Source organism: Phyllobates terribilis, unplaced genomic scaffold (assembly GCF_046119375.1).
Source record: "Phyllobates terribilis strain yellow unplaced genomic scaffold, ASM4611937v1 Scaffold_364__1_contigs__length_1914224, whole genome shotgun sequence".
NCBI lineage: Eukaryota > Metazoa > Chordata > Amphibia > Anura > Dendrobatidae > Phyllobates > Phyllobates terribilis.
In genome coordinates, this window is record NW_027363124.1 from 1,281,794 (window position 1) to 1,425,972 (window position 144,179).

Sequence of the window (144,179 nt, forward strand, 5' to 3'; positions counted from 1 at the left end):
TTCCGCATGGAGCCTTATATGGGGGCCAGTATTCCGTATGGGGCCTTATATGGGGGCCAGTATTCCGTATGGGGCCTTATATGGGGGCCAGTATTCCGTATGGGGCCTTATATGGGGGCCAGTATTCCGTATGGGGCCTTATATGGGGGCCAGTATTCTGTATGGAGCGTTATATGGGGGACAGTATTCTGTGTGGAGCGATTCACCGGTTTCTGAGCTATTGTGGAATTTACAATAGATATCGCTCATGTAATGTAAGAAGTGAAATCATTGCATTGTACTATATATATATATATTTCTCCGCCGTATCTCTGCATCATGAATCATGGTATGTGTTAAAGGGGCCCACTGAGACTCTTTCGCCCGGGGCCCAGAAAAACCTGGAGCCGGCCCTGCACACGCGGCTCTGCTCCGTACACCTCGTACACACGCGGCTTTGCTCCGTACACCTCGTACACACGCGGCTCCGCTCCGTACACCTCGTACACACGCGGCTCCGCTCCGTACACCTCGTACACACGCGGCTCTGCTCCGTACACCTCGTACACACGCGGCTCTGCTCCGTACACACGCGGCTCCGCTCCGTACACCTCGTACACACGCGGCTCCGCTCCGTACACCTCGTGCACACCCTGCTCCGCTCCGTACACCTCGTACACACGCGGCTCTGCTCCGTACACACGCGGCTCCGCTCCGTACACCTCGTACACGCGCGGCTCTGCTCCGTACGCCTCGTACACACGCGGCTCTGCTCCGTACACGCGCGGCTCTGCTCCGTACGCCTCGTACACACGCGGCTTTGCTCCGTACACCTCGTACACACGCGGCTCCGCTCCGTACACCTCGTACACACGCGGCTCCGCTCCGTACACCTCGTACACACGCGGCTCTGCTCTGTACACCTCGTACACACGCGGCTCTGCTCCGTACACACGCGGCTCCGCTCCGTACACCTCGTACACGCGCGGCTCCGCTCCGTACACCTCGTACACGCGCGGCTCCGCTCCGTACACCTCGTACACGCGCGGCTCCGCTCCGTACACCTCGTACACGCGCGGCTCCGCTCCGTACACCTCGTACACGCGCGGCTCCGCTCCGTACACCTCGTACACGCGCGGCTCCGCTCCGTACACCTCGTACACGCGCGGCTCCGCTCCGTACACCTCGTACACGCGCGGCTCCGCTCCGTACACCTCGTACACGCGCGGCTCCGCTCCGTACACCTCGTACACGCGCGGCTCCGCTCCGTACACCTCGTACACGCGCGGCTCCGCTCCGTACACCTCGTACACGCGCGGATCCGCTCCGTACACCTCGTACACGCGCGGATCCGCTCCGTACACCTCGTACACGCGCGGCTCCGCTCCGCACACCTCGTACACGCGCGGCTCCGCTCCGTACACCTCGTACACTCGCGGCTCCGCTCCGTACACCTCGTACACACGCGGCTCCGCTCCGTACACCTCGTACATACGCGGCTCCGCTCCGTACACCTCGTACACGCGCGGCTCCGCTCCGTACACCTCGTACACGTGCGGCTCCGCTCCGTACACCTCGTACACGCGCGGCTCTGCTCCGTACACCTCGTACACGCGCGGCTCTGCTCCGTACACCTCGTACACACGCGGCTCTGCTCCGTACACCTCGTACACACGCGGCTCTGCTCCGTACACCTCGTACACACGCGGCTCCGCTCCGTACACCTCGTACACACGCGGCTCTGCTCGGTACACCTCGTACACACGCGGCTCCGCTCCGTACACCTCGTACACACGACTCTGCTCGGTACACCTCGTACACACGCGGCTCTGCTCCGTACACCTCGTACACACGCGGCTCTGCTCCGTACACCTCGTACACACGCGGCTCTGCTCCGTACACCTCGTACACACGCGGCTCTGCTCCAGACACCTCGTACACACGCGGCTCTGCTACATCCACACTGTAAACCCCTCCTGACCACACACATAAACTTCAGCTCATCCAGCACCATGACAACCAGCACAGCAGAGTCCTGCATCCACTGAGGCCCCTGATCATGTGACCCCTGACTCCTCCCCTCCTGTGACCTCATCACAGCTCCTGTGCGCACAGAGCAGCCATATATGTGGTGGCGGCTCTGCAGGTGGAGGTATGTGGAGACCCCCCATTACTGGGCGCAGGGGGCATTAACCCCTTCAGCACGGAGACTCTTTTGGGGTCTTGTGTTGCCCCTTTATAAGAATGATAAGGTTTTTGTTCTGTTTCCTGTAATAGATACATACGACCCAACTATGGAGACAGGAAGGGAGGAAACGTATTGTTCTCATAGTACAGGACCCCTTTACTGGCCCCACAGTGTAATGCCCCCATTATGCCCCTTATGCAGGATGTATGATGCCCCCCACAGTGTAATGCCCCCATTATGCCCCTTATACAGTATGTGTGATGCCCCCACACAGTGTAATGCCCCCATTATGCCCCTTATACAGGATGTATGATGCCCCCACACAGTGTAATGCCCCCATTATGCCCCTTATACAGGATGTATGATGCCCCCACACAGTGTAATGCCCCCATTATGCCCCTTATGCAGGATGTATGATGCCCCCCCACAGTGTAATGCCCGCATTATGCCCCTTATACAGTATGTATGATGCCCCCACACAGTGTAATGCCCCCATTATGCCCCTTATACAGGATGTATGATGCCCCCACACAGTGTAATGCCCCCATTATGCCCCTTATACAGGATGTATGATGCCCCCACACAGTGTAATGCCCCCATTATGCCCCTTATGCCGGATGTATGATGCCCCCCACACAGTGTAATGCCCCCATTATGCCCCTTATACAGGATGTATGATGCCCCCACAGTGTAATGCCCCCATTATGCCCCTTATACAGGATGTATGATGCCCCCACAGTGTAATGCCCCCATTATGCCCCTTATGCAGTATGTATGATGCCCCCCACAGTGTAATGCCCCCATTATGCCCCTTATACAGGATGTATGATGCCCCCACAGTGTAATGCCCCCATTATGCCCCTTATACAGGATGTATGATGCCCCACACAGTGTAATGCCCCCATTATGCCCCTTATGCAGTATGTATGATGCCCCACACAGTGTAATGCCCCCATTATGCCCCTTATGCAGTATGTATGATGCCCCCACAGTGTAATGCCCCTTATGCAGGATGTATGCTGCCCCACACAGTGTAATGCCCCCATTATGCCCCTTATGCAAGATGTATGATGCCCCCACAGTGTAATGCCCCCATTATGCCCCTTATGCAGGATATATGATGCCCCCCACAGTGTAATGCCCCCATTATGCCCCTTATGCAGGATGTATGATGCCCCCACAGTGTAATGCCCCTATTATGCCCCTTATGCAGGATGTATGATGCCCCCCACAGTGTAATGCCCCCATTATGCCCCTTATGCAGGATGTATGATGCCCCCATAGTGTAATGCCCCTTATGCAGGATGTATGATGCCCCACACAGTGTAATGCCCCTTATGCAGGATGTATGATGCCCCCACACAGTGTAATGCCCCTATTATGTCCCTTATGCAGTATGTATGATGCCCCCACACAGTGTAATGCCCCCATTATGCCCCTTATGCAGGATGTATGATGCCCCCACACAGTGTAATGCCCCCATTATGTCCCTTATGCAGTATGTATGATGCCCCCACACAGTGTAATGCCCCCATTATGTCCCTTATGCAGTATGCATGATGCCCCCACAGTGTAATGCCCCTTATGCAGGATGTGTGATGCCCCCACACAGTGTAATGCCCCCATTATGCCCCTTATGCAGGATGTATGATGCCCCACACAGTGTAATGCCCCCATTATGCCCCTTATGCAGGATGTATGATGCCCCCCACACAGTGTAATGCCCCTATTATGCCCCTTATGCAGGATATATGATGCCCAAACACAGTGTAATGCCCCTATTACACCCCTTATGCAGTATGTATGATGCCCCCACACAGTGTAATACCCCCATTATGCCCCTTATGCAGTATGCATGATGCCCTTACACAGTGTAATGCCCCCATTATGCCCCTTATGCAGTAGGTATGATGCCCCCACACAGTGTAATGCCCCCATTATGCTCCCTATGCAGTATGTATGATGCCCCCACACAGTGTAATGCCCCTATTATACCCCTTATGCAGTATGTATGATGCCCCCACACAGTGTAATGCCCCCATTATGTCCCTTATGCAGTATGTATGATGCCCCCACACAGTGTAATGCCCCTATTATACCCCTTATGCAGTATGTATGATGCCCCCACACAGTGTAATGCCCCCATTATGTCCCTTATTCTTTATGCACGATGCCCCCACACAGTGTAATGTTCCCTCAGTACCGCCTGAGGTCCTGCACTTGGAATGATTCCTCTGGAAAATGGTTTTCCCTCTGCCTGCTCCCCTCCATGTATACCCTCGAGCATGTATACATACATGTAGGGGAGCAGGCCTTGCTAGATATTGAGGCTTTGTACAGTAATATACTGCATGAGGATGGTATTAGAGGAGTAAGACGTTTCTTGAAATCAAGATCAATAGAGTGTAGCAGACCTAATGTCTTCATGGAAGATCTTCTAAAATTCACTCTTAGGCTGCGTGCACACGATGCGTTTTTCATGCGTTTATGCTGCGGAATTTCCGCAGCGGAAACGCATCAAAAACGCATGGTAATCCGCACCCCATGGTCCCCAGTGGCATTCCGCAATGTCAATGCACATGCTGCTGATTTTTCCGCAGCGTTTCTGCAGCGCAAATAAATCCGCAGCATGTTCATTAATTTTGCGGAAGCGCCGCCATTGACTTGCATTGAGACGCATAGAATCCGTGTCTGTACATTTCTACAAGCGAATTCTATGCGTCTCTATGTGCGGATGGTACCCAGGTCTGGAGGATAGAAGACTCTCATCCAGACCTGGGTACCATTGTACCTGTAAAAAAAGAATAAAATAAAAAATAAAGTTTATATTCACCTGTCCGGCGGCTTCTCTCTGCTTGCCGGCAGCGCTTCTCCTTCCAGGACCTGAGATGACGTCACGGTCATGTGACCGCAGACTGTCTCGCGATGTGCCGGCAACCTGGAAGAAGCCAGGACGAGCGCGACAGCACACGCCGGGGCATCGGGGGTGAGTATAGCTTTATTTTTTTTATTTTTACAGTCACACTGTATAAATCCATGCCTTTTGCATGGATTTATACAGTGTGACCTAGTTGTCAAGCACTTTCCCAGTGATGCTATCGCCTGGAAAGTGCTTGTCAGTCCGCATGCGGAAACACATGCGTTAACGCATGTGAATCCGCATGTATTCTGCAGGAAAAACGCATGCACAATCTGCATGCGTTTTTTCTGCCAGGGAGATGCAGAAATGCTGCAGAAATTTTCTGCTTCATTTCTGCATCGTGGGCACATAGCCTTACTCATAACTTCTTTCTTTTTGACAGGAAATACTTCCACCAGCTCAGGGGTAGTGCGATGTGGAGCCCCTGTGTCCCCTCGTATGATAACCTCTTCCTGGGCTGGTGGGAGGAAACCACAATATTCAGGGATGATCATAAGTGGTGGCATCCATATATTTGGGTACAGTATAGATATATTGACCACATTTTTATCATCTGGTCGGGGACGAGTGAACAATTTTTTTTTAATTTTTCAGGGAACTCTACATCAATAGCGATGGCCTTAGATTTACATCTGAGTTTAATTATTACCAGTTGCCTTTCTTGGATGTACTAATCTAGAAATAACGGCATGGGACCCTAGGGACACTCAACTACCATAAACCTACTAACACTAATAAACTATTGAAATGGGATAGCCACCACCCCATCCCACTGAAAAAGGCATTACCCAATGGCCAATTTTTACAGTTGAGAAGGAACTGTTCTAATGTCACAGATTTTAATATACAGACAATAGACATGAACACCAGATTCATGGAAAAAGGTACCCACAGTACATTTTGGATTCCGCACGATCCTTTACAGAAAAACAGGAGAGACAAACATTCCTCCATACCTAACCAAGAGACCAAGAAAAAGATGGGATAACACTGGTAATAGGAACTGAGTAACCGTATCTTTAATATCCTCAGAAAACACTAGGATGTACTTGTGGCCGACCCGGACCTGAGGGTGCTGTGGGATCTACTCCCACAATAACTTTCAGAATTGGTCAGTCAATTAGGGACCATTTAGTGCATAGTGTCTATAAAAAACCAAGGGGACATGGCTAGATAGAAGAATCTTTGGTTTCTTCAGATGTGGAGAATGTTTTTTCTGTAATTGGATGAGACATATAAATCTTGTTCCTCCACTGGTAAAACCATTGTTCAGAGGGATTATTCCAACTGTAAAACCTCGGGACTTGTATATATGGCCACATGCACCTGCCCCTAGATTATGTAGGCAAGGTCAAGAGGGAATCTAGGAGTAAGGTGGGGTAGCATCTGGGCGATATATGCCATGGTCACGACACCCCATTAGCGAGGCACATGAACAGTGTACATCGAGGTGAAGCCGGAGACATCTCCTTTTGTATTATTGAGGTGGTTAAACCCAATGTGAGAGGAGGTGATCACAATAGATGTATCCTCAAAAAGGAAAGTGAGTGGATTTCCAGATTGGATTCACTAGACCCTAAGGGACTGAATGAGCAAATTTCCTATGCTTGTTTTGTGTGAATACAACCCCATTTTGGGTTACATTTTTGGATTTTATACTCTATTCATTGCTACTCTCATTGTTCATTCATTGTTCCCTGTAAATAGGGTTCACATATTGTTTTACTTCATGAAGAGATCTGAGCTTCTATATCAGAATTATTTCTTATCAGTTATATCCCATATATACTATTTACACTGTGTGCAGAATTATTAGGCAAATGAGTATTTTGATCACATGATACTTTTTATACATGTTGTCCTACTCCAAGCTGCATAGGCTTGAGAGACAACTACCAATTAAGTAAATCTGGTGATGTGCATCTCTGTAATGAGGAGGGGTGTTGACTAATGACATCAACACCCTATATAAGGTGTGCTTAATTATTAGGCAACTTCCTTTCTTTTGGCAAAATGGGTCAGAAGAGAGATTTGACAGGCTCTGAAAAGTCCAAAATTGTGAGATGTCTTGCAGAGGGATGCAGCAGTCTTGAAATTTCCAAACTTTTGAAGCGTGATCAACGAACAATCAAGCGTTTCATGGCAAATAGCCAACAGGGTCCCAAGAAGCGTGTTGGCCAAGAAAGGCGCAAAATAACTGCCCATGAATTGAGGAAAATCAAGCGTGAAGCTGCCAAGATGCCATTCGCCACCAGTTTTGCCATATTTCAGAGCTGCAACGTTACTGGAGTATCGAAAAGCACAAGGTATTCGATACTAAGGGACATGGCCAAGGTAAGGAAGGCTGAAAAACGACCACCTTTGAACAAGAAACATAAGATAAAACGTCAAGAATGGGCCAAGAAATATCTTAAGACTGATTTTTCAAATGTTTTATGAACTGATGAAATGAGAGTGACTCTTGATGGGCCAAATGCATGGGCCAGAGGCTGGATCAGTAAAGGGCAGAGAGCTCCACTCCGACTCAGACCCCAGCAAGGTGTAGGTGGGGTAATGGTATGGGCTGGTATCATCAAAGATGAACTTGTGGGACCTTTTCAGGTTGAGGATGGAGTGAAGCTCAACTCCCAGACCTACTGCCAGTTTCTGGAAGACAACTTCTTCAAGCAGTGGTACAGGAAGAAGTCGGTATCGTTCAAGAAAAACATGATTTTCATGCAGGACAATGCTCCATCACATGCATCCAACTACTCCACAGCGTGGCTGGCCAGTAAAGGTCTAAAAGAAGAAAAAATAATGACATGGCCCCCTTGTTCACCTGATCTGAACCCCATAGAGAACCTGTGGTCCATCATAAAATGTGAGATCTACAGGGAGGGAAAAAAGTACACCTCTCGGAACAGTGTCTGGGAGGCTGTGGTGGCTGCTGCACGCAATGTTGATTGAAAACAGATCAAGCAACTGACAGAATCTATGGATGGAAGGCTGTTGAGTGTCATCATAAAGAAAGGTGGCTATATTGATCACTAATTTTTGGGGGTTTTGTTTTTGCATGTCAGAAATGTTTATTTCTAAATTTTGTGCACTGATATTGGTTTCCCTGGTGAAAATAAACAAGTGAGATGGGATTATATTTGGTTTTTATTAAGTTGCCTAATAATTCTGCACAGTAATAGTTAACTGCACAAACAAATATCCTCCTAAGATAGCCAAATCTAAAAAAAACCCACTCCAACTTCCAAAAATATTAAGCTTGGATATTTATAAGTCTTTTGGGTTGATTGAGAACATAGTTGTTGATCAGTAATAAAAATAATCCTCGAAAATACAACTTGCCTAATAATTCTGCATGCAGTGTAGTAACTAACAAGTGTGGTGATCCTTGTTTATCTCTAATTATGCAATAGGGGTCAAATTTGACCATTTAGGAATATACTGTGGGTCATCATCCCATATTTTTTGTAGTGACAAAGTAGATCTACATGACTATTGCATGATGGGAGGATGTGCAATACTTGTGTATAATCTCCCATGAAGCTAATCTCAGAGACAGGACTTTTCTATATTGGAATGCAATCCAAATTCATTATGCTTCAGCGTGCAACTCATACTTATGGACATTCGCAGTCTCAGAATGATCCTAGATGTGCTCCGGCGTGTAACACAACTACGGGCATACGCAGTCCCGGGTACTACTGGCACGGTGGGAATCAGTTTATCTGGCTTTTCAGTGTAAAGCGCGTCACTTCCGGACATGCACACTAGGGGATGGACATTATCGGACCTCTAGCTCATGAGAAGTAGCACAAGCGCAGTACATTATTGTAGACAGACTCCATTCTATATACAGTGAGTATGGAAAGTATTCAGACCCCTTTAAATTTTTCTCACCCTTTGTTTCATTGCAACCATTTAATAAATTCTAAAAAGTTAATTTTTTTTTTCTCATTAAAGTACACTCTGCACCCCATCTTGACTGAAAAAAAACAGAAATGTAGAACGCTTTGCAAATTTATTAAAGAAAAACTGAAATATCACATGGTCATAAGTATTCAGACCCTTTGCTCAGTATTGAGTAGAAGCACCCTTTTGAGCTAGTACAGCCATGAGTCTTCTTGGGATTGATGCAACAAGTTTTTGACACCTGGATTTGGGGATCCTCTGCAATTCTTCCTTGCAGATCCTCTCCAGTTCCGTCAGGTTGGATGGTGAACATGGGTGGACAGCCATTTTCAGGTCTCTCCAGAGATGCTCAATTGGGTTTAGGTCAGGGCTCTGGCTGGGCCAGTCAAGAATGGTCATAGAGTTGTTATGAAGCCACTCCTTTGTTATTTTAGCTGTGTGCTTCTGGTCATTGTCTTGTTGGAAGGTGAACCTTCGGCCAAGCCTGAGGTCCAGAGCACTCTGGAAGAGGTTTTCATCCAGGATATCTCTGTACTTGGCCGCATTCATGTTTCTTTCAATTGCAACCAGTCGTCCTGTCCCTGCAGCTGATAAACACCCCCATAGCATGATGCTGCCACCACCATGTTTCACTGTTGGGATTGTATTGGGCAGGTGATGAGCTGTGCCTAGTTTTCTCCACACATACCGCTTAGAATTATCACCAGAAAGTTCTATCTTCATCTCATCAGACCAGAGTATCTTATTTCTCATAGTCTGGGAGAACTTCATGTGTTTTAGAGCAAACTCTATGCGGGCTTTCATATGTCTTGCACTGAGGAGAGGCTTCCGTTGGGCCACTCTGCCATAAAGGCCCGACTGGTGGAGAGCTGCAGTGATAGTTGACTTTGTGGAAATTTCTCCCATCTCCCTACTGCATCTCTGGAGCTCAGCCACAGTGATTTTGGGGTTATTCTTTACCTCTCTCACCAAGGCTCTTCTCCAGCGATTGCTCAGTTTGGCTGAACGGCTAGGTCTAGGAAGACTTCTGATGGTCCCAAACTTCTTCCATTTAATGATTATGGAGGCCACTGTAAACCTTGAGTAATGCAGAAATTCTTTTGTAACCTTGGCCGGATCTGTGCCTTGCCACAATTCTGTCTCTGAGCTCCTTGGACAGTTCCTTTGAGCTCATGATTCTCATTTGGTCTGACATGCACTGTGATCTGTGAGGTCTTATATAGACAGGTGTGTGCCTTTCCAAATCAAGTCCTATCAGTTCAATTAAACACAGTTGGACTCCAATGAAGGAGTAGAACCATCTCAAGGAGGATCACAAGGAAATGGACAGCATGTGACTTAAATATGATTGTCTGTGCAAAGGGTCTGAATACTTATGACCATGTGATATTTCAGTTTTTCTTTGTTAATAAATTTAAAAAAAAAATCTACATTTGTTTTTTTTCAGTCAAGAAGGGGTGCAAAGTGTACATTAATGAGAAAAAAAATGAACTTTTTAGAATTTACCAAATGGCTGCAATGAAACAAAGAGTGAAAAATTTAAAGGGGTCTGAATACTTTCCATACCCACTGTAAAGCGGTGCTGCACGTAGTGGCTTAGAGGAATGCGGTGTCCACCGCTAGTTCCTGGTGGTGCTGTGTGCGTTGTTAGGGGCAGGATGGTATCTAAAGGCGGGGGGCGGGAATAGTGAGGGCGGCTGACCAATCGCCGCCAATCCCACAGGGCTGTGTAGTGTGAACTCCGGAAGTGCACGTGTGACGTCACCGGAAGTGACTCGCTGCTCCCAGGAAGCTGTGCGTTCAACAGGCCAGTGTAAATGCGTTTCAGTGAGCCGGAAGTTTGAGGGAGAGAGAACGTGCGTTCCACCAGTATAGAGCATAAAACCCCATGGGCATGAGCCAGAGCCTTTGATGGAGTGGTGAAGGATCCAGGAGAGGGGACAAGAATGTGCCAGAGAGGAATAATCTTCAATAAAGGAGACAATATATGAGTAGGATATGGAGATTAAAACATGTATATTATTGACCTATTCAAATTGAAGACCACATTTCCAAGCGTAAAATACATTTCAACATAGGGTCACATAAGTTCCCTGGGTGACAAGTTTCTTTATACCAATTGTCCAATGAGAACCAAACTCCAAATATAAAAAAACCTTATAGAAAGGGCAGTAGGTCATAGTCCCTATTAAGGCTTTTCGGTGAAAAGCACCGTGATGGGTACCAATGTGGCCCCCCCATATGCAAATTGCTTCATGTCCTCTTTCGAGAATCAGGTGGTCTACTCTAATCCACTTTTTCAAGAACATTCCATTCTCTGGGAACGTTTCATAGATGACATCTTTTGCATATGAGAGGGTCCCTTAGAATCCTTAGAGGTTTTTCTCCACACTTAACTCCGCATAGCCAGATTTGAGCTTCACCATGACATATGATTCAAGCAGTGTTAGTTTCCAAGGATCAAGGATACACAGGGCCACCTAACAACTGACCTCTATTCCAAGCCCACCGATCGCAATGGCCTATTACACTTTTCTAACAATCATCCAAGGTCTTTGAAGAAATCTATACCTACATCACAATTTCAGAGGGTCAAACAGATAGTGTCCAGTGACACTATCCGCAATCAGAGGTTACAAGAAATGACAACCAAATTCATTGAACGAGGCTATCCACCTAGCTTCTTGCATCCCCAGGCGTCGAATTCCAGAACTGATCGTCCAAACACTAAGGACAGAATCCCCTTCGTTCACACGTTCCACCCCTTCGCCTACATCTTACATAAAACCATTAGGAAACACTGGAACATCTTACAAACCAGCTATCCCACGATCCCTGCGTTCCAACAACCCCCTTCCTACCGTGTTTTAAGAGAGCAACCAATATTAGAGACTCTCTGGTATGTGCCGATTTGGGCACAGCGCACCAAGGTCCTAAACAACGGTTCTTCCAGAATCCCAAAATGGAGTCAACGCACAAGTCCACAATTCTGTGCAAAAACCTAATGTTACCCATTCCCCAACACTTTATCACGGCAGGACATAGTATTTCTCAATTCAAATACCAGGTATTGGAACAAGTTTTGACACCACGTCGGAGGGGGCGACCAAGTGAGCCTTCTCAAACGTAGAGAAGCCTTCTGGATTCATGAATTACAGTCCTTAGAGCCGAAAGACCTTAATAGGGACTGTGACCTACTGGCTTTTTATATAAGGTTTTTTTATGTTTGGAGTTTGGTTCTCCATGAACAATTGGTATAGAGAAACTTGTCACCCAGGGATCTTATGTGACCCCATGTTGAAATGTATTTTACGTTTTTAAATGTGGTCTTCAATTTGAATAGGTCAATAATATACATGTTTTGATCTCCATATCCTACTCATATATTGTCTTCTTTATTGCAGATTATTCCTCTCTGGACACTCTTGTCCCCTCTCCTGGATCCTTCTCAACTCCAACAAAGGCTCTGGCTCATGCCCATTGGGGGCTCTATATTGGTGTAACGCACGTTCTCTCTCCCTGGCACTCAAACTTCCAGCTCACTGGAACGCATTTACACCGGCCTGTGGAACGCACAGCTTCCTGGGAGCAGCGTGTCACTTCCGGTGACGTCACACGTGCACTTCCGGAGTTCACACTACACAGCACTGCAGGATTGGCCGCGATGGTCAGCCGCCCTCACTATTCCCGCCCCCCACCTTTAGAAACCATCCTACCCCTGAAAACGCGCACAGTACCAGGAACTAGCGGTGGACACTGCGTTCCTCTAAGCCACTACGTGCAGTACCACCTTATAACCAGGAACTAGGGGTCACAGGTATGCTACGTCCAGCTCTATTCTGTCTATCTCTGCCTCCACAGTCCCTCTCAGCTGATAACTGTGAGTCTGCCACTCTCTGCTCTTTTCTGCAGACCCAAGCAACCAGTGTCACCATATCTCCACACTTTTGAATTCCTACCTTTGAATACCATCCAGCAGTCTAGTAGGTGTCAGCTCGCTTCAATTTTTATATATACTTGCTCTATACTATGATGTTGTATCCGTATTAATGGGGTTTGATGAAATATTATGCACTGTTTGACAGCATGTTTATTGTTCAGGTTAAACAAGAGATATTATCATGTTATTGCGCAATGATCCATTTGTATATGCTTTTTTAATTTTATTATTATTATTCTATTTATTGTTTTGTTCTTTGTGCTATTTCCAACAGTTACTGATGAAGGTCAGATCGACCTAAACGCTAACTTTTGTTTTTGGACTGCATTAAAAAAATTGAACCATTGAATGCCGAGGTTATTCTCCATTCCAGTGTCAGAAAATGCGACGAGAATTAGCTTTATGGAAGATGAGTCTATGAGAAACGTATTCGACTGCGTGCTCACGTTGCGTATTACAGGCGTATATGCTGCGGAATTTCCGCAGCGTAACCGCTTGTAAAACGCATGTATATCCGCACCCCATGGTCCCCAATGGCATTCCGCAATGTCAATGCCCATGCTGCGGATTTTTCCGCAGCGTATATGCTGCGGTCAAAAATCCGCAGCATGTTCGTTAATTTTGCGGAAGCACAGCGGAATCAATGTGCGGATGGTACCCAAGTCTGGATGAGAGGAGACTCTCATCCAGACCTGGGTACCAAAGAACCTGTAAAAAAAAAGAAAAAATAAAGTTTATACTTATCTTCTGATGTCTTCCCGGTGTTTTCCCGCCGTCGCGCTGTTGTGTGAAGGACCTGCCACGTCATTAAGTCATGTGACCCATCACATGACTCAATGACGTCACCGCAGGTCCTGCACACAACAGCATGAGCCGCTCAAGACTCCGGACAGGACAGAGAATGCATCGGAAAGTGAGTATAAACTTTATTTTTTTATTTTTTACCATTCTGATTCTTTTTTTTTTAACTATTACTTGGTCACACTATATAAATCCATGCCGGTTGCATGGATTTATATAGTGTGAAGAAGTTGTCAAGCACTTTTCCAAGTGATGCTTAAATCACTTGGAGAAGTGCTTGATAACCCGCATGCGGAAATGCATGCAAAGACACTGCAAAGACGCCTCACAAACGCTTCTACCTGGCGGGAAAACCGCATGTAAAATCCGCATGTGGTTTTCCCGCCAGGGAGAAGCGTAAAAAATATGCTTCAGTTCCGCAACGTGGGCACTTAGCCTTCAGCTGCCGACTCCGAGGAAGAAACTGCTTGTTGTCTGTGGCCTAAAATATAAAGGTTTTATTACTAGATGTAAAGTAAAAAACTAAATGATGTGAAATAATAAATCTCCTTATATGTTTCCTCTCATTATCTCCAATAGATGTATTATTACACAGGATTTTTATGATGTTCCATCAACTTATCTTCTTCTCATTCAGGTCTCTACAATATCGGATCCTCTCAGTGAAGATCTATATATGAACATTTTCCTGATTTACTCATCAAAGATGGATATGGATAGAGACAAGATGGCAGAGAGGATATTCCACCTCACCCTAGAGATCCTCTTCCGGCTTACTGGAGAGGTGAGAGATTCTGATGACGTCACATTACATCATTCTTATCTATGGGAATAACAGATGAACAGAACTGGAGAGGTGAGGACTCTGGAAATGTCTGGAGGGAGATTTATTAATGTGTCTCTCCATAACCAGAGATTAATCACGGGGCCTCCACCTCACCCCCTGATACATGAGGACATCAATGACCAGAAGATCCTAGAACTCGCCTACAAGATGATTGAGCTGCTGACTGGAGAGGTGACACTGCTGGGAATGCTGGGACATTATACAGTAACGCTATGGAGGGATCGAGGGGATGATGGTATCATTGTATGTGTCAGGTTCCTATAAGGTGTCAGGATGTCGCTGTCTATTTTTCCATGGAGGAGTGGGAGTATTTAGAAGGACACAAAGATCTGTACAGGGACTTCATGATGGAGGTTCCCCAGCCCCTCACATCACCAGGTAATAGACAGGACTAAATACACATGGCCTATAATTGTCTATATGTAAAGAATGAATTCACACCCTGTATGTGTTTCCTCCAGATCTATCCAGTAAGAAGACAACACCAGAGAGATGTCTCCGTCCTCTTCTTCCGCAGGACTGTAAACAAGAAGATCCCAATGTTCCTCAGGATCATCAGGTAGATGAAGAGAAGGTGTCATGAGATCTCCCCTATGATATGTAGACTGCTGTGAAGGTCTTGTATTCAGTCTTGTTTTATCCACCATTATTATTTGTGTAATGAGAACGGTGGAGATGACAGGATTAGAGCTGATCATAGATGTGACTTCTCCATCTGTCTTTGACTTTTATAATATTTGTTTCAGGGTGAAGATCTGACCCATAGTAATATTACAGAGACATATGTGAGGGGTGATGAGCGGTGTAAAGAGGAGATTCCTACATATGACTACCCAGGTGAGTAGTAACCACTAAATGCACAGAAGTCACAGATTCTTCTCAGTCACCGGCTGTGGCTGCTTTATCAGTGGTGTAGTCCGGCTGTATCACAATTTTGTGAGCACCATTTTGCCTCTAGACCACAACATTCTCCTCCGTCTGAAAATGTTCAGATTACTTTGGGAAATTATGAAAGCCCTTTTCTATAGAATTTACAACCTGGAGGATCCACCTACCCCCTGAGATTAGATGATGCTGACCATTACTTGCCCAGATCTGTAAACTACAAAGCCAAATGACAGCGTATGTAGAATGTGCTGACAAGTTAGAAAATCACTTGAAGAAAAATATTATGATGGTCCTGTAAGAGAAAGCGGAGGGTAATGATGCTGTTGGCTTCCTAGAACCCTGATATCTTAATGGATGAATCTACCTTCTCTCCCTTCTGTGCTGCTGAATGTGCTCATATGGTCCCTACAAGACCAGGTCCAGTCTTTCTGGCCAAACTTCACCTTTATGATCGACAACATTAAATGTGCAGAGAGGGACAAGTGTGAATTTCTGTACAATAACAACAGAGTTTCCCTTTATCCTGACTTTTCAATTTCTTTTAAAACCAACTAACTTCAAACAGGATTGTGATAAACTACACAAAAAACATTACACCTGTGCCATGATATATCTCTAAGCTGTGCGTGGCTGATGGCTGTAATATACATTTATTCACGCCTGCAGGAGATGTGTTGGCTCCAGCCCTGGTTTCATGGATTCACTCCACGTCATAAATTCCATTATGTTTTCATCCTAAGGAATTCAGATTACTGCACAATCTCTCCTGAAATGGGAGCGCTAATACTTTCTCTACTCTTCTGGTCAGGACTCATAGTAGCTCCAATGCTCCACCATAAATAAGTGCCACTCCAGTTTAGTGTTGGATTTCTCCCTTCATACATACGTTGTTGTTGGGGATGTTGCATGTTTTTATATTCTTTCTTTTTTTACAGGTTCATTCTGTATGATAGTTTGATTGTGGTGGGATTGTCCTGCCTCACTTATGTGACTCTGTAACTCCCTGGTAGTCTTTCAAAAAGATCTCCATTGCCTCTTCCAAATGCCCGAGATCTAAATTTAAGACGCCTCATCTCTGCACTATTATAAAAAGTTCTCTTTGAATGTCTAATATTTCTTCTTGAAACTCATCTGACAGAAAATATTGTCCCTTACTATAGTTTAGATTGCCAAGAGCCCCATACTTTAATTACTCCCATTACCAGCGCTGCCTGCAGGATGAATAAGGCGGCTCCTGGTGACAGAAGCAGACATCGCAGGAGCAGATCCCAGAGGAGATGGGACCCACCATTTGCAGAAGCCTTAATATGACAAAATGTCAGAAAACCAGGGCAGTAGAATTCCCCATAAAGTGACTTCATTTTGGAAATTACAACTCTCAGTGAATTAATCTATAGGAGTAGTGACTATTTTGACTACACAGGCACTTACCGAAAATTAGTCCTGGATGTTGGAGAGTAAAAATTACAGATTGGCCATTTTATTATCCAACACATAGTGCCCAGATTGTACTCCAGGAGACACACACCTTAAATTAAGTGGGTTCTTCTCACTATAGTAATGTCAAATACATAGATGCTAAATGTGTTTTGGGCGCACTGCAAGGCTCAGAAGCGAGGGGGAGATTTGACTTCGGAAAAGCATATATTGCTGGATTGGTTTATGGAAGCCATGCTGATTATCAAGAGCCTTTGAGCCACTAATAATGTGGAAACCTCTGTTTTTCCACTGACAGATGATGGACCTGAGTGAGGGCTTGTTTTTTGTGGGATGAGTAGAAGTTTTTATTTGTATCATTTTTGCCTACATAACATTTTTTGATGGCTTCTTATTCCATATTTTGGAGGCAGAATGAACAGTTGGACACCACGCTCTACTGGTTAATCCTATGAGGTTTTCTATTAGACTGTGAACTGTCATTCGGTCAATAACTTCCCATTTCTACGGACATTTTAAGCACAATTAACACAAGAATCCCATAGAAAAATAAATAAAGATTGCATACCACTTCTAAATCAATCTAAACTAACACATCCCTGGGCTACATGCTAGTCCAGGAAAATGAAGAGATATATGCTCAAGTTTAAAAATCTATTTTATTAGACACAAATCTAAAAACTAGAGGAATATTTAAAATATTTTTAATCCTCTATTTTTTAGATTTGTGTCTCATAAAATAGATTTTTAAACTTGAGCATATATTTCTTCATTTCCCAGGATTAGCATGTAGCCCAGTGATATGTTTGTTTAGACATTTTAAGTAGAAATGTTCAAAAATATAAATTTCAAGGATATTTTATTCAAAATTAATAATTGTTTTTTTTTTCTTGGCAGATGACTGTACCAGAAGATCAATGGGACAGGAGATTTTTAAATGTGATGATCTTGAGATCCCACAGGATACAATTGAAGTGAATACCATTACTTCTTCTATGAAACAGGTCCTGTCTTCTGATTCATTACCGACTACTAAGGAAAATCAAAATAAAATAAGCATTAAAAAACGAACTGCTCCTAAAGCAAAGAAATCATTTTCAAGTTCAGAAAATGGAAATAGTTTTACCCTCGAAAAGTCTATTCTTAAACATCAAAAAATACACACAGAGGACAATAGATTTTTTTGTTCCAAATGTGGAAAATATTTTAACCAGAAGTCAGTTTTTGTTGATCACCAGAGAACCCACACAGGGGAGAAGCCTTTTTCATGTTCAGAATGTGGGAAATGTTTTAGTCGTAAAAAGTTTCTTAATAGACACAAGAGAACTCACACAGGGGAGAAGCCTTTTTCTTGTTCAGAATGTGGGAAATGTTTTAACCGGAAAGACCATCTTGATAGCCACCAAAGAACCCACACAGGGGAGAAGCCCTTTTCCTGTTCAGAATGTGGAAAATGTTTTAACCAGAAATCAGGTTTGATTAAGCACCAGAGAACCCACACAGGTGAGAAGCCTTTTTCCTGTTCAGAATGTGGGAAATGTTTTAATTGTAAAATGATTCTTCATAGTCACAAGAGAACTCACACAGGGGAGAAGCCCTTTTCCTGTTCAGAATGTGGGAAATGTTTTAACCAGAAATCAGGTTTGATTAAGCACCAGAGAACCCACACAGGTGAGAAGCCTTTTTCCTGTTCAGAATGTGGGAAATGTTTTAATTGTAAAATGATTCTTCATAGTCACAAGAGAACTCACACAGGGGAGAAGCCCTTTTCCTGTTCAGAATGTGGGAAATGTTTTAACCAGACATCCCATTTGATTAGGCACCAGAGAACCCACACAGGGGAGAAGCCTTTTTCATGTTCAGATTGTGGGAAATGTTTTAACCAGACATCCCATTTGATTAGGCACCAGAGAACCCACACAGGGGAGAAGCCTTTTTTCGAATCTTTTTTTTTAATCCAATATATTTTTATTGAGATTTTCTTCCTTAGTTTTTTTTGACAAAACAAGAAACCAGTACACACAATAATAAAATAACATACCATAGGATGACATACATGCATCTCTCCTATGTATCCTTTCAGCTTGTCCATTACCATCTGATAACTTGCAGTTGCTATATCTTACAATTAACATTCCACATTCTTGAAATCTCTTATATAACCATAATATTGTAATAAACATTATAATCCTATACACATATAGGTGTGCTATATTACCCATACCACATGTTAAGGAATTCCAATGCACATTACAATGAAACATTAGACCTCGCCAATATCCCCCACTCCCCTATACGTCAAATTGTCTCTCCAACAATAACCCCCTTGATGGCATTCCAGGTGTATCCAACCATAAACCCCATATTTTCTCAAATGTATTCATTGAGTTTCGTTGTTTATATACCCCTTTTTCTAATCTGATAATGTTATTTATCCTATTTTTTAGTTCACTAATTTCTGGAGGTGAGGGGTTAATCCATTTGGATGCAATATGTTTCCTAGCTTGAAATAAAATATGTGAAATCCCTATTGAAATTGGGTCAAATTCCATATCATCTTCTAATATACCAAATAGGCATTTTTTTAGTCTGGTTCAATATCTATTTTATATACCCTCTTTATAATAGACAATAGTATTATTTTCTACCTAAAAGGGCGTCCATCTTGATTGTGCATTAAATGAATGCCGAAACTGTAGATATTTATAGAATTGTTTATTTGTCACCCCAAATCCCCCCTTTAATTTATCAAAGCACTTAAGTTTCCCTTCAGACAATGTTTTATATCGTATATATTCCTTTATCCACCCAACTCCGGAATCCCTCTAATTTATAGACCTCTGCATATTTATTATTAAACCATATAGGTGTAGATTCATTGCAGTCTCCTATTTCCATTATATCTTTACCCCTATCCCAGACCTTATAGAGCAAGTGTAGGGTATAGTGATTTCTTGTGTGCGAGGTCATTCAGTTCCACTATATGAATAGGAATATTCCACGGTGTCCTGAGGTAATTAACCCCTTAATACTATTTGGGTTTGCAGCACTTTGCTACTCACCCAAATGTTGCAATATAATATATTAGTGCATTAGGAATCGCCAATCCACCAGATTCCTCGTCACTTTGTAGATATTCACATTTCATCCTAGACGATTTCTTTTTCCATATAAGAGAATGAAACTTGCTATGAATTTTCTGAAAATGGGAATTATGGATCCAAATAGGGGCATTATGCAGAATGTATGAGAGTTGGGGCATCAATATAATTTTTAATAAGTTCCCTCTTCCTACAGCTGATAATGGTAATCTCCACCACACATCGATTTTCTTTTTAAAATTTTCCAGAAGAAGATATAGAATCAGTACAATGTAATCCGGAGATCTTATCGTTATACTTATACTCGGTATTAGAATTTCTCAGCCGTTTGTATTTGTGTATGTTCTAATATGCTGGAATTAGGGATATCCTCAAATGGTAGAATAACCGACTTATCCCAATTAATGGACAGTCCTGACCATTCATCAATCTCTCCAATAATGTTCAGAATAGGATCAATAGACTTCTGGATATCACCTACAGTAGAAACCAGAAGTTTCCATACACTATATAAAAAGACACATATGATGTTTTTCTCAATATCTGACATGAAATCAGAATAAACCTTTCCCGATTCAGGTTAATTATGATTACCATAATTTATAATATTTGCCAAATGCCAGAATGAGAGAGAGAGAGAATGTTTTAAGGAATTTTTATAACTTACTGCAAAGTCAAAAGTTTACATACATTTCATTAGGATTTGGTGCCATTGCTCTTAAACTGAAAGACTTGGGTCTAAAGTTTGGGATATCCTTCCACAAGCTTCTCACAATAGTTGGTTGGAATTTGGGCCCATTACTCCTGACAAAACTGCTGTAACTGATCTAGGTTTATAGGTCACCTTTGCTCGCACCTGCTTTTTCAGCTTTGCTCATAAATCTTCAATAGGATTGAGATCAGGGCTTTGTGACGGCCACTCCAAAACATTGACTTTGCTATCCTTAAGCCACTTTGTTATCATTTTGGCAGTATGCTTTCGGTCATTGTCCATTTGGAAGACCCATTTCCGCCCAAGCTTTAACTCCCTGACTGATGTCTTGAGATGTTGCTTCAGTATTGCCACATAATCTTCTTTTCTCATGCTACCATCTATTTTGTGAAGTGCACCAGTCCCTCCTGCAGCAAAACAACCCCACAACATGATGCTGACACCCCCGTGTTTCACAGTTGGGATAGTGTTCTTAGGCATCCAAGCTTCTTCCTTTTCCTTCCAAACGCAACAATGGTCATTATGCCCAAAAAGTTCAATTTTAGTTTCATCAGACCACAGGACATGTCTCCAAAAATTAAGGTCTGTTTTCCAGTGTGCATTTGCAAATATTAATCTTCCTTTTTTATGTTTCTTTTGGAGTAAAGGCTTCTTCCTGGCAGAGTGGCCTTTCAGCCCATGTTGATGCAGTACTCGTTTCATGGTGGATATTGACACAATCTTACCAGCTTACGCCATCATCCGCTGCTGTTATACAGCTGTGAAACATGAAGGGATTGCCTAACAAACAGGAAATCCCTGCATATATCACAGCTGTGTTACAGCTGCGACACATGCAGATGCGGTTGCTTCAACTGAAATGCCGAGCACGCCGAAACTACTCTGCGAGTACCCGAGCGTGCTTGTTTAAAGGGTTAAACAAGCATGCTCGCTCATCACTAATGTCAGATATTGAGAAAAGTATGCATATGTGTCTTTTTATATAGTGTATGTAAACTTCTGGTTTCAACTGTATATATATCAGTAAATCGTCAGCATAGAGTGAAAATCATTCATCTAAGTTACCATTTTTAAAGCCTACAATATCCGGACTAGCACTCAACATACAGGCCAGAGGTTCAATGGCCATCGCGGGAAGGAGGGGAGACAAGGGGCATCTCTGCCGTGTGCCCCTCCCCAACGTGATTGAAGCAGATAAGAGACCGTTAGTTCTTATTTTAGTCTGAGGTCCCGAGTACAAAACCTGTATGTATGATAGGAATTTGGAACCCACCCCAAACCTTTTCAGAACCTTCTACAGGTATTTCCATTCTACGCCATCGAATGATTTAGCCGCATAGAGAGAGAAAGAATAGCTTTATGTCCTATTATTACATCTGATTTATGAATATGCAAAAAAAGCCTTCGTAAATTTATTGCTGTGGACCAGTTTGGCATAAAGCCTGATTGATCCTGATGAATAATCTCTGTAATAATGTGAAATAATCTATTTTCCAGGCCTTTGCAATAATTTTAGTGTCTACCGAAAAAAGGGACGATATGACAGCGGGTCTTTCCCTGATTTCAAAAGGACCACTACAATTGCCTCATTCGTAGATTTTGGTGTGTGACCCGATTCTAATGCTTCATTAAAAGTATCTAATAGTTTAGGGATTAGGAGATCCTTATATTCTTACATAGCAGTTAGAGATGAGCGGTGTTCGACTAGAACTGTTCGCCAATCTCAAATTCGAGCTGTTTTGGGCGGTGTTCGAGTTGTTCGACGAACCCGAACGATTTGCAAAAAATTCGGCTGTTCGAGGTTATGTTCGATAACTGTTCGTGCACCAAAAGCGTGTCCTGCATGTCTGGCGCTATTTAGAGCACCAATCATGCAGGGATTGTCTGCCACTCACTGTAATGCCACAGCCATGGTGGTTGTGGCATTACAGTGATTGCCCAAATCGATGGGAACAGTGCCAACAGTGAAACATGAAAAGCCGGCAATTCAGCAGCGGCATACACCGGTACCCGACAATTTAGAACCGAAAGAATAGAGCTTCACACATAGATTAGATAGATAGAAACATGTCAGCCACATATATATGAAGTACAGTGACAGTGTTGCTTACTGTACTTGTCATTTAGCGTAAAGGATTTATCAAAAAAAATAATAGTGTTTTCATGCACCGTCTCTTTAAAAAAGCCGGCCTGCAATTCAGCAGCGGTACCCGACAATTTATAACAGACAGAATAGAGCTTCACACATAGATTAGATAGATAGAAACATGTCAGTCACATATATATGAAGTACAGTGATAGTGTTGGTTACTGTACTTGTCATTTAGTATTAAAATAAAGGATTTATTATTAAAAAAATTGGCGTGGGGTTCCCCTTAATTTTAGGCTCTAGCGGAGGTTAAGCAGACGGCTGGGGCAGATGTTTGAAGCCTGGGAAGGGGGTAATACCCACGGAGCTTCCCAGGCTACTAATATCAGCCCCCAGCTGAATACATAGCCTTTACTAGCTATTAAAATGGGGGACCCCCCCCAAAAAATGACGTGGGGTCCCCCCTAATTTAATAGCTAGCAAAGGCTAGGCAGACAGCTGGGGGCTGATATTAATAGCCCAGGAAGGGAGCCATGAATATTGGCCCCCTCCCAGGCTAGAAACACCAGCCGTCAGCCACCCCAGAAATGGCGCATTCATAGGATGCGCAAATTCTGGCACTTAGCCTCGCTCTTCCACGCTGCCCTGGTGCGGTGGCAGGGGGTAATAGGGTTGGGGTTGATGTCAGCTTATAATGCCAGCTGACATCAAGCCCAGGTTAGTAATGGAGAGGCGTCTATAAGACACCCCCATTACTAACCCCATAGTCAAAGTTAAAAAAAACACAAACACCCAGAATAAAGTCCTTTAATTGAAATAAAGACACAATCCTTTATTGTTCTAAATTAAACCATACTTACCGTCACGCCCATTCCAGCTGAAGCCAACGATCTCCTGCAATAAAAGAAAAATAATAAAGCAACCTCATCCTTACCTTTCCATGGTTCCCACGACAGCTTCAGCTCTGCTACATCGAGATGACTGGCTGGACCGCAGCAGAACGCTGCCATCCAGCCTCTCATCCCGCAGACACTGAGAAGCGCAGGCTTGCTTGCGCTGCTCAGCGTCTCTCTGTGACGACATCCAGATGAGCCGAGTTCATGTCCAATGAACTCAGCTCACCTCCTGCACGTCACTGACAGCGTGGGAGAATTCTCCTGCACTCAGCGCTTCAGCGTGAGAATTCTCCCACGCTGAAGCGCTGAGTGCAGGAGAATTTTCCCACGCTGTCAGTGACGTGCATGAGGTGAGCCGAGTTCATTGGACATTAACTCGGCTCATCTGGATGCCCTCACAGAGAGACACTGTGGAGCGCAAGCAAGCCTGCGCTTCTCAGTGTCTGCGGGATGACAGGCTGGATGGCAGCGTTCTGCTGCGGTCCAGCCTGTCATCTCGATGTAGCAGAGCTGAAGCTGTCATGGGAACCATGGAAAGGTAAGGATGAGGTTGCTTTATTATTTTTCTTTTATTTCAGGAGATCGTTGGCTTCAGCTGGAATGGGCGTGATGGTAAGTATGGTTTAATTTAGAACAATAAAGAATTGTGTGTTTATTTCAATTAAAGGACTTTTTTCTGGGTGTTGTGTTTTTTTTAAATACTTTACTAGAAATTCATGGTGGTCATGTCTAATATTGGCGTGACCCCATGAATTTCGGGCTTAGGGCCAGCTGATAATGCCAAGCTGGCCCTAACCCCTTTATTACCCAGTGAGCCACCGCATCAGGGCCCTGGATGAGTTGGGTACAGCGCCAGAAGATGGCGCTTCTATGAACGCGCCATTTTCCGGGGTGGCTGCGGACTGCAATTTGCAGCGGGGGTGGCCCAGAAAGCTTGGGCCTCCCTGCGCTGCGGATTCCAGCCCCCAGCTGCCTAGTTGTACCTGGCTGGACACAAAAACAGGGCGAAGCCCCACGTCAATTTTCTTTAAATTATTTCATGAAATAATTAAGAAAAAAAGGGCTTCCCTATATTGTTGTGTCCGGCCAGGTACAAATAGGCAGCTGGTGGTTGGGGGCAGCCCGTTCCTGCCTGCTGTACCTGGCTGGACACAAATATAGTGCGAAGCCCCACGTCAATTTTTTTTAAATTATTTCATGAATTTCCTGAAATAATTTAAAAAAATTGAAGTGGGGCTTCGCACTATATTTGTGTCCAGCCAGGTACAGCAGGCAGGAACGGGCTGCCCCCATCCACCAGCTGCCTATTTGTACCTGGCCGGACACAACAATATAGGGAAGCCCTTTTTTTCTTAATTATTTCATGAATTTCATGAAATAATTAAAAAAAATTGAAGTGGGGCTTCGCACTATATTTGTGTCCAGCCAGGTACAGCAGGCAGGAACGGGCTGCCCCCAACCACCAGCTGCCTATTTGTACCTGGCCGGACACAACAATATAGGGAAGGCCTTTTTTTCTTAATTATTTCATGAATTTCATGAAATAATTAAAAAAAAAGTACGTGGGGCTTCGCCCTATTTTTGTGTCCAGCCAGGTACAACTAGGCAGCTGGGTGGGGGCTGGAATCTGCAGCGCAGGGAGGCCCAAGCTTTCTGGGCCCCCCCCCCGCTACAAATTGCAGTCCGCAGCCACCCCGGAAAATGGCGCGTTCATAGAAGCGCCATCTTCTGGCGCTGTACCCAACTCATCCAGGGCCCTGGTGCGGTGGCTCACTGGGTAATAAAGGGGTTAGGGCCAGCTTGGTATTATCAGCTGGCCCCAAGCCCAAAATTCATGGGGTCACGCCAGTATTAGACATGACCGCCATGAATTTCTAGTAAAGTATTTAAAAAAAACACAACACCCAGAATAAAGTCCTTTAATTGAAATAAAGACACAATTCTTTATTGTTCTAAATTAAACCATACTTACCATCACACCCATTCCAGCTGAAGCCAACGATCTCCTGCAATAAAAGAAAAATAATAAACCAACCTCATCCTTACCTTTCCATGGTTCCCACGACAGCTTCAGCTCTGCTACATCGAGATGACTGGCTGGACCGCAGCAGAACGCTGCCATCCAGTCTGTCATCCCGCAGACACTGAGAAGCGCAGGCATGCTTGCGCTCCTCACTGTCTCGCTGTGACGGCATCCAGATGAGCCGAGGTCATGTCCAATGAACTCGGCTCACCTCATGCACGTCACTGACAGCGTGGGAAAATTCTCACGCTGAAGTGCTGAGTGCAGGAGAATTCTCCCACGCTGTCAGTGATGTGCATGAGGTGAGCTCATGTTCAATGAACTCAGCTCACCTCCTGCACGTCACTGACAGCGTGGGAAAATTCTCCTGCAATCAGCGCTTCAGCGTGAGAATTTTCCCACGCTGTCAGTGACGTGCATGAGGTGAGCCGAGTTCATTGGACATGAACTCGGCTCATCTGGATGTCGTCACAGAGAGACGCTGAGCAGCGCAAGCAAGCCCGCGCTTCTCAGTGTCTGCGGGATGACAGGCTGGATGGCATCGTTCTGCTGCGGTCCAGCCTGTCATCTCGATGTAGCAGAGCTGAAGCTGTCGTGGGAACCATGGAAAGGTAAGGATGAGGTTGCTTTATTATTTTTCTTTTATTGCAGGAGATCGTTGGCTTCAGCTGGAATGGGCGTGATGGTAAGTATGGTTTAATTTAGAACAATAAAGGATTGTGTCTTTATTTCAATTAAAGGACTTTATTCTGGGTGTTTGTGTTTTTTTTAACTTTGACTATGGGGTTAGTAATGGGGGTGTCTTATAGACGCCTCTCCATTACTAACCTGGGCTTGATGTCAGCTGGCATTATAAGCTGACATCAACCCCAACCCTATTACCCCCTGCCACCGCACCAGGGCAGCGTGGAAGAGCGAGGCTAAGTGCCAGAATTGGCGCATCCTATGAATGCGCCATTTCTGGGGCGGCTGACGGCTGGTGTTTCTAGCCTGGGAGGGGGCCAATATTCATGGCTCCCTTCCTGGGCTATTAATATCAGCCCCCAGCTGTCTGCCTAGCCTTTGCTAGCTATTAAATTAGGGGGGACCCCACGTCATTTTTTTTGGGGGGTCCCCCATTTTAATAGCTAGTAAAGGCTATGTATTCAGCTGGGGGCTGATATTAGTAGCCTGGGAAGCTCCGTGGGTATTACCCCCTTCCCAGGCTTCAAACATCTGCCCCAGCCGTCTGCTTAACCTCCGCTAGAGCCTAAAATTAAGGGGAACCCCACGCCAATTTTTTTAATAATAAATCCTTTATTTTAATACTAAATGACAAGTACAGTAACCAACACTATCACTGTACTTCATATATATGTGACTGACATGTTTCTATCTATCTAATCTATGTGTGATGCTCTATCTTTCTGTTCTAAATTGTCGGGTACCGCTGCTGAATTGCCGGCCGGCTTTTTTAAAGAGACAGTGCATGAAAACACTAATATTTTTTTAAATAAATCCTTTACACTAAATGACAAGTGCAGTAAGCAACACTATCACTGTACTTATTATATATGTGACTGACATGTTTCTATCTATCTAATCTATGTGTGATGCTCTATTCCTTCTTGTCTAAATTGTCGGGTACCGGTGTATGCCGCTGCTGAATTTGCCGGCCGGCTTTTTTAAAGAGAGTGTCTTCTGAGCAGTTTGTCAGCTTTTGGACACCTTTGCAGGTGTTTTCTATGTGTTTCTATGTGTTTTTGTTTGCCTGCCATTGGTTTTAACGGTGTTCGACGGTGTTCTAAGGTGTTCGACGAACAGTTCGACGAACAGTTCCTCGAACATCTCGGTGTTCGACGAACCGAACCGAACCCGAACACTACGGGGGTGGCTCAACACTAATAGCAGTCCATGAGAGCCGGTGCCTTTTCATTACCAAGGGACTGTAATGCGTCCTCAAGTTCAGACATTGTCAGTGGGTTTCCTAGGAGCTACTTTCCTCTTTAAACTTAGGTAATTTTATATCCTCAAGAAACAATCCAAGTTCGTCCTCATTTCCTCTAAATCTTGATTCATAAATATTAGAATAGTAAGTATGAAAGGCATTTAGCACATTGTTTCCTGATGTGGTGTCTCCATTTTCCGTGACATAAGATGGATCCTCCTTTGATTTATCTACGGTAGAGAGAAGATGTCCCACACTTTCCCCCTGTTCAAAATATTTTTGCTTTGTAAAGAACTGCTTGTTTTCCGCCTTAGAGATAAGATGATCATGAAATAATCTCTGAGCGGTCTCTAACTCCCGGCCATTACCAGCTGACTGGTTTAGGGTGTATTGCACCTCAGCCTGTTGTACCCCATTTTGGAGATCTTGTGTGAATTCTTTAGTTTTAGCTTTGCATCTAATAATATCTCTTATAAGTGTTCCTCTACCATAGGCCTTCATGGCATCCCATAGTATTATTATTATTTTTTAAACATATTTTATTGGTATTTTTGTAAAGATAATTCAAAACACATCCAAACAAACACAAGAAACAATCAATCCAGATGGGTCTTGCTGTTGATTCTTGAGCTTTCAGCCATACGCTGTGACATAGACCAATCCTTCCTTTCTAATTTGTTCTTATTCTCATCCTCCTTCCTTTCCCTGATCTACATGCTATTGATTATTAATCTTTGTCTAATCATTTCACACCTTTATGCAAGTTGGTTTCTCATTATGTTCTAATATCTATTACTTTTCCCAATAGATTCTTATGTATCATACAATATTTGCAGAATCATCTGTTGGGTCTTGTAGGAGTTTTCCTGGGGACCCTCTCAATCTCTCAGTGTGACACCAAACAGAGTTAACAAACGACGTTACAATATGTGATTTCTTCTTGATTACAGTGTTTTCCAATAAAAGTTTTTCCATTTAACAAAGTATTTGCTTGTGAGTTTCTTATTTTTTTCTGCTTCTATTCTTTCTAAATATAATAGATTTTTTAATTGTGAGATGAAATCCTGTAAAGTCGGGGTTGAAGGTTCCAACCAGCAGCCTAGTAACATACGCTTTGCCAATAGAACCAAAACCTATAATAATGGGGCGATCTTATCCGGAGAACTTCCTTCTTTCATTTTATCTCTAGGCCAGTAGTGAAACAATTTCATCATAAGAGGGAGTTAAGTTTTAAAGTTCCACATTTCTTTAACCCCTTAAGGACCTTGGGATTTTCCGTTTTTGTATTTTAATTTTTTGCTCCCCTTGTTCCCAGAGGTATAGCTTTTTTATTTTTTGGTCAATATGGCAATGTTAGGGCTTGTTTTTTGTGGGACAAGTTGTACTTTTGAACACCATCACTGGTTTTATCATATTGTGTACTGGGAAACGGGGAAAAAAATTCCAAATGCGGTGATATTGCAAAAAAATGCAATTCTACAGTTGTTTTTTTTACCACGTTCACTGAATGCTAAAACTGAGCTTCCATTATTATTCTCCAGGTCATTACAAGTTCGTAGACACCAAACATGTACTGGTTCTTTTTTATTTAAGTGGTGAAAAAAAAAATGGCATTTTCCGAGACCCGTAGCGTCGCCATTTTTTGTGATCTGGGGCCAGGTGAGGGCTTATTTTTTGTGAGCTGAGCTGATGTTTTTATTGATACTATTTTCTGGTACATCCTATATTTTAATCGCCCATTATTGCATTTTATTGCAATGTTGCGACGACCAAAAAAACGTTATCTTGCATTTAGAATTCTTTTCTCGTTACGCCGTTTACCAATCGGATTAGTTGCTTTTTTATGTTGATAGATCTGGAGATTCTGAATGCGGCAATACCAAATATGTGTATGTTTTTTTTTTATTATTATTTTTTTTTGATTGGGGCGAAAGAGGGGTGATTTAAACTTTTATACTTGTTTTATTTTTTTTATATTTTTAGAAACATTTTTTTACACTTTCTGCATGCTTCAATAGTCTCCATGGGAGATTCGAAGCAGCAGTTGTCCAATTGCCTCTGCTGCATACAGGCGGTGAGCAGATCGCCTGTATGCAGCAGAAATGCTCACTTGTTATGAGCTCCGACCACTGGGCGGCGCTCATAGCAATAAGGACATGACAACCACAGGGGTCAGCTGCAAACCCCGGGTTGTCATGCCAACCCATCGGTGACCCAAGATCATGTGACCGGGTCACCGATGGGCGGGGCTAATGCCGTGCTTCCGGCGCGGTAATGTTAAATGCCACTGTCAGAGATTGACAGCGGCATTTAACTGGTTAACAGCCGCGGGTGGATCGCGATTCCCCCGTTGGCTGTTGCGGGCACATGTCAGCTGTATAAATCCGCTGACATGTGCCCGGTTCAGTGCTGGTTCAACGCCGGAGCCCTCACTGAACAGGGGGTGATGACCTGGGGCGTAATAATACGTTCCAGGTCATAAAGGGGTTAATTAAATCTAGAATAGCCCCCCTGAAGATGCGTATTCTTGGACACAACCAAAGCCCATGTAATTAATCCGTAGAATTCTATCAGGTTTAAGGGGCGTTTTGGGGAGATCAAAGGCGGATCTGACTTTATGAATGATCTTAAATTGGGTTTCCCTCCACATCTCATTAGTTATTGCTTTACAGTTTTTTCTCCAACTTTCTCTTATCTTAACTCCAATGTCTTGATCATTAAATTGCTTCTCCCAGTGTTTGAAAGATAATTCAGTATTTACTCCCAACATCACATCCCTCATTGCAGAAAAATAGATGATGACGTCCTCGTGGCCCTCACTAAGCAATCAAAGTCATTAGTAGTAATTTCTAGGGAGGTGTCTTTCAGGTGACTCATGATAGAGCGTCTAATTTGTTCCAATTGTAATGTCTGATTAGAGCTTAGATGAAATTTCTCAATCAATTCATCTTGATTTTTGATGTTGATTCCTTGTTTATTTCAAAAATTCTATCAGATTCTCTTTTAAAGAATTACCCACCAACATTAGCCAATATGGATTCAATCGTCACGGGCATTTCATTGTCCTCTCTATTCACCCTGTTCTCAGTTGCACACATATCAGAGAATGGTCTGAGATTCCCCCGGGTAAATATTTCACTTAATGAATTAACGGATTCAGAGATTCTGGTCCAATTGCCAAGTCGGTCCTTGTCAAGGAATGGTGTGACATTGAGTAGTATGAATATTGTCTAATTGAGGGATTTCTCTGTCTCCAAATATCCACATACCCAATTTCTGAAAATAATCTAGCCATCCCCGTAGAGGAGGCCGAGTCAGGTATGTTACCCATATGTAGTCTATCCCAATGCGGGTGGAAATAATTATTGAAATCTCCCACCAACAAAACTGGAGTCGTAGGAGAGTCCAAGGTAAAGTATAATACGTTTTTTTAATAATTGTATCCTTATATGGAGGGGGTTTATATAAAGCTACCAAAATTATTTTAATTCTGTGTATATATAGCCCAATGTACCAATATACCGTCTTTCAGTATCCATGACATTTTTAAGGCATTTAAATGGGATTGATTTATAAATCAAAACAGATACCGCTCTGGCATGAGAAGAAAATACCGAATGAAAAGCATAGCCTATCCACGACCTATTAATTTGTTTTGTTTCATGGGTCAAATGTGTTTCCAACAAACAGACAATAGCTGGTTGGTATTGATGTAGCCAAGTATATACAGCACACCTCTTAGTTGGTTCTCCCATGCCCCGCACATTCCACGCTATAATATTTACAAGCTTAGCCATATGTGCGCAGGAAAACAGAATAACCAGTAGACCGTTTTGAGTTGTTCCTTCACCCTCCCTTCTTTTTGCATGTACCCTTTTTTAACACATAACATAAATAACTTCTAACATTGCAATACAACCAATCAAACATTCCAGACATTTCTCCCTGGAGGAGAGATTGGAAGCTTTTATAAGTCAAAAACCTGACCTAAAAAGAAAAGCTCTTCTTCAAATCCTTTTTAGAGATTCCCGCTGTCCATATCAAATGGCATCAAGATTCAAAAGCCACCAAAGCAAAAGTGTTGATGTTTATGGAGGTCCGGATTTATCCACTTTAAATTTAGCTTCGCTGATGTCCAGCCATTGTGTAGTTTCCCGGGGAGATTCATGGATGAGCACCTTTCCTGAGACTACAATCCTCAGGTGTGCCGGATACATCACAGAATATTGGAGTAGTAAGTCTCGCAACCTTTTCTTTACAGGTGTAAATTGTGCTTTGCGTTTCTGCACTTCAGCAGAGATGTCAGGAAAGATGGCCACCTTGGTCTTGGATAAGTTAGGACAGTTACATGATTGTATCACTATAATGCAGTAAGTTCAATACAAAAGGCCTTGGCGGAGCTCCTGGTGGAGGAGGTCTGAAAGGCACCCTATGAGCACACTCTATTGCCAAGTAAGGAGACAGAACCTCTCTTCCAAACACATCCCTGAACCAGATCTCCATAAATTCAACCGGATTTTTGCCTTCAGCTCTTTCTGCGACTCCTATAAGGAGTAGATTGTTTCTACAGGGTCTTTTCTCCAAGTCAACTGTTTTATTAAGTATGGTAATCAGATTTTGCTTGTATGTTTTCATATCCTTTTACATAGGAAACAATTGATCCTCAATATTACTAATTATGCCCTCTGTTTCTTTAATTCTTTCAAACGCCCTTTGAATGTCTCCTTATAGATGACATATCTTCCTTCATAAATCCCATATGGGTGGTAATGCTGGTCAGGGACTTGTTGGACATATTGACCACAGATGGCACATCCCTCATGGTGGGTTTCTGGTCTGTGGTATGCTCTAAGTTTACTGCCGGCACCAAGTAAATTCCTTACTTTATACCCAGGAAAGTTGGTGCTGAATTTTTTTGCTGCGTCATCTGCTCTTTATCAGGAGCACACGCTTCTCCCTGCTCCTCCTGTTCCTCCCCCGGGTGACCTTTAGGAGAATCCTCTATGGCCGCCTCTGTCACCCGGGCAAAGCGTCTGACGAGATGCAGCCTCCAACATCTTACCTCCCTGTTGGGCTGGCTGTCCTCCTTGCCAGTGTGGCTCTTTTGACGGGTCATTCTCCTCAGGGGACGCCGAAATCAACTCCTCACAGGTCCCGGAGTGTGTTAGATGGTAGGATCATTGGTATAAATCTGTTTTCTGTCGGTGCAGGCTGGGATTACAGGATTATGAGCGGGAGCTCAGTCCATGTGTCTGCTCACATCAAGCCTCAGGCCACGCCCCCTGCCTTGTTTTTTAATAAATTTTTTACTGTTCACTGAAGGGGTTAACTAGTGGGACCGTTTTATAGGTCGGGTCATTCTGGACGCGACCATACCAAATGTGTGTACTTTTTTATATTTATTTTTTCATAAAAAATATTTATCGGTACAATATAGTTGTATGTACAGTATATATATATATGCATGTATTTTTTATTACTATTATTTTGTAATTTTTTTAAAAAAGTTTTTACTATTTTTTTCTGTACTTTTTTTTTTACTTAGTCCAATTGTGATTTTCACTTTCACAGCTCTGATTGCAGTTATAAAGCATAGCAGCAATGTAAGAGCTTTGCTATGCTTTATAACTAACAGTCAGTGCTGCACTGACACCAGTTAGGTAGATCGTGCACTGCACATGACCTAAATAACTTAGCTCTGGTCACCCGGATGTCATCATGACGACATCGAGTCACCATGGCAATGATCGGCCCCTGAGGTAACTAGTTTCTGATGACATATGGGACATCACCGCTTTCAGGAGAAATTGTGCAATAAATTATGGGGTCCAGATTCACCTATTAACCCTTGTGTACCTGACAAATTTGCAGCAAATACAAAAATTGCATTTTTACCACTAAAATGTCATTTCCACAACCCAATGTTAAAAAATTCTGTAAGGCACCTATGGTTCATAATACTCACTACACTCCTAGATTGATTTCATAGGCAGTGAAGTTTCCAAAATGGTGTCACATGGGGAGGGGGAACGGTTCTGCCACCTCAGGGTGGCTTTTAGAAATCTGCGTTTTAAAAGCCAAAATCCAAAGCAGAAACACAGAACATGACGTCATGGAAGACGTTTCTGCTTTGGGTATTGGCTTTTAGGTTTTGGGTTTTAGGTTTTAGGTTTTAGCTTTTGCTCCACACTCGGTACCCTGGACCCCTTAGAGCAGAAGTATAAGGCATATTACCTATCTTGTCTGCTTGTCTACAAGTTTTGACCTGACCCTCATGTTGAACACATCCTCTAACATCTAACCAGCATCTTCTGGGCACTTCTCTCCAGAGCCGGTCATTAAGCTCCTTTCTTATATATAACACTGTCTGCCATTGATCTGGTGTTGTGTCCAATGTGTCCCCTCCCCCTTCCCTCTCTTTGGAATACTCCGTACCTTACATTACACCTCCTTCATTAGTCATTGACTCTATTTAAATCTTTACAAGAGGGATTCATTCCCTGGTCCCACCAGTTGACTCGCCGCCTGTGTAGGACCACTTTATATCTATAATCCTCTTATGCTATACAGTTAAGCTCATCTATATGTTATTATTTTTAGGCTAACCCAGGATCATTGATATGCTACACTAAGCACTAGGCATATTGCTTTATACGCTTGGCCTCATTCTACTTGTACATATTTGCTCCTTTGTGGTTCAGGATACTTGTGTGTGTAAATATATATGTAGTGTGGGCACCCGCTTCTGCGGTGCCACCATGTAACCAATTGCTTGTGAAATAAAGGTTTTTGACTGACCTCATGATTGGTGTTTCTGCTTTGGGTTTCTGATTATTGTTCTCAAACACTAGTGTGCAACCACATTTGGGAGAAATTGCTTAACAAATTGTGGGGTCCAGTTTCTCCCATTATCCCTTGTGTAAATTATAAATTTGGTGCTAAAACAGTATTTTAGTGGAAAAAATTTTTTGTTCTCACACCTAAATGTTATGAAGTTTTGTGAATCACTTGTAGGTTAGAAATGCTCAGCACACCCCTAGATGAATTCATTGGGAGGTTTCTTCTGTTTTTCTATGCAAGGGGCTCTCCAAATGCGACATGCATTCATCTATTCCAGACAAATAGTTCTCTTTCCTTTCCTAGCCCTGCCATGTGCCCAAACAGTAGTTTTTGACCACATATGGGGTATCATCGCGTTCAGTAGAAATTGCATTACAAATTATGGGGTCCGTTTTCTCCTGTTATCCATTGTGAAAATTACAAATTTGGGGCTAAAACAACATTGAAAAACTTAAAATTTTCAATATGTCGACCTAATGTTATCAAATTCTGTGTAGTACTTGTGGGTTCAAAATGCTCACTATACCCCTGTAAAAAATCTTTGAGGTGTGTAGTCTCCAAAATGGGGTCAATTGTGGGGGGTTTCGGCTGTTTGGGCACCTTAGGGGCCCTGCAAATGCGACATAGTGTCCACAATTTATTTCACCCAAATTTGTGTTCCAAAATTCAAATAGTGCTCCTTCCCTTCCGAACCCGGCCGTTTGTCCACATTAACTGTGTAACAAATTTTGGTGCGCTATCCCTTGTAAATTAAAAAATTGGGGCTAAAGTAACATTTTAGAGGCAAGATTTAAATGAATATTTTTTTAATTCCACTTTGCATTAATTCCTGTGTAGCACCTGAAGGGTTAAAAAATTTCCTGACAGCAATTTTGAAATATTTGAGGGATGTCGTTCTTAAAATGGCATCACTTTTGGGGAGTTTACGGTATATAGGCACCTTAAAGTTCATTGAAATCTGAATAGGTCCTTAAAAAAAAAAGGTTTTGAAAATTTCTTGAAAAAATGAGAAATTGCTGCTAAACTTTTAACCTTTCTAACATTCTAACAAAATAAAGTGACGTTTGAAAAATGATGCAGATGTAAAGTAGACATGTGGGAAATGTTATTTATTAATTATTTTGTACGGCAGAACTAACTGGTTTAAGGATATAAAAATTGAAAGTTTGAAAACTTTCCCCAAACTTCTGATATTTTCACAAATAAATGCAAAAATATATGGACCCAAATTTACCATTAACATAAAGTAAAATGTGTCACGGAAAGCCGTCTCAGAAGCACTAGGATCCGTTGAAGCGTTCCAGAGTTATCACATAAAGTGACACTGGTCAGATTTCAAAAATTTCACCTGGTTAGGAAGGTGAAAATTGGCTCTGTCACTAAGGGGATAAATGTTTTAGATTTATGTGAATATTCACAAGTTTTCTATATGGTGCGAAATATATTCCACTACTACCTTGTTTAACAGTAAGATTAATATCTAGAAAATTAATTTTTTTTTAATGAGAAAAATAAGTGAACCTTGAAATGAAAAGCTTTTTATTAATGTAGTCTACAAAGTTCTCTATTTCCTCTCGTGTACCCTACCAGAATATCAAAATGTCATCAATAAAACAGGCGCACCACATGATACTTGATTGAAAATTACAGTCTCCATATAAAAATTGTTCATCCCATTTGTACATGACTATATTAGCCAGGGAAGGTGAAAATTTGTCTCCGATGCCAACTTCTTGTCTCTGTAAAAAATCCCTAATGTTCATGAATAGATGACTGAGGTCATTGTCATCCCAGTCATCTATATATACTATTTTTGGGTATATATTTTTTGTGTTTTTAATTTTAGGTACCAGCTGACAATCTCCAATTAGCCCCTGACATGGGTCACATTCAAAGAGTGCATAGACATATCATATATAGGGAGCTAGAAGTATCATGTTCAGACCATGAATAAGGCTTATTGCTGAAAAGCGAAGGTCCGTCCCGATACCTATTTTATCTTTCTGACCAGCCAGTTACTGCTTCTGGATGTTTTTAATGATGAAATACAAGTAAAGCTTTATATACTTACCTGGAATGATGTCTCACTGCTGGATTCCTCCTCTCTTGTACATATGAATCTTGAATATGTTTTGGTAAACCGATAAAATGCCAAAACTTGTGTCACTGTCCAAATATTTAGCAGACCCAACTAAAGGTGCTATTCACATGAAATTCTCAGCAGATGACGGTAACAACCAATGCAATCCAAACAGGCAAAGAAATCAAACCATAGATGTCAGTAAATTAAGTTATGAGAAATGACACAGGGAAAGAGTATTGAACTCGCTGTCTGCAATTTTTTTAATACTACATACAAAAGCCTTTGTTGGTGATGACAGCTTCAATACACCTTCTGTATGGAGAAACTAGTCGCATGCATTGCTCAGGTGTGATTTTGGCCCATTCTTCCACACAAACACTATTCAAATCCTGAAGGTCCCGTGGGCTATTTCTATGAACTCTGAGTTTTAGTTCCTTCCATATATTTTCTATTGGATTCAGGTCAGGTGATTGGCTGGGTCATTCTAGCAGCGTTATTTTTTATCTGAAACCAATTGAGAGTTTCCTTGGCTGTGTGTTTGGAATCATTGTATTGCTGAAATGTAAACCCTTAGGCTATGTTCACACACGTTGTGTTTTTTTTCTGCTGCTATCTTTTCTCTGGCAGGAAAACAGCTGCGTAAAAAACGCAGGTTTTGGTGCGTTTTTTGTTGCATTTTTCCTGCGTTTTTTTGACCACCCATAACTTCCTATGGGTGAAAAAACAAAGCAAAAATGCAGCAAAAAACATAGGTTCATTTTCTGCTGCAAAAACACTGAAAGAAGTGACATGCTCTATTTTCCAAAAACACAACCACCAAGTCACAAAATACGCAGTAAAAAAAAAAACATGCGTGGACAGAGAATTCTGGTTTCTCATAGAATTTGCTGGTATTGCAAAATGCAGCTTAAAATTTGCATAAAAATCTGCAGCAAAATACGCTGCAAAACCCAACATGTGTGAACATAGCCTTATTTCAGCTTCATCATCCTGGTAGATGGCAGCAGACTTTTATTAAGAATGTCTCAGTACATTTGTCCATTCATCCTTCTGTGACGACACAGCTTTTTTTCTTAATTATGCCAGACATACTTTCTGATGGCCAAGAGCAATATACCTTTATTTTTATGTTGACTTTTTTTAACCTGTGTTCTTCTTTGGTTGCTCAACACAGACTATTGTTTAACAAGTAACAATACAGAGAAAAACAAGAGCACTCACCGGTCTAAAAAATCCTCCTTTATTTCATCTGTTAAAAATCCATAGCAGGGGGGTTGATGGTACACATTGTCCTTTAATGCGTACCACCGACCCCCCTACTATGGATTTTTAACTGATGAAATAAAGGAGGCTTTTTTAGACTGGTGAGTGCTCTCGTTTTTCTCCGTATTGTTGCTTGTTGTACTCACTTTTTGTATTTGGAGTAGCATCCGGTCTCCACAGGATGAGGTGCCTCAGCTTAACTTAAACGGCAACTGATTATAGACTCTATAACAGTACTTGGTGCTGGCTTTCACTTCTTCTTCCCAATTTACAGACTATTGTTTGTATAAATCTGAATGCTGATCATTTGAGGTGATATTGGTGATTGATGAATGTCTGTTATCTACATCTTTTATGAGCTCTTTTATGAGCTTTTACAATGTATCGTCTGCCAAACAGGGACTCTTAACCAGTGCTGTGGAGTCAGTAAGTCAAACCTCTGACTCCGACACCTCAATTTCCATGACTCCGACTCCCTCATACATGGCTCATGTTTAAGGGATAAATGTACTGTACAGATTTATCTCATCTAAAAGTCTAGACCCTTAGATCAGGAATAGGACAGATATTTATAGGACATTTCATAACTTTCCCAAATTCTTATGAAAAAATATTCCCCACTGCATTGAACTGCTGTACCCAATTTATTATATATTTTAGGAGTTGGAGTCGGTCCATTTTACACCGACTCTGACTCCACCAAAATGGACACCGACTCCGACTCTACAGCCCTGCTCTGAACAATGAATGTTTGCTAAGATGTTAAATACCATTGTAGGGTGTTTTACAGCCAACATTGGGGGGGGGGTGAGCTGTGGATATTCGAGCATTGTAAATTAATATCATGATCCCTGACCCTTGACCTGTGAATGATGGCTTGAAAGGACAAATGTGAACTACAAAAAGGGGTCTCTGCATCTGTTTAGGGGAGACATTACAGGATGAGAGCCTAAGGGACCACAGCCCTGGCTGGAAAGATACAGAACTGTTCCATTGATCACTGCTGAACTCTGAGATGATGTGAAGAATCCAAGTTGGGACAATCAGGTCACCTGGCCACATATCTCACGACTCTAATCCCGGCAGGCCAGCGGAAGGGTGAGACTGTGTAATTTTGCACCATCTTGTGTATTTGCTGGTACTGTCTTATGTTATTAATTGCTGGTGGTTCAATAAATTATTGGCACACTGTTTACCATCACCCTGTGTTGTCTGAGTAGTGTTCTGCCCACGGAAGACTCCGTGTCTTCACACCTTCCTTCAATTATATGAAGTTTACCGTTAGACAGCCCCACATCATGGTGTTCCCACTTCCAAACTTCACTATTGGTATGGTGCTTTGGGGTGATATGCAGTGCCCTTTGGCCTCCAAGCATGGTGTGTATTATGGTATCCAAAGAGTTCAATTTTTAGTCTCATCTGACAAGACTATATTTTTCCAGTATTTCACATTCTTGTCTAAATGTTGTTGAACAAACTTTAACGCACTTGAACATGCTTTTTGTTCAGCAATGGAGTCTTGCGTGGCAAGTGTGCATACAAGCCATGGAGGTTGAATGCATTACTTATACTTTTCTTTGAAACAATTGTACCTACTGATTCCACGTCTTTCTGTAGCTCTCAGGTATCCCTTTCTTTAGGGCAATTTTTTAGATAATTCTTTTCACTCCTCTGTCTAAAATCGTCTAAAACCTGGTTGTGGCCGGTTTTTGGTGAAATTCTGTTCTTTCAACTACCGGATAATTGCCTCAGCAGTACTCACTAAAACCTTCAGCAGTTTAGAAATTCTTCTGTTACCAATGCAATCAGTATGTTTTGCAATAATAAGGCTGCAAAGGTCTTGAGACAGCTCACTGGTTTTACCCATCAAGATGCTTCCTTTGTGGAATTCTGGTGGGAATTTCTTGTCAATAGCACCTTTAGATATATATCTACTTAGAAAATTGGTGACGTGTTTAATACTTATTTCACCCGCAGTATAATAATGTGAAATATTAACTGCACATTAAATATTGCTTTTTATTATTTGAATTAAATAATTTAGTAACTGCATATATTTTTAATTCTAATATACTGTATTTTTCAGACTGTAAAACACACCTAATCATAAGACGCATAGAAAGTTTAGACAGCAGAAAAAAGGAAAAACATTTTTTCTACTAATTAAATCTTAACTGATGGTGTTAAGTGTAGTACTGGTGTGTGTACTCGTGACGACAAATTAAAATCTGGCCACTTGTAGGTGAAGGGGTGTGAACTACTCTTAATTATGCCAGAGGTACTATTCTTTTGTTCAGTAAGTCAAGGGACATGAACCGTTGTTTCATGCAAGACTGTCCGGTGCCCCTTTTTGTATGCTAATTGGTGGAATATCGTCGCCTGGCGGTGTACTAGACTGCATCATTTGGAGGATAATAATGCAGTCTAATTAAACAATTGAGCAATGAAGGAATAGCCATGAACACCCCCCCCCCCATTCCTGTAGGGCAATGAACTGCTATGGAAGCTGACTGTTATAAAAGGGTCTGGTCCTGTCACCGGTGTGATTCCACAGGACTTCAGCCTAGGGACCATGGTTCCAGCTGCTGGATTACAGAACTCCTCCACTGCCCAACACAGAGCCCACAAATTAATTTGGATGATCCAGGTTGGGACAACTCGGTCACCTGGCCCCATAGCTCTCTGTGCTCGGTCAGCTTCCTAAGCTTGCCACTACCTCCTCTTTGTAGATGCCCACCAAAAGAGGGGGCTTCTGGTTGGAGTAATTGGTCAGGTGGAAGGTTTTTCAGCTGCTCACTCAGGATGTGCAGCCTCTGTGCAGGTCCAGGTACCTTACTCTTCTGCTCTGCACCAATCAGATAAGCATAAGGCTGAAGGAGAGAGCGAACTTATCTCAGTGATCAGGAAGGACACTGTCTCAGCGTTCGCCACTGTCACAGTAAGCAGTCTCAAGTCAATAAGATGCACTTTTTTCTTGCTAAAAGTGTCTTAAAGTCCAACAAATATGGTAAGTTCTAAAGTAATTTCCCTTTCTCACTTCATTGTATGACTTTGTTGTATGTTTTTGTACAATTTGTTAATAACATATATAGATTCTCCCTGTCTGAGTTAATTTTGATGGTCAACAAAATACGATTTTCCAATAATTAATTTTTCACACTCTTGGTATGTTAATGGCTCCCTGTGTGGGATTATTGATGTTTAAAGGTGTTGTCCAAGTAGTGGACAAACATTTTTATATGTTTGATCCGGTTAAAGGGAATCTGTCACCACTTTGGAGTTATCAGACCTCTACTATGGGCCATACAGGTATGTTTAGATTTACTTTTCTATACCCTATACCCTGTATGCCCATAGTAGAGGTCTGATAACTCCAAAGTGGTGACAGATTCCTTTTATCAGACCTCTACTATGGGCATACAGGGTATAGGGTATAGAAAAGTAAATCTAAACATACCTGTATGGCCCATGGTAGAGGTCGGAATGCAGAGATATATAGTTTTATCTCCTTGGTTTTTCACAGGCTTGGCGTTCCACGGACGCCAAGCTATCCCCGCCCATCTGCTTATTATTCCACCAATTCCCCATTTATGTTCACGTTTACCATATTTACCCCCCTCCCCGCACGTCACAGGTCCCTGTGACGTGCACTTTCTTCCCTCACCTCCCGGCACATGCGCAAAGCGCAGCTCACAGGGAGCTCGCTTTGTTTCCTCTTGGGCCCATTTGGCTGAGCACAGTACCACAGTGCTCTATTGCGCAGGCGCCGGGGAGGCACTGTGGACTCCCCGGCACCTGCGCAATAGAACACTGCGGCACTGTGCTCAGCCAAACGGGCCCGGGAGAAAACAAAGCGCGCTCCCTGTGAGCCGCACTTTGCGCATGCACCGGGAGGGGAGGGAAAAAAGCGCACATCACAGGGACCTGTGACGTGCAGGGAGGGGGGAAAATATGGTAAACGTGGACATAGACGGGGAATTGGGGGAATAATAAGCAGATGGACGGGGATAGCTTGGCGTCCGGGGGACACCAAGCCTGTGAAAAACCAAGGAGATAAAACTACATTTCTCTACATTCAGACCTCTACCATGGGCTATACAGGTATGTATAGATTTACTTTTCTATTCCCTGTATGCCCGTAGTAGAGGTCTGATAACTCCAAAGAGGTGCCAGATTCCCTTTAAAATAAAAACAATTCTTGACAGGAGAATTTCACCTTTTACCATGTGAGATAGGAGATCATCTGAATTCCGGCGTAAAACTCTATTTTGTTTGTTAAAGAGACAACAAGGGAGATGCTCGGCAGGCTGTCTGACGCAAATACATTTTGATAATATTTACATAGACAATGTAAAATATACACAATCAGATATGAGAGGCAGTTAAAACTAGTTCTTGCAGACTATAGATAATATTTTAAGCATACTGTGTTTTAAAAGATACGGTTACTGCCTCTACACACATCTCAGAATGTCAATTGTTTCTGACCACAAAGATACCATCTGTCTACTTTTCAGTCATGCTATGATCTTTTGGTAAACATATTTATAATTTATATATAACTAAGGTTTTAAATCTCTAGTATTCAACACATTGAATATACAGTGGTGGCCAAAAGTATTGGCACCCCTGCAATTCTGTCAGATAATACTCAGTTTCTTCCTGAAAATGATTGCAATCACAAATTCTTTGGTATTATTATCTTCATTTAATTTGCTTGCAAGGAAAAAACACAAAAGAGAATGAAGCAAAAATCAAATCATTGATCATTTCACACACAACTCCAAAATTGGGCCAGACAAAACTATTGGCACCCTCAGCCTAATATTTGGTTGCACAACCTTTAGCCAAAATAACTGCGAACAACCGCTTCCAGTAACCATCAATGAGTTTCTTACAATGCTCTGCTGGAATTGTAGACCATTCTTCTTTGGCAAACTGCTCCAGGTCCCTGATATTTGAAGGGTGCCTTCTCCAAACTGCCATTTTGAGATCTCTCCACAGGTGTTCTATGGGATTCAGGTCTGGACTCATTGCTGGCCACCTTAGAAGTCTCCAGTGCTTTCTCTCAAACCATTTTATAGTGCTTTTGGAAGTGTGTTTTGGGTCATTGTCCTGCTGGAAGACCCATGACCTCTGAGGGAGACCCAGCTTTCTCACACTGGGCCCTACTTTATGCTACAAAATTTGTTGGTAGTCTTCAGACTTCATAATGCCATGCACACGGTCAAGCAGTCTGGTTCCAGAGGCAGCAAAGCAACCCCAAAACATCAGGGAACCTCCGCCATGTTTGACTGTAGGGACAATGTTCTTTTCTTTGAATGCCTCTTTTTTTTTCCTGTACACTCTATGTTGATGCTTTTTCCCAAAAAGCTCTACTTTTGCCTCATCTGACCAGAGAACATTCTTCCAAAACGTTTTGGCAAACTCCAGCCTGGCTTTTTTATGTCTCGGGGTAAGAAGTGGGGTCTTTCTGGGTATCCTACCATACAGTCCCTTTTCATTCAGATGCCGACGGATAGTATGGGTTGACACTGTTGTACCCTCGGCCTGCAAGGCAGCTTGAACTTGTTTGGATGTTAGTCGAGGTTCTTCATCCACCATCCGCACAATCTTGCGTTGAAATCTCTCGTCAATTTTTCTTTTCCGTCCACATCTAGGTAGGTTAGCCACAGTGCCATGGGCTTTAAACTTCTTGATGACACTGCGCACGGAAGACACAGGAACATTCAGGTCTTTGGAGGTGGACTTGTAGCCTTGAGATTGCTCATGCTTCCTCACAATTTGGTTTCTCAAGTCCTCAGACAGTTCTTTGGTCTTCTTTCTTTTCTCCATGCTCAATGTGGTACACACAAGGATACAGGACAGAGGTTGAGTCAACTTTAATCCATGTTAACTGGCTGCAAGTGTGATTTAGTTATTGCCAACACCTGTTAGGTGCCACAGGTAAGTTACAGGTGCTGTTAATTACAAGAATTAGAGAAGCATCACATGATTTTTCAAAGGATACCGATACTTTTGTCCACCCCCTTTTTTAGGTTTGGTGTGGAATTATATCCAATTTGGCTTTAGGACAATTCTTTTTGTGTTTTTTCATTGAAGTCAAATTAAATGAAGATAATAATACCAAAGAATTTGTGATTGCAATCATTTTCAGGAAGAAACTGAGTATTATCTGACAGAATTGCAGGGGTGCCAATACTTTTGGCCACCACTGTATACATAATGTATAAATGATATTCTTTTAACACAAATTATTGTTAGAATTATGATAAGGTATGTAAAGCGCTGCGGAATATGATGGCGCTATATTAAAATAACGATTATTATTATTATAATCCTGCAATGCTGGTGCCGTTCCAGCGGTATCAGCATGTGTCTTCCCGGGGCTCATGTTAAGTTGTTACGCCATGTGAGCCCTGTGCCCAATCATCGCTGGCATCACTTTTAACTATGACAAACATGAGGAATGACAAAGGGTTGTCCTAGAAGTGGACAACTCATTTAAGAAGGTACAATTTTCAGGTAAAACATTTCCAACATTCTGAACATGAAAATGGCTTCTCCCCTGTGTGACTAGAAAGAGATGATTTCTTCACAAAACATTTTCCTCATTCTAAACTAATATGAGATGGGGAATACATGACCATAAAAAAATATGCAGTATAAGAATTCTTTTGAGAACCCTGCTATTAGAAATGGAAATAAAGAACAAAAACAACAAATTCTGAATGAAAATAGAAGAGCAAGAGAAACTGACTACAAACTAAAATGTGTCTATACAAATACACAGAGCATGAGAAACAAACAAGGAGAATTGGAGCTGCTAACAAAGGAAGAGAGATATGATGTCATAGACATCACTGAAACTTGGTGGGATGATACACATGAATGGAATACAGCGAGGACTCAGACTTTAACCCCTTAACAACATTTGCCGTACTAATACGCGTCTGTGCCCTGGGACTTAAGAGCCAGACCCGTATTAGTACGTCATGGCGATCGCGCGCGCACACAGGCTGTGCGGGCGCGATCGCCGCCGGGTGTCAGCTGATTGTCACAGCTGACACCCGGTACTATGTGCAGGGAGCGGTCCTGCACCGCTCCCAGCACATTAACCCCCGCGATGCTGCGATCGAAGTCGATTGCGGGGGCAAGGGGAGGTGATCGCCGATACTCACCTCCTCTTCCGGCTTCCAGCGCAGTCTGCAAAGGCTTCCCGGGTGTTGCCATGATGACCCGATGTCGTCATGACAACATCCGGGTCACCAGACAGCAGGAAGATTGCTTGGACATGCGCAGTGCATCTCCAAGCAATCTTCACACTGTGCATTTCTAACAGCTTGCATGGCATAGGGATGGTGCTCCATTCCTATGCCATGCAGGCGATCAGAGACAAAAAAGTGAAAGTCCCAGAGTGGGACAAAGTAATAAAGTGTATAAACTGTGTGAAAGTGGAAAAAAAAATAAAAAAAAAATTTGAAAAAATATAAAAAAAAAAATAAAAAAAATAATCCACCAAAAATAAAAATATAATGTACCCATCAATAAATATTATTATTAAAAAAAAAAAAAAAACAATAAAAGTACACATATTTGGTATCGCCGTGTCCGGAACAACCTGACCTATAAAACTGTCCCACTAGTTAACCCCTTCAGTGAGCACGGTAAAAAAAAAAAAAAAAAAAAAAACGAAGCAAAAAACAATGCTTTATCACCATACCGCCAAACAAAAAGTGGAATAACACGCGATCAAAAAGACGCATATAAATAAAAATGATACCGCTGAAAACGTCATCTCGTCCCGCAAAAAACAAGCTGCCATACAGCTCCATCAGCCGAAAAATAAAAAAGTTATAGCTCTCAGATTAAAGCGATGCTAAAAAATATTTTTTTCTATAAAATAGCTTTTATTGTGTATAAGCGCCAAAACATAGAAAAATGATACAAATGTGGTACCGCTGTAAACGTACTGACCCGAAGAATAAAGCTACCTCATCAATTTTACCACACGTGGAACAGAATTAAAAAAAAAAAAAAAAACACAATTCCTGAATTGTTGGTTTTTGTTTATTCTGCCTCCCAAAAATCGGAATAGAAAGCGATCAAAAAATGTCACGTGCCTGAAAATGGCACCAATAACAACGTCAAGTCATCCCGCAAAAAACGAGCCGTCACATGACTGTCTGCCAAAATCTGGAAAAATTATAGCTCTCAAAATATGGCGATGCAAAAACTAGATTTTACAAAAAATGCGTCTTTTAGTGTGTGACAGCTGTCAGTCATAAAAACCCCATATGATTCTGGCATTGCTGTAATCACACCGACCCGAAGAATAAAGTCGTCTAATCACTTATACCGCACAAGGAACAGCGTCAAAAATAAACTCTTGGGTTAGGATTGGGCTAGGGTTAGGGCTGGGTTTGGGGCTAGGGCTGTGCTGGGGCCAGGGTTGTGCTGGGGCTAGGGTTGTGCTAGGGCTAGGGTTGTGCTAGGGCTAGGGTTGTGCTAGGGTTAGGGCTAGGGTTAGGGCTGGGGTTGGGATTTTTTTCAAAAGTAAGAAAAAAAGATGACGATATGGCGACTAGTGTTGAGAGCAAGTGCTCGCTACTTGAGTTTGCATCGGGTGCTCTGGTATGCATTGAGTATCGTGGGTATTTGAGTGACATGCTCGAGTCTCTGCCCCATATGCTTCACGGCCAAAAAACTTTACGGGGATTGCCTGCCATGCATGAGCGATCCCCGCATGTTTTTTTTTGGGTGTTTAATAACCGTGAAACATGCGGAGCAGGGACTCGAGCATGTCACTCGAGCACACGCTGTACATGGTGCATACCTGAGTACCCGATGCAAACTCAAGTAGTGAGCACTTGCGCTCAAGAATAATGACAACTTATTCAATATGATGACCTAATGTAAACAAATTCTGTGCCGTACCTCTGGGTTCAAAATGTTCACTATACACCTTAATAAAATCCTTGAGGGGTATAGTTTCCAAAATGGGGACACTTGTGGGGGAGCTCCACTGTTTAGGCACATCACGGGCTCTCCAAACGCGACATGGTGTCCGCTAACAAATTGAATGGAAAATCGGCTCAAATTGTTAGCGGACGCCATGTTGCGTTTGGAGAGCCCCTGTGTGCCCAAACATTGGAGCTCCCCCACAAGTGACCCCATTTTGGAAACTAGACCCCCTAAGGCACCTATCTAGATGCATAGTGAGCATTTGGAACCCCCAGGTGCTTCACAAATTGATTCGTAAAAATGAAAAAGTGAATAAAAAACACTTTTTCATTTTTATGAATCAATTTGTGAAGCACCTGGGGTTCCAAGTGCTCATTATGAATCTAGATAGGTGCCTTGGGGGGTCTAGTTTCCAAAATGGGGTCACTTGTGGGGGAGCTCCAATGTTTGGGCACACAGGGACTCTCCAAATGCAACATGATATCCGCTAACAAATTGAATGGAAAATCGGCTCAAATTGTTAGCGGACACCACGTTGCATTTGGAGAGCCCCTCTGTGCCCAAACATTGGAGCTCCCCCACAAGTGACCCCATTTTGGAAACTAGACCCCCCAAGGCACCTATCTAGATGCATAGTGAGCACTTGGAACCCCAGGTGCTTCACAAATTGATTCATAAAAATGAAAAAGTGGTTTTTTTTTTCACTTTTTCATTTTTACGAATCAATTTGTGAAGCACCTGGGGGTTCCAAGTGCTCACTATGCATCTATAATGGTGCCTTGGGGGGGTCAAGTTTCCAAAATGGGGTCACTTGTGGGGGAGCTCCAAAGTTTGGGCACAGAGGGGCTCTCCAAACGCAATGTGGTGTCCGCTAATTATTCAAGCAAATTTTACAATCAAAAAGTCAAATGGCGCTCCTTCCCTTCCGAGCCCTGCCGTGCGCCCAAACAGTGTTTTTTCCCCAAATATTGGGTATCTGCGTGCCCAGGGGAAATTGCACAACAAATTTTGGGGTCCATTTTTTCTTGTTACCCCTGTGAAAATAAAAAAAATTGGGTCTAAAGTAACATTTTTGTGAAAAAAGTTAAATGTTCATTTTTTTCTTCCACATTCAAAAAATTCCTGTGAAGCACCTGAAGGGTTAATAAAGTTCTTGAATGTGGTTTTGAGCACCTTGAGGGGTGCAGTTTTTAGAATGGTGTCACTTTTGGGTATTTTCTGTCATAAAGACCCCTCAATGTGACTTCAAATGTGATGTGGTCCCTAAAAAAATGGTTTTGTAAATTTTGTTGGAAAAATGAGAAATCGCTGGTCAACTTTTAACCCTTATAGCTCCCTAACAAAAAAAAATTTTGGTTCCAAAATTATGCTGATGTAAAGTAGACATGTGGGAAATGTTATTTATTAACTCTTTTGTGTGACATATCGCTCTGATTTCAGGGCTTAAAAATTCAAATTTTGAAAATTGCAAAATTTTCTAAATTTTCGCCAAATTTCCATTTTTTTCACAAATAAACGCAAGTGATATCGAAGAAATTTTTCCATAATCATGAAGTACAATATGTCACGAAAAAACAATCTCAGAATCAGGGGGATCCGTTGAAGCGTTCCAGAGTAATTACCTCATAAAGTGACAGTGGTCAGAATTGTAAAAATTGGCCCGGTCATTAACGTGCAAACCACCCGCGGGGCTTAAGGGGTTAAAGTTGGACTTCAGAAAGGCAGATTATAATGGAAGGTTTAATGACTCGATGTTCTAAAGGACAAATGTCCAATGAGGGGAGATTTTGCTAAATGAAATTCTCAATGCACAGTAACAATCCCGAAAAGAAGGAAGAATTGGAAGCATTTAAAGAGACCAGGATGGATATACACAGAACTGAAACACTTGTTAAAAAGGAAAAAAGAAGTGTAAATTGAATGGAAAGAGGGGGGCATATTTAAAGAAGAATGTAATGCTGTTTGCAGGTAATGCAGGGCAAGCATTAGAAGAGTTAAAGCCAGTAATGAAGTGAGGCTTGCAAGGGAGACCAAACGCAATAAAAATGGATTTTGGGGGGATGTCAAAAGCAAAAGAAAAGTCAGATGCTATAGAATTTTTACAGGATGAACAGGGTGAATTGGTAAAAAATTACGTTGAGAAGGCTGAACTTTTAAATTCCTATTTTGTATATGTCTTCAAGAAAGAAATTGTAACATCAACTGATCTTCATGGTGCTATCGAAGGAATACAAGAATACACATTATCTATAAACAGAGAGATGGTGAGTGTGAAGACCCGAGGGTCTTCTGTGGGCATACTACTACTCAGACAAGACAGGGTGAGGGTAAAACAGTGTGGCAATATTTTATTGAACCACTAAACAGACAACAAACATATAGAACAGTCTGAGAAAATATCCGAGATGGTGCAAAATTACACAGACTCAACCTTCCGCTGGCCTCTCGAGAATAGAGCAGCTGCGACTTTGGGACTTCCAGCGTCAACTACCTCAACTAGAGGCCCCTCACTTTTGGCGGGTCCCCACAGAGAAGAGGTAGCGGCAAGCTTATGAAGCTGACAGTGCATCGAGGTACAAGGCCAGGAGACCCGAGGGTCCCACCCTGGCCTCTCGGAGAGTTTCCATTGGGCCAGATGACAGGCTGGTCCCAATCTGGCTTCTCCGAATGTCTCCATGGTTTCCAGGCGATGGAGGGTCCCACCTGGCACTGGCAACTCCAAACAAAATAGCCATGGTGCCAGGTGACCTCATTGTAGCAACCCTGATACCTAGTTGTATCCATGAATTCTCTGATGGTCAATGAAGCAGATCTGTATCCTTCCAGTCAGAACTATATACTTAAACTAGCTGGGTTAGTACAATATTCAATTAGCATAGTAACAAACATCAGTGTCCCAAACACTGAGTCACTGTACTTCTTGACCAACCCTCCCTCTAAACAAACTCTCTCTTCTCCAGTCCATTCTGAATGCAGCAGCCAGGGTCGTATTTCTATCAGGCCGCTTCACCGATGCCTCTACCCTGTGCCAGTCATTGCACTGGTTACCCATTTACTACAGAATACAATACAAACTCATCTCTCACCCACAAAGCTCTCCACAGTTCTGCGCCGCCCTTTATCTCTTCCCTCATTTCTGTCTATCACCCTTCCCGTGCCCTTCGTTCTGCAACTGATCTAAGACTAACATCCTCCTTAATCCGAACCTCACTTACTCCGTCTCCAAGACTTCTCTCATGCTGCGCCAGTTTTCTGGAATGCACTACCTCAAACAATTTGACTAATATCTAGCCCCCATGTTTTAAACGTGCTTTAAAAACACATCTGTGTAGACAAGCCTATGACCTCAGCTCACTAACATAACTCTCCCCTGTTCCCTCCTAAATGTTAGTCTTAATCTGCTCCTGCCTATTCCTCTGTCTCCACATCCTCCATGCACCCAATAGCACACAGTAACTGCACTTAGATACTGATACTGGCTGAAGGAAGACAATGTTCTATCTATTGTGTCCCCCTATTTCTATATAGATTGCAAGCTTGCGAGTAAGGCCCTCACTTCTCCTGTACTGTTGAATTGTGATACATTGTATTGTTTTATTGTCTGTACATGTCCCTACTTAATTGTAAAGCGCTGTGAAATATGTTGGCGCTATATAAATAAAAATTATTGTTATTATTAACCAAACAAACACACACATTCAAAAGTCAACAAAGATAATAGTGTATTTCTCCTGGCTTAACAAATCTAAACGTCTGGCTGATTAAGATTAGAAGCTGTGCCGTCACAGTGAGGGAACACTTAGCTAAGTTATACGAATATAAATCTAGTTGTCCAGATAAATTACATCCTAGGGTATTAAAAAATTAGCAGAGGAAATTGCAGAACCACTAGCCAGAATCTTTGAAAAATCCTGGAGGAGACATCCCAGAAGATTGGGAGAAGGGCAAATGTTGTTCCTATCTTCAAAAAAGAAAAGAAGATGGAGCCTGGAAATTACAGGCCAGTGAGCCTTACTTCTATACCAGCAAAGATCTTTGAACAAATAATTAAACAGCATGTATGCAAGTACTTGGATAAGAATACAGTAATTAACCAGAGCCAGCATGGCTTTGTAGCAACCAAGTCATGCCAGATTAATCTAATTCCCTACTATGATGAAATCACTGAGAAGCTGGATCAGGGAAATGCGGTAGATATAGTAAATCTCGACTGCAGCAAACCATTTGATAAAGTATCTCATACTATCCTTATTGAAAAATGACCAAGTATGAGATTGACAAGGCTACGGTTAGGTGGATTCATAACTGGCTCAGTGATCTTCCGCAAAGAGTGGTAATAAATGGTTGGTCATCCAATTTGAAGAGTGTTTCAAGTGGGGTACCACAAGGCTCTGTCCTGGCCCCAATGTTGTTCAACATTTTTATAAATGATCTAGATAAGGGAACTGAAGGTAAAGTAATCAAATTTGCAGATGATGCAAAGCTAGGAGGGATAGCTAACACTACAGAAGACAGAGAAAGGATTCTGAAGGATCTAGATAAGTTTGAACAATGGACAGCGACTAATAAAATGGTAATTAACAGGGAGAAATGCAAGATCCAACATCTGGGCAAGAAAAAGGAAAATTACAGTTACAGATCTGGAGAAATAGAACTAAGCAACAGCCCTTTTTTAACACTTGAGTCAACATTTTGCTGCAGCAGCAAAAAAAGGCAAATACAGTTCTGGGATGTATTAAGAGAAGCATAGTCTAGATCACGTGAAGTAGTTATCACTCTGTACTCCTCCTTGGTCAGGCCTCATCTGGAATAGTGTCCAGCTCTGGGAACCACATTTTAAAAAAGACATTGAAAAACTGGAGCAAGTTCAAAGAACAGCGACCAAAATGGCGAGATGACTACAAACTATGTCCTATGAGGAAAGGTTAAAGGATTTAGGAATGTTTAGCTAGAAAAAAAGAAGGCTAAGACGAGTCTTAATAGCGGTCTACAAATATGTGAAGGGATGTCAGAATGTAGCAGGAACATCCTTACACTCATTTGCACATGGAAACACGAGAAGCAATGGAATGAAACTGAAAGGGAGAGGATACTGACTAGATATTAGAAAAAACATTTTGACAGTGAGGGTGTTCAATGAGTGGAACAGGCTGCCACAAGAGATGGTGAGCTCTCCTTCAATGGAAGTCTTCAAACAGAGTCTGGACAGACATCTGTCTGAGCTGGTTTAGTAAATCCTGCAATGAGCAGGAGGCTGGACACGATGACCCTGGAGGTCCCTTCCAACTCTAACATTCTATGATTCTATGAACAGGAAAACGGCTTTTTTCCTGTGTGGGTCCTCTGGTGTCTAACAAAATGCGATTTCTGGTTAAAACATTTCCCACATTCTAAACATGAAAAAGGCTTCTCTCCTGTGTGGGTTCTCTGGTGTATAACAAGATTCCATTTCTGGATAAAACATTTCCCACATTCTGAACATGAAAAAAGCTTCTTCCCTGTGTGGGTTCTCTGGTGCTTAACAAAATCTGATTTGTCGTTAAAACATGTCCCACATTCTGAACATGGAAAAGACTTCTTCCCTGTGTGGGTTCTCTGGTGGCTATCAAGATGCGCTTTCTGGTTAAAACATTTTCCACATTCTGAACAAGAAAAAGGCTTTTCCCCTGTGTGGGTTCTCTGGTGCTTAATGAAATCTGACTTCTGGTTAAAACTTTTCCCACACTCTGAACATAAAAATGGCTTCTCCCCTGTGTGAGTTCTCTGGTGACTAACAAGGTGTGATTTGCATACAAAACATTTCCCACATTCTGAACATGAAAAAGGCTTCTCTCCTGTGTGAGTCCTCTGGTGACTAACAAGGTGTGATTTGCATACAAAACATTTCCCACATTCTGAACATGAAAAAGGCTTCTCCCCTGTGTGGGTTCTCTGGTGCTTAATGTAATCTGACTTCTGATTAAAACTTTTCCCACACTCTGAACATGAAAAGGACTTCTCCCCTGTGTGAGTTCTATGGTGACTAGCAAGGTGGGATTTGCATCCAAAACATTTCCCACATTCCAAACATGAAAAAGGCTTCTCTCCTGTGTGAGTTCTCTGGTGACTAACGAGGTGTAATTTGCATACAAAACATTTGCCACATTCTGAACATGAAAAAGGCTTCTCCCCTGTGTGGGTTCTCTGGTGACTAACCAAATCTGATTTCTGGTTAAAACATTTCCCACATTCTGAACAGGAAAAAGGCTTCTCCCCCGTGTGGGTTCTCTGGTGCTTAACCAAAGCGGATTTTTGGTTAAAACATTTCCCACATTCTGAACAGTAAAAAGGCTTCTCCCCTGTGTGAGTTCTCTGGTGATTAACCAAAACTGATTTATGGTTAAAACATTTCCCACATTCTGAACATGAAAAAGGCTTCTCCCCTGTGTGAGTTCTCTGGTGTATGACAAGATTCCATTTCTGGGTAAAATATTTCCCACATTCTGAACATGAAAATGACTTCTCCCCTGAGTGAATTCTCTGGTGCTTAACAAGATCTGATTTCTGGTTAAAACATCTCCCACACCTGGAACAAGAAAATCTATTGTCCGCTGTGTGAATTTTTTGATGTTTAAGTAAAGACTTTTCGATGGGAAAACTATTTCCATATTCTGAACATAAAAATGGCTTCTTTGCTTTAGGAGTAGTTTGTTTTTTAATGCTTATTTTGTGACTTTGAATTTCCTTAGTAGTCGCTAATGAATCAGAAGACAGATCTTTGCTGTGAAGGGACGATGGTATATCTGGAGTAATGGCATTCACTTCAGTTGTATCCTGTGTGATATCAAGCTCATCCCATTGAAAAATTGAAGATGTCAGCTGTCCCTCTGGTCTCCTGGCACAGACATCTGCTAAGAATAAAACCAATTGTTATTTTTTTTATAAAATATCCTTGAATTTTATATTTTTGAACATTTCTACTTAAATTGTCCGTAGAAATGGCAAGTTATGTAAAAATATTGTATTATTCACCAAGACAATGACAGTTCAGTCTAATAGACTGTGTCCAAACCACATTTAGCAACCATGTATTTGGCATTGATGTAGTGAGAAGAACCCACTTAATTTACGGTGTGTGTCCCCTGGAGCACAATCTGGGCACTATGTGTTGGGTAATAAAATGGCAGATTTGCTATTTTCACTCTCCAACATCCATGGCGTGCTAATTTCCGGAAAGTGGCTGTGAAGTCAAATTCGTCACTACTCTATGGGGATTTCTACTGCTCTGGTTTTCTGTCATTTTGTTGAATTAGAACTTCAGCAATTGGTGTGTCCCATTTTCTCTGGGATCAGCTCCTGCGACGTCTGCTTCTCTCAGCAGACGGCATTGGTGATAGAGGAGAAGACAGAATCAAAAGCTCTGGGCAAGACGGGCTCCCTTCATCCCCTAAGATTAGGGTTGCTGGGACCAGTAGTACCATCCAGTCTGGCAGTATGTGCTGTCAGCTGAAGTAATCTGCTCCCTACTTCAGCCAATGGGAAAGCACCGCACCCTACTAAATCTCAAAGCATATTGCTAGAAGCTACCAGATGCAGCCTTGTTCTCCTCTGGTTCAGTCCTCTGTGCTCAGCTCCCGTCTTGTGTATTTGTTCCCTGTTGTGACCTCGGCCCGTTTACTGACTACTCTTGTGTCTTCTGAGTTTGTATTTTCTCTGCCCTCCTGGTAACGACCCGTCTACTTGATTATTCTTCTTCCCATCTCACTCCACAGAACATCAGGTAGCACCATGGCCCAAGTGTAGGGGTCTCTGAGTAAGTCCAGATCCATATGGAGGGGTTAAAAAAGTTAAAGGATGATGGGCAAAACTGTGACCAAACCCAATAACATAACTACTGAAATGATGAAGCTCAACTGTATTCTTCAGAAAAAAAAAGAGTAACTAGTGGTGAAACCTTTTTGGGGTAATTAAGAGTATGGGGCTCGGTGGCTCTTAGCAATGTAAACCATTGTAAGGGCCAATATTTTCTATCAGATGAGTTTTAAGAAGAAATATTAGACATTTAAAGAGAACTTTTTATAATAGTGCAGAGATGAGGTGTCTTAAATTTAAATCTTGGGCATTTGGAAGAGGAAATGGAGACCTTTTTTAAAGACTACCAGGGAGTTACAGACTCACATAAGTGAGGCCGGCCGATCCCATCACAATCAAGCTATCATACAGAATGAACCTGTTAAAAAAAGACATAAAAAAATATGATACATCCTCAACAAGAACGTATGTTTGGGGGGAGAACGCCAACACTAAACCGGAGTTGCACTCATTTATGATAAACCATTGGAGCTACTATGAGTCCTGAGCAGAAGAGTAGAGAAAGTATTAGTGCCCCCATTTCAGGAGAGATTGTGCAGTAATCTGAATTCCTTAGGATTGAAATATAATGGAATTTATGATGTGGAGTGAATCCATGAAACCAGGGCTGGAGCCAACACATCTCCTGCAGGCGTGAATAATTGTATATTACAGCCATCAGCCACGCACAGCTTAGAGATATATCATGGCACAGGTGTAATGTTTTCTGTATAGTTTATCACAATCCTGTTTAAAGTTAGTTGGTTTAAAAAGAAATTGAAAAGTCAGGATAAAGGGAAACTCTGCTGTTATTGTACAGAAATTCACACTTGGCCTCACTGCACATTTAATATTTTCGATCATAAAAGTGAAGTTTGGCCAGAAAGACTGGACCTGGTCTTGTAGGGACCATATGAGGACATTCAGCGGCACAGAAAGGAGAGATATCAGGGATCTAGGAAGCCAACAGTATCATTACTCTCCGCTTTCTATTAGAGGCCCATCAGAATATTTTTCTGCAAGTGATTTTCTCACTTGTTAGCACATTCTGCATAAGCTGTCATTTGGCTTTGTATTTTATAGATATAGACAGGTAAGGGTCAGCGTCTCCTAATTCCAGGGGGTAGGTGGATCCTCCAGGTTGTAAGTTCTGTAGAAAAGGGCTTTCATTACCCAAAGTCATTTGAACAGTTTTGGGTGGATGAGAATGTTGTGATCTGGAAGCAAAATGGTGATCACACGATTGTGATATGGCCGGACTACACAACCGATAAAGCAGCCACAGCCGGTGACAGAGAAGAATCTGTGACTTCTCTGCATTTAGTGGTTACTACTCACCTGGGTAGTCATATGTAAGAATCTCCTCTTTACACCGCTCATCACCCCTCACATATGTCTCTGTAGTATTAATATGGGTCTGATCTTCACCCTGAAACAAATATTGTAAAAGTCACAGACAGATGGAGAAGTCACATCTATGATCAGCTCTAATCCTGCCATCTCCACCGTTCTCATTACACAAATATAAAACATATAATACTGGTGGATAAAACAAGACTGAGCACAAGACCTTCACAGCCGTCTACACATCATAGGGGAGATCTCATGACACCTTCTCTCCATCTACCTGATGATCCTGAGGAACATTGGGATCTTCTTGTTTACAGTCCTGTGGAAGAAGAGGACGGGGACATCTCTCTGGTGTTGTCCTCTTACTGGATAGATCTGGAGGAAACACATACAGGGACTGAATTCATTTTTTACACATAATTAGATAAGATAATTATAGGCTGTGTGTATTTAGTCCTGTCTATTACCTGGTGATGTGAGGGGCTGGGGAACCTCCATCATGACGTCTTTGTACAGATCTTTGTATCCTTCTAAATACTCCCACTCCTCCATGGAGAAATAGACAGCGACATCCTGACACCTTATAGGAACCTGACACATACAATGATACAGTCATCCCCCGATCCCTTCATAGCAGTATAATGTCCCAGCATTCCCAGCAGTGTCACCTCTCCAGTCAGCAGCTCAATCATCTTGTAGGCGAGTTCTAGGATCTTCTGGTCATTGATGTCCTCATGTATCAGGGGGTGAGATGGAGGTCCTGTGATTGGGCTCAGGGGTCTTCCCCATCCCTCAGACACAGGGTCCTGACAGCGCTCACTAGACGTCTTCTTCACTACTGTGTAATCCTGATAATGGAGAAACACATTAATAAATCTCACTCCAGACATTTCCAGAGTCCTCACCTCTCCAGTTCTGTCCATCTGTTATTTCCATAGATAAGAATGATGTAATGTGACGTCATCAGAAACTCTCACCTCTCCAGTAAGCCGGAAGAGGATCTCTAGGGTGAGGTGTAATATCCTCTCCGCCATCTTGTCTCTGTCCATATCCATCCTTAATAGGTGATTCAGAAAAATTCTCTTAATATAGAAGATCTTCACTGAGAGGATCCGATATTGTAGAGACCTGAATGAGAAGAAGATGAGCCGATATAATATCATAAAGAATTCTGTGTATTAATACAATTACTGGAGACAATAAGGGAAATATATCAGGAGATAGAATGTGTAGATGTTGTATTCTCTAGTCTTTTATGGACTGGAACACAAGTTGAATTGATGACTTAGACATCTCCTCCATACTTCCAATCGCTAAGTTGGCCACTGCTTCAGTAAGAATCACCCAGAAACCCAAGCAGCAATGGTATTTTTATTATTTTTACAACATTCTGCTTTTGTCCCTGACGTACTAATAAAACCTATATATTTTAGGCCACAGACAACAAGCAGTTTCTTCCTCGGAGTCTGCAGCTAAATACGTGTCTTATAGACTCATCTTCCATAACGCTAATTCTCGTCATATACATTACACGTGGCATGAGAAAAAACAACTTCATAATGACGACGACATCTTAATCTTCTAATACGGCTCTAGAAACAAATTTGGACAGAGTCCGTCACTAACTACATCATCACCGACTGTCTACATGAATGTTTCCCGTCTTTCCCAGGTTATAATCTTTTATCACGTTAGATCTCATTTATAAGAGCTTGTTTGTAAGAACACCAAGACAGGAGTTATTTGATGCTAATGTCTCCTTGTACAGTGTTTTTTTTCCTGGATATTATGTTTCTTTTAGCATTTTCCTGTAGGCTTCCATATATTACATGAAAAACACCAAAAAAAGAAAACCAAGTGTTAAAACATAAAATAAAATTGGGGTTGGCGGGACTGTGACAACATTATACTGTATGTGGGGGGGTGGGGTATTGTGGGAACATTATACTGTATGTGGGAAGATGGCGGGACTGTGACAACATTATACAGTGTGAGGAAATAGAGGTACTATGAGAGCATTATATTGAGAGGCTTAATGACCGCAGTCGCTCCTGTGACCGGGCCCAGCCAACACCAACCCCTGCTGCAGCTGGATGTGTGTTCTCGGACTGACATTCAGCTTAGTGCCACAATACACGCTGCCGACCAATCAGAGGCCAGCAGCTGACATCGGCATGTACGTCATTAGGGGCGCATGGAAGTGACATCATCCTCTCCTGTCGCTTCCAGAAAAAAAGACACCACGCGGCGAGGGAGCGGAGTGAAGGGGAGTATAATGTTTTGGTATTTTTTAAATCAGCGAGTACACGGTGCCCTTGGCCATAACACTACATGTAAGAGTATGGGCTGTGCATTATACTACATGCACGGACTATGGGCTGTGCATTACACTACATGTACAGACTATGGGCTGTGCATTATACTACATGTACGGACTATGGGCTGTGCATTATACTACATGTACGAACTATGGGCTGTGCATTACGCTACATGTACGGACTATGGGCTGTGCATTACGCTACATGTACGGACTATGGGCTGTGCATTACGCTACATGTACGGACTATGGGCTGTGCATTACACTACATGTATGGACTATGGGCTATGCATTATACTACATGTACGGACTATGGGCTGTGCATTACGCTACATGTACGGACTATGGGCTGTGCATTATACTACATGTATGGGCTGTGCATTACGCTACATGTACGGACTATGGGCTGTGCATTACGCTACATGTACGGACTATGGGCTGTGCATTACGCTACATGTACGGACTATGGGCTGTGCATTACGCTACATGTACGGACTATGGGCTGTGCATTACACTACATGTACGGACTATGGGCTGTGCATTACACTACATGTATGGACTATGGGCTGTGCATTATACTACATGTATGGACTATGGGCTGTGCATTACGCTACATGTACGGACTATGGGCTGTGCATTATACTACATGTATGGACTATGGGCTGTGCATTACGCTACATGTACGGACTATGGGCTGTGCATTACGCTACATGTACGGACTATGGGCTGTGCATTATACTGTATGGATGACTATGGGCTGTGCATTATACTACATGGATGACTATAGGCTGTGCATTATACTGTATGGAGGATTATGGGGAGTGCATTATACTTCTGTTATGGGGCCCCATTACTTCTATGTTTGCCCCTGGTGAGTGTAATAGTTTATTTTTTTTCTATACACTAAAGAACAGAGGCAGAACGGAGGACATATATCAGGATGGGGCCTAGGATAAGGGACATACATATACAGTGGGTACGGAAAGTATTCAGACCCCTTTAAAGTGTTCACTCTTTGTTTCATTGCAGCCATTTGGTAAATTCTAAAAAGTTCATTTTTTTCTCATTAACCCCTTTACAACCCAAGGTGGTTTGCACGTTAATGACCAGGCCAATTTTTACAATTCTGACCACTGTCACTTTATGAGGCAATTACTCTGGAACGCTTCAACGGATCCCCCTGATTCTGAGAATGTTTTTTCGTGACATATTGTACTTCATGATTGTGGTAAAATTTCTTCGATATCACTTGCGTTTATTTGTGAAAAAAATGGAAATTTGGTGAAAATTTTGAAAATTTTTCAATTTTCAAAATTTGAATTTTTATGCCCTTAAATCAGAGAGATATGTCACACAAAATAGTTAATAAATAACATTTCCCACATGTCTACTTTACATCTGCACAATTTTGAAACCAAAATGTATTTATTTTTATTATGGAGCTATAAGGGTTAAAAGTTGACCAGCGATTTCTCATTTTTCCAACAAAATTTACAAAACCATTTTTTTAGGGACCACATCACATTTGAAGTAAATTTGAGTGGTCTTTATGCCAGAAAATACCCAAAAGTGACACCATTCTAAAAACTGCACCCCTCAAGGTGCTCAAAACCACATTCAAGAACTTTATTAACCCTTCATGTGCTTCACATGAATTTTTGGAATGTGGAAGAAAAAAATTAACATTTAACTTCTTTCACAAAAATGTTACTTTAGACCCAATTTTTTTTATTTTCGCAAGGGTAATAGGAAAAAATAGACCCCAAAATTTGTTGTGCAATTTCCCCCATATGTGGGGAAAAACCACTGTTTTGGCTCATGGCAGGAAGGGAAGGAATGCCATTTGACTTTTTGAATGTAAAATTTGCTTGAATAATTAGCGGACGCCATGTTGCATTTGGAGAGCCCCTGATGTGCCTAAACAGTGGAAACCCCCCACAAGTGACACCATTTTGGAAACTAGACCCCTCATGGAACTTATCTAGATGTGTGGTGAGCACCCTGAACCCCCAAGTGCTTTACAGAAGTTTATAACATGGAGCCGTGAAAATAAAAAAATCAAACTTTTTCCACAAAAATTATGTTTTAACCCCATTTTTTTATTTTCACAAGGTTAAGAGGAGAAAATGGACCCCAAAAACTTTTCTGCAATTTCTCCTGAGTACACCAATACCCCATATGTGGGGAAAATACAGTGTTTGGGCGCACGACAGAGTTCAGAAGGGAAGGAGCAGTGCGTGTCCTTTTGAACGCAAAATTGGCTGGAATTGAGAGCGGATGCCTAAATAGTAGGGTGCCTAAATAGTGGAAACCCCCCACAAGTGACCCCATTTTGGCAACTACACCCCTCAAGGGGTATAGTGAACATTTTGAGCCCAGAGGTACGACAGAATTTGATAACATTAGGTCATCATATTGAATAAGTTGTCATTAGTCTTGAGCGCAAGGAATTGTTTTTTTTTTAAAAAAAATTATGCCGTTTCGCATGTGGTAAAATTGATAAGGCAGCTTTATTCTTCGGGTCAGTACGTTTACAGCGGTACCACATTTATATTGTTTTTCTATGTTTTGGCGCTTTTACACAATAAAAACTATTTTATAGAAATAACATTTTTTTGCATCGCTTTATTCTGAGAGCTATAACTTTTTTATTTTTCAGCTGATGGAGCTGTATGGTGGCTTATTTTTTGTGGGACAAGATGACCTTTTCAGCGGTACCATTATTATTTATATTCGTCTTTTCGATCGCGTGTTATTCCAATTTTTGTTTTTGCAGCATGATGATAAAGCATTGTTTTTTGCTTAGTTTTTTATTTATTTTTTCTACCGTGTTCACTAAAGGGGTTAACTAGTGGGACAGTTTTATAGGTCAGGTCGTTCCGGACGCGGCGATACCAAATATGTGAACTTTTATGTTTGTTTTTTTTCATAATAATATTTATTGATAGGGACATTATATTTTTATTTTTGGTGGATTCTTTTTTGATTTTTTAAAATATTTTACAAAATTTTTTTTTTTTTTCATTTTTTAACACTTTTTTTTACTTTTATACTATTTCCCACTATGGGACTTTCACTTTTTTTACTCTGATCGCCTGTATAGCATAGGGATGGACATACATACTGCATAAGGGGCATAAAGGGGGCATTACACTTTGTGGAGGCATCATACATCCTGCATAAGGGGTATAATGGGGGCATTACACTGTGTGGGAGCATCATACACACTGCATAAGGGGCATAATGGGGCATTACACTGTGTGGGGGCATCATACATCCTGCATAAGGGGCATAATGAGGGCATTACACTGTGTGGGAGCATAATACATACTGCATAAGGGGCATAATGGGGGCATTACACTGTGTGAGGACATCATACATCCTGCATAAGGGGCATAATGGGGGAATTACACTGTGTGAGGACATCATACATCCTGCATAAGGGGCATAATGGGAGCATTACACTGTGTGGGGGCATCATACATCCTGCATAAGGGGCATAATGGGGGCATTACACCGTGTGAGGACATCATACATCCTGCATAAGGGGCATAATGGGGGCATTACACTGTGTGGGGGTATCATACATCCTTCATAAGGGGCATGATGGGGGCATTACACTGTGTGGGGGCATCATACATCCTGCATAAGGGGCATAATGGGGGCATTACACTGTGTGGGGGCATCATACATCCTGCATAAGGGGCATAATGGGGGCATTACACTGTGTGAGGACATCATACATCCTGCAAAAGGGGCATAATGGAGACATTACACTGTGTGGGGGCATCATACATACTGCATAAGGGGCATAATGGGGGCATTACACTGTGTGGGGGGCATCATACATCCTGCATAAGGGGCATAATGGAGACATTACACTGTGTGGGGGCATCATACATCCTGCATAAGGGGCATTACACTGTGTGGGGGCATCATACATCCTGCATAAGGGGCATAATGGGGGCATTACACTGTGTGGGGGGCATCATACATCCTGCATAAGGGGCATAATGGAGACATTACACTGTGTGGGGGCATCATACATCCTGCATAAGGGGCATAATGGGGGCATTACACTGTGTGGGGGCATCATACATACTGCATAAGGGGCATAATGGGGGCATTACACTGTGTGGGGGCATCATACATCCTGCTTAAGGGGCATAATGGGGGCATTACACTGTGGGGGCATCATACATCCTACATAAGGGGCATAATGAGGGCATTACACTGTGTGGGGGGCATCATACATACTGCATAAGGGGATAATGGGGGCTTTACACTGTGTGGGGGCATCATACATCCTGTATAAGGGGCATAATGGGGGCATTACACTGTGGGGCATCATACATCCCGCATAAGGGGCATAATGGGGGCATTACACTGTGTGGAGGACATCATACATCCTGCAAAAGGGGCATAATGGAGACATTACACTGTGTGGGGGCATCATACATACTGCATAAGGGGCATAATGGGGGCATTACACTGTGTGGGGGGCATCATACATCCTGCATAAGGGGCATAATGGAGACATTACACTGTGTGGGGGCATCATACATCCTGCATAAGGGGCATAATGGGGGCATTACACTGTGTGGGGGCATCATACATCCTGCATAAGGGGCATAATGGGGGCATTACACTGTGTGGGGGGCATCATACATCCTGCATAAGGGGCATAATGGAGACATTACACTGTGTGGGGGCATCATACATCCTGCATAAGGGGCATAATGGGGGCATTACACTGTGTGGGGGCATCATACATACTGCATAAGGGGCATAATGGGGGCATTACACTGTGTGGGGGCATCATACATCCTGCTTAAGGGGCATAATGGGGGCATTACACTGTGGGGGCATCATACATCCTACATAAGGGGCATAATGAGGGCATTACACTGTGTGGGGGGCATCATACATACTGCATAAGGGGATAATGGGGGCATTACACTGTGTGGGGGGCATCATACATACTGCATAAGGGGCATAATGGGGGCATTACACTGTGTGGGGGCATCATACATACTGCATAAGGGGATAATGGGGGCATTACACTGTGTGGGGGGCATCATACATCCTGCATAAGGGGCATAATGAGGGCATTACACTGTGTGGGAGCATCATACATACTGCATAAGGGGCATAATGGAGGCATTACACTGTGTGAGGACATCATACATCCTGCATAAGGGGCATAATGGGGGCATTACACTGTGTGAGGACATCATACATCCTGCATAAGGGGCATAATGGGGGCATTACACTGTGTGGGGGCATCATACATCCTGCATAAGGGGCATAATGGGGGCATTATAGTGTGTGAGGACATCATACATCCTGCATAAGGGGCATAATGGGGGCATTACACTGTGTGGGGGCATCATACATCCTGCATAAGGGGCATAATGGGGGCATTACACTGTGGGGGCATCATACATCCAGCATAAGGGGCATAATGAGGGCATTACACTGTGTGGGAGCATCATACATACTGCATAAGGGGCATAATGAGAGCATTACACTGTGTGAGGACATCATACATCCTGCATAAGGGGCATAATGGGGGCATTACACGGTGTGGGGGCATCATACATCCTGCATAAGGGGCATAACACTGTGTGAGGACATCATACATCCTGCATAAGGGCATAATGGGGGCATTACACTGTGTGGGGGCATCATACATCCTACATAAGGGGCATGATGGGAGCATTACACTGTGTGGGGGCATCATACATCCTGCATAAGGGGCATAATGGGGGCATTACACAGTGTGGGGGCATCATACATCCTGCATAAGGGGCATAATGGGGGCATTACACTGTGGGGGCATCATACATCCTGCATAAGGGGCATAATGGGGGCATTACACTGTGGGGGCATCATACATCCTACATAAGGGGCATAATGGGGGCATTACACGGTGTGGGGGCATCATACATCCTGCATAAGGGGCATAACACTGTGTGAGGACATCATACATCCTGCATAAGGGGCATAATGGGGGCATCATACATCCTGCATAAGGGGCATAATGGGGGCATTACACTGTGTGGGGGCATCATACATCCTGCATAAGGGGCATAATGGGGGCATTACACTGTGTGAGGGCATCATACATCCTGCATAAGGGGCATAATGGGGGCATTACACTGTGTGGGGGCATCATACATCCTGCATAAGGGGCATAATGGGGTCATTACACTGTGTGGGGGCATCATACATCCTGCATAAGGGGCATAATGGGGGCATTATACTGTGTGAGGACATCATACATCCTGCATAAGGGGCATAATGGGGGCATTACACTGTGTGGGGGCATCATACATCCTGCATAAGGGGCATAATGGGGGCATTACACTGTGGGGGCATCATACATCCAGCATAAGGGGCATAATGAGGGCATTACACTGTGTGGGAGCATCATACATACTGCATAAGGGGCATAATGGGGGCATTACACTGTGGGGGCATCATACATCCTGCATAAGGGGCATAATGGGGGCATTACACGGTGTGGGGGCATCATACATCCTGCATAAGGGGCATAACACTGTGTGAGGACATCATACATCCTGCATAAGGGCATAATGGGGGCATTACACTGTGTGGGGGCATCATACATCCTACATAAGGGGCATGATGGGAGCATTACACTGTGTGGGGGCATCATACATCCTGCATAAGGGGCATAATGGGGGCATTACACTGTGTGGGGGCATCATACATCCTGCATAAGGGGCATAATGGGGGCATTACACTGTGTGGGGGCATCATACATCCTGCATAGGGGGCATAATGGGGGCATTACACTGTGTGGGGGCATCATACATACTGCATAAGGGGCATAATGGGGGCATTACACAGTGTGGGGGTATCATACATCCTGCATAAGGGGCATAATGGGGGCATTACACTGTGGGGGCATCATACATCCTGCATAAGGGGCATAATGGGGGCATTACACTGTGGGGGCATCATACATCCTACATAAGGGGCATAATGGGGGCATTACACGGTGTGTAGGCATCATACATCCTGCATAAGGGGCATAACACTGTGTGAGGACATCATACATCCTGCATAAGGGGCATAATGGGGGCATCATACATCCTGCATAAGGGGCATAATGGGGGCATTACACTGTGTGGGGGCATCATACATCCTGCATAAGGGGCATAATGGGGGCATTACACTGTGTGAGGGCATCATACATCCTGCATAAGGGGCATAATGGGGGCATTACACTGTGTGGGGGCATCATACATCCTGCATAAGGGGCATAATGGGGTCATTACACTGTGTGGGGGCATCATACATACTGCATAAGGGGCATTACACTGTGTGGGGGGCATCATACATCCTGCATAAGGGGCATAATGGGGGCATTACACTGTGTGGGGGCATCATACATCCTGAATAAGGGGCATAATGGGGGCATTACACTGTGGGGCATCATACATCCTACATAAGGGGCATAATGGGGGCATTACACTGTGGGGGCATCATACATCCTGCATAAGGGGCATAATGGGGGCATTACACTGTGTGGGAGCATCATACATACTGCATAAGGGGCATAATGAGAGCATTACACTGTGTGAGGACATCATACATCCTGCATAAGGGGCATAATGGGGGCATTACACTGTGTGGGGGCATCATACATCCTACATAAGGGGCATGATGGGGGCATTACACTGTGTGGGGGCATCATACATACTGCATAAGGGGATAATGGGGGCATTACACTGTGTGGGGGGCATCATACATCCTGCATAAGGGGCATAATGAGGGCATTACACTGTGTGGGAGCATCATACATACTGCATAAGGGGCATAATGGAGGCATTACACTGTGTGAGGACATCATACATCCTGCATAAGGGGCATAATGGGGGCATTACACTGTGTGAGGACATCATACATCCTGCATAAGGGGCATAATGGGGGCATCATACATCCTGCATAAGGGGCAGAATGGGGGGATTACACTGTGTGGGGGGCATCATACATCCCGCATAAGGGGCATAATGGGGGCATTACACTGTGTGGGGGGCATCATACATCCCGCATAAGGGGCATAATGGGGGCATTACACTGTGTGGGGGCATCATACATCCCGCATAAGGGGCATAATGGGGGTATTACACTGTGTGGGGGGCATCATACATCCTGCATAAGGGGCATAATGGGGGCTTTACACTGTGTGGGGGCATCATACATCCTGCATAAGGGGCATAATGGGGGCTTTACACTGTGTGGGGGCATCATACATCCTGCATAAGGGGCATAATGGGGGCTTTACACTGTGTGGGGGCATCATACATCCTGTATAAGGGGCATAATGGGGGCATTACACTGTGGGGCATCATACATCCCGCATAAGGGGCATAATGGGGGCATTACACTGTGTGGAGGGCATCATACATACTGCATAAGGGGCATAATGGGGGCATTACACTGTGGGGCAGTAAAGGGGTCCTGTACTATGAGAACAATACGTTTCCTCCCTTCCGGTCTCCATAGTTGGGTCATATGTATCTATTACAGGAAACAGAACAAAACCTTATGATTCTTATAAAGGGGCAACAGAAGACCCCAAAAGAGTCTCCGTGCTGAAGGGGTTAATGCCCCCTGCGCCCAGTAATGGGGTCTCCACATACCTCCACCTGCAGAGCCGCCACCACATATATGGCTGCTCTGTGCCACAGGAGCTGTGATGAGGTCACAGGAGGGGAGGAGTCAGGGGTCACATGATCAGGGGCCTCAGTGGATGCAGGACTCTGCTGTGCTGGTTGTCATGGTGCTGGATGAGCTGAAGTTTATGTGTGGGGTCAGGAGGGGTTTACAGTGTGGATGTAGCAGAGCCGTGTGTGTACAAGGTGTACGGAGCGGAGCCGCGTGTGTACGAGGTGTACGGAGCGGAGCTGTGTGTGTACGAGGCGTACGGAGCGGAGCCGCGCGTGTACGAGGTGTACGGAGCAGAGCCGCGTGTGTACGAGGTGTGCGGAGCGGAGCCGTGTGTGTACGAGGTGTACGGAGCAGAGCCGCGCGTATACGAGGCGTACGGAGCAGAGCCGCGCGTGTACGAGGTTTACGGAGCAGAGCCGCGTGTGTACGAGGTGTACGGAGCGGAGCCGCGTGTGTACGAGGTGTACGGAGCAGAGCCGCGCGTATACGAGGTGTACGGAGCAGAGCCGCGCGTGTACGAGGTTTACGGAGCAGAGCCGCGCGTGTACGAGGTGTACGGAGCAGAGCCGTGCGTGTACGAGGTGTACGGAGCGGAGCCGCGCGTGTACGAGGTGTACGGAGCAGAGCCGCACGTGTACGAGGTGTACGGAGCAGAGCCATGTGTGTACGAGGTGTACGGAGCGGAGCCGCGTGTGTACGAGGTGTACGGAGCAGAGCCGCGCGTGTACGAGGTGTACGGAGCAGAGCCGCACGTGTACGAGGTGTACGGAGCAGAGCCGCCCGTGTACGAGTTGTACGGAGCAGAGCCGCGTGTGTACGAGGTGTACGGAGCCGAGCCGCGCGTGTATGAGGTGTACGGAGCAGAGCCGCGTGCACGAGGTGTACGGAGCGGAGGTTTAATTTGATAATCTTGTTCTGCCATTTGGATTCTCCAATGCACCAACAGGATTTCACAACTCTGAATGATATTTTTCTGATTACATTGGGAGATTTCTTGTGATTTATCTTGATGATATAGAATTTTCTCTCCTGATTTGGATTCTCACCAGGAACATGTCCGTGTTGTATTAGAAAGGTTGAGGGAGAATTCTTTCTTTCTTTGTTACAATTGAGAAATGTTTTTTTTTCTGTTCAGGAAGTTTCATTCCCGGGTCATTTTATCGGCTGATGGGTTTACGATGGATCCTGGGAAGGTGAAAGCCATAATAGATTGGGTCCAACCTAGTGACCTGAAAGTGTTGCAACATTTTGTAGGATTCGCCAACTATTATAGGAAATTCTTTAGGGTTTTTTTTCTCAGATTACTGGCCTCACACGTAAGGGGGCAGATCTCAAGGTTTCGCCACCGGATGCTATTGGGGCTTTTGAAAAATTGAAGAAGTGTTTTATGTCTGCTCCTTTTCTAATCCAACTCGATGTCCAAGATCCATTCATTGTGGAGGTGGATGTTTCGGAGGTCGGGGTAGGGGCCGTTTTATCTCAGGGTTCCAAAACTCTGACCAATCTGGGGTCATGTGCTTTTTTCTCGAAAAAATTTTCATCTGCTGAAAGAAATTCTGCTGTTGGGAATTGTGAGTTACTCACTATTATATTGTCCTTTAAGGTTTGAAGACATTTTCTGGAGGGAGAAGCTCATCAAATCACTGTGGTCACTGACCATAAGAATTTAGCGTATATTGAATCAGGTAAATGGCTAACTTCTAGACAGGCCAGAGGGTCCTTATTTTTCTCTAGATTCAATTTCTCTATCACTTTCAGGCCGGGGTCCAAGCAGTTTTAGTTCTGTTTCTCCTCCAAAATCTCCATTCTCCCTGAGGGCATTGTGGTTTCTGTGATATCCTTGGAGGTTGAAGCTGAGATCTGTAAAGTCCAATCGTCTCCTTTCGCCATGCCTAGGTCCAAATTATTTGTAGTTGGGTACCTAAGATTGCGTCTGTTGCAGGAGCTTCATGATTTAATCATGAGTGGTCATCCGCGGTTCACAGCTATGCAGAAAGCTATTACTAGGCTTTTTTGGTGGCCATCTATGAATAATTATATTAAAGATTTTGTATCTGCTTGTGTAGTTTGCGCACACGCTAAAGTCTGTCATAACAGTCCGGGTGGAGTATTGGCTCCATTGCAATTCCAGAAAGACAGTGAACTCATCTGTCCATGGATTTCGTCATGGATTTGCCTCTGTCTGGTGGGAAGACTGTCTTTGGGTGGTCGTTGACTGACTCATTAAACGGGCTCATTTTGTTCCTTTGTCAGAGGATTACCTAATGCAGAGACATTCTCCAGGTTTTTTATTTCTCATAAAGTAAGGCTACATGGGATCCCTCTTAACATTGTATTTGATAGGGGAGTGCAATTTGTCTCCAAATTCTGCAGAGCTTTTTGTAATAACCTGGGAATTCATTTTTTTTCCTGTGTCTACCACCCTGAAACCAATGATCAGACAGAAAGGACTAATCAATCTCAAATTTTAAGGTGTTTTGTTGCAGCTCAGTGTTTTGTTGTGACTTCATTCTTACTTCTTGCTGGGTTTGCCTTTAAGGTCACAGCCCCACTATTAGTATTTGGTCAGTATTTTTTCTCAGGAGTGGGAGCCAAAACCAGGAGTGGGTGATAAATTAGAATTGGTGACTTGTTTCTATTATACCTTTTCTCTGGTTGTTCCTCACCTGGTTTTGGCTCCCACTCCTGAGGAAAAATACTGACCGAATACTGACCATATACTGATAGTGGGGCCGTGGCCTAACAGTCGAGTCAGTCAGTCTGCTGGAACCTCGCTGTTTTATTGTAATTATGGTGATCATCCCCATTATTTTGAATTTTCCTTTCTCTTTCCTGTTTGCCCAAATGGCCATTTCTCCACCTGTAATGAGTTCCCTCTAGTCCTTAGTATGGTCTTTGGAAGGAATAAGTCAGCTAGAGATAGTCGCCATCATGCTCTCCAGAGACCCCCGAGCATTCCCAAGGAATAATCATAAATCAAAGGCAAACAATGCCACCTTCTCTTCCTTGGTCCCATATTTAAATCCATTTATCTCAGACATTTTACTAATTACTGCCACAAGAGGTTCAGTTGCTATTGAAAACAATGAGAGACAGGGGGCATCCTTGTCTTGTACCTCTGTACAACAAAAATCGGTTAGCCATAGAGCCATTCGCTCTGATTTTGGCCTTTGAATCCGAATAAAGCAATTGCACCCATTATATAAATGTGTCACCAAAGCCAATCTGCCGCAATGTAGCTCACAAATATGGCCATTCTACACTGTCAAAGGCCTTAGCTGGGTCCAAAGACAGGATCACTCTCTGACCAATATTATCAGCCCTTGCTTGTATATTAATATAAATCTTTCTGAGATTGATCGCTGTGGACTTATTTGGCATAAACCCAGACTGATCGGGGTCTATTATTGAGATTACTTTTGAAAGTCTGTTAGCAAGAAGTTTGACGTCTACTGTTAAAAGAGAGATGAGTCTATAGGATGCCGGCAAGCTGGGGGTCTTGTCTTGTTTAGGTAAAACTGTAATTATGGCTTCGTGCATGGATGTGGCAATGATCCCACTTTGAATTGTATACCTCCAATAACACTGGTAGTAATACTTCCTTATATCTCTTATATACTTCCACTGGAATACCATCCATTCCCGGTGCTTTATCGTTGGTCATTGAGCTCAGTGCACATTCTAGCTCTTCTATATCAAAGCGATTCATCTAATAAATTGCAAGAGTCTTAAGGAAAGGACCGGGAGCTGAGCTTTATCTAGGAAGGTCTGGGTCTGTTCTTCTGAGGGTTGAACCTGAGAAGTATACAGCTTTGCATAGTATTCCTCCAACACTTTCAGTATGTCCACTGTGGACTCTACCACATTACCCTCCCTAGTCTGCAGACTGGATATAAAGGCGGAGTCCCTCTGGGTGACAGCTATCACAGATATAAGTGACCTGCTTTATCCCCCTCTTCACAATATTGCATCTTGTGAAACATCTTCTTCCTTCCTGCAGCTGCAATGTTCCCTGATCCAGCAGGTCCTGAGCTGCTTTCAGCCTGTTTTGCGCAGCCGGCGTTGGATCTGTAATCATCGCACTCTCTGCATCTCCCAATTCCTGAAACACCAATGGATCCTGCTGCTTAGTCCGGGATTCAGCTGCTGAGATTTCTGTTATATATATTCCTCTAAGGTCGGCCTTCATGGCTTCCCATACATAGAAAATGGAAGTTGTATTTTTATTAATCACAAGATTCTCCTTTAGTTTCCCATCAATTTTCCCCTCAAGATCCATAACTTGCAACTAAAAGGGGTTAATTTCCCTGTGGGTCTGTACTGCATTGGGGGATTAAGCTTAGGGAGACACAGAGGAGAATGATGGGATAGCGCTCTGGGCAGGAGCTGATGTCAGATATAAGACCCAGCAAGCGTTCATTTCCAAGAGCCAAATCATTTCTCCACAAAGAGGAGAATGTGGACGAGAAGCAGGAGTATTGGTATACATTAGGATGACGGGATCTCCAAAGAGCAATTACGGATGTCTCCTTAAAGGGGTGGTGCCACCATAGAACATATAGGTAATCCTGTGGACATCATGTAAAGAAATGCTTTTGTAAATTAAACCTATTATAAATGATGCCACATTAAAAATATATGTCCCTCTGATGGTCAGTATGGCGCCCCCTAGTGATAGCATTACTGGTATCTATATCCGTCCTTATAGCCCTCTCTAGAGGCCGAGCATGCATGGTGCCCTTTCCCATGCAGGTTGGATCCCTCCACCCGTCAGCCTGCCAGATCTCATCCAGCTGATTAACAGCCGCTGTGAAGTCCCTGCGCTGCTGGAAGTCCCTGCGCCTCTGCTGTCCTCACTCAGGTGTTTTCTATCGATGGCAGCAGCTGGAAAACAGCTGAGTGTTGGCGCTGATCCTGATAATACATAGAGGAAGGCACAGACCTCAGACATTACATGTTAGGCTATGGGTTGAACTAGATGGACTTAGTCTTCCTTCAACCTTAAAAACCATGTTACTATTGTCCTCCCACAGACATACAGGACAGGTCACCAGCAATTCTGGCTCCAGCACAGGGATGTCTCAGACCTTCCCTGCAGTCAATGAGTGACGTGAATATTGATAAGCCACATGTAAAGCCAGGGCCGGGCAAAGTGCAGAATGTGAACACAGGCAGAGGACAACACCTCTCAGGGACACAGATAACAATAGGAAACAACTTTACATCACATCTACGTCCCCTAAACTGTCTCATTCAGTAATAGTGACTGCAGACACCGGATTACAATGTCTGTGATGGCAATACAGAGGACCAGTATACGAGGAGTCCTACACTGCCATTTATGAAGACGGAATCCATATCACCTAATCAATCATATAGTGAGTTTCATTCAAATAGCGTTTACTGTCATTTGCCTGTGGATGAAGAAAGCGATAATTCTGAAGACACTTCCTCAGATCCTGATAAGAAAATAAAGGACGAAATCCTTAAATTTGTATCAAAAAGTCCCAGTGAATACACCGATGTCTCATCTTATGCAAAACACGTACTAGATAACCAGACCGCACGTGTACTTATGTATATTTTATTCTTTAGGATTCTTTATTCTCCCTCCCCCCCTTTCCCCTATTTTCTTTAGGCTTTTAGTATGGTACATACAGGTGCATCTCACTAAATTAAAATAACATCAAAAAGTTTATTTATTTCAGTTCTTCAATACAAAAAGTGGAACTCATATATTATATAGAGTCATTACAGAGGGATCTATTATATAGAGTCATTACACACAGAAGGATCTATTATATAGAGTCATTACACACAGAGGGATCTATTATATAGAGTCATTACACACAGAGGGATCTATTATATAGAGTCATTACACACAGAGGGATCTATTATATAGAGTCATTACACACAGAGGGATCTATTATATAGAGTCATTACACACAGAGAGATCTATTTCAAGTGTTTATTTCTGTTAAGGTTGATGATTATGGCTTACAGCCAATGAAAACACTAAAGTCATTATCTCAGTAAATTAGAATACTCTATAACAACAGCCTGAAAAATGTTTTTAAAATCCGAAATGTTGTCCTACTGAAATGTATGTTCAGTAAATGCCCTCAATACTTGGTCAGGGCTCCTTTTGCATCAATTACTGCATCAATGCGGCAATGTGGCATGGAGGCGATCAGCCTGTGGCACTGCTGAGGGGTTATGGAAGCCCAGGTTGCTCTGATAGCAGCCTTGAGCTCGTCTGCATTTTTGGGTCTGGTGTCTCTTATCTTCCTCTTGACAATACCCCATAGATTCTCTATGGGGTTAAGGTCAGGTGAGTTTGCTGGCCCATCAAGCACAGTGATACTTTTGGCAGTGTGGACAGGTGCCAAGTCCTGCTGGAGAATGAAATTTCCATCTCCAAAAAGCTTGTCGGAAGCATAAATTAGGAGCTTTTCTATATAGTATATAAACACCACCATAGGTCACAGGCACCTATATAAACATTGCCATAGGTAACAGGCACCTACACATGTCAAAATTGTTGGTACCCCTCGTTTAATGAAAGAAAAACCCACAATGGTCACAGAAATAACTTGAATCTGACAAAAGTAATAATAAATTAAAAATCTTTGAAAATGAACAAATGAAAGCCAGTCATTGCTTTTCTGCTTCCACAGAATTAAAAAAAAAATTAAACTCATGAAATAGGCCTGGAAAGAAATGATGGTACCCCTGAAAATAATGTGACAAAAGGGACATGTTAAATCAAGTTGTGTCCACTAATTAGCATCACAGGTGTCTACAATCTTGTAATCAGTCAGTGGGGCTGTATATAGGGCTACAGATACTCACTGTGCTGTTTGGTGACATGGTGTGTAACACACTCAACATGGACCAGAGGAAGCAAAGGAAAGAGTTGTCTCAGGAGATTAGAAAGAAAATTATAGACAAGCATGTTAAAAGTTAAAGGTAAAGGTTATCAGACCATCTCCAAGCAGCTTGATGTTTCTGTGACTACAGTTGCACATATTATTCAGAAATTTAAGATCCATGGGACTGTAGCCAACCTCCCTGGATGTGGCCGCAGGAGGAAAATTGATGACAAATCAAAGAGACGGATAATAGGAATGGTAAAAAAAAGCCCAGGATAACTTCTAAAGAGATTAAAGGTGAACTTCAAGCTCAAGGAACATCAGTGTCAGATCGCCCCATCCGTCGTTATTTTATCCAAAGTGGACTTCATGGGAGACGACCAAGGAGAACACCATTGTTGGAAAAAAATCATAAAAAAGCCAGACTGGAATTTGCCAAACTACATGTAGACAAGTCACAAAGCTTTTGGGAGAATGTCCTATGGACAGATGAGACAAAAATGGAGGTTTTTGGCAAGGCATATCAGCTCTATGTTCACAGACCGAAAGATTAGGCATATCAAGAAAAGAACACTCCCTACTGTGAAACATAGTTGAGGCTCGATTATGTTCTGGGGCTGCTTTGCTACATCTGGCACAGGGTGTCTTGAATCTGTGCAGGGTACAATGAAATCTCAAGACTATCAAGGGATTCTATATAGAAATGTGCTGCCCAGTGTCAGAAAGCTTGGTCTCAGTCGCAGGTCATCGGTCGTGCAACAGGATAATGACCAAAAACACACAGCTAAAAACACCCAAGAATGGCTAAGAGGAAAACATTGGACTATTCTGAAGTGGCCTTCTATGAGCCCTGACCTAAATCCTATTGAGCATCTTTGGAAAGAGCTGAAACATGCCGTCTGGAAAAGGCAACCTTCAAACACGAGACAACTGGAGAGGTTTGCTCATGAGGAGTGGGCCAAAATACCTGTTGAGAGGTGCAGAAGTCTCCTTGACAGTTACAGGAATCGTTTGATTGCAGTGATTGCCTCAAAAGGTTGTTCAACAAAATATTAAGTTAAGAAGAACCATCATTTCTGTCCAGGCCTATTTCATAAGTTACATTTTTTTAAAATTGTGTGGAAGCAGGGTTGATAAGCAATGTCTGACTTTCATTTGTTCATTTTCATAGATTTTTAATTTATTACTACTTTTGTCAGATTCAAGTTATTTCTGTGACAATTGTGGGATTTTCTTTCATTAAACAAGGGGTACCAACAATTTTGACCACATGTGTATATAAACACCGCCATAGGTAACAGGCACCTATATAAACACTGCCATAGGTAACAGGCACGGTCAGGGATCACCCACAGGGACGACAACGGGGAGATCACGCAATATCACACCGTGCCGTCACGCTATCAGTGTTTCATCCGGAATCGCGAGCATACGATCCAAACTACTCACTCCTTGGGCATCGGCGAGCACACAGAGAGCGTATGGCGTCACACCTCCGAATTCCAGCTCCAGGATTATGGGTGTACGCCCCGCACGGTTGCTGCTGGCTGCATGATAGACTGATTATTAACATCAAAATCACACAAAAATCATCAATGGAAATCAAATTTATTAATCAATGGAGGCCTGGATTTGGAGTCACCCCCAAAATTAAAGTGGAAAAACACACTACAGGCTGATCCAACTTTGATGTTATGTCCTTAAAACAAGTCAAAATGAGGCTCAGTATTGTGTGTGGCCTCCATGTGCCTGTATGACCTCCCTACAATACCTGGGCATGCTCCTGATGAGGCTGCGGATGGTCTCCTGTGGGATCACCTCCCAGACCTGGACTAAAGCATCCGCTAACTCCTTGACAGTCTGTAGTGCAACGTGACGTTGGTGGATGGAGCGAGACATGATGTCCCAGATGTGCTCAATCGGATTCAGGTCTGGGGAACGGGCGGGCCAGTCCATAGCTTCAATGCCTTCATCTTGCAGGAACTGCTGACACACTCCAGCCACATGAGGTCTGGCATTGTCCTGCATTAAGAGGAACGCAGGGCCAACCGCACCAGCATATGGTCTCACAAGGGGTCTGAGGATCTCATCTCGGTACCAAATGGCAGTCAGGCTACCTCTGGCGAGCACATGGAGGGCTGTGTGGCCCTCCAAAGAAATGCCGCCTCACACCATTACTGACCCACTGCCAAACCGGTCATGCTGAAGGATGTTGCAAGCAGCAGATCGCTCTCCACGGAATCTCCAGACTCTGTCACGTCTGTCACATGTGCTCAGTGTGAACCTGCTTTCATCTGCGAAGAGCACAGGGCACCAGTGGCGACTTTGCCAATCCTGGTGTTCTGTGGCAAATGCCAAGCGTCCTGCACGGTGTTGGGCTGTGAGCACAACCCCCATCTGTGGACGTCAGGCCCTCATACCACCTTCATGGAGTCGGTTTCTAACCATTTGTGCAGACACATGCACATTTGTGGCCTGCTGGAGGTCATTTTGCAGGGCTCTGGCAGTGCTCCTTCTGTTCCTCCTTGCACAAAGGCGGAGGTAGCGGTCTTGCTGCTGGGTTGTTGCCCTCCTTGGGCCTCCTCCACATTGCCTGGTGTACTGGCCTGTCTCCTGGTAGCGCCTCCAGCCTCTAGACACTACGCTGACAGACACAGCAAACCTTCTAGCCACAGCTCGCATTGATGTGCCATTCTGGATGAGCTGCACTATCTGAGCAACTTCTTTGGGTTGTAGAGTCCATCTCATGCTACCACGAGTGTGAAAGCACAACCAACATTCAAAAGTGACCAAAACATCAGCCAGAAAGCATCGGTACTGAGATGTGGTCTGTGTTCCCCACCTGCAGTACCACTCCTTTATTGAGGGTGTCTTGATAATTGCTAATAATTTCCATCTATTGTCTATTCCATTTGCACAGCAGCATGTGAAATTGATTGTCAATCAGTGTTGCTTCCTAAGTGGACAGTTTGATTTCACAGAAGTTTGATTTATTTGGAGTTATATTCTGTTGTTTAAGTGTTCCCTTTATTTTTTTGAGCAGTGTATAATGCAGGCCTGGGCGGACGCCTGCGTTTTGGTAGCGTATGTGGCTTTGGGGGAGGGAATGATTACAGGACAAAAGAAACAGAACACTGCGACGATTCAATATAGGTGGAGAAGGGGCTCCTCAGCTTGATTTGAGCATTATCGAACACGACCAGGTGTTTATAATCCTTATACCACCCTGGCAATGAGTGCTCTTGTATTGTCCATGTGTTCTCTTATACCTAAGGGGAGATATGTCCACACGCCCCCTTTGGTGACATCATGTGGGCCGGTCTCCAGCCTGTACATTTTTATTAAAAATGCTAACTTCTGCAATAACTCATCGCTCGTTGATCCCAGAAGCCCAAAAGTGATATCATATTTTCTATTATGATTTTACATTCATTTACAGACTACACATCGCATAGCTGCAGTCTGCTATTCTGGTGTTTTTGCGCTACATCGCCCTGATTTTGCTTACAGCCATGGAAAACTATGGATACATTCCTGGGCTGTTGCTATCAATAAAAATATGGAATTATGGAACATACAATATTTCATATCGGAGACAAAGTGGCTGGAGGTTTCTTTTTTAAGTTGGGGGAAAGCAAACCTTCCCCATCACACACAAATTACTGTGATCTTGACACTAATTGCATCCTAAGTAGCTTGGTGGCACCTCTTGGCTGCCAGTTGTTTGTATAAGCTATTTTGGCTGTGGGTGATAATTTGCAGGAATACATTGTAGATTGTCATCTCTGGACTGTGTTAATTGGGGCTTTTGTGCTGAGAAAAAGGGGAATAAGGGAGGGGGTGAACATCTATGTCAGGCAAATATGGAAGAAAATTTTCCTGACAATATTTCCCTGACAGGCACCTATATAAACACCGCCATAGGTAACAGGCACCATCTCAGATGAAGGCGGTCGTAACCGCTGAAACGCGTAAGAACTGTACTCACTCCGGAATTCATTGCCTGAGTGATGTCACTTACCTGCAAAGGCGGCAACGCGATATACGGTGGCCAGACGGCACCGCATTCATATCGCTCAGCTCCTTCTCCACCATGTGGATTGTAGATACATACACCACACGAGTGCACCTAAGATTGGGACACACAATCCAGTACCCGGCATAACGGGATGTACTTTTTCTGGCATTTTGCCAGGATCTTGATTGAGCATAGTGCAACACTCTGCAGAATATTTGCCAGGATCTCTATTGAGCAGAATGTAACGCTCTGCAGGGCAGTTAATTTAGGAGAGAACAAAAGGATCATCATTCGGATATATCCATAATTTTCATATGGCACAGATCATTAGTGTCAGAAGATAACAAAAGGTAGGAAACACTGTTTTTGGAACCTTTACCTATATATTATATTGGTTTATATTCATATGAAATACTGCAATTATTTCTATATTTTTCAGTTTTGCATTTACTTCTTACCGCATCTCTAACTTTTTACATTGAAATCACAGATATATTCCTTTAATAATTTTTATTCCCACTTATCAGTTTTTAATTAATCCTTGGATCAACCCCTCCCCCCTTTATTTATTCCTTTTTTATCTAGATTTATGAACTAATTAATTGAGATTTTAACATGATTAATAATATTCCAGGATCAACAAATGACAAATGATCTCTTTTAATCAATTATCTATTTATTTTAAAATAGTTTTTGCAATGAGCAGTTATTCATTTATTTTTGAGATATTCAGCGCGTTTTTCACAATTCATATATACAAAAAGCTCATATTCGATTGGCTGCATATACAACACATTTTTTTGGTATCATTGGATATATTTTAAGTATAGATTAAAGCTTGGCACTTAGCCCTTCACTTAGTATAGTTTATCACAAAGATGTGACAATAATCTATTTATTCCTAACAGCTCAGTACACATGAAATGCTTTCCAATACACATTGTAAGCGTTTGATCCATTCTCCTTCGTTTAATACATCTTATTATATGATGCCGCTCACCCATTTTCCCTTCATCTCTTCTTGTTTTCTCACATCCACCATCCTGTTTTACCCGACAGCCTTCTTTGTATTGCTGCTTGCCTCTGACTCGGAACGCTTGTCGACCGCAATCCTCTGGTGCGGCTTGGAAGATCAGCCGACGTTCCTGTGTGTTATACTATTCATCTTATTTAAACCGAAGTGTGTATCACCTTACTTTACAGTCCACCTCACTCATCTAATCATCAGGCGTATCTGACGTTTCCTTTTGTCGGATATGCCATTCAGCTCCCACACTAGAAGCTCTCCTTTGGTAATGATCACAAGCTCTATTTGGAGCACCAGAAAACCCGCACTCTAAAACCACTAAGCACACACTCATTATTTCTCCCCACCTACTGGTTAACATTATATTCTCTTTTTTAATAATTATTTTTCTAATGTCATATAGAATAATTGTGCCAAATATTGTTAGAGACTAAGTATAAACCATTGGGATATCATTCCCCCTTTCATAATGAACCAATTTTGCAGCTCTATTCTGATCATTGAAACTCTTGGGTGGCCTTCAGCACTGTTAAACCACATTCATACTCCAATAAATCAATCGAGCACCAGTTCGCATCTCATTTAGGAATACACACATATAACAAATTATTTTTTTTACTCAAATGGTATGAACATTTCTTTTTCAGTTGTTTTTATTAATATACTATATTATGTTTTAATGCAATAAATATATGCAATATTTTTCTGTCTTTAACACTTCAACCGACCTCTTTTTAATGTATTTACATATGAAATTGACACATCATGTGTCCCCCCTGTTTGGTGTTTTTTTTCAAAAAGCATATAAAACTCAAGTTACACATGGTACCTATTAGGTTATGTCCTGAGGTTGTGTATGACTTCGAAACGCGTTAACTTTTAACCTGTACATATACAGTACAGCCCAAAAGTTTGGACACACCTCATTTAAAGAAGACTACCGCTTGAAGCTCATCAAGAAAATGCCAAGAGTGTGCAAAGCAGTCATCAAAGCAAAAGGTGGCTACTTTGAAGAACCTAGAATATAAGACATATTTTCAGTTGTTTCACACTTTTTTGTTAAGTATATAATTCCACATGTGTTAATTCATAGTTTTGATGCCTTCAGTGTGAATGTACAATTTTCATAGTCATGAAAATACAGAAAAATCTTTAAATATGAAGTTGTGTCCAAACTTTTGGTCTGTACTGTACAACTGTTTGCAGTTTGTCAATAACATATATAGTTTCTCTCCCCATCGGAGTTGTTTTTGATGGTCAACAAAATACGATTTTCCAGAAAATCACTTTTCACACTCTAGGTATGATAAGGACTAGTCTCTATGTGGGATTTTTGATGTTTAAAGGGGTTGTCCACTACTTTCACAATCCCTTTTCATTCTTAATGTTTGATCCTGTTAAAATAAAAACATTTACACAAACTTCCCAATCCAGCGCTGTCAGCATTCTCATTTCCGAGGCTCAAGTGAGGTTGTTGAGAGTCTTGCGCCCAATCAGTGCTGGCGTAACTGTCCCCACCTTCGAACAAATTGAACATTAAGAGGAAGTCGGAGAGCAGCTGCAGCCCTGGCTTCCTGTTGGTGTTCAACACATCCGAAAGCGGCGACAGTGAAGCCGATTGAATGCAGGGCTTGTGTGATGTAATGACCTCACATGAGCCCCGGGAATGCGAATCTCATCTCAACACTACTAGAACGGTGCTGACACGGAAAGTTATTATGAGTGTTTTTATTTTAACGAGGTCAAACATGAGGAATGACAAGAGACTGTCCTAGTAGTGGACAACTCCTTTAAGAAGGTACAATTTTCAGTTAAAACAATTCCAACATTCTGAACATGAAAGGGGCTTCTGACCTGTGTGACTTCTCTGACGTTTATTAAGAGTTTATTTCTGTGTAAAACATTTCACACATTAAGAACATGAAAAAGGCTTCTCCCCTGTGTGAATTCTTTGGTGACTAAAAAGAGATGATTTCTTCACAAAACATTTTCCACATTCTGAACAGGAAAAAGGCTTCTCCCCTGTGTGGGTTCTCTTGTGAATTACAAAATTTGATTTGTGGCTAAAACATTTCCCACATTCTGAACAGGAAAAAGGCTTCTGCCCTGTGTGAGTTCGCTGGTGCCTAATAAAACATGAATTATCGTTAAAATGTTTCCCACATTCTGAACAGGAAAAAGGCTTCTCCCCTGTGTGAGTTCTCTGGTGCTTAACCAAATCTGATTTACGGCTAAAACATTTTCCACATTCTGAACAGGAAAAAGGCTTCTCCTCTGTGTGAATTCTCTGGTGCTTAACCAAATCTGATTTCTGGCTAAAACATTTTCCACATTCTGAACAGGAAAAAGGTTTCTCTGTGTGAATTCTCTGGTGCTTAACCAAATTTGACTTCTGGCTAAAACATTTTCCACATTCTGAACAGGAAAAAGGCTTCTCCCCTGTGTGAGTTCTTTGGTGCTTAACCAAATCTGTTTTCTGGTTAAAACATTTTCCACATTCTGAACACAAAAAAGGTTTCTCCCCTGTGTGAGTTCTCTGGTGCTTAACAAGATCTGATTTATCTTTAAAACATTTCCCACATTCTGAACATGAAAAAGGCTTCTGCCCTGTGTGAGTTCGCTGGTGCTTAACAAAATATGAATTATCGTTAAAACGTTTCCCACATTCTGAACAGAAAAAAGGCTTCTCTCCTGTGTGGGTTCTCTGGTGAGTTACAAAACTTGATTTCTGGCTAAAACATTTCCCACATTCTGAACATGAATAAGGCTTTTCCCCTGTGTGAGTTAGCTTGTGCTTAACAAAATCTGATTTCTGGCTAAAACATTTTCCACATTCTGAACATAAAAAAGGCTTCTCCCTTGTGTGAATTCTCTCATGTCTAACAAGATTTGATTTCTGGCTAAAACATTTCCCACATTCTGAACAGGAAAAAGGCCGCTGCCCTGTGTGAGTTCTCTGGTGCTTAACAAAATTTGATTTGTGGCTGAAACACTTCGAACATTCTGAACATGAATAAGTAGTCTCACCTGTGTGAATTCTCTCATGCCTAACAAGATCTGATATCTGGTTAAAATATTTCCCACATTTGCAGCAAGAAAATCCCTTTTTTGCTTTATGAATTTTTTGAAGTTTAAGAAAACACTTTTCCAGGGGAAAATTATTCCCGTGTTCTGAATGTGAAAATGGCGTCTTTGCTTTAGGAGCAATTAGTTTTTTAATGCTTTTTTTGTGACTTTGATTTTCCTTAGTAGTTGGTAATGAATCAGAAGACAGGACCCGTTTCAAAGGATCAGATGACAGATCTTTGCTGTGAAGGATTGATGGTATATCTGGAGTAATGCCATTCACTTCAATTGTATCCTGTGGGATCTCAAAAACATCTGATTGAAAAATTGAAGATACCAGCTGTCGCTCTGATCTCCTGGTACAGTCATCTGCCAAGAAGAAAACTAATTATTTTTGAACAAAATATATCCTTGAATTTTAGATTTTTTTGAACATTTCTACTTAAACTCTCCGTAAAAATAGTAAGTTATGTAAAAATATGGAATGATTCACCAAGACAATGACAGTTCATAGTCTAATAAGAAACTGTGAAGATACTACTCAGTCTGGCAGTCAAAAACTGTGACTATAGACAAAAACACATTTACTGAAATGATCAAACTCAACAGTCTTCATTAGTGATGGGTGAGCACTAAAATGCTCGGGTGCACGATGCTCGGGTCGAGCACTTTGGAATACTCGGGTGCTCGACCCGAGCGACGAGCCCAAAGTAAGTCTATGGGAAACTCGAGTATTTTACCGGCGGCATCCCCAGCGGTCAGCAGAGGGCCTAAAAATTGCCCAAATCGATGGGAACAGTGCTCAAATGACATGGGAACAGCATGCGGAAGACCCCTGGAAGCATTTCTGATTTCCAGGCCACTTCTGTCAAAAACGTTGTCAGAAATATTACGCCACTTTTACGAACTCGCAATAAAACATACAAAAACGAAACCAAAATGGATTTTTCTGAGAAATATGTTAAGGAACATCCTTTCCAGGGTAATGACTTGCATATAAAGCAAAATAAATAACCAAAAACAAAAATACTCCTCCACACCTTGGGCTATGTTCACACTTAGCGTTTTTAATGCGTTTTTGCACTTTTGCATTGCTTTCAACCGTGACAAATGTATTCACCAGGAAATGTAATTTTAACATTTTACAACCTTATCTGGCCATGTGGTGTGTGAGATATCATCAGACACATAGTGTTTCATTTATGAAGGAGGGACTCTGAAAGTCACAAAGCCTATTTTTATAGGGCCATCAGGCGGTCTTCACTATTCTTAAAGGGCAGCAGTCGGCCCTCACTATTCTTAGAGAGCCATCAGCAGGCTATGTTTTATTGTTCCCATTAATAAAGAGTGGGTATCCTATACTGTTATGGCGTATGCAGTGAGTGGCAGGGCTGCCCAAAATTTGGACACACCCCAACACCCCTTTGAACAGACTTAGAGGAGGGCCTCCTTAAAACAATATTCCCAATGTTAATAGGAAGTAGGTCTCCCATTGTGTGTGACTATGCACTGAATGCAAGGGTTGCCAAAAATTTGGAGGCATTCCAATGCCCCTTGGAAGAGACGTGGAGGAGGGACTCATAAAAAATGTTACCATTAGAAAGGAGCGGATCTCCTATACTTGTAATGCCCATGCACTAAGTGTATGGGCTGACAAACATTTACCCATGGGGTGTATACATGAACATACTGTATAAAAAATTTTTTTGTGCGTGCATCATAAACAGCCTTTAAAAAATTATGTGGGTGTTGCATCACGGACCACGGTCACCCTGGTGATATGGTGGTGGAGGATGAGGATGAGGAGAAGGAGGAAGACAAGAGCAAAAAGCCAAAATCAAGAAGTGTATACCCATGTGTGGGTGTGAAGAGGTGCATGGGAATACACCTCCCAAAAAAAGACACTGGATTTGAGTTTATGTTACGCTGCTATCATTCAGTGGTGTTGAGAAGTCTGGCCCAATCCAGCCTGTCACCATTTTCAGTTGACAGGCGGATGCGCTTATCAGTTATGATTCCACCAGAGGCACTAAAAACCCGCTCTGATAAAACTATGCGGCAGGGCAGGCCAGGACCTCCAAGGTGTAGAAAGCCAGTTCATTCCATGTATCCAGCTTGGAAACCCAATAATTATAAGTCACAGAGGAATCACAGAGGACGTTGGTATGGTCAGCAAGGTACTCCCTCAGCATCTTCCCAAACTTTGCACTCCTTGTGAGAGTACCCTGCGCCTCAGGACCTGTGCGATGGGAGGGGCTGAGAAAACTGTCCCAGAACATTGACAGTGTTCCCCTGCCTCTGCTGGATTGAAGTTGTGTCTCTCACGCCTGTACTCCTTGGTTGTCCAACGAACTGTGACCTCTGCCGCCAGTGTTTTCAGATGGGAATTTTTTTAATAGTTCCCCAACAAGGGACTTCAGGTACTGCCCCATTTTTGTAGACCTGCCCGCCTCAGTAATAAGAGATCTAAAGTTCTCCTTGTAGCATGGGTCTAGAAGTGTCACCGAGTAATGACAATCACCCTAAATTTTGAGAACGCAAGGGGCATGGGTAAGGCAGAGTAAAATAAACTCAGCCATGCGTACCAGACTGCTAACAGGCAAGACTTCCGTGTCCTTACCAAGAGGAAGGCTGACCATGCTTTCCTCCTCCTCAGGCCATCCACGCTGAACAGACGGTATGACAGTTGTGCAGGTATTACCATCTATAGCGCGTGAAACTAGCTCGTGTTCTTCCTCCTCCTCCTCATTGTCACCCAATCCACGTTGGGATGAGATGAGGCTGGGCTGTGTGTAATCACCCTGTATGGTTTCTTGCTCCATCTCATCGTGCTCCGCCAGCAATGCATCCTCTTTGATTGTGAGCAGAGAGAGTTTCAGAAGACAGAGAAGCGGGATGGTGACGCTAATTATGGCGTCATTGCCGCTCACCATCTTGGTGGAGTCCTCAAAGTTTTGGAGAATGGTACATATGTCTGACATCCATGTTCACTCCTGAGGGCTTATGTGTGGAGTCTGAACGGAATACCGACGGCCTTGTTGATGCTGGTACTCAACAACTGCTCTCTTCTGCTCACAAATCCTTCCCAACATCTGCAGTGTAGAGTTTCAACGAGTGGAGACATCACACACCAGTTTGTGAGCCGGAAGCTGCAAACGCTGATGAAGCACGGCAAGGGCGGAGGAAGCTGTAGGCGACTTTTTAAAATGGGCACACAGCCGGCGTACTTTAACAAGCAGTTCCGGGTAGGATTTGAAAAACCGCTGAACCACGAGGTTAAGCATGTGGGCCAGGCTTAGTACGTGCGTGAGCTTGCCTTACTTTAGAGCCGCCACCAGGTTCCGGCCTTTGTCACACAGGACCATGCCTGGCTGTAGATTCAGCGGTGTGAGCCACAGATCTGCCTGTTCTTTCAGATCAGTCCACAACTCTTCAGCATTGTGCGGTTTGTCACCTAAGCATATTAGTTTCAGGACAGCCTGTTGCCGCTTGGCCGAGGCAGTGCTGCAGTGCTTCCAGCTTCTGAATGATGTGGTCATTTCGGAGATGGAGGCTGAAGAGGAGGAGGCTGAGGAGGATGAGGTGCAGGAGCTGCAGACTCTGGGGGCAACCCTGATTGACCTATGGCCCGCAATCCTTGGCGTCGGGAGGACGTGTTCCGTCCCAAGGTCCGACTGGGTCCCGGCTTCCACTATGTTAACCCAGTGTGCCGTCAGCGAGATGTACCATCCATGCCCACAAGTACTTGTCCACGTGTCCATGGTTAGGTGGACTTTCCCGGTAACTACATTGTTGAGGGCACGGCTAATGTTTTGGGACACGTGCTTGTGTAATGCGGAGACGGCACACTGGAAGAAATAGTGGCAGCTGGGGACCGAGTACCGAGGACGGCCGCCGCCATCAGGTTGCGGAATGCTTCCGTCTCCACGAGCCTAAAAGGCAACATTTCGAGCGCAAGCAGTCGTGAAATGTGGGAATTTAGTAGTGTGGCCAGTGGGGCGTTGGATGCTTATTTGCGCTTGCATTCCAAGGACTGGGGTATGGACAACTGAACGCTGCGCTGGGACAAGGACGTGGACATGCTTCCTGATGCTGCTACTTGAGAGTGTGCAATGACAGGTGTAGGGCAGGAGGCATCTTCGCATGCACCATGGAAAGGGGATTGGCTTGCATGCACAACAGCAGAAGAAGCAGTGATACCAGACACTGTTCCTGGACCCTGGGGTTCAGCCCACAAAGTCGGGTGCTTTGCTGCCATGTGCCTGATCATGCTGGTGGTGGTTAGGATGCTAGTTTTGCCACCCCTGCTGATGCTGGCCTGGCAGATGGTCAAATGGCCTTTTGGGGGTTATCGGCAGTCTTTAAAAAACAACCAGACTCGGGAAGACCTAACAGTTGTACTGGCAACTTCCTTCGTGTTGGTGTTACGGGGAACGGTTGACTGCCTTCTGTCTGCGACCACCAGACTGCTTCTTCCTGCCTGTTGGGGTGCTCTGCCTCCCTCCCCCTGTTTGCCTCTGTCCTCACTCTGCATGTCCTCCTGCCAGGTTGGGTCAGTTACTATATCATCCACCACCTCGTCTTCCACTTCCGCACTCTGGTCCTCCTTCTGCCTTTCTGGCAATTGTGTCTCATCATCGTCCACCTGTTGTGACACTTTCCCACCATCGCCTTCGTGTGACCGTGGCTGCTCAAATATTTGCGCATTGCTATATGCGATCTTCCCTTGCCCCGCTTCAAGTGGACCGGGCGAGAGGCCCAAATCTATAAATGGAAAAGTGAACAGCTCTTTGGCGTGTCCAAGTGTGGGATCAGTTGTCTCCGGGCACTCGGCATGGTGGGAGGAAGGAGGATCAGGGTGAGGAATATGCAGTCCAGACTCACGGCTACTGAGACTTGACCGTGTGGAAGACAGGGTGGTAGTGGCAACGTGACTGGAAGCATTATCTGCTATCCAACCAACAACCTTTTGACACTGCTCTGGGTTCAATAGTGGTGTGCTGCAGTCCCCTAGGAATTGAGACAGGAAGGTCGGGCAAGAAGATGTGGGTGTTTGTTGTGGCACAATTTCAGCTTGCCCACGGCCTCGGCCTCCGCATGCACCCTCACCATCACGTCCAGTTACCCGTCCCTTGCCACGCGCCTTGCCCATTTTAAATTGAGGACAATATCTTCCACGCTCACTACAAATGGCTGAATTTGGAGCGAAGTTATATGTAATCCGTGTGACAGAGAAATCACAGTTTTAAATACCTGGCCTGTAGGTAACTATTTTGAACAGCAAACCGGTGTCAAAAACTTTGCTGACACACGAAAGAAAAATTTGAATGGAGACCAAAAATGGCAGTATTTTCAGCGCAATTATATGTGATCCGTGTGACGGACAAACCACAGTTTTAAATAGCTGGATTTTTAGCGCTGTAATATGGAAAGGACCTGGCTGTATTCTGCAGTGCCAACAAGCAAATGGCGCAGAAAAATGGTGTTCTCTGGATTGCTTTTTAAGCAAATAATGAGGATTAAGACCCCCAAAAACTTATTCCTGGCCCCTGAGACCTGGGCCTATTTCTAGAAATATCCAACACATCCAGCAGAAGGCAGAACTGGAATGGAGCCTCTTGTGCTATATGCACTGCAGTCTGCTATATACCCTGCCTGCCTGATATCTCTGCAAATGGATTAGTCCTCAGAAGAACTGTTTGTTGAGATGGATATGTGTAATGTACTTGTTTTCTCCCTACACTACCTAATACACAACCAAATCTCTCCCTAGGTCAGCAGCACCTCTCCCTATACTGCCTGATTGCGGAGTAGACTGACGAGCACGGCGGCACCAGGTCTGATATAGCCCTGATGACGCTGTGCGGCCAGTCAATCACTGTAATGCCACAACCAATATGGCTGCGGCATTACAGTGAGTGGCAGGCAATCCCTGCATGTTGACTGGCGCTCTAAAGAGCGCCAAACATGCAGGGAGGGGACCTGAGCATCCGGGCGAGTACCGAGTACTTGAGAGTATGCTCGCTCATCACTAGTCTTCATCAGTAAAAAATAAGTAATTAGTGGTGAAACCTCTCTGGGGTAATTAGAGTATGGGGCTCGGTGGCTCTTGGCAATCTAAACTATTGTAAGGGACAATATTCTATCAGATGAGTTTCAAGAAGAATATTAGACATTTAAAGAGAACTTTTTATAATCATGCAAAGCTGAAGTGTCTTAAATTTAGCTTAGAGATATATCATGGCACAGGTGTAATATTTTTTTTATGTAGTTTATAGCAATCCTGTTTGAAGTTAGTTGGTTTTAAAAGAAATTGAAAAGTCAGAATAAAGGGAAACTCTGTTGTTATTGTACAGAAATTCACACTTGGCCCTCACTTCACATTTAATGTTGTCGATCATAAAAGTGAAGTTTGGCCAGAAAGACTGGACCTGGTCTTGTAAGGACCATATGAGAACATTCAGCAGCACAGAAGGGAGAGAAGGAAGATTCATCCTATAAGATAGCAGGATTCTAGAAAGCCAACAGCATCATTACCCTCCGCTTTCTCTAAGAGGCCTATCATCATTTTTCTTCAAGTGATTTTCTAACTTTTGTCAGCACATTCTACGTACGCTGTCCTTTGGTTTTGTAGTTTACAGATCTGGGCAGGTAACGGTCAGCGTCTCCTAATCCCAGGGGGTAGGTGGATCCTCCAGGTTGTAAGTTCTATAGAAGAGGGCTTCAATACCAAAAGTCATTTGAAAATTTTTGGGTGGAGGAGAATGTTGTGGTGTAGAGGCAAATTGGTGAACAGACGATTGTGATACAGCAGACCCTACACCAATGATAAAGCAGCCACAGCCGGTGACTGAGAATAATCGGTGACTTCTCTACATTTAGTGGTCAGTACTCACCTGGGTAGTCATATGTAGGAATCTCCTCTTTACACCGCTCATCACCCCTCACATATGTCTCTGTAATATTATGGGTCAGATCTTCACCCTGAAAGAAAAAGTAGTCACAGAGAGAAGGATAAGTCACATCTATGATCAGCTCTAATCCTGCCATGTCCACCGTTCTCATTACACAAGTATAAAACATATAATACTGGTGGATAAAACAAGACTGAGCACAAGACCTTCACAGCCGTCTACACATTATAAAGGAGATCTCATGACACCTTCTCTCCATCTACCTGATGATCCTGAGGAACATTGGGGTCTTCTTGTTTACAGTCCTGTGGAAGAAGAGGACGGGGACATCACTCTGGTGTTGTCCTCTTACTGGATAGATCTGGAGGAAACACATACAGGGACTGAATTCATTCTTTACATACAGATAATTATAGGCCGTGTGTATTTAGTCCTGTCTATTACCTGGTGATGTGAGGGGCTGGGGAACCTCCACCATGAGGTCCTTGTACAGATCTTTGTGTCCTTCTAAATACTCCCACTCCTCCATGGAGAAATAGACAGCAACATCCTGACACCTTATAGGAACCTGACACATACAATGATACAGTCATCCCCCCGATCCCTTCATAGCGTTACTGTATAATGTCCCAGCATTCCCAGCAGTGTCACCTCTCCAGTTAGCAGCTCAATCATCTTGTAGGTGAGTTCTAGGATCTTCTGGTCATTGATGTCCTCATGTATCAGGGGGTGAGGTGGAGGCCCTGTGATTGGGCTCAGTGGTCTTCCCCATCCCTCAGACACAGGGTCCTGACAGCACTCACTAGAGGTCTTCTTCACTACTGTGTAATCCTGGTTATGGAGAGACACATTAATAAATCTCACTCCAGACATTTCCAGAGTCCTCACCTCTCCAGTTCTGTCCATCTGTTATTCCCATAGATAAGAATGATGTAATGGGACGTCATCAGAATCTCTCACCTCTCCAGTAAGACGGAAGAGGATCTCTAGGGTGAGGTGGAATATCCTCTCCACCATCTTGTCTCTGTCCATATCCATCTTTGATGGGTAAATCAGGAAAATTCTCTTATATAGACGATCTTCACTGAGAGGATCTGATATTGATATTGTAGAGACCTGAATGAGAAGATGAGCCGATGTAACATCATAAAAATCCTGTGTAATAATACAATTACTGGAGATAATAAGGGGAAACATATGAGGAGATTTAATATTTTACAATATTTTGTTTTCTTCTTTACATCTAGTAATAAAACCTATATATTTTAGGCCACAGACAACAAGCAGTTTCTTCCTTGGAGTCTGCAGCTGAACAAGTTTCTCATAGACTCATCTTCCATAAAGCTAATTCTCGTCTCATTTACCAACACTGGAATCGGCATTAGTAATACTGCAGGAGATATTCATTACACGTAACATGAGAAATAACTACTTCATGATGAGGATGACATCTTCATCTTTTACTAAGGCTCTAGAACCATATTTGGCCAGAGTCCGTCACTGACTACATCTCCACAGGCCGTCTATATCAGGGGTCCTCAAACGTTTTAAACAGGGGGCCAGTTCACGGTCCCTCAGACCATTGGAGGGCCGGAATATAGTTTTTAAAAAAAACTATGAACAAATTACTATGCACACTGCACATATCTTATTTTGTAGTAAAAAAAAACAATACAGGAACAAATACAATATTTAAAATGAAGAACAAGTAAAGTTAGATAAACCGGTATTTCAATAGGTAGGTAACTGTACCCAATAGGCAGCATCGGTCCTCAATAGGCAGGTAAATGTCCCCAATAGGCAGGTAAATGACCCCAATAGGCAGGTAAATGACCCCAATAGGCAGGTAAATGTCCCCAATAGGCAGGTAAATGACCCCAATAGGCAGGTAAATGACCCCAATAGGCAGGTAAATGTACCCAATAGGCAGGTAAATGTACCCAATAGGCAGGTAAATATCCCCAATAGGCAGGTAAATATCCCCAATAGGCAGCATAGGTCCTCAATAGGCAGGTAAATGTTCCCAATAGGCAGGCTGTTCCACCTCTTATAATGCCCCATGCAGGCTGTTCCCCCCTTATAATGCCCCATGCCGGATGCCACCCCCCATATAATGCTCCATGCAGCATGTCACCCCCCCCCATATAATGCCTCATGCAGCATGTCACCCCCCCATATTATGCCCTATGCAGCATTTCACCACCCCCATATTATGCCCCATGCAGCATGTCACCCCCCCCATATTATGCCCCATGCAGGATGTCCCTTTCCCCCCATATAATGCCCCATGCCGGATGTCACCCCCATATAATGCCCAATGCAGGATGTCACCCCCCATATAATGCCCCATGCAGCATGTCACCCCCCCATATAATGCCCCATGCAGCATGTCATCCCCCCCATATAATGCCCCATGCAGCATGTCATCCCCCCCATATAATGCCCCATGCAGGATATCACTCCCCTGTCTTTATAATGCCCCATGCAGCATGTCACCCCGTCCCCCATATAATGCCCCATGCAGCATGTCACCCCCCATATAATGCCCCATGCAGCATGTCACTCCCCATATAATGCCCCATGCAGCATGTCACCCTCCCATATAATGCCACATGCAGCATGTCACCCCCCCATATAATGCCACATGCAGCATGTCACCCCCCATATAATGCCACATGCAGCATGTCACCCCCCCATATAATGCCACATGCAGCATGTCACCCCCCATATAATGCCACATGCAGCATGTCACCCCCCCATATAATGCCACATGCAGCATGTCACCCCCCATATAATGCCACATGCAGCATGTCACCCCCCCCCATATAATGCCCCATGCAGGATGTCACCCCCCCATATTATACCCCTTGCAGGATGTCACCCCCCCATATAATGACCTATGCCTCCATACATTAAAAAAAAAAAAAATCCAATACTCACCTCACTTCTCACTTGCTGCCGCTGCTCTGGTCTGGACTCCAGCGTCGCGGCGGCGTCTTCCCGCTCTGTGCTGCCTGTGACGGCACTCGGGAGGGCGCGGTGTAAAGACGTCACCGCGCCCTCTGACCTGAGACGTCACAGGAAGCGCAGAGCAGGAAGACAGCGGATCTGCGGAGGCACGGGGAGAGGTAAGTATCCGCCTGCCGGGGACCTGAGCAAGCGGGGGGAAGGGAGGGCAATGGCACCGTTCCTCTCTCCTCCGCCCATAGCCCGGCGGGCCGGATAAAAGTCCTCCGCGGGCCGCATGTGGCCCGCGAGCCGTAGTTTGAGGATCCCTGGTCTATATGAATGTTTCCCATCTTCCCCAGACTGTCATCTTCTAACAAGTTAGAGCTCAGGTCTGATTCACACACAGAAGTTTGAGGCTTTTATAAAAGCTTTTTTGTTTGCACAAACACCACAGAAATTATTTGACACCAAAGTCTCCATGTACAGTGTTTTATGGGGTTTATTTATGGCCTTAGAAGAAAAACACCAGAAAAAAAGAAGAAATAAAAAAGTTTCAAAATAAAACTGGCACTAAAATTCTTGCAAAAAGAAAAAAAGCATAAGACACATTTTCTTATTTTTGAAAACATTAAACATTTGTTTAATGAGAAATTGGGCACCGAACACAGATGTACACCGTTAGGATGGCACAGGTGCAGCTGCAACAACATAAACCCTGCCAGTTTAACCACTTGTTGCCGTCAAAAGCAAACATGGCATCTCAGAAAGTTTGACAGAGTTCGGCTCAATGCCCCTCTTCCCCTAAATACTCGATAGTATGGGGCTGCCTAGTTATTCCGATACTTAAATGCCTAATAATGGTGTCTGGGCCTGCAATGTACGAAAGTCTATTAGGCCAGGCCAGAGGTAACGTCCAATAAGTTACCTTTTAACATCCCCATACATATTATGGGGATGTTAAAAGACCATTCCCTCTTACTACAGACTCTCTCTTCTCTTGGCATCACAGACTTGGCCCTATTTTGGATCTCTTCATACCTAACAGACTGGACATTCAACGTCTCCCACTCACACACCACCTCCTCATCTCACCCCCTATCTGTCGGTGACCCCCAAGGTTCAGTCCTAGGATCCCTGCTCTTCTCCATCTACACCTTAGGCCTGGGACAGCTCATAGAGTCTCATGGCTTTCAGTATCACCTCTATGCTGATGACATGCGGATCTACCTCTCTGGACCCGATATCTCCTCCTTGCTAACCAAAATCCCACAATGTCTGTCTGCTATTTCATCCTTCTTCTCTGCCAGATTTCTAAAGCTTAACATCGAGAAACTGAATTCATCATCTTTCCCCCACCTCACTCAACCCCCCCATCTGACCTATCCATCAAAGTGAATGACTGCCCACTCTCCCCAGTAACACAATCTCGCTGCCTCGGTGTAACCCAGGACTCTGATCTCTCCTTCAAACCACATATCCAAGCCCTCTCCACTTTCTGCCGACTCCAACTCAGAAATATCTCCCGGATCCGCACATTCCACAGCAAAGACTCTACAAAAACAATAGTGCATACCCTCATCATCTCCCACCTCGACTACTGCAACCTCCTGCTCTGTGGCCTCCCTTCCAACACTCTCGCACCCCTCCAATCTATCCTAAACTCTGCTGCTCGACTAATCCACCTGTCCCCCCGCTATTCCCTGCCTCTCCTTTCTGTCAATCTCTTCACTGGCTCCCCATTACTCAGAGACTCAAGTTCAAGACCCTAACCTTGGCATACAAAGCCATCCACAACCTGTCTCCTCCATACATCTGTGACCTAGTCTCCCGGTACTTACCTAGCCGCAACCTCTGATCATCACAAGTTCTCCTTCTCTACTCCCCTCTTATCTCCTCCTCCCACAATCATATACAAGATTGCTCCAGTGCATCTCACCTACTCTGGAACTCTCTACCCCAACATATCAGACTGTCGCCTACCGTGGAAACCTTCAAAAGGAACCTGAAGAACCACCTCTTCCGACAAGCGTACAATCTGCAGTAACCACCGCTCCCACCATACCGCTGCACGACCAGCTCTACCCCCACCTACTGTATCCTCACCCCTCCCTTGTAGATTGTGAGCCCTCGCAGGCAGGATCCTCTCTCCTCCTGTACCAGTCGCTGATTCGCTTTGTTCAAGATTATTTTAAGTGTATTTGCTATGTATACCCCTTTTCACATGTAAACCGCCATGGAATAAATGGTGCTATAATAATAAATAATAATAATTAGGTTAAAGTTGCATGTAAGCACTGATTTTGGGGGTTTGGTCGACTATATAATGTATTTGGGGTCCTCCTGACAAATCATGTCAGGGCAGAGAAGAATCTGGCATCCTGAATTTCAGAAGCTATTCTGTTTGTTATTCCTATAGATAATCCTAGAAGAGTCTGGAGTTGACTCTCTCATATAGACCGCAGAAAAATTGGAATAATTGTGTGTATGGGGGAGTCGGGAGAGATAGCCACCTGCCAAATGACCGTTCAGCCAACACTTATCTCATGTGTATGGGACTGTTAGTATTACACGGACAGGCAGTGATAATACACGGCACTACAGTAGTACAGTGCATCACCGGAGCAATCAGAGGCTTGTATGTTGTATGATCGCACTAATGAAAATTGTTTCAAAAAGTTTAAAGAAAGGTTTAACGTGAAAAATAATATCATTGTGTTTGCAACAAGAAATATCCGTCACTATGAGGAAAACAGACTCACTGCACAATGTTAGTTAAGTCACGTCCTTAACCACTTTATTATACTTTATTACCCTATACAGTAAACAATGATGTTGCTGAATAATTGATACAGTCTGTAACATTTCTGGCGGCGTGCTTGCATGGCTTACCACCTCCCATCATGCAGGACCGCAATCTTACCTATCAGTCCAGGCTGCACACTTTGCTCCAGTACATGCTGTTTGTATGTCTCTTGTCTGCTGGCTTAGGGCGGCGGCGCTGTTACTTCCTGATTCTTAAAGCTACAGTGTGGGCAGTCCTAATGTGTTCCCAGCCTATTGCTGCGAGTCACTGGATACTTAAACCCCCTCCACCCAGTAGGAGGGGCCTGAGCAACACTTCCTTAGAGTGTGTTCTGTACAACTGTGAGTTGCCAGGTCCTGTCCTGAATCTAGTCTGTTTCCGCCACCCTGGGGGCTGAATACCCAGGGCCGTTACCTGTGACTTCTAGTCTGTTTCCGCCACCCTGGGGGCTGAGTACCCAGGCTCGTTCCTGTATCTTGTTCCTGTATCAGTTCCTGTCTGAACTGTCTCCTAGCCCGTTACCTGTTTGTCTCTATGTCCGATCCTTTCCTTTTCCTGCAGTGTCTGAACCAGTACCTAACTCCTACTCGTTGTCTCTGTACTTCTGTTTGTGAGTTTAGTGTCCAATAGCTACTTCATTGTAAGTATCTTGTGTGTATCTGGTTCTGCTTTTCCCATTTCCCTGCCTCTGTATCTACCTCCTGTGTTCTAACTATCTTCCTGTATTTTCAAGTCTGTTCCATGTGAACAGAGCCCTGTCCTGCCTGCCTGCACCTTCTGCTTTGTTCTGCTCTGCTGCTCACCGCACCTGCGGTTTCGCTCTGCTCTGCTTGCCCACCGCACCTGCGGTTTCTCTCTGCTCTGCTTGCTCACCGCACCTGCGGTTTCGCTCTGCTCTGCTTGCTCACCGCACCTGTGGTTTCGCTCTGCTCTGCTTGCTCACCGCACCTGTGGTTTCGCTCTGCTCTGCTTGCTCACCGCACCTGTGGTTTTGCTCTGCTTGCTCACCGCACCTGCAGTTTCACTCTGCTCCGCTTGCTCATTGCACCTGCGGTTTTGCTCTGCTCAGCTTGCTCACTGCACCTGCAGTTCTGCTCTGCTTGTCCACCGCACCTGCGGCTCGGTTCCTGTATCCCAGTCTGTACTGGTCCCTATCCAGCCTGCGCTCCTACCTGCTAGTATCTGCCTGTCTGCACACCAGCCGTGCCTGCCAGTACCCCCCTGTCTGCACACCAGCCATGCCTGCCAGTACCCCCCTGTCTGCACACCAGCCGTGCTTGCCAGTACCCACCTGTCTGCATACCAGCCATGCCTGCCAATACCCACCTGTCTGCATACCAGCCTAACCTGCCTGTTCCTGCATTCCCCGGTGTGGGTCAACAGCTGTGACCGGGGTCTGACCTGGAGTAGCACCTGGTCCCTCAGCTCGGTTCCTACCTGGTTCACGGAGTCGATTGAGCCGCCGTGCGACTTTGGTCGGACCGGGATGATACTTAGTTACGCCCCTCCAGGCACTCCTCAGTTTATGGTCCAGTGGGATCACTAATCATGCTCACGCCAGTCAGTCCGGGCGTGTGCGTAACACAGTCACTATCGTACTCTATCCCGCACCTAAACAAAGGTGATACTGTCTAGCCGCGGAGGTTAGCACACTAAGGAATGTCAATGGCGTCCCCGCTTACTGGTGGCTGTCCCTGAAAAACCCTAGTTAACCCTGATATATAGATAAAAAATACACTGATACATTAAATAGGACCAGATAATGCCTCATGGTATATACAAGTTCTTTTCACTAAATTAGAATATCATCAAAAAGTTTATTTCAGTTTTTCAATACAAAAAGTGCAACTCATTATATAGAGTCATTACAAACGGAAATGATCTATTTCCAGTGTTTATTTCTGTTAATGTTGAGGATTATGGCTTACAGCCAATGACAACACAAAAGTCATTATCTCAGTAAATTAAAATAATTAACAAAAAACATCTGCAAAGGCTTCCTAAGCGTTTAAAAAGGTCCCTTAGTCTATTTCAGTAGGCTCCACAATCATGGGGAGGACTGCTGACTTGACAGATGTCCAGAAGGCAGTCATTGACACACTCCACAAGTAGGGTAAGCCACAAAAGGTCATTGCTAAAGAAGCTGGCTGTTCACAGAGTGCTGTATTCAAGCATATTAATGGAAAGTTGAGTGGAAGGAAAGAGCATGGAAGGAAAGAGCGTGGTAGAAAAAGGTGCACAAGCAACAGGGATAACCGCAACCATAAAAGTATTGTTAAGAATAGGCCATTCAAAAATTTGGGGGGAGAGTCACAGGGAGTAGACTGCTGCTGGAGTCATTGCTTCAAGAGCCACCACACACAGACGTATCCAGGACATGGGCTACAAGTGTCGCATTGCTTGTGTCAAGCCCCTCATGACCAATAGACAACGCCAGAAGCGTCTTACCTGGGCCAAGGAGTAAAAGACCTGGATTGTTGCTCAGTGGTCCATGCTGTTGAATTTTGCATTTCATTTGGAAATCAAGGTCCCATAGTCTAAGGGAAGAGTGGAGAGGCCAAATACCAGAAAATAACCAACATACGTTGGAGAGAGGGTAAATAAAGATTATCTACCGGAAGAGACAATTACCCATTAAAAATTAACTTTTAATCTAAACACACTAAAATAATGTACTAAATAGTACCGTTGGGACAAACTAACATATAAGAAAAAAGACATAGAGGGATATAAAGGTGAAAAGGACTAGAGATAGTGTCAACGTAATTGATACGAAACAAGGGATAATAAACTAATCCCTTCCTGGCAGTGGAGTGTATCAACCCGCAAAATTCAAATAATGCCCCCGCTGCACCAAGGCTATCCTTAACCTAGTCCCCAAAGAACCTTAATAATGCAATTCAAAAAGTACACATATAAATTTGACAAACAGCGTCCTAAGTAGCGTGTTCAGCAAATATCCAATAATAACGTCAATGGCATATAGAAAACTAAATGTCCACAGTAGTAGTAATGCCCCAATAAGTCAGCAAAAATTGAGGTGTATGAAAATGTAGTCCACCAGCATGCAGAGTCATATAAGACTCAAAACGTAGTCCAATTAGATCTTGAAATAAATATAAAGTCCAGAAAATTTTTTTCAAAAAGCCACATCAAATGACCAATATAAAGCAAAATAGTAGTCCAGTGATCAAAAAATGTAGAAAATAAGTAGTAAATAGCAGTGTCCCAGAAAAATAAATAAATAAAAATCTCCAATTAGAACCACAGAGTATTTCATAGTAATTGTAGTTCACCAAAAACAGTTAAGGGAAATATACACGATATTAGAGGTGCTGATGGATACAAAAATGACAATGTCCCAAATGAAAAAAAAGCTGCTAGTCAGAAAAACATGTATACATGTAATAACAATAAAAAAATCAATGGACTTATCTTGTTGCATCCAAGAAATGTTCAGGCTGGTGTAAAGGCAAGTTCCACTTGTTGATCCAAAGATATTCAGTTTGTAGAGATCAAATTCAGCCATGCGATCACCAACGGAAAGAGTTAACATATATCAATCCAGAGAAAAAAAGACACCAGGTACCCCTGAAGATAGTACTCCATCAGGTGAGTATAAAGTAAGCTAAATGGTATTTCTTCCTGAGTAAAAAAGACATCAGTGCAGCAGGTTTTCCTTCAATATGAAAATACACCAGTGGATCAAATGTCCAAAAAAATAGTCCCATAATTCCTACGCGTTTCGCCCCCCCTCCTTGAATGTGGGGCTCATCAGGGGAAAAAAAGAAGAAGGTGGCTGTATTCCAGTGTGGTAGCATCTATTATCGATGCACCCTATCCCTCATTTAAACTTTCTTCTTTGTCTTTTTTCTTATATGTTAGTTTGTCCCAACTGTACTATTGAGTACACTATTTTAGTGTGTTTAGATTAAAAGTTAATTTTTAATGGGTAATTGTCTCTTCTGGAAGAGTGGAGAGGCCACAATCCAAGCTGCTTGAGGTCTAGTGTGAAGTCTCCACGATCCGTGATGGTTTGGGGAGCAATGTCATCTGCTGGTGTAGGTCCACTGTGTTTTATCAAGACCAAAGTCAGCGCAGCCGTCTACCAGGAAATTTTGGAGTACTTCATGCTTCCCTCTGTTGACAAGCTTTTTGGAGATGGAAATGTCATTCTCCAGCAGGACTTGGCCCCTGTCCACACTGCCAAAAGTACCAATACCTGGTTTAAAAACAACAGCATCACTGTGCTTGATTGGCTGCAAACTCGCCTGACCTTAACACCATAGAGAATTTAATATGAGATAATCACGTTTTGATGGTATCTTAAATTTAGTTAGAAGCACTTGTACAGTGGGGAAAATAAGTATTTGATACACTGCCGATTTTGCAAGTTTTCCCACCTACAAAGAATGGATGGGTCTGTAATTTTTATCTTAGCTACACTTCAACTGTAAGAGACAGAATCTAAAAATAAAAACCAGAAAATCGCATTGTATGATTTTTTAAATTGCATTTTATTGCATGAAATAAGTATTTGATCACCTACCAACCAGCAAGCATTCTGGCTCTCACAGACCTGTTAGTTTTTCTTTAAGAAGCCCTCCTACTCTGCCCTCATTACCTATATTAATTGCACATGTTTGAAGTCATTACCTGTATAAAAGACAAATGTCCACATACTCAATCAATCACACTCCAACCTCTCCAACATGGTCAAGACCAAAGAGCTAAGGGACAAAATTGTAGAACTGCACAACGCTGGGATGGTCTACAGGACAATAGGCAAACAGCCTAGTGAGAAGGCAACAACTACTGGCACAATTATTAGAGAATGGAATAAACACAAGAGGACTGTCAATCTTCCTCGGTCTGGGTCTCCATGCAAGATCTCGCCTCGTGGGGTAAGGATGATTTTGAGAAAGGTAAGGAATCATCTTATAACCACATGGGAGGACCTGGTCATTGACCGGAATAGAGCTGGGACCACAGTCTCAAACATTACCATTAGTAACACACTATGTGGTCATGGATTAAAACCCTGCAGGGCAAGCAAGGTCCTCCTGCTCACACCAGCACATGTCCAGGCCAGTTTGAAGTTTATCAATGACCATCTGCATGATCCAGAGGAGGCATGGGAGGTCAGGTGGTCAGATGAGACCTAAATAGAACTTTTTGGTATCAACTACACTCGCCGTGTTTGGAGGAAGAAGAAGGATGAATACAACTCCAAGAACACCATCCCAACTGTGAAGCAGGGTGAGAGAAACATCCTACTTTAAGGGTGCTTTTTCTGCAAAGGGTACAGGACGATGGCACCATATAGAAGTGAGGGTGGACGGGATCACATATCAAGAGATTTTGGCCAACAACTTCCTTCCCTCGGTAAGAGAATTGATGACGGGTCATGGCTGGGTCTTCCAGCATGACAATGTGTCGAAGCACACAGCCAAGGAAACTAAGGAGTGGCTCTGTAAGCATTTCAAGGTCCTGCAGTGGCCTAGCGAGTCGCCAGACCTGAACCCAATAGAAAATCTTTGGAGGGAACTGAAACTCAACGTTGCCCAGCGACAGCCCTGAAACCTGAAAGATCTGGAGAAAATCTGTATGGAGCAGTAGGCCAAAATCCCTGCTGCAGTGTGTGCAAACTTGGTCAAGAACTACAGGAAACGTCTGACCTCTGTAATTGCAAACAAAGGTTTCTGTACCAAATATTAAGATCTGTTTTTCTATTGTATTAAATCAGTATTGCATGCAATAAAATGCAAATTAATTATGTAAAAAGCATAATGTGATTTTCTGGATTTTATTTTTTAGATTCTGTCTCACAGTTGAAATGTACCTACGATAGAAATTGCAGACCTCTCAATTCTTTGTAGGTGGGAAAACTTGAAAAATCGGCAGTATATAAAATATTTATTTTCCCCACTGTATAAAGGAAGGTGTATGGTATTCATCAGAGAATGTTTCAGAAATCTGCCTCAACGCTTTTCCCCAACAGGTTCATCAGGAGGCTTGATACAAGGATGATAATTGATGATGTTCAGCATAGTGTGCCTAATAGCCAGGTGTCCATGTTTAAATATTCCACTTCATCCTAAACCGCGACCCAGATGAGGAAACCCATTCCCATTCCTAGAGCTGAATTGTCATAGGATATTTTCCTGGGTTTTATTTCCTAGGTTCCAGCCGGTGTTTGCACTTCTGCCGGCCCCCGTGCAGGCTCTTATCTCATGTCCTGGCACTCATTTCCTCGGAAAACATCTAGACAAAAGACACAGGCGCCTTTTGTCACCATTGCCATTTGGGGACACCGCATGGTTTCACATCTTGCTGGGAACCCCACAGGCAGCCTCCTGTGGTAATTTCACCTTTTCAGATTGGGGGGGTAGCTCTCCCTTCAGGGAGATCTGGATGGCTCATGTGGACATCAACTCTCTGACCCTGGTATATCTCGGGGTCATAATATGGAATGCTCACTATTGGCCGGGCATATACTTGCGTTCTTTTGTCCTTCATTTATTCAACGAGAAAGGAATTTTATGGTAAATACAGAAGTCAAAATTTTCACAACTAAAGCACTGGGAACTCGGGTCAAAACGTTTTTGCTTTCATTAGCCCTAATGTCCAACGTGGCTTAATTCTATGTATTGATTTGTAAAGTTACAATTTGTATGTATAAATATATTTATAGCTTTCTCCTTTTTGTTAGAATTATTTATATACAGTATGTGTTTTAATAAAACTGTGAGAACTATGGGCTGAATTTTCATTTCTATAATTATAAATCTTGGTGTAAAATTAGTGAAGAGTAACTGCAGGTGGATCTGTATCAGGGCGTGTTCACACATTGGGATTTGTGGGAGAAATAATCTGCATCAAAGTCCTCACATGTAGACCTGCAATAAGTCCTTCAGATCTCATCGACAATTTATTTTAAGTCTTCAGCAGCAACCTTTAAAAAACACCATGATACTCGCTTACCATGTTGCCCATACAGCCTGATTAGTCGTCCAGGTCATAGTTGGCGAAAACATTTTTTGGACAGATTTCTTTTTGTAAAGAGGCATCATTTGCTTTTCGCTGAGGGTCTGACTGCTGGTGCCGCTGTTCCATTGGACAGAACCTGGCAGAGGTCATATTACATCGGCCACTTTCGGAAGTAGACTGGGGAACCGGGTTTTCTCTGCAGGCTTTATTGTATGGCATAAAGCCCTGCAGCTCCAGCAAAATAAACACAGCCTTACTGGCAAAGCTACAAAACAAAAGATAAATGATAGGACAGGTTCGCCCACACAGGTTGTAGCCAAGCCTTTAGCTCCTTCCTGAGCTATGGCATTCCAGTCTGGACACCTTGCCTCTCCAAACTCAACAGAAAAAAAATAGTGACGGAGCATTTAAGCTTGCTCAGCATCACCCTGAGGGGAGGTAGGGTGAATGACTTCCCACCCTCTTTGCCATTCACATAAAACCACACCCTTTAGGTGAGTTAACCCCTAATATATAACATGCTGGAGGAAATAACTCCAGTGACTGTCACATATTCCCCCCCTCTGCCCAAAGCTGGGGGTTTGGGCACCTTCAGACACCAGACAGGGAATTCTAGACAGGGCATCAGCATTCCCGTGCAACTTCCCGGGCTTATTCTCCAGATGAAAATTAAAGTCTTGAAGACCTAAGAACCATCTAGTTACCCTAGTATTTTTACCCCTCTTTTTCCTCAACCATCTCAAAGGGGCATGGTTTGAAACCAATTTAAACTTCCGGCCTAGTAGGTAATATCGCAGTGTATCTAAGGCCCATTTTATGGCTAAACACTCTTTTTCTACTATTGCGTAGTTCTTCTCGCAGGACAAGAGCTTCCGGCTCAGATAGAGAATGGGATGTTCTTCCCCATTTATCTCTTGAGAGAGTACGGCTCCTAGGTCAACCTCTGAAGCATCTGTCTGGACCAAAAATTATTTTTTTAAAGTCTGATGCGACCAGGACCGGCTGCTTACACAGTGCTAGCTTCAACTGTTGAAACGTGGTCACTGTTTCCTCCGTCCACTTCACCATGGTTGATCTGGTGCCTTTTTAGAGGTCCGTAAGTGGCGCAGCCATCATGGCAAAACTTGGGATAAACCGCCGGTAATATCCCACCATTCCCAGGAACGATCTCACTTGCTTCTTGGAGAGTGGTTGCTGACAGGTCTGGATTGACTCCACTTTATTGACTTGTGGGTTTATTTTGCCTCTCCTGATGACATAGCCCAAGTACTTGGCTTCCTCTTTTCCAATGGCACATTTTCTTGGATTTTAGTAAATCCTGCCTTCCTCAGAGCATCCAGAACGGCCTGTAGTTTAGGTAGATGACTAGCTCAGTCTGAGTTAAAGACTACAGTGTCACCAAGATAGACTGCGGCATACTCCTTATGTGGGGCTATGATCTGATCCATAGCCCTCTGGAAGGTGGCTGGGGCCCCCTGTAGTCCAAACGGCATCCGAGTGTATTGAAAGCACCCATGAGTTGTCGAGAAAGCTGTCTTCTCCTTGGCCATCTGGGACATAAGGATCTTCCAATAGCCCTTCGTCAGGTTGAGGGTGGTAATATACCTCGCTGGTCCCAGCCTCTTGATGAGCTCGTTGACGTGAGGCATCGGGTATGCGTCACACTTGGACACCTCATTCAGTCGGCGGTAGTCGTCACAAAACCTCCATTCTCCGTTGGGTTTTGGCACAAGGACGATGGGGCTCAACCATCCACTTTGACTTCTCTATCACGCCGAGGTCTAACATCCTCTTCACCTCGGCCGTGATCACCTCCTGGCGTGTTCAGGAATCCTTTACGGCTTCAGGTTCACCATTACATGTGGCTAATTTAGCACATTATGTTCTACCACCTGGGTATACCCCAGCAGCTCTGAGAACAGGTCCCAATTCTGCTGGAGCAGTTCTCGACACTTTGCTTCTGGGCTGGCAAAAGGGTCTCCGCTATAGTGACATCTTCAATCTGGCCTTTGGGAGTGGCTGCCAGACAAGGAGTTCTCACGGGTTCCCAATCTCGCCACGACTTGAGCAGGTTTACATGGTACACCTGGTCTGGTTTTCTTCAGCCAGGCTGATGGACTCTGTAGTTCACTTCACTGAGTTTCTCCACCACCTCATACGGGCCTTGCCACTTGGCCAGGAGCTTCGTTTTAACGGTGGGAATGAGAACCAGAACACGATCCCCAGGCTGGAACTGTCCCAGTCTTGCCGACCAGTTAAAGACCCTCGCCTGGGCTTCCTGCTCCTGAAGGAGATGTTCCTTCCTGATGGGCATCACCTTCGCCATTCTCTCCTGTAACTGGGCGATATGTTCAATGATTCTCCGGTGGGGTGTGAACTCGGCCTCCCAGGTTTCCTTGGCAGTATCAAGGAGACCTCCTGGATGAAGTCCATACAGGAGCTCAAATAGAGAGAAGCCAGTGGAGGCTTGAGGAACTTCTCTGATGGAGAAAAGTAGAAATCGGAGCAGGTAGTCCCAGTCTCGCCCCATCCTTTTCAACGACCTTCTTGAGCATCGCCTTTAAAGGTCTTGTTGAAGTGTTCCACTAGGCCGTCCGTCTGCGGATGGTAAACTGAGGTCCGAATCTGGGCAATCTGAAGGGCTCTGCATAGCTACTTCATCGCTCTTCTCATGAAGGGGGTTCCTTGGTCTGTCAAAATCTCTTTTGTCAGACCTGTCTGTGCAAAAATATGGACCAGCTCTCGGGCTATTCTTTTACTGGATGAGTTCCTTAGGGGTACCGGGTCGCATAGGCCATGACCACCAGGATATATTGGTGGCCCCAAGCCAGTTTAACTAAGGGACCCACGAGGTCCATGGTAATCCTCTGAAATGGGTCCTCTATCATAGGTAGTGGAACCAAGGGACTACGGAAGTGGGAGGTTGGCACGGTTATCTGGCTGGTGGGGCAGGACCTACAATAGTTTAAGATTTCCCGGTAACATCCTGGCCAATAGAACCTCCTCAATATTCTCTCCTGGGTTTTCTCAACTGTAGCTGTCCCGCTAGAATATGTGAGTGGGCCATTTCTAATACCCTCCGACGGTATGACCCTGGAACTAACAGCTGTTGCACTACCTCTTCACCTTTTAGTTAGTCACCCAGTATAAAAGCTCCCCCTGAACTGGAAAGTGTGGGTACCTGGTTTCCACCCCCGGCACTTGAGCAATACCATTACAAACAGTAACATTGTCTCACGCCCCTTTCAAAGTCACTTCCTGAACTTGAGCTGACCCAAAGTTCTCTCCGGGCACCTCCAATTCCGAGAGGTCGGCCACCTTGGTCACAGTCTGGTCCTCGTCGCCAGAAAGGACACAGTGGGAACTCATCCACTTCCGATGTCGACTGGGATATTTCTCTCGGGTCCTGGCTTTTGTCCACGTAACTCAGTCTCGATCCCTTCCCCCACAAGTCCCAGAACAAGAGAAAATCGCGCCCCAATATGACGGGATGCATCAGGTCCTTGACCACCCTGACCTCATGGGATTGGGCGCCACAGTCTGTTCCAGCTGTCACTCTGGCCACCGGGTAGTTCTTGGCGTCCCCATGTATGCAGCAGACGCCCACAGATTTAGTAGGGGTCCAGACTCCCATAGTCCAACAACCCCAGGACCATCACCCCATTAACAGAAATGGCACACGCCTGCGGCCCCTCGCTGGGTTGACAGTCCACACTGCAGGCTGGGTAAGCATTATAATGCAGCGGCTTGTGGCATTACGGTAGTTGTCCAGGATGCGTTTTGGCTGACTATGTACCTCCCCCTCAGGTGACTGGTCACATGACTGTGACATAGCACAGGTCCTGTGCACAACTAGAGGATGATAAGGCGGATGCAGAGCACATGCACCAAGTGGTTGAGACCACTCTGCAGGACACCCGTGATGAAAATGGTGACCTCCGCAGAAAGACCCTAGGTCTGGAAGCTCAGGTGAAGGAGTTGCAGACGTTCTGTGATAATCTCCAGAGGGCAGAGACATGCCTTAAGGAAAGAATCAGCAAGGTGGAAGCTGAGCGGAAAAAGATGGAGGAGTCTATCGGAGAAGCCACAGACCAGGGCCAGGAGTTGGCCATTGGAGATGGGAGGTATGAAACAAATACCTACTCGAATAATGCGCTCGGATGATTCGGTGGAAGTAGGAGCCGAGATCAAGGAGCTCAAGGAGTCGCTACAAGCCCATTTGAAGCAAGAGAAGCTTGAAAGACTGGATGTTGAGAGCCGAGTGGGCGCATTGGAGACAGAGAAGTCTGAGAGAACTCTACTGTTAAAAGAGCAGTTGAAGCAGGAAGAGCTTCAGATATGGGCTGCTGAGAGGCAAGTAGCTGAGCTAGAGGAAGAAGTTTTCGAGCTCAAAGGTCGCCTAGCAAAGTATCACTCAGTGAACGAGGCCTCCTTGGAGAAGGAAAAGGGCAAACCAGTTGCACTCACTCCCTTATACCATGAGAAGGTGGACCTGAGGAGAGCCAAGAGAGTGTTAACAGAAGATAAATATGAAATGGAAGTGGTAAAGACGAAAATTTGTGAATTTGTAGCTGTGAGTCAGCTCAGGGGAAGTATACAGGGTGAAGAAGCTGAAAGTCAGTTGCCCCTGAAACCTGAGCTAGATGATCTTTTGGAGACCACTGGTGAGACAGAAACCTCTCGGTACAAGTGCCTCATAGATGTACCCGAGGATTTGAGAGAATGCACCAGTGAGTCTGTGCATGAAGAGTTTAAGAAGGCCGTGGGAGCCTGTGAGGTGTACTCGACCTCAGAAGCTAAACAGCTGGTGGTCCTGTCCACGACTGAAGTCACAGTGAAGAGGGTGGCGATCCTAAGTGACATACACTGGCGATATATTCACACGAAGCGGTTTCTCCGGTTGAAGACGGAACAAGCCGTTAGACAACTGGAGCTTATGAGAAAAGCTCACAGTCTGCGGGAAGAGGTCATCCGGGTGCCTCATGTTCTGGTGAGAAAGCTCATTGGGAGAAATGGCCGAGCCATGCAGATGATGGTAAAGAAGTCGGGTGTGATGAGAGTAAGCAGTCCACGTGATCGACAGGACTGGATACCAGATGAAGACGGCATGGTGTCATTCTCCGCTGTAGGAACGGAAGAAAGTCTTGCATATATACGCATGCTGATGGAGTACCGAGTGACCTACCTGCGAGAGGTAGAACAGTTGAATCTCGCTAGACTGTGAGTGGAAAGACAGAATCGCCTGAGCGGCAGAAGGTGGCAGCTGTCTAGAAATTGTGAGACCAGACAGAGAAAGGGCCCCCTAAATAACAGAACAGCTACAGCTGAAGTTAGGGACCTATCAAGATGTCCTGAGAGTAGTGGGCATGGGTTTAGAGGTAGTGAGACCTCCAGTAACTCAGGTTTGAGAGGCCCATACAAACGACCCAATAGAGTATGGGACAGTACGGAGTCTAACCGGACCTTAGATACCAGGGTGTGTGAGTCATTCTGCGGTATTGACCGCTGGGAGCAGGGGAGGTCTGACAAGGTTACGACTGACCGCTGGGAGCGGGGGAGGTCTGACAAGGTTACGAGCGACCGCTGGGAGCGGGGGAGGTCTGACAAGGTTACGACCCGGAAATGTGACTTGACGAAGTCAGTGACAATGACAGATGGTAGGTCCCTAAAGGAATGGGCTAATGTCGTTGGCTAATGTTCCAGGGGCTGAGCAGCGCAATTGTCAAGTACATGGTCTCTGTGTGAACTGGGGGTTATAATGTGATTGTGTATATTGTGTGTTAAACGCCACAAGTTTGAACAGAGGGGGGATATGTAATGCAGCAGCTTGTGGCATTATGGTAGTGGTCCAGGATGTGTTTTGGCTGACCATGTACCTCCCCCTCAGGTGACTGGTCACATGACTGTGACATAGCACAGGTCCTGTGCACACAGAATGTCTGATCACATGACTGTGACATCAGCACAGGTCCTGTGTGCATTGGAAGATATAAAAACCCTGGTAGTTTTGAGACAGGGGGTTAAGGCGTGAGGCCTGTTCCCGTGTGGGGCACCATCAGCCTGGAGAGGCTTAGTGAGGCCTAGAGAGGCCTGGTGAAGCCTGAAAGGCAGAGGCTGGATGTTGGCTGTGTAAACATACCAGTAGCCTTGGATGGTACGAGGGCTGGAGACCCTCATCTGGGAAGCCGTAAAGCCACAGCGGTGGCCGAACAAACCTAAAGCAGCTAAAACCCGGCGAAGGTAAAAACACTGATTGATGTGGACATTTATGTTGTTGCCTAGCTGAGGGCTGTATCTGGAGCTAAGTGGACGTGTCTGTCGCTGGAAAGGCTCTTGGACATTATGTGTATGATATGTCGGCGAGCCACTGAGATGGACTCGGTTATGAGCGGTTTATGATAAATAATAAACTGCTGGACTGTGAAATACCGGAAGGTGTTGCCTGGTGTGCCTTAATTTACCCGGTGCAGCGAGTATCTCCCAGCATGATGACTAGCGCTGCCTTACAGCATAATGTGAACCTTGTCTGCCTAGGCTGCAGTCCATTGACTCAACAGATGTATGACACTGGGCGGCCACGTGTCCTGGATTGTGACACGGCCAACAGATTACATCCTTAACAACAGTCCTTGCGGCACCTTCAGTGGAAGTGGGACGCCCCCCCAGTTGTGGCTCTGAACCCCTTCCGTAGTAAACCCACCCCCTTTTGGGCACTCCAGTACAGGGAGGGATTTTTCAACCATTTGGTAGCTCTCTACCAGACCCACAAGGTCGTCGGTGTTCCAAGGGTTGCCCTGGGCAACCCTGATCTGCACTGGCCTGGGTAGGGAATGGATGAACCTGTCCATCACCACATGCTCAACCATCTGGGCAGGAGAGGAAGACTGTGGCTGCAACCACATCTGGACTAGATGTAGCAAGTCAAACATCTGTGAGCGTGGAGGTCTGTCGCCAGCATACGCCCAGTGGTGGACCCTTTGCGCTTTGACAGACAGTCACTCCTGAGAGTGCCAATATCTCGGTTTCAATTTGGCGTATTCCTTTGCGTCTTGTAAAGTCAGATCATAATAGGCCTTCTGCGGCTCCCCGGGCAAATATGGCACCAAAACCTCCACCCACTGCCCCAGCGGCAATCTCTCCCATTCCGCCACCCTCTCAAAAACAGTCAGGAACGCCTCAACATCATCCCCCGGGGTCATCTTCTATAATGCTCTCCTTACTCTCTCCAGTAGGTAACTAATTAAAAATAGTTACCTACAGGCCAGCTATTTAAAACTGTGGTTGTCTGTCACACGTATCACATATCACTGCGGTTCAAATCCAGCCATTTGTACTGAACGTGGAAAATATATAAAATGGGCAAGGTGCGGGGCAAGAGACGGGGAAGTGGACGTGATGGTGATGATGGTGCATGCAGAGGACAAGGACAAGGCCATGGGCTAGCTGAAATTGTGCCACAACAAACACCCACATCTTCTCGCTCGACCTTCCTGTGGCAATTAATAGGGGACCGCAGAACAGCACTATCGAACAAAGATCAGTGTGAAAAGGTTATTGGTTGGATAGCAGATTCCATGCTTCCAGTCACTTAGCCACCACCACCCTGTCTGCCACACAGTCAAGTCTCAGTAACCGTGAGTCTTGACCGCATATTCCTCACCCTGATCCTCCTTCCTCCCACCATTCCGAGTGCCTGGAGACATCTGATCCCACACTTGGACAGTCTGAAGAGATGTTCACTATTCCATTTATAGAAATCGGGCCTCTCCCCCGGTCCACTTGAAGCGGGGCAAGAGGAGATCGCATGTAGCAATGCCCAAATATTTGAGCAGCCACGGTCACACGAAGGCGACGGTGGGAAAGTGTCACAAGAGGTGGACGATGATGAGACACAATTGCCAGAAAGTGAGGAGGAGGACCAGGGTGCAGAATTGGAAGACGAGGTGGTGGATGATATAGTAACTGACCCAACTTGGCAAGAGAACATATAGAGCGAGGACAGCAGCACACGGGGGGGGGGGGGGGGGAGGCATAGCACCACAAAAGGCAGGAAGAAGCAGTGTGGTGGCCGCAGACAGAAGGCGGGCAACCGTTCCCCGTAACATCAACATGACGGACGTTGCCAGTACAACTGTTAGGTCTTTCCGAGTCTGGTTGTTTTTTAACCCCTTAACAACATGTGACGTACTAATACGCGTCTGTGCCCTGGGCTTTAAGAGCCAGACCCGTATTAGTACGTCATGGCGATCGCGTGCGCACACAGGCTGTGAGAGTGCGATCGCCGCCAGGTGTCAGCTGATTGTCACAGCTGAAACTCGGTACTATGTGCAGGGAGCAGTCAAGCACCGCTCCCAGCACATTAACCCCCGCGATGCTGCGATCGAAGTCGATCGCAGCATTGCGGTGGCAAGGGGAGGTGATCGCAGATACTTACCTCCTCTTCCGGCTTCCAGCGCTGTCTGCCGTGGCTTCCAGGATGTTGCCATGACGACCCAATGTCGTCATGACAACATCCGGGTCACCAGACAGCAGGAAGATTTTTTGGACATGCGCAGTGCATCTCCAAACTATCTTCTCCCTGTCCAGCGCTGACAGCCTGCATGGCACAGGGATGGTGCTGCATTCCTGTGCCATGCAGGCGATCAGAGAAAAAAAAGTGAAAGTCCCATAGTGGGACAAAGTAATAAAGTATAAAAACTATCAGAAAGTGAAAAAAAAAAAAAAAAAAAAAAATTGCAAAAATATTTTTTAAAATAATCCACCAAAAATAAAAATATAATGTACCCGTCAATAAATATTATTATACAAAAAAAAACAAAAAAAACAATAAAAGTACACATATTTGGTATCGCAGCGTCCGAAACAACCTGACCTATAAAACTGTCCCACTAGTTAACCCCTTCAGTGAACACGGTAAAAAAAAAAAAAAAAAAACGAAGCAAAAAACAAATGCTTTATCACCATACCGCCAAACAAAAAATGGAATAACACGCGATCAAAAAGACAACTATAAATAAAAATGGTACCACTGAAAATGTCATCTCGTCCCGCAAAAAACAAGCCACCATACAGCTCCATCAGCCGAAAAATAAAAAAGTTATAGCTCTCAGAATAAAGCGATGCTAAAAAATAATTTTTTCTATAAAATTGCTTTTATTATGTAAAAGTGCAAAACATAGAAAAACTATATAAATGTGGTACCGCTGTACACGTACTGACCCGAAGAATAAAGCTACCATATCAATTTTACCACACGCGGAACAGAATAAAAAAAAACAAAAAAAACAATTCCTGAATTGCTGGCTTTTGTTTATTCTGCCTCTCAAAAAATCGGAATAGAAAGCGATCAAAAAATGTCACGTGCCTGAAAATGGCTCCAATAACAACGTCAACTCATCCCGCAAAAAACGAGCCGTCACATGACTGTCTGCCAAAATCTGGAAAAATTATAGCTCTCAAAATATGGCGATGCAAAAACTAGATTTTACAAAAAATGCGTATTTTAGTGTGTGACAGCTGTCAATCATAAAAACCCCATATGATTCTGGCATTGCTGTAATCACACCGACCTGAAGAATAAAGTCGTCTAATCACTTATACCGCACGAGGAACGGCGTAAAAAATAAACTCTCGGGTTAGGGTTGGGCTAGGGTTAGGGCTGGGTTTGGGGTTAGAGTTGTGATAGGGTTGGGATTTTTTTCAAAAGTAAGAAAAAAAGATGACGATATGGCGACTAGTGTTGAGCGCAAGTGCTCGCTACTTGAGTTTGCATCGGGTGTTCTGGTATGCATTGAGTATCGTGGGTATTTGAGTGACATGCTCGAGTCTCCGCCCCATATGCTTCGCGGCTAAAAAAACTTTGCGGGGATTGCCTGCCATGCACGAGCGATCCCCGCATGTTTTTTTTGGGGTGTCTAATAACCATGAAACATGCAGAGCAGGGACTCGAGCATGTCACTCGAGCACACGCTGTACACGGTGCATACCTGAGTACCCGATGCAAACTCAAGTAGCGAGCACTTGCGCTGAAGACTAATGATAACTTATTCAATATGATGACCTAATGTTATCAAATTCTGTGTTGTACCTCTGGGTTCAAAATGTTCACTATACACCTTAATAAAATCCTTGAGGGGTATAGTTTCCAAAATGGGGTCACTTGTGGGGGAGCTCCAATGTTTGGGCACACAGGGACTCTCCAAATGCAACATGGTATCCGCTAACAAATTGTCGGCTCAAATTGTTAGCGGACACCATGTTGCGTTTGGAGAGCCCCTGTGTGCCCAAACATTGGAGCTCCCCCACAAGTGACCCCATTTTGGAAACTAGACCCCCCAAGGCACCTATCTAGATGCATTGTGAGCACTTGGAACCCCCAGGTGCTTCACAAATTGATTCATAAAATTTAAAAAGTGTTTTTTTTTTTCACTTTTTCATTTTTACGAATCAATTTGTGAAGCACCTGGGGGTTCCAAGTGCTCACTATGCATCTAGATAGGTGCCTTGGGGGTCTAGTTTCCAAAATGGGGTCACTTGTGGGGGAGCTCCAATATTTGGGCACACAGGGGCTCTCCAAACGCAACATGGCGTCCGCTAATTATTCAAGCAAATTTTACAATCAAAAAGTCAAATGGCGCTCCTTCCCTTCCGAGCCCTGCCGTGCGCCCAAACAGTGTTTTTTCCCCACATATGGGGTATCTGCGTGCCCAGGGGAAATTGCACAACAAATTTTGGGGTCCATTTTTACTTGTTACCCCTGTGAAAATAAAAAAAATTGGGTATAAAGTAACATTTTTGTGAAAAAAGCTAAATGTTCATTTTTTTCTTCCACATTCCAAAAATTCCTGTGAAGCACCTGAAGGGTTAATAAAGTTCTTGAATGTGGTTTTGAGCACCTTGAGGGGTGCAGTTTTTAGAATGGTGTCACTTTTGGGTATTTTCTGTCATAAAGACCTCTCAACGTGACTTCAAATGTGATGTGGTCCCTAAAAAAATGGTTTTGTAAATTTTGTTGGAAAAATGAGAAATCGCTGGTCAACTTTTAACCCTTATAGCTCCCTAACAAAATAAAATTTTGGTTCCAAAATTGTGCTGATGTAAAGTAGACATGTGGGAAATGTTATTTATTAACTCTTTTGTGTGACATATCTCTCTGATTTAAGGGCATAAAAATTCAAATTTTGAAAATTGCAAAATTTTCAAAATGTTCGCCAAATTTCCGTTTTTTTCACAAATAAACGCAAGTGATATCGAAGAAATTTTACCACAATCATGAAGTACAATATGTCACGAAAAAAACAGTCTCAGAATCAGGGGGATCCGTTGAAGCGTTCCAGAGTAATTACCTCATAAAGTGACAGTGGTCAGAATTGTAAAAATTGGCCTGGTCATTAACGTGCAAACCACCCTCGGGGGTTAAGGGGTTAAAGACTCTGCCGATAACCCCATAAAGGCCATTTGCACCACCTGCCAGGCCAGCATCAGTAGAGGTAGCAAAACTACCAGCCTGACCACCACAAGCATGATCAGGAAGATGGCAGCAAAGCATCTGACTAAGTGGCCCAAATCCAAGGGTCCAGGAACAGTGTCTGCGGGTGACATCACTGCTTCTTCCGCTGTTGTGCATGCAAACCAATCCTCTGTCCATGGCGCATGTGAAGATGCCTTACACCGGTCATTGCACACTCAACTAGCACCATCAGCAAGCACGTCCACGTCCTTGTCCCAGCGTAGCGTTCAGTTGTCAATACCCCAGTCCTTGGAACGCAAACGCAAATAAGGAGCCAACGTCTCATAGGCCACACTACTAAATTCACATATTTTGCGACTGCTTGCGCTCAAAATGTTGCCCTTTAGGCTCGTGGAGACGGCAGCTTTCTGTTACCTGATGAAGGCGGCCGTCCCTTGGTACTCGGTCCCCAGCCACCACTATTTCTCCCCGTGTGTCGTCACCGCATTACACAAGCACGTGTCCATCGTTAGCCGTGACCTCAACAATGTAGTTACGGGGAAAGTCCACCTAACCACGGACAAGTGCTTCTGGGCAGGGACGGACCTTGGGACGGAACACGTCCAAACAATATTTTTGCTTTAGGAGCAGTTCGTTTTTTAATGCTTATTTTGTGACTTTGATTTTCCTTATTAGTCAGTAATGAATGAAAAGACAGGACCTGTTTCAAAGGATCTTTGCTGTGAAGAGATGATGGTATATCTGGAGTAAGGTCATTCGCTTCAATTGTATCCTGTGGGATCTCAAGATCATCAGATTTAAAAATTGCAGATGTCAGCTGTCCCTCTGATCTCCTGGTACAGTCATCTGCCAAGGATAAAACAAATTATTATATTTTGAATAAAATATCCTTGAATTTTATATTTTTGAACATTTCTACTTAACGTGATTGTAGAAATGGCAAGTTATTTAAAAATGTTAAATTATTCTCCAAGACAATGACAGTTCACAGTCTAATAGAAAACCTCATAGGATGAACCAGTAGAGCGTGGTGTCCAACTGATTGTTCATTCTGCCTCCCAAATATGGAATAAAAAGCCACCAAACAATGTTATGTAGGTGAAATAATACCAATAAAAACTTCTACTCATCTCACAAAAAACAAGTCCCCACTCAGGTTCATCATCTGTCAGTGGAAAACCAGAAGTTTCCACATTATTAGTGGCTCAAAGGCTTTTGAAAAGCAACATGGCTTCCATAACCCAATCCAGCAATATCCGCTCTCCCAAAGTCAAATCCCCCCCACACTTCTGAGCCTTGCAGTGCGCCCAAACCACATTCAGCATCCATGTATTTGGCATTACTATAGTGAGAAGAACCCACTTAATTTATGGTGTGTGTCTCCTGGAGCACAATCTGGACACTATGTGTTGGACAATAAAATGGTCTATTTGCAATTTTCACTCTCAAACATCCCCATATCAAAGTTTAAATCACGCCCCTTTCACCTCATTTAAACTAAATCAATAAAAAAAAAACACACACATATTTGGTGTCGCCGCGTTCAGAATCGCCCGACCAATATAAAGAAATAATTAATCCGATCGGTAAACGGCGTAACGAGAAAAAAATGCCAGAATTATGTTTTTTTGGTCGCCGCAACATTGCAATAAAATGCAATAATGGGCGATCAAAACATCGGATCTACCCCTAAAATTGAATCAATAAAAACATCAGCTCGGCGCCCAAAAAACTAATCCCTCACTCGACCCCAGATAACGAAAAATGGAGACACAACTGTGAAATTGCATTTTATTTTGCAATTTAACCGCACTTGGATTTTTTTCTCCCCACTTTCTAGTACATGATATGGTAAAAGCGAAAAATAACAAAAGTTATGGCTCTGGGAACAAGGGGAGCAAAAAACAAAAACGCAAAATGCTTTGGTCATGAAGGGGTTAAAGACTACCAGGGAGTTACACACTTATAGTGAGGCCGGCCGATCCCACCACAATCAAACTATCAAATCAGAATGAATGTGTATTTATCGCAATGTAATGCTATCGCAATCCTGTTTGAAGTTAGTTGGTTTTAAAAGAGATTGAAAAGTCAGGATAAAGGGAAACTCTGTTGTTATTGTACAGAAATTCACACTTGGCCCTCATTGTACATTTAATGTTGTCGATAATAAAAGTGAAGTTTGGCCAGAAAGACTGGACCTGGTCTTGTAGGGACCATATGAGCACATTCAGCAGCACAGAAGGGAGAGAAGGTAGATTCATCCAATAAGATATCAGGGATCTAGGAAGCCGACAGCATCATTACCCTCCACTTTCTCTACAGGCCCATCACAATATTTTTCTTCAAGTGATTTTCTAACTTGTCAGCACATTCTAAGTACGCTGTCATTCGGCTTTATAGTTTACAGATCTGGGCAGGTAACTGTCAGCGTCTCCTAATCCCAGGGGGTAGGTGGATCCTCCAGGTTGTAAGTTCTATAGAAAAGGGCTTTCAATGTCCACAGTCATTTGAACAGTTTTGGGTGGAGGAGAATGTTGTGATCTAGAGGCAAAATGGTGATCACACGATTGTGATACGGCCGGACTACACCACTGATAAAGCAGCCACAGCCGGTGACTGAGAAGAATCTGTGACTTCTCATTATTTAGTGGTTACTACTCACCTGGGTAGTCATATGTAGGAATCTCCTCTTTAAACCGCTCATCACCCCTCACATATGTCTCTGTAGTATTAATATGGGTCAGATCTTCACCCTGAAACAAATATTGTAAAAGTCACAGACAGATGGAGAAGTCCCATCTATGATCAGCTCTAATCCTGCCATCTCCACCGTTCTCATTACACAAGTATAAAACATATAATACTGGTGGATAAAACAAGACTGAGCACAAGACCTTCACAGCCGTCTACACATCATAGGGGAGATCTCATGACACCTTCTCTCCATCTACCTGATGATCCTGAGGAACATTGGGGTCTCCTTGTTTAAAGTCCTGTGGAAGAAGAGGACGGGGACATCTCTCTGGTGTTGTCCTCTTACTGGATAGATCTGGAGGAAACACATACAGGGACTGAATTCATTCTTTACATACAGATAATTATAGGCCGTGTGTATTTAGTCCTGTCTATTACCTGGTGATGTGAAGGGCTGGGGAACCTCCATCATGATGTCCTTGTACAGATCTTTGTGTCCTTCTAAATACTCCCACTCCTCCATGGACAAATAGACAGTGACATCCTGACACCTTATAGGAACCTGACACATACAATGATACCATCATCCCCCCGATCCCTCCATAGTGTTACTGTATAATGTCCCAGCATTCCCAGCAGTGTCACCTCTCCAGTCAGCAGCTCAATCATCTTGTAGGTGAGTTCTACGATCTTCTGGGCATTGATGTCCTCATGTATCAGGGGGTGAGGTGGAGGCCATGTGATTGTGCTCAGGGGTCTTTCCCATCCCTCAGACACAGGGTCCTGACAGCGCTCACTAGAGGTCTTCTTCACTAATGTGTAATCCTGGTTATGGAGAGACACATTAATAAATCTCACTTCAGACATTTCCAGAGCCCTCACCTCTCCAGTTCTGTCCATCTGTTATTCCCATAGATAAGAATGATGTAATGTGACGTCATCAGAATCTCTCACCTCTCCAGTAACCCGGAAGAGGATCTCTAGGGTGAGGTGTAATATCCTCTCCGCCATCTTGTCTCTGTCCATATCCATCTTTGATGGATAAATCAGGAAAATTCTCTTATATAGAAGATATTCACTGAGAGGATTCGATATTGTAGAGACCTAAATGAGAAGAAGATGAGCCGATGTAACAAGTAGATGTAAAAAAGATTAATAAATACTGTAAATTAAAGAGATATTCATTACATGTGACATGAGAAATGAAATACCTACAATCGCAATCTTAAGGCTTATATTCATCATATCAACCCAAATATAACAAGTAGAACAAAAAATAACATATGATAGTAATAAGACAACACAGGTAGGAAAACGGGGGCACACCCGGTATACATACAGGTGCATCTCACTAAATTAGAACATCAGCAAAAAGTTACTTTATTTCAGTTCTTCAATACAAAAAGTGAAACTCCTATATTATATAGAGTCATTACAGACAGAGAGATCTATTTCAAGCGTTTATTTCTGTTAATGTTGATGATTATGGCTTACAGCCAATGAAAACACAAAAGTCATTATCTCAGTAAATTAGAATACTTTATAACATCAGCTTGAAAAATGCTTTTAAAATCCGAACTGTTGTCCTACTGAAATGTATGTTCAGTAAATGCCCTCAATACTTGGTCGGGGCTCCTTGTGCATCAATTACTGCATCAATGCGGCAATGTGGCATGGAGGCGATCAGCCTGTGGCCCTGCTGAGGTGTTATGGAAGCCCAGGTGGCTTTGATAGCAGCCTTCAGCTCATCTGCATTGTTGGGTCTGGTGTCTCATCTTCCTCTTGACAATACCCCATAGATTCTCTATAATAGATTCTCTATGGGGTTAAGGTCAGGCGAGTTTGCAGCCAATCAAGCACAGTGATACTGTTGTGTGTAAACCAGGTATTGGTACTTTTGGCAGTGTGGACAGGGGCCAAGTCCTGCTGGAGAATGAAATATCCATCTCCAAAAAGCTTGTTGGCAGAGGGAAGCAAGAAGCGCTCTAAAATTTCCTGGTAGACGGCTGCGCTGACTTTGGTCTTGATAACTCACAGTGGACCTCCACCAGCAGATGACATGGCCCCCCAAACCATCACTGATTGTGGAAACTTCACATTAGACCTCAAGCAGCTTGGATTGTGGCCTCTCCACTCTTCCTCCAGACTCTGGGACCTTGATTTCCAAACGAAATGCAAAATTTACTTTTCATCTGAAAACAACACCTTGGACCACTGTGCATCAGTCCAGGTCTTTTTCTCCTTGGCCCAGGTAAGACGCTTCTGGCGGTGTCTATTGGTCATGAGTGGCTTGACACAAGGAATGCGACACTTGTAGCCCATGTCCTGGATACGTCTGTGTGTGGTGGCTCTTGAAGCAATGACTCCAGCAGCAATCCACTCCTTGTGAATCTCTCACAAATTTTTTGACTGGCCTTTTCTTAACAATCCTTTCAAGGCTGTGGTTATCCCGGTTGCTTGTGCACCTTTTCCTACCACACTTTTTCCTTTCAGTCAATTTTCCATTAATATGCTTGGATACAGCACTCTGTGAACAGCCAGCTTCTTCAGCAATTTTGTGGCTTACCCTCATTGTGGAGTGTGTCAATGTCTGCCTTCTGGACATCTGTCATGTCAGCAGTCTTCCCCATGATTGTGGAGCCTACTGAAACAGACTAAGGGACCTTTATAAATGCTTTAGGAAGCCTTTGCAGGTGTTTTTTGTTAATTATTCTAATTTACTGAAATAAAGACTTTTGTGTTTTCATTGGCTGTAAGCCATAATCATCAACATTAACAGAAATAAAAACTTGAAATAGATCTCTCTGTAATGACTCTATATAATATATGAGCTTCACTTTTTGTATTGAAGAACTGAAATAAATTAACTTTTTGATGATATTCTAATTTTGTGAGAAGCACCAGTATATGATAAAGAGCTAAAAAGAAAGAGCCAGTAGGCGCAAATAGATAATCAAATATAGGTGCAGGCCCCTGAACATATACTCTGTATAGACAAGACCCCAAAGGGAGAGAAGGCAAAAGGAGAGAAGACGTTCCAAGGGGCGCACCTACTAGCTGTTTCTATTTTCTTCTATTTAGCTCTGTCATATATCAGGACTGTGTAAGTAGCAGCCCACAGAAAGGGACAGACAGAGACCATAACCTATGGGAGCTAATGCAGGGGCCATTATACAGTGTGGGAGCTAATGTGGGGGCCATTATACAGCGTGAGAACTAATGTGGGGGCCATTATACAGTGTGGGAGCTAATGCGGGGGCCATTATACAGCATGGGAGCTAATGTGGGGGCCATTATACAGCATGGGAGCTAATGTGGGGGCCATTATACAGCATGAGAACTAATGTGGGGGCCATTATACAGTGTGGGAGCTAATGCAGGGGCCATTATACAGCATGGGAGCTAATGTGGGGGCCATTATACAGCGTGGGCACTAATGCGGGGGCCATTATACAGTGTGATAGCTATTGCGGGTGCTATTATACAGTGTGGGCACTTATGCGGGGGTCATTATACAGCGTGAGAGCTAATGCGGGTGTCATTATACAGCATGGGCACTAATGCTGGGGCCATTATACCGCGTAAGAGCTAATGCGGGGGCCATTATACAGTGTGATAGCTATTGCGGGTGCTATTATACAGTGTGGGCACTTATGCGGGGGTCATTATACCGCGTGAGAGCTAATGCGGGTGCCATCATAAAGTGTGGGAGCCAATGCGGGAGCCATTATACAGCGTGGGAGTCAATGTGGATGCCATTAGACATCGTGGGAGCTAATGTGGGGGTCATTATATAGCATGGGAGCCAATGCGGGGGCCATTATACAGCGTGAGAGCTAATGTGGGGGCCATTATACAGCATGAGCGCAAATGTGGGGGCCATTGTACAGCATCAGATCTATTGCGGGGACCATAATACAGTGTTGGAGCTAATGCGAGGGCCATTATACAGTTTGAAGGCTACTGGGGGACGATCATACAGTATGGGGTCCTATACACAGTGTGGGAGTTACTGTGGGGGGCTTTATGCAATGTGGGAGCTACTGGTGGAACCATTAAAGAGTGTGGAGGCTACTGTGAAGACATTTTACTATGTAAGGAGCACAGCAGTGGCCTTATTATGTGGGGCAGTGAGAGGATCACTGCTTTTATACCACACAGCACGTGCAGTAAAAGGGACACATACGGCAGCGGCGGCTCAGCATTGGGGTATCGTCAGGATGAGGGGATTGTTCAGGTTGGCAATAGATGGGAATGGTGGTGAGGAGTCAGATGTGTCTGTGCTGTAAGCTCTTCAGATCAGTCCTGTCTGGAGAAATCGCAATGTCTTTCTGAGAAAGATGGAAAAGTGAACGACTCCATCAGAAAGAACGTCAGCTGTGATCATCTGTAACTGTGCTGTATAGTCTATAAGTCCTGCAGGACCGGTATCTACCACTAGATGTCACTGTATGGCGGGAATAGTGTTGGGCTTTGTGGAGATTTTTCTTTTAGTTACACTGCGGTCATCTGCGGAGGTTCTCCTATACCCACTAAGAGGCCACGGCCCCACTAGCAGTATTCGGTCAGTATTTTTTCTCAGGAGTGGGAGCCAAAACCAGGTGAGGAACAATTGGAGAAAAGGTATAATAGAAACAAGTCACCAATTCTGCATTTATCACCCATTCCTGATTTTGACTCCCACTCCTGAGAAAAACACTGACTAAATACTGATAGTGGGGCCGGGGCCTTAGTCTGCACCAGCATAGCTGTAATCAGGGTTACCAGTAAGGGCCCACTCAGACACTGCGCCCCCTGGAGCTGAACACCTAGATATGCCTCTGCAAGTGTTACGTAAGAGGCATAATGGGGGCATTACACTGTGTGGGGGCATCATACATACTACATAAGGGACATAATGGGACATAACACTGTGTGGGCATCATACATCCTGCATAAGGGGCATAATGGGGGCATTACACTGTGTGGGGCCATCATACATACTGCATAAGGGGCATAATGGGGGCATTACACTGTGTGGGGGGCATCATACATCCTGCATAAGGGGGGCATTACACTGTGTGGGGGCATCATACGCACTGCATAAGGGGGGCATTACACTGTGTGGGGCATTCATACATACTGCATAAGGGGCATAATGGGGGCATTACACTGTGTGGGGCATCATACATCCTGCATAAGGGGCATTACACTGTGGGGGGGCATCATACATACTGCATAAGCGGCATAAAGGGGGCATTACACTGTGTGGGGGCATCATACATACTGCATAAGGGGCATTACACTGTGGGGGGGCATCATATATACTGCATAAGGGGCATAATGGGGGCATTACACTGTGAGGAGCATCATACATCCTGCATAAGGGGCATAATGGGGGCATTACACTATGTGGGGGCATCATACATACTGCATAAGGGGCATAATGGGGGCATTACACTGTGAGGGGCATCATACATCCTGCATAAGGGGCATAATAGGGACATTACACTGTGTGGGGCATCATACATACTGCATAAGAGGCATAATTTTGGCATTACACTGTGGGGGCATCATACATACTACATAAGGGGCATCATACATACAGCATAAGGGGCATAATGGGGGCATCATACATAATGCATAAGAGGCATAATGGGGGCATTACACTGTGAGGGCATCATACATACTGCATAAGGGGCATTACACTGTGTGGGGGCATCATACATACTGCATAAGGGGCATAATGGGGGCATCATACATACTGCATAAGGGGCATAATGGGGGCATTACACTGTGTGGGGGCATCATACATACTGTATAAGGGGCATAATGGGGGGCATTACACTGTGGGGGCATCATACATACTGCATAAGGGGCATAATGGGGGCATTACACTGTGGGGGCATCATACATACTGCATAAGGGGCATAATGGGGGCATTACACTGTGGGGCATCATACATACTGTATAAAGGGCATAATGGGGGCATTACACTGTGTGGGGGCATCATACATCCTGCATAAGGGGCATAATGGGGGCATTACACTGTGGGGGCATCATACATACTGCATGAGGGGAATAATAGGGGCATTACACTGTGGGGCATCATACATACTGTATAAGGGGCATAATGCGGGCATCATACATCCTGCATAAGGGGCATAATGGGGGCATTACACTGTGGGGGCATCATACATCCTGCATAAGGGGCATTACACTGTGTGGGGGCATCATACATCCTGCATAAGGGGCATAATGGGGACATTACACTGTGGGGGGCGTCATACATACTGCATAAGGGGCATAATGGGGGCATTACACTGTGTGGGGGCATCATACATCCTGCATAAGGGGAATAATGGGGACATTACACTGTGTGGGGGCATCATACATACTGCATAAGGGGCATAATGGGGGCATTACACTGTGGGGGGCATCATACATCCTGCATAAGGGGTATAATGGGGGCATTACACTGTGGGGGTCATCATACATACTGCATAAGGGGCATAATGGGGGCACTACACTGTGTGGGGGGCATCATACATACTGCATAAGGGGCATAATGGGGGCATTACACTGTGGGGGGCATCATACATACTGCATAAGGGGCATAATGGGGGCATTACACTGTGTGGGGGCATCATACATCCTGCATAAGGGGCATAATGGGGGCATTACACTGTGGGGGCATCATACATACTGCATGAGGGGAATAATAGGGGCAATACACTGTGGGGCATCATACATACTGTATAAGGGGCATAATGGGGGCATTACACTGTGGGGGCATCATACATCCTGCATAAGGGGCATAATGGGGGCATTACACTGTGTGGGGGCATCATACATCCTGCATAAGGGGCATAATGGGGGCATTACACTGTGTGGGGGCATCATACATACTGCATAAGGGGCATAATGGGGGCATTACACTGTGGGGGGCATCATACATCCTGCATAAGGGGTATAATGGGGGCATTACACTGTGGGGGTCATCATACACATACTGCATAAGGGGCATAATGGGGGCACTACACTGTGTGGGGGGCATCATACATACTGCATAAGGGGCATAATGGGGGCATTACACTGTGTGGGGGCATCATACATACTACATAAGGGACATAATGGGACATAACACTATGTGGGGGCATCATACGCACTGCATAAAGGGGGCATTACACTGTGTGGGGCCATCATACATACTGCATAAGGGGCATAATGGGGGCATTACACTGTGTGGGGGCATCATACATACTACATAAGGGACATAATGGGACATAACACTATGTGGGGGCATCATACGCACTGCATAAAGGGGGCATTACACTGTGTGGGGCCATCATACATCCTGCATAAGGGGCATAATGGGGGCATTACACTATGTGGGGGCATCATACATCCTGCATAAGGGGCATAATAGGGACATTACACTGTGTGGGGGCATCATACATACTGCATAAGAGGCATAATTTCGGCATTACACTGTGGGGGCATCATACATATTACATAAGGGGCATCATACATACAGCATAAGGGGCATAATGGGGGCATCATACATAATGCATAAGAGGCATAATGGGGGCATTACACTGTGAGGGCATCATACATACTGCATAAGGGACATTACACTGTGTGGGGGCATCATACATACTGCATAAGGGGCATTATACTGTGTGGGGGCATCATACATACTGCATAAGGGGCATAATGGGGGCATTACACTGTGTGGGGGCATCATGCATCCGGCATAAGGGGCATAATGGGGGCATTACACTGTGCGGGGGCATCATACATACTGCATAAGGGGCAGAATGGGGGCATTACACTGTGTGGAGGCATCATACATCCTGCATAAGGGGCATAATGGGGGCATTACACTATGTGGGGGGCATCATACATCCGGCATAAGGGGCAGAATGGGGGCATTACACTGTGTGGAGGCATCATACATACTGCATAAGGGGCATAATGGGGGCATTACACTGTGTGGGGGGCATCATACATCCGGCATAAGGGGCAGAATGGGGGCATTACACTGTGTGGGGGGCATCATACATCCTGCATAAGGGGCATAATGGGGGCATTAGACTGTGTGAGGGCATCATACATCCTGCATAAGGGGCATAATGGGGGCATTACACTGTGTGGGGGCATCATACATCCTGCATAAGGGGTATAATGGGGGCATTACACTGTGGGGCCAGTAAAGGGGTCCTGTACTATGAGAACAATAGGTTTCCTCCCTTCCTGTCTCCATAGTTGGGTCGTATGTATCATTTACAGGAAACAGAACAAAAACCTTATGATTCTTATAAAGGGGCAACACAAGACCCCCAAAGAGTCTCGGTGCTGAAGGGGTTAATGCCCCCTGCGCCCAGTAATGGGGTCTCCACATACCTCCACCTGCAGAGCCGCCACCACATATATGGCGGCTCTGTGCGCACAGGAGCTGTGATGAGGTCACAGGAGGGGAGGAGTCAGGGGTCACATGATCAGGGGCCTCAGTGGATGCAGGACTCTGCTGTGCTGGTTGTCATGGTGCTGGATGAGCTGAAGTTTATGTGTGGGGTCAGGAGGGGTTTACAGTGTGGATGTAGCAGAGCCGTGTGTGTACAAGGTGTACGGAGCAGAGCCGTGTGTACGAGGTGTACGGAGCAGAGCCGCGTGTGTACGAGGAGTACGGAGCGGAGCCGTGTGTACGAGGTGTACGGAGCAGAGCCGCGTGTGTACGAGGTGTACGGAGCAGAGCCGCGTGTGTACGAGGTGTACGGAGCAGAGCCGCGTGTGTACGAGGTGTATGGTGCAGAGCCGTGTGTGTACGAGGTGTACGGAGCGGAGTCGGGTGTGTACGAGGCGCACGGAGCGGAGCCGCGTGTGTATGAGGCGTACGGAGCGGAGCCGGGTGTGTACGAGGCGCATGGAGCGGAGCCGCGCGTGTACGAGGTGTACGGAGAAGAGCCGCGCATGTACGAGGTGTACGGAGCAGAGCCACGCGTGTACGAGGTGTACGGAGCAGAGCCGCGCGTGTACGAGGTGTACGGAGCGGAGCCGCGCGTGTACGAGGTGTACGGAGCGGAGCCGCGCTTGTACGAGGTGTACGGAGCAGAGCCGCGCTTGTACGAGGTGTACGGAGCAGAGCCGCGCGTGTACGAGGTGTACGGAGCGGAGCCGGGTGTGTACGAGGCGTACGGAGCGGAGCCGCGCGTGTACGAGGCGTACGGAGCAGAGCCGCGCGTGTACGAGGCGTACGGAGCAGAGCCGCGCGTGTACGAGGCGTACGGAGCAGAGCCGCGCGTGTACGAGGCGTACGGAGCAGAGCCGCGCGTGTACGAGGCGTACGGAGCAGAGCCGCGCGTGTACGAGGCGTACGGAGCAGAGCCGCGCGTGTACGAGGCGTACGGAGCAGAGCCGCGCGTGTACGAGGCGTACGGAGCAGAGCCGCGCGTGTACGAGGCGTACGGAGCAGAGCCGCGCGTGTACGAGGTGTACGGAGCAGAGCCGCGCGTGTACGAGGTGTACGGAGCAGAGCCGCGCGTGTACGAGGTGTACGGAGCGGAGCCGCGCGTGTACGAGGTGTACGGAGCGGAGCCGCGCGTGTACGAGGTGTACGGAGCGGAGCCGCGCGTGTACGAGGTGTACGGAGCGGAGCCACGCGTGTACGAGGTGTACGGAGTGGAGCCGCGCTTGTACGAGGTGTACTGAGCGGAGCCGCGTGTATACGAGGTGTATGGAGCGGAGCCGCGTGTGTACGAGGTGTACTGAGCGGAGCCGCTTGTGTACGGAGCGGAGCCGCGTGTGTACGAGGTGTACGGAGCGGAGCCGCGTGTGTACGAGGTGTACGGAGCGGAGCCGCGTGTGTACGAGGTGTACGGAGCGGAGCCGCGTGTGTACGAGGTGTACGGAGCGGAGCCGCGTGTGTACGAGGTGTACGCAGCGGAGCCGCATGTGTACGAGGTGTACGGAGCGGAGCCGCGTGTGTACGAGGTGTACTCGAGCTGTGTGTGTACGAGGTGTACGGAGCGGAGCCGCGTGTGTACGAGGTGTACGGAGCGGAGCCGTGTGTACGAGGTGTACTCGAGCTGTGTGTGTATGAGGTGGACGGAGAGGAGCCGCGTATGTACAGAGCGGAGCCGTTTGTGTACGACGTGTACGGAGCGGAGCCGCGTGTATACGAGGTGTACGCAGCGGAGCCGTGTGTGTATGAGGGCTACCTCTTGAAGCTCATCAAGAGAATGCCAAGAGTGTGCAAAGCATTCATCAAAGCAAAAGGTGGCTACTTTGAAGAACCTAGAATATAAGACATATTTTCAGTTGTTTCACACTTTTTTGTTAAGTATATAATTCCACATGTGTTAATTCATAGTTTTGATGCCTTCAGTGTGAATGTACAATTTTCATAGTCAAGAAAATGCAGAAAAATCTTTAAATGAGAAGGTGTGTCCATACTTTTGGTCTGTACTGTATATCACTTATTTTTCATGTAGTTTTACATATACACGTACATCTGAACCCTCTTTAACAACACATGGATAGAAATAAAGGCAGAAGGGATTGTAGGTCTGATCAACAAGCTTAATCTGAATGGATACACAGCAGGACTGGTATCCCATGATATACAATGGATTAGCCTTGTATTTTATGGAGTAGGGTTATCTTGCAGACCTAAGTGGCAGGTAGGGAAAGGAATGAGGGACAGATAGACAAGATGATAAAAGAGGGGAGTTGTTAAAGAAATGGTTAATCTCTTGTGATAAAATGGAGACAATATTCAGTTCTTGTTTTTCTAGAATATTCTAAGAGAATGACGTTTCTACATACTAAAGAATTTGCCTGTAATTATCATCTGTTTCCAAGTCTGTCCAAGTGACAAGAAATCATTCCTTTTCTCAGAAATACCAATTCTAGGAAAATACTCCATAAATGTACTAACAATGGCATTTCCTGGATTCATCCCAAGAGCAAGTGGTTAGCCGAGGTTGACAGTTTCACACAGTTTTTGACTCTGACAAAGGATATCGCCCACACCGTCCATCATAGTAAACTGATAATGGTTTGACAAGTAATTATTTTGACCCAAATGTCTGCCAAGTACCATATGTTGTTTTGCGTAATCTTACCTCTTACAAAAATACAATAAAAAATTAGCATGTCTAGTAATAATCAGAGATTCTTTTGAGACAAACCTGTGAGTTCTGTCTTATTCGAACCTTCACAGCTGAGATCTCTAGCTATCCAGAATCTACCTGAGAGAAGTAAGATCCCAGTCTCTGACAGTGCAGAGTAAAAAAAAAGCATTTTTTTTCAGTTGCTAACGTGATTCACCACGCCATATCTCACCTTGTTATTTTTTACCGCTGAATTGCAGCTGTGTGCTGAGCTGGTGCAGAGTAAAAAAATCGATTTTTTTTTATTGCTAATAGCGTGCCACTACCACACTATTTGAGCAACATGAGTTGGAAAAAGTGAGGTCATGGTGGAAGGGGGAATAGGCTTGGTGTTCAAGTTATAAGTGGGGTAGGTGGTAATGTTAGTGAAAGCACTAGTGAACCAACACCATCATGTCTTATCCAAACACAACTGACAACTTCTGTTACTGGACAGGCTACTCCACTCCCTTTCTTTGGCAGCCGAACTGTGGTATGCCTTGTTGATGAGGACCAAAAAGAGCATGTGCTCCAGTCGATGGCAAGCGCTGCTATGAGTGGCCTCTCCTCTTCTTCCTCTACCTCAACATCACACACAGTACAGTCCACGGAGGTGGCACCCCAATTACCCTTGCTTCCCCCTGCATCACAACTCTCCAGCCACCCAGCTGACTGTAGGGAACCACAGATGGGTGAGTCTGCAGAGCTGTTCACATATGCTATGCCATGGGCATCAGAACTGTACTCCAAAGATTCACAGAGTCAAGAGGAGGAAATCATCAACACCGATGCCCAAATTTTTTTAGGTTGGACCTGGGGCAGGATGAAGTGGGGTCAAGAAGCATTCTGACCCTCGTCCCTAGACGTTAACCCCTGGGGGGGGTGATCCTGTTGAGACTCAGATACCTGAGGCTCACGCGGACTGTACTGTGCTGTCCAGGGCAGGAAGAGGAAGAGGGTGACTCTCTGGGCGAGGAATGGGATAACACGGAGGATGATGATGAGGTCGTAGTTTCCACTTGGTGTGAACCCAGAGGTATACAGCTGAGTAGGTCATCTGAGGATTTGGAAGACAAGGAGGTTACGTTGCGTCCTACGGCGCAGACATGGAATGATGCAACCACGACGAGCACTGCATCCTTATGGGCCAACTCACGTTATCTGGCAACTTTGTAAAAAAAACTCAGTGGAGGGAAAAAGTGCAATAATTTGACTATTACATGCATGAACCTTCACATGCACAATCAACATGCATTACTCTGGCAATCTCACTGTGATAATGTTAGAACCTTGCTGTTAGGTTTTTTTTCCTTTGCTGGTCACATGACTTTGTTGGCCTATTTAATCCTGCTCCGCCCTTCTGGCTTTGCTGGACTTCATTGTATATCTACTTTCTAGCTAGCCTGTGCTCTGTATCTAACTCTGTTAGTTTGCTTGGTCTACGGACCTCTATGTTCTATCTATTTTGTTTGTTCGTCTGTCTGCTACTATTTCTGTTAGGAGGTGTCCCATATTCCTCCCAGTCCTTAGTACTTGTAGGGATTCCCTCCCCACATCTATAGGTCTTCGTACAGACTAGATTAGGACTTTAGCAGGTCTGATCGCAGGATCAGGTTCCCTGTTACATCGTAGGGATTCAGCTGAGTCTTATAGTAGGGACAGATCTCCTCTCTTTCCTTAGCTTTGGTAGCAGAACATAACAGTAAGTCCAGCCTGCAAATTCTCTAAGGAAAGATTTTTCTGTTCCATCATGGTGTCGGTTCAGGATTTGGCTCATCGCCTGCAGGGACTCTCTCTGGAGGTGGCCGAGCTCCGTCAGCACGTGAGTAACTGTCCTGGAGCACATTTCTTGGAGCCTAAGGTATGTTTGCCGGATTTATTTTTTGGTGAACACCGAGAATTTTTTTCATTTAAAAATGCTTGCTTATTGTATTTTCGTTTGAGACCTAAGTCCTCTGGGGATGAATCCCAGCGCGTAGGGTTCATAATGTCACTTTTGCGCAAAGAGCCTCAGGAGTGGGCCTTTTCTTTGCAACCTAGTGATTCATGCTTCAGATCAGTGGATAGTTTTTTTTCTGCTTTGGGACTATTATATGATGATCCTGACCGTGTCGCATCAGCTGAGACTGAGTTGAGACGTCTAAAACAAGGATCGGGTAATGTGGAAAAATATTGTACACATTTTCGTCGTTGGTCCACTCAAACAGGGTGGAACGATTCTGCTCTGAAAAGTCTATTTCTTGCTGGGCTCAGTGAAAGGGTTAAAGACCTGCTAATTGCTTATCCTACACCTGAGGATTTGCAACAGGCTATGCAATTAGCTATACGGGTGGATAGAAGACTGCGTGCTAGGGTTAATGAGAGCAAATCCTCTGCTATGTCAGTTTCTGGTTATGATAATGTGTGTACTAACAGTGGTGAACCGATGGAGATTGGATCGGTGGCACCTCGCTCTCAAGAAAAAGACCGTCGTTTTTCGGAAGGCTTGTGCTACTATTGCGGAAAATCTGGTCATTTGATTAAAGGCTGTGAGCTTCGGATGAAGAAAGAGTCACGCCCGTATTGCCTGTTTAAATTCCAAGGGTATATTTTTGGCTGCTTCCACGATTGCTCAGGAAAAATTAATGGAATTTCGGGTGTTTGTTGATTGCGGGTCTACACTGAATGTAATTGATGGGGGATTCGTGGAAAAACTCAATTTAAAACCTGAACCTTTATCATCCCCCATTGCTGTGGTTTCTGTGGTTGGCTCCCCTTTGAAGAATATTACTCTCAAGGTCAGTGAATTTCCTCTCACTATTAATGGTGTTCACCATGAGAAATTGGATTTGGTAGTGTTGAATAACTTGCCTTCTCCAGTAATATTGGGTTTGCCCTGGTTAAAATTTCACAATCCTGTACTGGATTGGTCTACCAGTGAAATTAAATCCTGGAGCCATAAATGTTATGACAAGTGTTGTAATGGGCGTATTGCAGCTTTGGATAGGGGAGAATTGCCTGTTCCTATTCAGGATTTTTGGAGAGTTTTTTCTGAGAAGGAATCGCAGGTTTTGCCTCCCCATAGAGACTATGATTGTTCTATTGAATTTGTCCCTGGAGCAACTCTTCCTAAAAGTCGTTTATTTAACCTTACTATTCCTGAGAGGAAGGCTTTGGAGGAATACATACAGACAAGTTTGGCCGCCGGTCACATTAGGCCCTCTAAGTCTCCTGTGGCGGTTGGATTTTTTTTTGTAAAAAAAAAGGACGGCGGTTTACGTCCTTGTCTGGATTTTCGTGAGATTAACAAAATTACGGTACGCAATCCTTACCCACTGCCATTGATTCCTGATCTGTTTAACCAGTTATTGGGGGCCAAGTGGTTCTCTAAAATTGACCTTAAGGGGGCATACAATCTGTTGCGCATGAAGGAGGGTGATGAATGGAAGACTGCTTTTAACACTCCTGTGGGTCATTTTGAGAATCTGGTTATGCCTTTTGGTCTTACTAATGCTCCTGCATTTTTTCAGAATCTGATTAATGACATCCTTAGACCTTTGATCGGTAAAAATGTGGTTGTGTATTTGGATGACATTTTGATTTATTCGCCAGATCTGGAGTCTCATTGGCGGAGCGTGCGTGAGGTATTACAGTTATTAATGGACAATTCGCTTTTTGCTAAGCTGGAGAAATGTGAGTTCGCTGTACAGAGAATTAGTTTTTTGGGCTACATTATCTCCAGCAAAGGTTTTGAGATGGATCCGGTTAAGGTTCAGGCTGTGCAGGAATGGCCTAGGCCTATTGGTTTGAAATCGATACAGAGGTTTTTGGGTTTCGCCAATTACTACAGAAAATTCATAAAAAAAATTTCTAGTATTGTCAAACCTCTGACTGATCTCACCAGGAAAGGTGCTGATGCGGTTCAGTGGTCTTCTGAGGCCATTGAAGCTTTTGTGTATCTCAAGGAGAGGTTCACCTCTGCTCCCATCCTTATGCAGCCTGATGTTACTAGGCCGTTTTTGGTTGAGGTTGATGCTTCCTCTGTGGGGGTTGGCGCAGTATTGTCTCAGGATAACGGGGATGGATTACATCCCTGTGCCTTTTTTTCAAAAAAATTTTCGGAGACTGAACTGAATTACGATATTGGTAATCGGGAATTATTGGCTATTAAACTCGCATTTGAACACTGGCGCCACTTCTTGGAAGGTGCGGAATTTCCCGTTCAGGTTCTTACGGATCATAAAAATCTGATATATCTTGATGCTGCCAAGCGCCTGAATGCCCGTCAGGCTAGGTGGGCACTGTTTTTCTCGCGGTTTAATTTCTCCGTTACTTACATCCCTGGTACTAAGAATGTTAAGGCGGATGCCTTATCTCGCAGTTTTTCTCCCATAGTCGGTGCTGAGAAAGAGGAAAACATTTTACAAGAAGGTGTTGTGATAGCTGCTTTAGACTCCGTTTTGGAAGATGAGATTCTTAAAGCTCAGGAGAATGCCCCATCTAACACTCCTCATGGGAGGTTGTTTGTGCCTGGGACCTTTAGGAGAGATTTGTTTGTTGAGTGTCACGAATCTCGGTTGGCAGGTCATCCCGGAATCTCTGAGACCAAGAGACTGGTGGGTCACAGTTTTTGGTGGCCTGGATGGCAGAAGGAAGTCATTAAGTGGGTGCGCCAATGTACTATATGTGCTAGATCTAAGTCCTCACATACTCCTGCTGCGGGGTTGCTTTGTCCTTTGGAGGTCCCCAGTGCTCCTTGGACACATTTGGCTATGGACTTTATAACTGACCTTCCCCCCTCTGAGGGTTTTACTGTCATCTGGGTGGTCGTGGACCGTTTTAGCAAGATGTGTCACTTGGTTCCCTTCGTCAAACTGCCCTGCGCTAAAACTCTCGCTAAGGCCTTTGTCAAGGAAATTGTCAGACTTCATGGCGTTCCTACTGACATTGTTTCTGATAGGGGTCCTCAGTTCGTGGCTCGTTTTTGGCGTGCCTTTTGTGACAGGTTGGGAATTCATTTGTCGTTTTCGTCCGGATATCATCCTGAATCTAATGGCCAGACAGAAAGGAAAAACCAGGATGTTGAGCAGTTCTTGCGTTGTTTTGTGGCAGACAATCAAGAGGGGTGGTCTGAGTTTCTGCCACTTGCCGAATTTGCTCTGAACAATCATACATCTTCTTCTGCTGGTTGTTCGCCTTTTTTTTGTTGTTCTGGGAGACATCCGTCGTTTGGGTCGTTCTCCAAGTTGGGATCTGCCGTGCCTGAGGAGGAGAATTTTTCCGGTGATTTGGAAAGAGTTTGGACGGATGTGCGTGGTAATCTTCAGGAGGCCAACAGAAAATCTAAAGACTACTTTGATAGGAAACGACAGGAGGTTTTGTTCGCTGTTGGTGACATGGTTTGGTTGTCCTCTAGGAATCTGCGGTTGAGGATTCCTTCTAAGAAATTGGGTCCCAAGTTTGTAGGGCCCTTTAAGGTGCTTCAGGTTGTCAACCAATCTGCTGTTAGGTTGGAGGTTCCTACCTCCTGGAGAATTAATCCGGTCTTTCATGTCTCTCTGTTAAAAAAAGCTGTTGTGTCGGATGGTGACGCCTCTGCCTCTGTTCCTCCGGTGGTGGAGGACGGGGAATATGAAATTTCTCGCATCCTTGACTCTAGACGGTATAGAGGTAGTTTGCAGTATCTTGTGGCCTGGAAAGGTTTCGGACCCGAGGATAACTCTTGGGTGAGGTCAGATGATGTTTCCGCGTCCAGACTTATCAGAGCGTTTCACAGGAGATTTCCTGATAAGCCTGGTCCTAGGGGATCCGGAGGATCCTCTTAGAAGGGGGGGTACTGTTAGAACCTTGCTGTTAGGTTTTTTTTCCTTTGCTGGTCACATGACTTTGTTGGCCTATTTAATCCTGCTCCGCCCTTCTGGCTTTGCTGGACTTCATTGTATATCTACTTTCTAGCTAGCCTGTGCTCTGTATCTAACTCTGTTAGTTTGCTTGGTCTACGGACCTCTATGTTCTATCTATTTTGTTTGTTCGTCTGTCTGCTACTATTTCTGTTAGGAGGTGTCCCATATTCCTCCCAGTCCTTAGTACTTGTAGGGATTCCCTCCCCACATCTATAGGTCTTCGTACAGACTAGATTAGGACTTTAGCAGGTCTGATCGCAGGATCAGGTTCCCTGTTACATCGTAGGGATTCAGCTGAGTCTTATAGTAGGGACAGATCTCCTCTCTTTCCTTACCTTTGGTAGCAGAACATAACAGATAAAATGCAAACCAGCGGATCTCAACAACTATCAGCAACCCCATCAACCGCATTTGCTGCCTTCTTCCTTGTCCTCTGTTACCGTGCCAAGGATTGTCACGCAGGTCTCCGACCGCAGAACTTCCGGTTCTTTACCTCCTCCATTCAGGCTGAGTGAGAACCCGGCAGCAGTAAGGGAAGCCTGCTGTTTTTGACTGATCTCAGAGAACTAGCACACCACAACTTTCTCAATCCACCATAACATCTCCACCTGCACCTCACTCACGGTCCAGTAGTTTGTCCGGTTCACCGTATTCCGCCCTCACTCAGCACTGCAGCCAGCTTTTGGTCCCGCAGTTGTGGTCACGCAAAAGATGGTTTCCTCCTACACATGACAAAGCTAAGAAGTTGAACTTCACCATCTCCAATCTGTTGGCCACGGAAATGCTACCTTTCCTCCTCGTAGATAGAGATGGTTTCCGAAAGCTCATGGCTGTTGCAGTCCCAAAGAACAAGTTGCGCAGTCGCCATTACTTTTCTAAGAAAGCTGTGCCTGAGCTACACCAGCATGTCGCAGACAACATCACCCGTTCCTTGACTAAATCTATGTCTGACAGGGTGCATTTCACCACAGACACCTGGAGGAGTAAGCATGGCCAGGGACATTACATATTGCTGACTGGGCACTGGGTGGCTGTGGGGGCAAGCAGGGAAGGGGCTACTTGGAATCCCCAAGGCTTGCATGACAAACCTGTGTATTTCACACTTCCTCCACTGCTTCTGCCTCCTCTAGGGCCTCCACCTGCGCACTCAACCTCTGCCTTAATGAGATACGCGTTTCAACTGTGCTGAGCGAATTACCACCAACTCCATAGTGTTCAGCCAGGGCTCATCGCAATTAGGCAGTGTTAAAATTATTATGCCTTAGAGATCGCAGTCACACAGCTGAAGAGTTGTGGACAGCTTTCCAGGCTGAGTTTGAGCAATGGCTGTCTCTGCTGAAGGCCGTGTGCGATAATGGTGCAAACCTGGTGGCAGCCATACGCCGAGGCATGCTCACATATATGCCTTACATCCTCAACCTGGTGGCACACAAATTTCTCAGGCAGTATATCGGCCTGGATGAGCTGCTGCAGAAAGCACGGAAGCTGTGCGCTCACTTCTACTATTCGCACCTCTCAGGTCATTGACTTGCATCGAACAGAGGTCTTTGTCCATGCCAGTTAACAGGTTGATATGCGATATGCCGACACGGTGGAATTCCACTCTACACATGTTGCAGCGACTGTGGCAGAAGCAACGAGCCCTGACGCAGTATGACCTGGCAGTACGAACTGGGGCATATGACGTTTACGGAGTGGGCACAGATTAAGGATCTCTGCACCCTTCTGCACAGTTTTGAAATGGCTACTAAGATGGTTAGCTCTGACGATGCCATTATCAGCATCAATATTCCAGTCATCTACATGATGGAGCAGACTTTGAATAGCCTGGGAGGTGGTGGTCCCAGATGAAGAGGAGGATGAGGAAGGGATAAGAATGTCTCAAAGGTCCAGACTGTTGTTACACAGGCGTGTGCTGAGGGAGGTTGGATTACTGCAATTGAGGGGGGCTGGTGATACCCGACAAACTGTTTGTGAAGGTGCAAAAGCCGAGGAACAAATGGAGGAGGAAGAGGTGATGGGTTAGCAACAGTCAGGAAATTAAAAGGATAATCATCCCTTCTCTGTTGTTTGTGGTTGCCAGGAGGGGACGGAGGAAACAAGCATCAGTGTTACCCAGCCACCAACACAGCATTGGCTTGGACCTCATGGAAGCGCCCGACATATGAGTGCCTTCTTGCTGCACTATCTGCAACATGATCCTCGTATAGTTTGGATTCAAAATAGTGCTGACTATTGGGTTGCCACTCTGCCAGATCCACGGTATGAGAGTAAATTTTGCCACCCTGGAAAGGGACCCGCGAATGCTGGAGTATCGAAACAAGCTTTTACACAACCTTAAGAGAGGTTTTCCCCAAGACAGCAGTGATGCACGTCAATTCATCAATGCCAAAGCATTAGCAGCAGCCCAGTGTAAGTGGCAGAAGCAATTTCTGTGAGTCCTTTGACACATTTTTTACATCAGCTCGTGCACCAGCACAACAGAGTACAAGTCTAACACGTGGTGAACAACTGCAGAGGATGGTGCATGCAAGAGTATATAGAGCTCCATATCAACCCATCAGGGAGGGTTTGGACCCTTTTACATCTTCAAAAATGGATGAGTGGCCTGAGTTCACCAATCACCACTTGGAGGTTTTATCATGTCCGGCAGCCAGCGTTCTCTCAGAACGTGTCTTTAGCACTGCTGGTGGTGTCCTGACGGATAAGAGCAACCGGCTGTCCCCTGAAAGTGTAGACAACCGAACTTTCATCAAGATGAACAAGTCATGGATCTCCAAGGACTTTTGCACCCCAATCGCAGAATGTAGAGACTAGGTGATGTTCTAGATTTTAGTATGCTGCATTGATCTCACGTAATTGCAATCTGTGAGATCTTTAGCATGGCTTCTGGGCCTGCTATTGCTGCAGATATTAATAATTAATAAGCATGAAGAGGGATGGCGCACTCCGAGGGCGAGCTCGGGAATAAAGGCAGGAGGGATAAGAGGGAAAGCCCAATGGTATGTATCATGTAGCTTTGCCTACTGATCAGATGTTAATCACAATGTCATAGATCTCGTATCATATATTATTCTGCTCATGGACTTTTATGACATATTAATGTCAACAATGACATCATAGATTTTATATGTCCCTTAGATTGTCATATGCTGTGAGGTAAAATTATTTACATCTATTTGTCCTTTATTTCTATATTTAGCTGCCATCATTCTAGGTCTTATATATCCCTGCCGCAGGGTTGCTTTGTATAACTAGTTTTAGATGTTTTTACTGTGTGTGTTACTCTTTGTGCTATATAATAAAATATACATTTACTTATGTTTGATAATTACATGGTAGGTGTGCACATCCTTGTGTGGTGCTGTTCTCTTACTTACCTCGTTGCTGCAGATGTTAACACTAATTTTTGGAAATGTGAACACTCCTGGTTGGGTCTCCATCTGCTGGGTTGGCTGTAGTGGAAGAGGTGTCGGTCCCAATTATACTATATCTACTCTAGCGAAATTGATGCCACTTTAGTGATGTCTGCCCCTAATTTGATCGGTTTTGGAAGCTTTTGGGCCCGTTTGAAGGTGTTGTGTATTCGTTTGGTATTACCTCCCATTGAATCCAATGGGGTTTGGAAATGTTTGATGAATGTTCAACTATTTAAATCGGCGTCTATTGCAAATTCTACGATCATAAACCGAACATTGAAATGTTCACTCATCTCTACTCATGATGATTTGACAAAACTATGTTTGGTTTAATTTTTTCCTCCTGTGAGGGGTCGTAGTACCTAGGATCATATAGGGATAATCAGGGTGAAACGACTGTAAGCAGGGGTACCACAACTTGTGCGCTTGATTTAGGGTGCCAACCTCTGTGGCAAGGAAGAGTAAATAATGAGGGATAACTAACAGGGAAAGAATTGAGGCTCCATTCCCCTCCCCCTACCTGCCTTTAACCCCTGATTTAATTTATATGGCCTAGGAATTATATACATTTTTTTTTTCATTTCTAAAGTGACAATGTGTAAAATTTGCCTGATTGGGAAAATGAGTAGTAGTTCCTTTTTAATGAGGTATAAATATAGTATCTACATTTTAATGGATGAGATTTTTCTTCATGAAACATATTTAAATACACACACACAGCTCGGCTACATATGCACACTTACATACACACAGCTCTACTACATATGCATTACCCCATTTTGCAGTTCCATCCAGGTCGTGTGATTAATTACATGATCTGAAACGTCCTTGAGCTAGTCAGGTGGTAGGTCCTTCATCTGCTAACTCAGGACATGCAACCTCTGCGCAGGTCCTGGTACCTTTCTCTCCTGCTCTTCACCATTAGTTACATAAGTGTCGGGCTGGAGGAGAGAGCAGTTCTCTCAGTGTTCAGGAAGGACACTGTCTCATTGTTCTCCTCTGTCACAGGAAGCTGCCTCCAGTCTATAAGATGCACTCACTTATTAGCAAGATCTTTTCTTGCTAAAATTGTCTTATAGTCCAAATCATACAGTAAGTTCTCAAGTAGTTTTCCTTTCTCATTTAATTATACAACTGTCTGTTATGTTTTTGTACAATTTGTCAATAACATACATAGTTTCTTTTCATCTGAGTTATTTTTCATGGTGAACAAAAAACGATTTTCCGGTAATTTATTTTTCACACTCTAGGTGTGATAATGGCTTCTCTCTGTGTGGGATTTTTGACTTTTAAAGGGGGTTGTCCAGTACTAGGACAATCCCTTCTCATTCCTCATGTTTGATCCTGTTAAAATAATAACAATTATACAAACCTCCCATGCCAGCGTAGTTCCAGCTGTGTCGGTACTTGCGTTCCCAGGCCTTATGTGAGGTTGTTATGTCAAGTGAGCCCTGCTGGTCTCACTGTCCCCACCTTTAGACAACTCAAACAATAAGAGGAAGTCAAAGAGCAGCCGCAGCCCTGGCTTCCTGATGATGTTCAACACTCCCGAAGACAGGGACATCAAAGCCGGGGCCGATTGGGCACAGGGCTCGTGTGATGTACAACCTCATATGAGCACCGTGAACTCAACACACTGCTGAAACGGCATTGGCATGGAAGTAGGAGTGAGTATGAATGTTTTTATTAAAACATTTTCAACATTCTGAACATGAAAAAGGCTTTTCCCCTCTGTGAGTTCTCTGATGTTTATTAAGAGTTGATTTCTGTGTAAAACATTTCCCACATTAAGAACATGAAAAGGGCTTGTCCCCTGTGTGGGTTCTCTGATGTTTGTTTAGACTTGATTTCACTGAAAAACATTTCCCACATTCTGAACATGAAAAAGGCTTCTCTCCTGTGTGAGTCCTCTGATGTTTAAGAAAATCTGATTTATGGCTAAAATATTTCCCACATTCTGAACATGAAAAAAGCCTCTCACCTGTGTGGATTCTCTGGTGCTCAACAAAATCTGATCTATAGCTAAAACAGTTTCCACATTCTGAACAGGAAAATGGTCTCTCCCCTGTGTGGGTTCTCTGATGTCTGATAAAACTTGATTTCTCTGCAAAACATTTTTCACATTGTGAACAGGAAAAAGGCTTCGCCCCTGTGTGAGTTCTCTGATGTTTGATAAGACTTGATTTCACTGCAAAACATTTCCCACATTCTGAACATGAAAAAGGCTTCTCTCCTGTGTGAGTCCTCTGATGCTTAAGAAAGTCTGATTTATGGATAAAACATTTCCCACATTCTGAACATGAAAAAGGCCTCTCACCTGTGTGGATTCTCTGGTGCTCAACAAAATCTGATCTATGGCTAAAACATTTCCCACATTCTGAACAAGAAAACGGTCTCTCCCCTGTGTGAGTTCTCTGATGTCTGATAAAATTTGATTTCTCTGTAAAACATTTTCCACATTCTGAACATAAAAAAGGCTTCTCCCCTGTGTGAGTTCGCTGGTGCTTAACCAAATGCGATTTCTGGTTAAAACATTTTCCACATTCTGAACATGGAAACGGTTTCTCCCCTGTGTGAGTTCTCTGGTGCTCAACAAGAACCGATTTACGGTTAAAGCATTTCCCACATTCTGAACAGGAAAACTGTTTCTCCCCTGTGTGGGTTCTATGGTGTCTGATAAACTTTGATTTTTCTGTAAAACATTTCCCACATTCTGAACATGAAAAGGGCTTCTTCTCAGTGTGAGTTCTCTGGTGACTAACAAGGTATGATTTCTGGTTAAAACATTTCTCGCACTTGAAACAAGAAAATCTATTCTCTGCTGTTTGAATTTTTTGATGTTTAAGAAAATACTTTTTGAGGGGAAAACTATGTGCAACTGGCTTCTTTGCTTTAGGAGCAGTTCTTTTTTTAATGCTCATTTTGTGATTTTGATCTTCCTTAGTAGCCGGTAGTGAATCAGAAGACAGGACCTGTTTCAAAGGATCAGATGACAGATCTGTGCTGTGAAGGGATGATGGTGTATCTGGAGTAATGACATTCACTTCAATTATATCCTGTGGAATCTCAAGATCATCTGATTTAAAAATTGAAGATGCCAGCTGTCCCTCTGATCTCCTGGTACAGTCATCTGCCAAGAATAAAACCAGTTATTATTTTTAAATAAAATATCTTTGAATTTATATATTTTTGTACATTTGTACTTAAAATGTCTGCAGAAATGGCCAGTTATGTAAGCTATTGAATTATTCACCAAGACAATGACAGTTAACAGTCTAATAGAAAACCTCATAGGATGAACCAGTAGAGTGTGGTGTTCAACTCTTTGTTTATTCTGCCTCCAAAATATGGAATAGAAACACCAAACAATGTTATGTAGGTGAAAATAATATCAATGAAAACTTCTACTCATCTCACAAAAAACAAGTCCCCATTAAGATCCATCATCTGTCAATGGAAAACAGAGTTTTCTTCATTATTAGTGGCTCCAAGGCTCTTGAGAATCAACATGGCTTCCATAAACCAATCCAGCAATATCTACTCTCCCAAAGTCATATCTCCCCTCGCTTCTGAGCCTTGTAGCGTGCCCAAACCACATTTAGCATCCATGTATTTGGAATTACGATGGTGAGAATATCCCACTGAATTTACGGGGTGTGTCTCCTGGAGCACAATCTTGGCACTATGTGTTGGGTAATAAAACGGCAAATGTGTAATTTTCACTCTCAAACATCCAGTACGTGCTAATTTCAGGAAAGTGCCAGTGGAATCAAAATAGTCACTACTCCTATAGATTAATTCACTGAGGGTTATAATTTCCAAAATGGAGTCACTATTGGGATTTCTACTGCTCTGGTTTTTAGCAATTTTGTCATATTAGGGCTTCTGCAAATGGAGTGTCCCATCTCATCTGGGATCTGCTCCTGAGACGTCTGCTTCTCTCACCAGAAGCCTCATTATTTATTCTATCGGAGGCTCTGGTGATGGAGGAGACGTCAAAACCAAAAGCGTTGGGCATCACATGCTCTGTCCAGCCACTAAGATAAGGGTTGCTGGGACCAGTAGTATTGTCCAGTCCGGCAGAATGGGTGTATCCAGCTGGAGTAATCTGCTCCCTGCTTCATCCAACTGGAAAGCATCACACCCTACTGTGAGTATAGACAATAACACATCTACTGAAATTATCAAACTCAACAGTCTTCATCAGTAAAAAATGAGTAATTAGTGGTGAAACCTCTCTGGGGTAATTAGAGTATGGGGCTCGGTGGCTCTTGGAAATCGAAACTATCGTAAGGACCAATATTTTCTGTCAGATGAGTTTCAAGAAGAAATATTAAGCATTCAAAGAGAACTTTTTATAATACTGCAGACCAGAGGTGTCTTAAATTTAGATCTCGGGCATTGGGAAGTTATAGAATAAAAAAAATATGTTACATCCCAAACAACAACATATGTATGAGGGGAGAACTCCATTACTAAACCAGAGTTGCACTCATTTATGGTGGACCATTGAAGCTACTATGAGTCCTGACCAGAAGAGTAGAGAAAGTATTAGTGCCCCCATTTCAGGAGAGATTGTGCAGTAATCTGAATTCCTGAGGATTGAAAACATAATGGAATTTATGACGTGGAGTGAATCCATGAAACCAGGGCTCGAGCCATGCCAACACATCTCCTGCAGGCGTGAATAAATGTATATTACAGCCATCAGCCACGCACAGCTTAGAGATATATCATGGCACAGGTGTAATGTTTTTTGTAGTTTATCGCTATCCTGTTTGAAGTTAGTTGGTTTTAAAAGAAATTGAAAAGTTTAGATAAAGGGAAACTCTGTTATCGTACAGAAATTCACACTCGGCTCTCACTGCACATTTAATGCTGTCGATCGAAAAAGTGAAGTTAGGCCAGAAAGACTGGACCTGGTCTTGTAGGGACCATATACAGTGGGGAAAAAAAAGTATTTAGTCAGCCACCAATTGTGCAAGTTCTCCCACTTAAAAAGATGAGAGAGGCCTGTAATTGACATCATAGATAGACCTCAACTATGAGAGACAAAATGAGAAAACAAATCCTGAAAACACATTGTCTGATTTGGAAAGAAATTTATTTCAAATTTGGGTGGAAAATAAGTATTTGGTCAATTACAAACAAGCAAGATTTCTGGCTCTCACAGACCGGTAACTTCTTCCTTAAGAGCCTCCTCTGTCCTCCAATAATTACCTGTAGTATTGGCACCTGTTTGAACTTGTTATCAGTATAAAAGACATCTGTCTGCAACCTCAAACAGTCACACTCCAAACTCCACTATGGTGAAGACCAAAAAGCTGTCGAAGGACACCAGAAACAATATTGTAGCCCTGCACCAGGCTGGGAAGACTGAATCTGCAATAGACAAGCAGCTTGGTGTGAAGAAATCAACTGTGGGAGCAAAATTTAGAAAATGGAAGACATACAAGACCACTGATAATCTCTCTCGATCTGGGGCTCCACACAAGATCTCACCCCGTGGGGTCAAAAAGATCTCAAGAACGGTGAGCAAAAATCCCAGAACCACACGGGGGGACCTAGTGAATGACCTGCAGAGAGCTGGGGCCAACGTTACACAGGCTACCATCAGTAACACACTATGCCACCAGGGACTCAGATCCTGCAGTGCTAGACGTGTCTCCCTGCTTAAGCCATTACATGTCCAGGCCCATCTGACTTTCGCTAGAGAGCATTTGGATGATCCAGAAGAGTATTGGGAGAATGTCTTATGGTCAGATGAAACCAAAGTAGAACTCTTTGGTAGAAACACAACTTGTCGTGTTTGGAGGAGAAAGAATGCTGAGTTGCATCCAAAGAACACCATACCTACTATGAAGCATGTGGGTGGAAACATCATGCTTTGGGGCTGTTTCTCTGCCAAAGGACCAGGCCCAGTGATCAGTGTACATGAAAGAATGAATGGGGCCATGTATCGTGAGATTTTGAGTGCAAACCTCCTTCCATCAGCAAGGGCATTGAAGATGAAACGTCGCTGGGTCTTTCAGCATGACAATGATCCCAAGCACACCGCCAGGGCAACGAAGGAGTAGCTTCGTAAGAAGCATTTCAAGGTCCTGGAGTGGCCTAGCCAGTCTCCAGATCTAAACCCCATTGAAAACCTTTGGAGGGAGTTGAAAGTCCGTGTTGCCCAGCGACAGCCCCAAAACATCACTGCTCTAGAGGAGATCTGCATGGAGGAATGGGCCAACATACCAGCAACAGTGTGTGCCAACCTTGTGAAGACTTACAGAAAAAGTTTGACCTCTGTCATTGCCAACAAAGGATATATAACAAAGTATTGAGATGAACTTTTGTAATTGACCAAATATTTATTTTCCACCAAAATATGAAAAAAAATTCTTTCCAAATCAGACAATGTGATTTTCAGGATTTGTATTCTCATTTTGTCTCTCATAGTTGAGGTCGACTTATGATGTCAATTACAGGCCTCTCTCATCTTTTTAAGTGGGAGAATTTGCATAATTGGTGGCTGACTAAATACTTTTGCCCCACTTTAAGAACATTTAGCGTGGCGCCCTAATGCGCAATGGGGCCACAGATCCCAGAGGGGTGCATGGTACGGATTTCTCCACAAGAGGCCCTCACAGCATACATACACCTCCACCCTACCACCTCAGACGACCAGAGGGAGCCCGGATAGGGATATATATACGGAGGGTGGAGTTAGGCAGGCAGTTCCTCTGGAGAGTTCAGCAAGTACAGGTCTGAATACAGAGTCGAGCTCAGTCTAGAGAACAGAGTTCCTGCTCAGAGTCAGAGAGGGACAGAGTTCTCAGTGCAAGTTCCTCTAGTGCAAAAGCCTAGAGAACAGCTCAGGTTAGTGAGCTTAGGGCATACCGATGCCATAAGAGCGGTGAAGAAGCAGTGTGCCTGCTGCTGTGTGTAGCCTAGTGAGGGCCCGAGTGTGGCCGAAGGCGAGTGGAGTGAGTAACATAGGGGGCAGAGGAGCTTAACCAGCTCACCCCGAAAGCATATACCGGACACCGGGTCTGAGCTTACAGGGATCTCTATGACCCAGTAGGAAACAACCGGAATCCCTGGTGAACTACAGGTCCCAGGTTCACCAGAAGCTGATACGTACCAGAGCCAGGATTCACGGAGGCCCTGCAAGCAGGGAGAGTGATCTCCAACAGAAGGCCCTACCACAAGGTCAGCAGGTGCAAGACAGAGACTAAGTTAGGCCTAGCTCCAAGCAGGTCAGAGACTTACCAAGAAAAGGCAAGGAACAGGGAGAGTCCTGATATGCACCCTTCACCCTAAAGCGCCCCGGATCGTGCCTTAAACACCACCAGTAAAGGTACTGAAGTGACTATCGTGTGTGTCCCTATTCTTGCTCTGACCTGGCTGGGTCCCCTCTGTCCTGCATCCCTACATCTACGCTGCCCTGAGGCCCAGCTCCACCTGTGGGGTGCTACACCATCTAAGCTGCCTAAACACCGGCCTCAGAGGACTGCTGCAGCGCTGGTGATCCTCACCAGATACCACAGGTGGCGTCACGAACATTTAAACCCCAAACTTAAATTACCATTTTTAAGAGATACCCCAGGGTACGGACCCGGGCGCCGACTACCGCGACACCAACCAAGATCAGGCATCAAGGCCCGGGTGCCGAGTACGTCCCCATCCCCTGGGCTCGTCATTAGCAGTTCAGAAGAGAGAGAAGGTAGATTCATCCAATAAGATATCAGGATTCTAGGAAGCCAACAGCATCATTACCCTCTGCTTTCTCTAGGAGGCCCATCATAATATTTTTCTTCAAGTGATTTTTGTAACTTGTCAGTATATTCTACGTGCGCTGTCATTTGGCTTTGAAGTTTACAGATCTGGGCAGGTAAGGGTCAGCGTCTACTAATCCCAGTGGGTAGGTGGATCCTCCAGGTTGTAAGATCTATAG

At 44.2% G+C, this 144,179-nt stretch overlaps 3 protein-coding genes and 1 pseudogene across 5 annotated transcripts in view; 1 reads left to right on the forward strand and 3 right to left on the reverse strand.

Annotated features, from left to right (window-relative positions):
- The first annotated feature begins 14,569 nt into the window (after positions 1–14,569).
- On the forward strand, positions 14,570–22,326 carry LOC141222897 (uncharacterized). The gene is made up of 6 exons (XM_073666731.1): positions 14,570–14,749; positions 14,833–14,956; positions 15,040–15,137; positions 15,325–15,415; positions 17,801–18,694; positions 22,214–22,326. The coding sequence occupies exons 1-6, from the start codon at positions 14,570–14,572 to the stop codon at positions 22,324–22,326; spliced, it is 1,500 nt and encodes a 499-aa protein (XP_073522832.1).
- Positions 22,327–49,552: 27,226 nt separating this feature from the next.
- Positions 49,553–116,904, reverse strand: LOC141222884 (uncharacterized). Of its 3 annotated transcripts, none has more exons than XM_073666714.1 (6): positions 116,759–116,904; positions 89,550–89,729; positions 56,449–56,572; positions 56,259–56,356; positions 55,970–56,060; positions 49,553–53,691 (listed from the first exon to the last, which is right to left on the reverse strand). In XM_073666714.1, the coding sequence occupies exons 1-6, from the start codon at positions 116,834–116,836 to the stop codon at positions 52,106–52,108; spliced, it is 2,157 nt and encodes a 718-aa protein (XP_073522815.1). In that variant the 5' UTR covers positions 116,837–116,904; the 3' UTR covers positions 49,553–52,105. The 3 variants fall into 3 exon arrangements, with proteins under 3 accessions (XP_073522815.1, XP_073522816.1, XP_073522817.1); XM_073666715.1 differs by having other exon boundaries at positions 49,559–53,688; XM_073666716.1 differs by lacking the exons at positions 89,550–89,729; positions 116,759–116,904 and adding an exon at positions 56,650–56,807 and having other exon boundaries at positions 49,560–53,691.
- On the reverse strand, positions 78,592–89,291 carry LOC141222881 (uncharacterized; annotated as a pseudogene).
- A 20,316-nt stretch (positions 116,905–137,220) lies between the features above and the next one.
- Positions 137,221–144,179, reverse strand: part of LOC141222885 (uncharacterized) — a 13,298-nt gene continuing 6,339 nt past the window's right edge. The window contains exon 8 of the mRNA XM_073666717.1: positions 137,221–139,367. Coding sequence (XP_073522818.1) covers positions 138,025–139,367 — 1,343 coding nt within the window. The 3' untranslated portion in view covers positions 137,221–138,024. The remainder of the gene's footprint in view (positions 139,368–144,179) is intronic.

Coding starts and splice junctions, on each gene's coding strand:
- LOC141222897 (XM_073666731.1), top strand. CDS start 14,570: ATGAACAGAACTGGAGAGGTGAGGACTCTGGAAATGTCTGGAGGGAGA. Junction 15,416..17,800: donor TCCTACATATGACTACCCAG/GTGAGTAGTAAC, acceptor TTTTCTTGGCAG/ATGACTGTACCAGAAGATCA. Junction 18,695..22,213: donor CTGTTCAGAATGTGGGAAAT/GTTTTAACCAGA, acceptor TCTATTTTCCAG/GCCTTTGCAATAATTTTAGT.
- LOC141222884 (XM_073666714.1), bottom strand. CDS start 116,836: ATGGATATGGACAGAGACAAGATGGCGGAGAGGATATTACACCTCACC. Junction 56,573..89,549: donor TTGAGCTGCTAACTGGAGAG/GTGACACTGCTG, acceptor TGTATGTGTCAG/GTTCCTATAAGGTGTCAGGA. Junction 56,357..56,448: donor CCAGCCCCTCACATCACCAG/GTAATAGACAGG, acceptor TGTTTCCTCCAG/ATCTATCCAGTAAGAGGACA.